We start from the raw sequence: 144,179 nt of genomic DNA on the forward strand, positions 1-144,179 counted from the left end.
CCAATGAAAAATGGGGCAAGTCTACTTTCATTTACTTGTCAAAACAATATCTGCAATGTAAATGGTGCTGGTCCTAGCCCTGGCCATATCTAGCTTCCAGTGTCCTCTACTACACATTGGTAGTGATGTAACATAATCAATTTGGAGCAAACAAACTGATCCAGCTCCTACCTACATGGGTCCTTTTTCCTCATGGGACCACTGGCTTTCTCCAAAGCTGAATTTCTGCAAATTGTCATGCTTCCCTAGTGAAACTGAGAGAACCTAAAACCTGTTAGCTCTGATAACAAACCTGGGAGCTGTGCTGCTGAAGACTGCTATGAAGTTTTCTATGACACATAATGATCAAAGCTTTGTCTGCACACAGGTCACAGTGCTTGAACAACACTGACAATCCCTGCTAATTAGTCTCACACCAGGACTCTGGTTACTGACACCAAGCCATACATGCAGACTGAGCAGTGTCTTATCATCCCCATGATTGCCAGGAAGTGCCACCTCCACTGCCAAAGCTTACCAAGGAAGAAACCCTGGGCAAAGAGGCACCTCCTCAGCTCTAGAACAGCTGTAATGATTCTGTTCAGGGTACTCTTTTACCAGAACGGCAAAGCACTACAGTATCTGCAGGTAGAAGATGTCATACATGTGCTCTTACAATGTAGCACATACAGGTGCTCTTACAGTGTAGCAACTTTTCCCAAGAACAGGAAATAACCTACCTTTGCTCGTAAGATTGTTTAGTGTAAACAGTTGCAGTTACCTCTGTACCTGGATAACTATTTACATTAAACGTTACACTACCCATCTAATGACAAAACATCAGCAAAAAAGAAATGTGTAGATCAGGCCTCATACATGAGTGCTTTTGAACATGTACAAAGAGTTTTGGTAAACTGAACAAAACCATTACCATGGCCTCACGTAGAGCAGTGGTGGCCTTGTGGCTTGCAGCTGCAAAGGCCTTTCAAAGATGAGACCAAGCACAGGTTTGCAGCACACTGCCATGCACAAACACCTTTCTCCTCTGGTCTACAGCATTTTGTGCAGTTTCTTGGAGAAGTCACTAGAATCTCTTCTCTGAAATCCTTTGGTTTTATGTAGTAATTACAAAGTAGTTAGATGGACAAGCACGTGATTCGTTTTCTGTCCTTTTGTATTTTGGTATTTACAACACTGATTGTTTGCATTTATTTTATAAAAAAGAAATATTTTAAATATATTTGGCACCATGGAACATTTTTAAGTAATGGAAAGTGATTTAAGGAGATTACTATGTGTAGTTTTCATTTTCTTACAGAATACTTATTGGGAAATGTGTATTTTTCATGTGAATCAAAAGAATTTGAGACAAGATTGTTATCTAGGGTAAAAGTTTCTCTAGCAGAACCACATCACAATTTCCTGAAATCTAAATATTGCAAGTTCCTTACATTAGAATAAAAAATTTCCATAAAAGAGAGACCGGATAGATTTTAACCCTCTAATAGCATATATGGGTCCATTGTAGTTTTTTTAATTGACTAGAATAATAACATATTACAAAGAAGTCAGAAAGAAAGAAGGCAAACACACATCCATCTTTGAGAAGGACAAGGAGAATTTGAGGCTGTACAGGCCACTCAGCTGAGCTGCACTCCCTGGAAATGTTACACACTGAATCTCCTACAAGCACTTCCAAGCATAGGAAAGATAAGAGGGTGATTGAGAACAGCCAGCACAGAATTATCAGGGGTAAATGATACCTGAACAACCTGATTGCCTTCTGTGATGAGTTGACTCGCTCTGGGATGAAGGGAGGAGCAGTCAATGTTGTGTACTTTGATTCTAGCAAGGCCTTTGATATGGTTTCCCATTATCTCCTTAGAGCCAAATTAGTGGTGTATGGATTCTGTAAGTGGATGATAGCAGGGGTAGAAAATCAGCTGGACCACCATGCTGGAAGAGTTGCAATCAACAACATGAAGCAGAACTGGTGACTGGTTGTACAAGTGGCCTCCCTCAGGGATTCATAGTGGGCATAACACTGTCCAATATCTTTATTCATGACCTGGGTGGTGGGATGGAGTGCACTCTCAGCAAGTTTGTAGGCAATATGACACTGGAGGGAGCAGCTGTGGTTCAAAGAATCTGGGCAGACTGAAGAATGATCTGACAGAAACTCATGAAGTTCAAGGGCAAATGAGGTCTGGGATCTTGCACCTGGGACAGATTAAATAGGTGGCTATAACAACAATGTAGTCACTCGTCTGGAAAGCATTTATTGCCGTCTGTTCAGCACTTCTGAGGTTGTATCTGAGGTGTCTCTTTGGGGGTACAGAGGACAAGAAAGGCATTGACAGGTGCAGTGGAGAGCCACCAGGAGCTATGGAGCTGCATCAGGTGCTTGTGAGAGCACACTGAGACACCTGGGTGTGTTCAGCTGTGAAAAATTAAGGCAAAGAGAAGGTCCTGCTGCTGGTTCCAAACACCAAATGGGAGAGGAGCAGAGAGAAAACAGATCCAGGCTCTTTGCAGAAGAGCCCAGTGACAGGACAAGCAGCAGCAGCCACAAGCTGGACCATTTAGAATTCTTATTAGATATACTGAAAAATGTTTCCCAGCTGGCCAAATACTGGAAAGGTTGGAGATTTCAAAACTGGAATGGATCAAACTGACAGGTGGTGCAATGGTGACCATGGGATTTCTTTTAATGTAAGTTGCACAGATGTTTACCTGTTACTTTGTTTAGATACATGGGAGACCTGATTTTCACAAGGTCTACTACAGCTTCAGAGTTCAGTTATTGTTGTCAGCACTCTGGGTCTTGGTATCTGAGGTTTTTAATGGAGGCATTCAAAATAAAAGAATGTTTCTGTAAATTGAGCTTTGAACTCTGTAGCTTACTTTTCCAAAACTTTCAGGAGAATTTCCAGAGCTAACCTAATTGTTATCAGTGGAGCGTTTCAAGGTCTCCAGCAGAAGAATGCTAGAAAGTCCTAAAGCAACACTGAAAGAATGTACAAGCATAAGCTTTTCTCAAAACAAAACCTGCAGTTCCAGGGACAACCGTCCAAATTAGAACATGTGGGAACATGTTCCAATTTGTTTCTAATTTGAACATGTTAGAACCGTAATTCTGTGACAGCTCTTCAGCTATTGTAGTTCCTGTGATTAACCACAATAAGCACAAAATGCTAAAATGGCAGATGCTAAGGAACCTGTATTTCTGGGCTCTGAATTGAAAATTCTTCTGAAATTTTGAGAATTATATATATAACAGCTAGAGGAAAATGGAACATACAGTATTTGGGGTTTTCTACAAAATTAGATAAACTCTGCACCAAGCATTTTTTATTAAAGGATGTGCATTTAAAGAATTAAATACTACATCTCTACATCTCATTTCTCAATCTATTATGTTTTAAGGGTTATTAAAAGCAGATAGAGGAAGCTTAAAATAAAGAGCATATTTTGAAAAAAAAGAAAGCTTTTATACTGGCATGAGAGCAATTAATAGACTACTTAAAATGACATTTATTACCTGATGTTGAGCAAAACATCTTTCAAATTGAAGAGTAAACAAGAAAATGTATATACAGAATGTCCTTATTAAGCTTATATTTGATGCCTTCTGTATTATTTAAATAGTGAAATCTAATAAGTTTGAGGAATTTTCTGGGGAAATAAAAGGTTTATATATTGTATATACTGCCCTCTAACCCCCCAGCTGGAGTAACAATGTACAGGAACAGTTCTGCAATTTCCCACCTGATAAGACCTGATAAAGCAGGAGTTGATTCTCCAGAGAGACACTGGAAAATCTCAGTTACTCTAGAAAGCTGCACACAAACAGCTCATGAGGTTGAACTGTAGGCCCTGGGAACCTAAAAAGGGTTAAAAGCCTTTTCTACAGAAAAAGGAAGAAGTTAGCCCTTAAAGACCATATAAGCTGCAAAACCTGGCAGTTGTGGCTTGTTAAACTGCTGGGAGGTGGAACTGGCAGCTGTGCTGCCGAAGTGGGGAAGTCATAAAAGGGAAGCAGAGGCTCCCAGAGGGAGCAGGACAGTTGGGTTTTGCATTTCTCTGCCTTGGAGAATTGACTTTGTTTGAATGAAAATAGACACTGCTACTGCTGGATGCTGATCGTAGGGACACTTAGTTGGTTTGTTTATGGAGAGCCAAACAAGGTGAAAATCAGCTGTCCTGGCTTCCACTGTTTTTAGAATTGTGACTACGGGAGCTGCACCTGGCTGTACTAATTTCCCAAGCCTAGACTGAAGCGGGATGCTATTTTTTCACCCTTAAAAAAAAACAACCAAACAAAAAAAAAAAAAAAAGAAAGCATCACTTATGTTAGTTGCCTGATCTCAAATTGGAGCTGATAATCTCTTTGCAGGGCTTTGGTTTTGTACTGTGCTTCCTGCTGAGGAACAAAAATAAACTGGTACTGGTTAAAATGAAATGTCAGAATCCTTTTGGCTTAAGAAACTATCACATTTATCTTTGCAAATTTAACAAATTTGAATTTGTATTTTAAATTTTGTTCCACAGACCACTTGGAATCTTCTGTAATACTGTGAAATTCTGCGAATCCTATAGCTCTTAATGGCACATCTGAAAAGTGCAGGCAATGCTTTCTGCCTGTAAATATATGTATCCAGTAATCATTCCCCCATACAGATTGACTTGTTCTTCTGAATATGGAGCAATTAAGGAGTCTGCATTTTTATTTATCCTTTTCTGTTTTACAAATAAAGGAAAGTATTTGTCTTAAAAATATTCAGTCTGGTCTTTTTATATTTCCAAAAAAAATGGTAATGGTTAATAATTTGATGTCCTTGTAGGTTTTGTGCTCTTGTAGCATATTAACTGATTTCAGACATTATTTATTTTCATCATGTCTTTAAGACATGTTCTTTTAAAAAGGCAGCAGCATTTCAGAACTACAGGGTAGATTTAAAGTAACCCAGCTTGGCTTGAAGTGACATGTGCCCAGACCAATTTATGGAGTAATGGAACAATTTATGAGTCTGCCTTAGCTGAAATTAGTTTCTATGGCAGTTGGCCCAGGGAAACTCTGTGAGCCTTCTGTTCTTTGCAGCTGCAGAAAATAATTGTAAAGGGGAATATTACCTTCCAGTAGCTAGGCAAAGCCTCACAAACTATGTGATATCCCTGTCCTTCAAAGTGGAGACCCTAACTCACCCGCAGAAATGCTCTGGGTGACCACTGAGAGAAAAAGCAACATATACTTTTTCATACTGAAATAAAGTAACAAATGAATTTTATGTTTAAACAACCATGCTAAACAAAACTCTGTGGCAAGCACCAAAAAGAGCACATAGGTTTTAGAAGCAAGCTTGCTAAATCATGGTTAATCCCAGGCCTTTCTTAAAATGGAAGGTGAGAGCTCACACTCCTGCTTTAGTTTATTCTAACCATTGATGAAGTCAGCCAAGAACAGCCATTCATTAGCACAGTCTTGCTAGATTGTTTATGATTCTTCTCTCTCCCTTGTCCACCAGCTTCCAGTTGGGAGTATCTTGCACCAAAAAGATGGGACAAAGCAGGAATTTTAATACTAATGGCAGAACAAATGGAGCAGACTGGACAATGCAAAATAAATAGTTTACCCCAAGCCTACTTTGTTACATTTTACAAGCCTAGAGGCTCTTCCTTTTGGTCTCCATTGATGCTTGTACATACACACTGTTCTATTAAAGATAGTAAACTACTTCATGAGAGGCAGAGTACATTCTGTGCTTGCAAAAACATCAGTTTAGTCCACTGGTGGCATCACACCTCTTTAATAAGGTTTCCAAGCATTGTGAGTTTGTTCTGGTTGTGCTCTTTTTTTCAGTCCTTGTGGAGTGCAAAAGCTTTACATTCAATTATTAAAAAACTGAACATTCAAAATCTTAAACACCAGTATATATTGAGGGGTGGATTTATTTAAAGTTGAGTAGGAACTTCCAGTCAGGATTTGAAATGCACAGCAACCCAGATAATTAATCTCCTCCTCCATTTTCCTAAGTGCTTTACATGGGAACCAGATCCTGATGAGATTTCTAAGATGCAGCTAAGGACTACTTGTAACTTCAAAAGAGGTTTTACTGTCACATCTTGGCCCTTCATTTTTTGGTAGTGTCTGGACCATCATCACAACATTTAAGTTAGTTTGTTGACCAGTTATCTGTGAATTGAAACAAGCAGTGTTGCCTGCAATGCAGCATGAATGCAGTTGTGGAGATATGTGATCCAAGAGATAGAATTCTAGAGACATTTAGGTTGAAAAATACCTCTAAGAACTAGTCTAACTATTAACTTAGCACTCCCAAGTCCATCACAAAACCAGGTTCCTAATGGAGATGTCTCTCCATGGGCATGACAGGCAACATGGTACCAGGTTCAGTCTTAGCTCTGAAGTATTTAAATACTGACTGGTCTTTCATCTCCCATTTCTGTACAGGCACCATGAATGCTGACTGCAACATATACTCACAGTGTCATGCTATAAAAAATTCTGTGAATGGACTGAAATACAACTTCCATGTCATGACAGGCTGCATGAATAAAACTTCCCTCACACCTGCACAAAACTGTCCCTAAGGCATAAGGGAAGAAAGAAAAGACCTGGATTGTGAGTTTGTTCTCTCTGTAGAGAGCCTGTCTCCAAGGCTTAGCTTACAGCAAGGATTAGGGTACAGTTAGAATTAGGGTCAAGGGAAGGACAGCCTGCTGCTTCAGTTGGAATGGGTTTACAAAGGAGCTTCAGAGAAAAACAGTGCAGAGATAATTTGGAAGGGAAAGTGTTTTGGTGTGGGCATTGTTGGGGTATCCTAGTCTAAGGCTCACCCTGTAGTCATAGTTAGGGCTGAGAAAAAGAGAAAGCCTAGGGGAAGTTTAGACATTTGGAAGAGGCTAGAAGAGGGCTCTCAAAGTGAAGGGTGGGCTGCAAAGAGAAATTGGCTTCAAGAACTTCTCATTCTGGGCAGTAGCTGAGGGTCATGTCTGAAGCTCAGCCTCTGAGATTAAAGTCACGGTTAGGCTTGAGGGGGGAGCCACAAGCTTCTGCTGCAGTAGGAGTGTGAAAGAATGGATAACTGGAAGCGTTAGCTGCAAGGAGAATTTCATTCCCGGAAGTTTTCTGTTTGACCTAGCCCAAGGTAAATTTTAGCCCAAGACTCAGCCTTGGGTTGGGTTTATTGATATGGCTGAGATGGGTTGACCTTGGCTGGATATCAGTAGCCCATCAAGTTATGCTCTCAGTCCCCTCCTCAACTGGACAAGGGGAGCCTCCTAGCCAGGTTCAACTTCACTGCCAATTTTATCAATCTTCTCCTCCCAGTGCAGGAATGGGTGCCTGTGGTCAGGTCATCTCACACTGTCTTTGCTGCTCCATTCTCCTTCCTCCTTTGCTCCAATGTGTGGTCCCTCCTCCAGGAGACAGTTCTCCATGAACTTCTCCAACATGAGTCACTCCCACAGGCTGTAGTTCACAAACTGCTTTAGCATTGGCCATTTCTGCAGGATGCAAGTCCTTCAGGAGCAGACTGCTGCAGTATGGGTTGGCATATTCTCCCAGAAGCCACCCCTACAGACCCCTGCACAACCAAAACCTTGCCATGCAAAGCCAATAGAGGCTAGGGTTAAAATTAGGGATGAAAGAAAGAGAGGCCAGAGCTGCAACTGAGAGTTGGGTTAGAAAGGAGGTGGGCTGCTAAGAGAACTTGGCTGGGAGACTGTTTTGGCTTGGGAATTAAAAGAGGGGTGACACATTTGATTATGTTTACATCAGGATTAGAGTTAAGGCTGGGAGAAAGAGCCTAGAATTCCAGCAGAAGGAGAGTTAGAGAAGGGCTTTTAAGGGGAAATCTAAGTTCAAGGAACTTGGCAGGGCTGCCTGGTCTGAGGCCTAGCCTGCTCTTATGGTTGGAGTTACAGCTGAGGTTATTTTTGACAAGAGAGTGTAGTGCTGCAGTTAGAACAGGCCTAGCACACCTGGGGTGCAGGAAGAATTTTGTCACAAGAACTTTTTGTTGTGACTGGTGCTCTTCCAACTAATTCTGGCCTGAAGTCCACCTTACAGCTTGTATGAGGGTTAGGGCTGGTGCTGGGAGCCAAAGAGAGCCTAGAGCTGCAGATGAAGGGAAGCTTGAGAGCAGCTGATAGTGAAAAGGTTGGGCCACAGGGATAGCTTGCCTGCAAAAACTTGGTGGTGGAAGCAATGGCTGAGGGGCCTGGTCCAAGGCTCAACATAACGTCTAGGTGTAGGGTGAGGTTTGAGGTTATGTTTGACAGAAGGAAAGAGAAAACAGCTGCAGCTGGCTCAGGGCTAGAAAGTGACTGTCCCAGGGAAGTGTGGGCTGCCAGAAGAACTTGGCAGCAAGAACATCCTGGTGTAGGCACTGGCACCACATCCAAAGCCCAGCATATGGTTTGTTTGAGGCTTAAGGTTAGAGCTATGAGACACAGAGGACCTGGAGCTGCATCTGGAGTGGAGCTAGAAAGGAGATATTTAAAAAAAAAAGGTGTGGGGTAGAGCAAATGTGGCAGGGAGAATATTTTATTGAGGGCACTGGCTGGGGGTCCTGGTCTAAAGATCTGTGTTAGTGTTAATGTGGGCATTTCGACAGAGAGACCCTAGAGCTGCAGATGTAGGGAGCTTAGAAAGGGAACATGTCAAAGTGTAGATTGTGAGAAGAATGTGCCTGTGACAACATTTTGGTGTGGGCAATGGCTGGGGACCCTGCATTGTGACTCAGCATAAAATTACATTTTCCCTCAGGGTCAGTGCTAGAACTGGGGAAGAGAGAGCTGAAGATGAGTTAAATGAGGTTTGAAAGGGAAGTCTAGGCTGCAAGAAGTAGACTGGGAAAATCTTTACTGTGGGCACTGGCTGGAGGGCCTCAGCCTCTGTTCTGTTTTAAGGGATAGGATTACAATTGAGGGAAAGACATCCCAAGAGGAGTGAAGGCTGCAAATGTAATCAAGTTTTGTCTCTTCAAGTGGTCCCTGTATCATGGATTCAGTGGAAAACCTGTGCCCACAGTGGTTCCTACAGGAAAGGCAAATACAGGCAACCATCTTTGTTTGTGGTACTTAAAATTGAAGAGGACAAATATTTGCCTCAGACCTTGTCGTATAGATAACCCAGGCCTTTGAATTTTTTTTAAAATTTTGCTGTAATTGTTATGGTCAAGATCTTTTGTTCTTCTGATAAAATAACTTTCTTTAGTGAGAGCTCATATTTGCAGGGAAGAGCTCTTTGGAATCTACGCCAAGATGACAAGAAAGCCTTCTGGAAAAAAGAGCAACTTCCTTCTTCAGCCTTCCCTATAAAAAACCTATTAAAACGTTTGCTACTTTTATTATTTATAAACCAAAATGCTTCACTATATGGATTTACTCTGGAAAGATGAAGAAAGACACATATGTGGCAGATGTCAGTCATGTTGATGTGTGCAGCATTGCACAATGCTTAGATGTCATGTTCTAAGTGTAATGTAAGGGATAAAATGGGTACTGAACTCTTCCAAAAGTCTGACTTCAAATCTATATTTAGGCATAGAAGTGACCTGCTTTTATTCAAAGGTGCTGACTACTCAGCTGCTTCCATTGACTGCAGCAGAATATAAGGGATTTTTTTGTTGTCGAATCTATTTTCAAGAACAAAAATTACAGTTTAGATCTTTGTAACTCCTAAGTAATTGTGTTGGGAAAAAAAAAGGACAGAAAATTAAATACATCTCTGTTTTGTTCTACTCTCTATAAGATGAAGGCAAGGGACCATAAAATAAATCCCAGTAACTGTTTCTATGCAGGAGGGAGAATAAACATTACTGCTTTGGATTCTAGCATGACAGATAACTTTGCTGTTGAAATCACAATGGCAAAGAGAAATGGAGATGTGCAACACATTTTTAAATTTATGTAAGCCTTTGCTGGGGTCCCAGACTCATGTATTGACCTTAGTTTCCCTGAACAGCCACACCTGGGAACACATTCTGCCCAGGACCTCCACTTTGGCTCAGGTAGGGCACAGTTTAGGTCTTTGCCTGAGCTACATTGTAGGTATACCTGTCTCCAGCTCTGTGTTCTGGTTATACCTTGGGCCTCTCATAGGCAGCTTGCCTGCACCTCTGTTTCTGGCTCTGGATAGAGCCTGTGCCTACATTGTGCCCTCCTGGATGGACCTGGTTCATCTCCTCAGCTTCTCTGGGACTGCTGATGTGATGCGTGCTCTTGCCAGCACCCTGCTCACTGAGTGTGGGCCCAAGCCTTGTCACTGAGGCACTGGGTGCAGTGCGATGATCCTCACTTGTGGTTTGTCCACCTGATGGAGCTGCCCTGCTCTTGCTTCTCCCTAAGGATCTGGTGAAGAATGAACAGCAATGAACAGCAAGATCTACAGCAGGCAGGTTTTGTATTATTCAGAAGCGGATGTATGACTTCTTGTAAAGGCACAGGAGATGTTTGCTCTGTGTGACCCGTGGGTACTGACCCCGAACAGTGATGGCAGATGTCATTGAGCTCCTCATCATACAGCAGAGCAGAGCGTATGTGGTGTTTGATAGTTCTGAAATGGGCAGATGTGCCTTTGCAGGATATCGCCGGCCACTGACCACATCCTCGGTGGCCATGGAGGCAATCAAGAAACATTCTGCTGGGGGACTAAAAGCACAGTGAGGTTACGGGGGTGCAATACTCTCGCAGGGGACCGAGCTTTCTGTATTTGCTGCACGGCGGCTGTGAGAAGCCGCTCTGCTCAGGGAGCCGAGCTGGGGCGGGAGCAGCAGGCAAAGCCCTGCCGCAGAGATCCCTCTCATTCCTACAGATCCCTTCAGAGAGGGAACTGGAACCCGAGTAACTAGCACACAAACTGTACGAAGTTACAGTGTGAGCGACTAGCTAGCTAAAGAGTAGGGCGAAGGGAGGCTTGCTTTCTCAGAGGACTGGCGATGGGCGTGAGGGCCGGAGGGCAGCGGACAGACACCACCTTTTCCCCCCACGTCCGCAGGCCCCTCTCCCTGAGAGGAGGGAGGCGCGGGCGGCCCCGCTGCCCGCGGCCGCGCAGGCGCCGCGCGCGGGGAACATGCGCAGTGGGGCGGCGGAGCCGGCGCTCCGCGGTTCCCGCGGGGGCGGGGCGGGCGCGCGGTGCGTGGCGGGCGGGCGGCGGCCGCTCCCCGCGGGGGGGGCGGGGCGGGGCCGCCGCGCCGAGCGGGGCCATTTCAGCCGGCAGGCCGGGATGCGCCCGGCGTCCCGCGGCTGCCCGCCCGCCGCCCGCTCGCCCGCGGGGCTGCGGCGCTGATCGCCCCTGCCCTTCTCTCCTGCCCGCTCACCGCTCTGCCCCACACCAGCCCCTTCCACCTCTGCCGCCGGCAGCACCATGGCGGCCCCCAGCAGCATCGTGCCCGTCATGGCGAGTAAAACCAAGACCAAGAAAAAGCACTTCGTGGCGCAAAAAGTGAAGTTGTTCCGGGCTAGCGACCCGCTGCTCAGCGTCCTCATGTGGGGGGTCAACCACTCGGTAAGCGCCGCCGTTCGACCCGCACGAGCCCGCCCGCCTCGCCGGGGCATCGCACCCGGGGGCTGCGGGGGCGTGGGCGGGACCGGGTCAGGCACGTCCCGCCGGGAGCCCCCGCCGGCTGCCGCCCCTCGCCCGGCGGGGCCGGGGGCGCGGTACCGAGCGTGGGCTGTGCGGCGCGGAGCGGCCGCGGTGCCCTGCCTTGGCGCGGGTGATGCGCGGGGTGCCCGCGGTAGCCCGTGCCCGCCCTTTGGCCCCGCCGTTCCGCTCGGCGGCAGCGGGCGGGAGGTGCCCGGGAGGGGACGGTGCTGCGAGCGCAGCCCGAGTAGCTCCGCTCCTGCCGCCGGCCGCGCGCGGGCGTCACATGGATGTGCTGCAGTTGGGAAAAATCCCGGTTATCGGTGGGAACCGGCCAAGTTCGTCCCGTGTCCGTGCAGTTCGCTTCGGCAAGTGTCCGCTGCCGGTGTGCGCGGGGGAGGGGAAGAGGAAGGGCTTGGTGTGGCAAGGCGGCAGAACTGCACCATTTGCGAAGTGCTCCATCACCCTGCGGGGACGGGCGGCCGGGCTCCGGGAGAACCCCCGGCCGGGCGCTGGTCTGCGTTAAAATTAGGAGCCCGGTAAAGATGTCACATGGTTTGGGCATTACGAGGTTCAGGTCGCAGCTTTGCATCTTTAAATAGCCGCCATGGCAGGTTAAAAGTGTAGAGCCCAAAGATCGCCAAAAATCGGGTATCAGGGCAGTTGAGCAAAGAGCGTATTCCGTACTGCTGGTGGAGCGGAGCCTGTACGCCTGTGTCGGGTTTGCATGGGTTACGTCTGCTGCTGAGTAACGAGCCTGTAAGAATGTCAGTGTGCAATTTGAGATCAGACTACAAATTTTGAAACGGCCACATGAAACCGACAGAGCAGCCTGTAGTATTACTCACTATTCCTTTTGTTTCCCACACATCCATATCCCGTGAGTTTTTTACCTCCGTGGATGTTTCAGTAGTTTTTGCCCAAAGCCTGGAGTCTGTGCATCAAGACACAGCTCTGTCAGAGCTGTGTTAAACAGCACAGTGCCTGAAGTGAGGATCATGAGGAAATGCTCTGGCTGTATGTACCAGACAGAGCAGAAGCTTCAGTGAAGTTGAATACTCTGCTTAAGGTAGCACTGTGAGTCGGTAGGAAATGGTGACAAAGGATTTCAAGTTTTCTGTAGGTCATTTATGAGCAGTGACATCCTATGTCATGATCTGATAAGACAGTAGTTATTTATCTACAAAGCAGAAATATCTTTCATTGTGGAAGTGCGTGATATTCTGTTTGCCTGATTTGGGCTTAAATAAAAACATTTCTTTTGCTCCTTTTGTAGTGGCTAGTGTTATAGAAAATTCCCAAACAGGCCTCTTTAATGAAAGAAAGCAAACTGGTAATTACAGGGTGAGAGACTTGTACTGAATGGCAGCATGTGCTAGCTGTTCACTGTCTCCCTGAGCAGAGAGGGAGAAGATCACTGATGAAAGCTGAGGTCTTCCTGTTGCAACAGCTCGTTGCTATGTGAGTTCACAGTGGAAATACCACTACTTTTAGAGGAAGGGCCTCTTCACTACAAGTAATAACCAAGTATACAGTGACAAATGCAACACCATATGCAATCCTCACCATCCTGCAGTCATGTGCTGTAGTGTGCATAGCTGTTCCCAGTAGAAAATGTAATAAAGTGTGTTGGTTCATGTACAAAAGATGTAAAATTGTGAGCTGAAATCCTCGTATTGGAGACACTCAAAAAAACAACACCAACAACACTACAGGCTCAGAGAAAAGAGGCTTCACATTCACATGAAGGTGATGGTTGTAGGTGTGAATATCTGTTGTTTTCTGCAGATGCCATTCCATTTCTTTACCCCACTGCAAAATGTAGTCATGAGTAATGCTTGGAGGCCCTGTGGAAGTGAAATCCTGCTGAATGAGAGAGCATGGAAAAAAAGTTAATTTGATGCATCCAAATTAAACGTCTCCTCTTGGCCAAGAATGCGGCATTGAAGTGTTGCAGGCTCCTCTGTTAGATGCTTTTCCTGTCATTTTGAAATGCTTCATGTGGCAATGTCCAGCAAATGAAAATAAGTGTGCAGCATGGTTTAACTCTGTTATCACAAATAAGAGTTTCTCATGGGAGAAATACACACAGTGCATGTGGATTAATTAAGAACAGGAATTAGGAATCCTTAGGTTTCTTAGCAGAATAAACAAGAATCCATAAGCAAAGGCTAGACTAAGAACAGAGCCTATATCATAGTTCATTATGGAAGTAATTAGAACGCAGTAATCATCTGAAAAATTATATTTAAGACTGCTTGTAGTGCCTATCAATTAATGAGACAATAGAAGTCTCAGTCTTACTGTCTTGGGGAATGAGTATATATATTGAAACAGTGAAGCTGAGATGCAGTTACTATGTTTCTGACATTGCTGCGTGTTTTGGAAGGAAACACGTGGTGAAGATAAAAAAGGAAAAAATTATTTTTCTGCAGGTTTATTAGCTTTTTAATCTTAGGACTACACTTGATTGTTGAGTTTTGGAGGATTTTCAGAGTTTGAAATTGAATGTGAAGAAGTTAAGGAAAAAAAACCAACAAAGTGTTGTCTTATGTTTCCTTCTAGGACGGGAGAGTTGACTCTAAAGGGAAAACCTAAACATTGGTGTCACAAAGCTGAGGGCTGACAGCAGAGGTGTGAATTCTTAATGGGGGGAAAAATTTGCAGAGGCATGTCTGTTACCCAAGGGTCTTATCAATTACCAACACATTCAAGAAACGGTAAGCAACTTGCTGTTGCTGTTTAGGTAGAAGTAGAGAGATACCTAATGTAAAATCCTGCTTGGTAGTACAGCCAAATTCAGTAAACTTCAGAGGCCATGTGAGAGAACACACAAACATTAACCCATGTCTTATGAAGCAAGAAAAAATGTGTTCACATTCAGAGCTGTAAATTCGTTTCTCGGTGTTCTGACATATGCTGTAGGATGAAGCTTGCTGCTAAGTGAAAGGGAAAGCAACTGTGTCCCATTTTGTAGATCTGATTATAATACTGATGACTTGTAGCAGCAAAGACTAATTGTCAGTGCTTGGGTTTTGCAGGCATCTGCATCATTAACAGTTGATTTTATCTTGGTCTTTTACCCTGTGTCAGGATAATCTGGCTGTGCTACTGAAATAAATATTTAAACTCAGTGGTTAGTATGACTTACAGCTGTATTTTTAGCTAGCACCATAATTGTATTTAATTTACAACTGATGTGGTAAAAAACATTCTTACCTCTATATTGTCACTGCTGCTGGATTTCCAATAACAGTAGGAAGGAGGAGAGGGAAGGAAGGTGGCATGTAACTTGGTTTTTGTGCCTAAAAATGAAAGCCACAGATTCTGTGTTTTCTGCATCCTATGATAATCATCTGAGGCACAATGATGGTGTGCTCTCACTAGAATTGGTTGCCTGCTTCTGTTAGGAGCTTTTTAGGAAAGCTGGGAATTTGTAGGCTTAGGTCCTTCAAAACATCACCCTGAAAGATGGCAGAAAACTAATGTATGTGGGTTTTTTGTAACTAATTTTGAGGTGAAGAACAGACTGCTGGAAAGCTTGCCTACTGTGTCAACCATTAAATTAAATGTATTTAGGAGAAGAGCATGACTGCCTAATGAATTTATTGAGCATACTGTACAAGTTAAAAAAAAAAAAAAACCAACCAAAAACAAACAGGCCCCCCCCACACCCCCCAGCCCCTGGAATCTGTAATCACCATCTGTTTCTTGGATGATTACAAGCTGATCCAAAAATTTACCAGTGCCTGACTTCTCAATGGCACTTGCTGCCTAATAAGCAAGTGTGGAGAAACAAGAATACATGGATAAAATTACTTCCCCCCCAGCACTTTGTGGAGTACATCAGAAGGAGTGTACTTTCTGTGGCTAAAGAATTCAACACACAGTAAATTCCACGACCTTCTTCAACTGCTCACATGAGGCTCTGTGAGCTTCACGCTACTGTTGCACTGTTCCTTGTATTCTTGCTCGATATTTTTAACAGAAGTGGAACAACCCCAGGATAGAATCATGAAAAGAGAGCTGTGGGACTCCAATCTGTCAGTATACCTCTTGGATTCCTTCACCTTAGAGTTAGAAACTGGGAGGGGGGTAAAAGCATGACAAGTAAATGCATCTTTCTTCCCCTCTCATGCAGTAAGATATATTTGACCCCTTTAAGAATGTTTCTGTATCTGCAGAAAGCTATAAAGTGTCTGTTCTAGTCAGTTTTCAGTTTGGGGGTTTTCTCAGCTAGTATACTGGTCTTTCCTGTTACAAACTTCCACCCAGACAAATACACAAGTAGCTCACTTATTAAATAATACTTGTCCTTAAATTTTAACATGTCACTGGAGAGCTTGTTAGGTAAAGTTGGACCTCTTGGTTGTGGCATAAATCACTTTTCTTAGTCCTGACTTACCTAGCATCTCTCCTAGGAACTTTCTGTCCTGACACATGGTACATATAGGAAAATAACACTGAAAAGCTGTTATTGAGTTGTTCTGTAGGAAGATGAAACCTAAATAATTGAAATCTAAGTGATGCCCTCTGGAATACAAACTCCATGTTTATGATTAGTTTTCATTAAAGAAAGGGTGAGACTGGTTGACCTAACAAGCCCACAGCACTTAGTCCTAGTGGTGTGCCTTCGGAAGTCACAGGAATTGAAAACTTCTGTGTCCATATTTTTAATATAGTCATAAATGATGATGTGACTGGTGGCACCCTGAGGATATGGAACCATAATATTGACTCATGGCACTGGCTGTCAGTACAGCAGGTTGGTTGGAAACTCTCTTGGGGTGGGGAGGGCTACTCATCACTTGTCAGGTGTGTTTTTACTATTTGTGTTTAATGCAAAGCATCACTGCTGCAACTGTGTTATAAGTGGCTTTTCAAAACTAAGGCAAAGTAAAACTAAAGGTCTTAAGATGTTCAACAGTGAGTTTGGAAAAAAAAAATCTTTTGAATTGTTTAATGGAGGTGGTGTTAGACTATGGGAGAAGGCTCTTTCTAAGAAGCCGGAAGAAACAATGTATTAAAAAGCATTGATTACATCAGAGCAGATAATAAAGCAATTAAAACTATTTTAAACTAGACAGTTGGGCACTCAGCCCAGATGTTTGCATATAGAAGGAAGCAGAGCAGGAAGAGCTATTTATTGAAAACTTGGTTCTTTTTTGGGTGTCAAGCTCTGTGTACTGAAGAAATTAATTTGATACTGCTTTTGCAACTAAGTGGATGGACTAATAAAAATAAATTGTAAATATTATGGTTAGGTTAAGGGTAGTAAACATGCCTCCATGAAATACAAATGGGGGTGATATTTCATGTCCTTCTGTAAACTATTGCAAGGGACACATGCAATAGCTTCTGTTAGGGATGAGAGTGGGAGAGCTATGAAAGAGCTCTGACAGCAGTTTCAAAACCACTTTCTGTAGTTTCTTCCAATCTACAAGATAAGGTGCTGCAAAGGCTAGGGTCATTTTTTTTTCCCTGTGGGTTTTTGAAACTGAATTTCATTAACCCCAGCAGAAAGGGCTGGACAATGTTCCATGAAGCAAATAGGCAGCATGAATTGGTCTTGTTGGCTCAACTTAGTTGTCTTATTTGAGTATGCTGCACCACATGCCTTAAGAGTCTCTAGGGTATTGTTTTTTAATTCCTTGCTCATTAAAGCAGACACTTGCATTATGCCCATTGCCAGGGGCTGGTAGATGTTTGTTTTCCTCCTGTAGTTTCAGGGTGGCAAACTTTGTTTACAATAACTGACTCACCCCATTATTCAGTTCCTGTTCTACAGTCCTGTTTTCTGTTCTTCCTTGAAAACATCTTGTGCCTTAGGGATCTGTACAGTGGCTGTACATTGTGCAACCTCATGACAACTTTAGAGTAAGGTGAAACTACCCATTATTTACAGGTCTTCAATGTAATCTTGCCAAAACTAAGCACTTGGGAGTTGTAGTCATTTTGGCTTACGGATATCTTGACTTGTTGAGAGGTTAGTCATCTTGGTTGTTAACTATGAGGTTTTAAAGATTTGAAAGTAGTACATGTTCATTCCATACTCCAGCATGAATTCATTATTTTATCTTTACTTCCAAGGCATTTTTCCATGTGTTTCCATTTCTTTTACTTGGTACTTACTATGTAATATCTAACCCAAGTTCTGATTTCCCTTCCTCATTTTCACTATTGGTAACTCATGTGTTTGCACTTAGCAAAATAGTTGAAGCAGTCTAAGAAATGGCTGCCTTGCTATGGATGGTAATGAATGACAAACCTTGTTAGTTTTCATAGTCTGCATCCTGGTGCATGGTGAAATGGGTTACCTTTAAATTGTTGAGATAGTGACTTCTTGCATGTGGTTTGCTATGTGATCATCTGTCTTATGATCTTCCTGTTGAGCCTCTATAATAAGTTGATTAGTTTTGTGTTGAGAGATTGCTTAATAAGGGTGTTATGAAAATTGTTTAAAGTAACTGAATGCCATAGTGATGGATCTAAAACTGAAAAGAAAATGTTAGCTTTATCTTCAAAGGATGGGGTTGAATAGTTTGCAGTAGAAGTACTTAATGGCCATACACCTTTTAGAGTACTTGATTTTCATCTGGCTTGGTGAACAGCTACCTTGTGTACTGAAGCAAGGTAATTAGTCTAATCCAGCTCATTGTGTGCATTGTAAGTTCCCAAGGCAATCCTAACATTCTTAACACAACTGTGAGTATATGCATGATCCTTTTAGATTGTAAAACAAAAATCACATTCCCTTATGTGCCATTATTAGAAAGCCTGTGGAGCTCCTTGGTGAGATTGAGACTTATAGAACCACCTTTCAGCTGCTTGAGCTAACTGGGTTTGTCTCACCTTTCCTCATCTCTCTCCTGATGTCTTAGTCATATGCTGACTCACAACTCAGCCATACCTGTGTTTGCATTTTATCGATCTCTGCCATTACTGTCTTCCTGGTTAACAAGTTCACCTGTATCTGTTTTCCTTATTAATTATTACTCAGCTCCAAAGTGATAATCCAGCAAAAATAATACATTTTGAGGAGTTTTTTAGATGGACCATAATTCATTGAAGTTCGTGGTCCAGCTATGCAAACAGCTGTGCCAGCACAAAGAATGTGGAGTTCATGCAATAACAGAAGAGATGGAGGAAAATCACTTCCTTGTAAGGAAGTGCCAGTTTAAGCTAGTGTAAGGTTAGACAAACTACAACCTCCATAATATTGAAGGCTGCTAAAGCTGGGGCTGCTGGACTGGTTTCCATTCTCTCTGGTACTGGTCTGATCCTATGGCAGGTTCATTTGGGAGATACACTAACAGAAAAAGAAATGCAGAAATGTGAATGGGGTAGGAGTTGTGTACCACAAAAGGCCATATTTTTAAGTGTCAGTCTCAGCTTAAAAAAGGAATTGCAAACACTGCAGGGAGCATAAAGGGAAGAGTCTGATGTATGTATACTCAGAGGTGAGTTTTTATAGCAGCTTAAGGACAGTTGGAGGGACTTGTATAGCTTTAGAGTGGGCAGTTTAACTGACCACTTGTCTCCTAGCTATAGCTCAGTTTCATGTGTAATAACCTCAAGTTAAACTGTTGTCCACAGTAAAAAAACCCACTTGAGTAGAGAACTCTCACTGGATTCTGCACTTGTAAATAGGAGACCTTTCTCAACTATTTTAGTCTCTTGAAATAGTGTATTTTGAAAAAGACAAAACTGTCTCTATGGCACCCATTGGTTTCTGGTCATCTCTACAGTCTTTGTTTTTAGAATATGGTAAAACCTCTAACTTCATAACTTGCATATCCAGAGACTGAATATCTTCAGAAAAGTTGTAATGGTTTCCTAGGGGCTGGAGTTTTTGAAGTTGCTTTTAGAGGTAGCTGCCAACATTTGGAAGAACTTCTAAACAATAATAATTCTTGAGAATTCTACCTTTAAATAGTCTCCTGCAGCCTATCAAGAATGTGGCTGTAGCAGTCACTGACTTTTTTTTGGGGGGGGGGGGGGAGGGAGTATTTTGGGGTTTTTTTGGGGAGGGAGGAAAATAACCAACTTGGTTAGCTAAAGACCAGTTAAAAGAAAGTGGCTTATTAATAGTTTAACTGTACTGAACTGAAATTGAGAAATATCTGATATGCTTCTGGTGCCAAGCCTCAATAAGTATGTTGTTCAGTGTTTTGTAGACCCTTGCTAGATCATGTGGGTAACAAAAGCATTTTTGGTACACCAGGTTATGATGTCAGTGTTGCTGGCTGTGCTTTTTATTTGCTCAGTATGCTTTTCTCTCTCAGAAATGTAAGTTTTCTGTAGTTAGTGTTTATTGGTGTTGTGGTGTGGTGTGACCCTTGTGGGTTGGGTTCTGAGTGATTATAACAAAACTTTCTACAGGAGTTAAGAGAGAAATAGTTGTTAAAGTTTGTGGTTGTTGGGGCCCTTTACAATGTGCAAATCTCATGTATTATGGTTTCCTGGAGCTGAGCAAAAGTTGGAGATTGACATAACAAAAACAAGGTTGCTAATCTCTGAGCTCCTGCTTTGGTCTTTCTGATTTTTTGTATTTTGAGCTGAGCATAAAGCTAGTTTTGGGAGACCAAGTTGCAAAACACCAAAAATTGAGAAAACGGTTGAGTTGAGGAATGGGCTATCTATTTTTATTTCTGGAAGAGGAAGGACTTACCAACACATGCTGTCTCAGCTGGCTGTTCAAAAGAGCTGGTTTTCTCTTGGGAAAGACAGCAGTCTCAGACCAGCTGACTTTACTGCAAAGTTCATTCCAAATCTCCTCAGTCACTGCAAACTTGCAGGTAGAGGGCTTAGAAATGACTCACTCAAACTGAAATGTGGTGTCAGATGCTTGACACCAGCTTCCTGTGCAGTGCCTTGGGGTTGATGCTAATTAGGGTGTCCCTGCTGCTCTCAATGTGTGTTCCCCCTGCCCTTAGTACAGAGGAGAATTGAAAAGAAATTTTCTCGTTTAATAATTCTTTTAGGTCTTAAGCAGAATTGTCAGATTAATGTGCTTTCAGTCTGACTCATGATTTGCTTTGCAGTGTGTGGTATGTTAACCAGCCTTCTCCTGTGATGACACAGTGGACAGGACCAAACAAGAAAAGCTTTCTGGATATTCCTCAGGCTTAAAGGAGACAAGTGGTAAAAGTCGTTTACAGAAACAAAACCATAGTGGCTTGTTAACAAACCTGTGTACCTGCTTGCAGGCAAAAAGCACTGCAGCCACTGATTTTGGAACCTCTTGCCCATTCTGTTCCTGATATAGCAGCTTTTCCAGCTGTTATTTTGGGCTTCAGCTGATTCAACAATGCTGCTTTCTCTTTCTACCTATAGCTGCAGGCAGTTGTGGCTGGTTATTTCATTTGAGTGAGCAATGTCCTTCAGGCTATGTTGGCTCAGGGATGTTAATAGGGTTCAGATGTCGGTGAGCTCACAGAATCCTGCACCCCTTGTCACTCTTTTGCTTGTTCTGTTGCAGAACATCAAAGCAAAACACTATTGAAATATTGAGTTTTTTGACTATTGCTAATGGAGTATGCCTTTTTCTTGGTGTGAGTGTGGTGGATTTCTCTTCTTCACAATCTTTGCCACCTGTTGAGGTTTTTTTCCCATTTTACAACAGTAACCTGTTGTTGCTATTGGTGCTTTTTTTTTTTTGCACTTTCCTCTTCAGGCATTATTTTTGTACTCAATGACACTATCAGAGAAGTATATTGCAAGTTTCTCCTTGGAAGATGCCATTCCATAGGATATTTTTAATATTCCTGTCTTGAGGAAATCTGCCAGACTTAAATATTTAAGTCAAGTTTTTAATTTTCTGGTGAGCAACTTGCTGAGGTTCCTGGCTGAATGTGACTTGCTTTACAAAAAAAGGTTAAGCACCTAGCAAGTTATTGGAAGAGCCTGAAAGTAGTGGTTGCTTCTGCATGATGTGCTGGTCACCTGAAAGATGAAGATTTATTGGATTCTGATGGGTGATGAGTCTTTTACAATGGGCTGCTTCTTGCTCACTGCTCTGGAGCAATGTGCCTGAGGTCTTCTTCACCCCATTATAAATGCCCTTCAAGATGTAGGAGACTCTTTCCTGAAAAGCCATGTTTCTTACTGTTTTACAGTAAGTTGTTAAGCCATCCTTATAGTATTTGACATGTAAAAATGCTTGTTTCATCCATGTGCCTTAAGACTTTCTAGTGTCATGAAAACACTGTTTGATTCTTGTCACTAGATAGAATACTGTTCTTGTGGCAGCACAATGCTGAAAAGTTCAGAAATGAAAAACAGATGAGGGATATAGAAATATGTCTAGCTGGCAGACAGTAATTCATGCTGTTACTATGTGCATATGATTATCTCAATAGCAAGGCTAAAATTCACTTTAAAACTGCATCCACAGCTTAAGAGATCCTGTGGGTTTTTTTATTTACAAGGTGACATTGATTTAAACAGTCATATTTTAATGGGTGTAACTTTATGGAGTTGAGTTGGCCAAGATGTCAGGTGGAACTGGACACAAGGGCACAGACATCAGTGTACTCAGGTGGTGGAAAGTAACTACTGAAGTAACTGGCTTGGTTTTATTTGTGTTGCCATGGGACCCTTTTTGAATTGAAGACTTCATCCAGGAGATCTGTGTCACATAAGACCATAACTGAGTTTTCAGGATTGCTTGTTTTTCAGTCAGACTCATGTTTTGACCAATAGTGGCCTTTTGATATGCAAAATGGAAAGGAATTTGGATCCTCCATGTCTTGCTGATAGTCTTGAAATATATCTAGCCTATTCCAAAAAAGGAATAAAAAAGCGGCCGAGTGTGAAATGTTCTATGAACGTTTGACATTTGGTGAAAGGCTTTGAAATGAGATAATTTGGGACACACTGATTTCTGACATGGGAAGCACTGTACTTAAATAATAAAAACCTAGGCCTTCATTAAAGGAAGAACATCGATTTGGTTGTGTGGAGTTCTTAAGATCAAGTTGTATAGCTACCTGTAAAGACAAAGTTTTATTCCAAAGGTTTCCCTGATTTTTGTCACCTGCTATTGCAAACAGGCTCAAATAGTGGTGTAAGCTGGCATGGATCATTTGGATGATGAAATCTAATACTATGGCTTCAAGTAGGTGGAAGAAGCATCTGAGAGCCAAGATAGTAAAGCATGATCCTTGAGCTACATTTTCCCTGCTACTTATTTACCTTTGCTTCACTAGCAAGTCTGAGCTCAGAATTGGTTTGTTAGATTCGTGCTTGCTATGTTTTCCCCCTTACTTGAATATAAGTTTTTCACAGAAGTTGCTGTGTAACCTCCCATGCTAGGCAGCTCTGCTGAGGGATACAAAATCTTTCTGGGTACTGTGGAGTGTATGTGGAGCCTTGCTCCATGCTTTTGATGCACCCTGCTTTTCCACACAATGCAATATGGACTAATAGTAGTTGTTTAGGTAGTAGTGTTCGTCTCTCTCCTCAAGTGAGAAATACTCCTCAGAAGTATGTCAACTACTTGAAATACAATTCTGTGGGCTGTAACCATGTAGGTACTTAGTTTGTGGAAATGATCTCTCAGTTGTTGAAGTTTGTTTTGTCCAGGAATGCTAAACTTTGTTACAGCATAGTTGTTGATGTAGTTATGCCATACAGCAATCTCTACAATTTGTGCTAGACTTTGTGACCACTCTTTAAAAAACATTCAGTTTTATTTGAGTTTTCAGGTATATCTAATGTCTCAGAGCTTGAGGTAGGGTGGATAAAAGGGACCAGACAAACCAGAAGTGAAAATGGTCAGCTTTTGGACTCTTTGAACATAAAATAAACAGTGTGCAGTAAGTCACAGCACTGCTGCTAAATAACTGAGGGGAGCTTGCAAGTTTTAGATTTTTTTTTTTAATGGACTGTCCAAAGGACTGGTATTGTTGAATTTTACTGTATCTTCCAGGACAGATAAGCTGCTTTCCTGCCTAACTGATTGCTTTCTGAAGTGTTTCCTAAAGCTTTGAGATCCTGTGCATTTACATGTATTTGCATAAGTAATGCACAAAGGAAAGTGCTCAGGAGAATCTGACTGGGGCTTCTGGTGGAGTTGGCAGCACTCACTTTTGCACAAGGTACCTGTTTCACAGCTCCCCCAGTGAGCAGACAGCTTTGCAGCCACCTTGGAGGGGCATGGTAAATGGAACAGTGATAGAAGTGCAGTCAAACAAATCCAGCCTGCAGCTCTGCCTTTGGGCCAGTCAAGCTGGCACAGGTCATGGACACTGAAATCTGCTCTTAAAGCATCCAGGGTGACTGATCAGAGAGAGGTGCCCATGCTATGGATGTCTTAAGTTTTGGAATGGTAATTGCCACCAAAAATTAGAACAAAATAACTTGGTTTTGAAGTAATTGTGCACAATTTTTTAAGCTAACCACCAATGAAAACTCCACAACGTTGTTAGTCATCTTCAATTATCCAGGCCATGACTGCAAAATTGTAGCGTGACTCTCTATTGTAAATATAAAATATATCCTGTGTTAGTATAAACATTTTCTGCCTAAGTGACACTTTCCTTGTTGCTTAGCTCCATCAGTATGAAACTGAAGACATTTAATCTTGTTAATTTTCCATGGTGATTTACTAATGAACTATTTAAATTATTTATTGGCTTCCCCCCCACCCCCTTCCAAGGGGTACTTAAGGTCAGGAAGTATGAAATAACTTAACCTGACACCAGTAATACTGCAGTGTAATACCTTCACTCCTGAAGATTTCCAAAGCTCTAAAGCTAGCATTGTACTTTCACTCTCCACATGTGGAAGAGGAAGGGTGTTTTGCAGACTAGAGGGGAATTTTGTTTGGGGATTTACATGGCTTTCAGTTGTCTTTCTCTGATTTCTGGCCAAGTTGTTATATAAAAGCATGGCTTCATCGTGAGTGTGGGCTTCCCTAAAACCTGTCCTTTCCAGGGGTGAGCTCAGCTGCCAGCAGTGTGTGTGTCTGGTCAGCTGCCTGCCTGCTGAAAACCAGCTCCGTGTGAAGGCAGGCAGGGGAGAGCAGAAAGGACAGGAATGGGATGCAAGCACTGCTGGGAACAGTGGGCAGGAGAGCACGCTGGGAGTTGAGCTGTGTGATGCCTTGCTGCAGAGATAAGGCTAAGCCTTGATCTGTGCCAGCTGTGAACTGGCATAGTTCACATAGTTCCTTTTTGGGACTCTGTTGGTTTCTCTCCCTGCATGGAGTGTAGTGATTTTGAAACTTGGAAGGTTGTAATGGTGATCCTCAAGAGGAGGAGCAATAGATGAAAAAGTGCAATCTGTCAGCTGCTGCTTGAAGTTACTGCTTCTATAGGTTTTACCAGCAGCCTTATTCTAATAAGCTTCTTTATTCTTGAGCTTGTTGTCCTCTAACAACAGATACCAAGTCTCTTAACACTTAATCAATTTTTGCTTTCTGTGTCAAGAAAAGAAGCACTAAAATCTGACAACTTTGATATTGCCAGTTTCAATATCAGTCTTTTAGGGGAGATGTTTTTAGATGTAAATACCAGAAATGCTAGGCAACTAAAATGCAAAGGAAATGAAAGTATAATGAAAGTCTCTGGTATGTGATTTTGTAAAAATCCCTTTGGAATACAGATAGTCCATATCCATGGTAGCTTTTGGTATCTTGGAAGTGCTTCAGTTTGTCCTAGTGGGAGGCACTGACACCAGTTTTAGTCTACAGCTGAACCTAAAAATGAATCTGTTGGACTTAGTCCATCATAAAGGCAGTATTCTGTCTTTAATATTGTGGGTTTTGGAGTAAGTGATAAGGAAACCTGAACAAACCATTCTCCTGCCTCTTTGCCAAGAAATGGAAAAGTCATTCTACTTCTTTCAGTTAGTACTCTGATGAGACTCCTTCCTGGCATTATATGAGACTATTGGAAATCTTCACAGAAATTATATTCTTTTTTCCATGCCTAGAGTCTCTTCCTGTCTATTTTTGAATGCACATCACTTACACCTCCATTGTTGTGTCCCCTTCCAGTTTAGGGTTGTGTCTAGGGTAAATCTTTCCCTTGAGAAACAATTTATGCTTACTCTGAATAACCATTTGCCAGATAGGTAAAGCTGTGTTAGCTTGCTTGCATCTCTATGTCCTTAGGGACCCTGACAGTATGCTCCTGGTAGGAGGCTTGGAAGTGATAGCTTGTGGCTCATTTTCTGGTGTTGCTTTGCTTTTACTTTCTTTCAGCCACAGTTGTTGGTTTTTGGTCCTGTTCTTCCCCCCCACTAACATTGTAGCTTTGGCCAAATTGTTTTATAGAGAGGAGGAAATATTTTTGGGAAATTGAGCACTTAGTTTCTGGTGGGATCTGACAAGTACTGCAGTCACTGGAAAAGGGACAGGCTGAGCTGCCTGGTGGGATGCAGGAGCAATGAGTCTGTCCCCTTGTGATAGGAGCAAACTGGTTTGGTGTCCTGCATCCCACTTTTAACTTCCCATACTGGGAGCACTTGTTGACTCTCACCGCAGTGCTACTCTATAGGTGCCTTGGCAAGCAGGTACAATACCTACATGGGTGAAAAAGTAAGAGAACTCTAATTGAAATTACAATATGTTTGTGCAGCCACTGTGTCCTGCCATATGTTTTACATGGTGCATCTAACAGTTAACTGGCTTACTAAAAAAGACCTTCAGCATCTACTGTTGGTCCAACATACCATTTTAATTTCCCTTTGTTTAGAGACTGACATCTCTCTCTGCTGCTTCAATAAGAGATGTGCTTCAGATTCAAGTGCTTTCTCTCCTGAGTGACCTATTTGTATTTTCTCCTGTGGTCTTTCTATTAGGCTGTGTCCCAGCAGTGTGAATTGCAGAGCAGCAGTGCTACCTGTGGCTTAAGGTACAGGGATAAATAACTCCGATCAAGCCCTTCTCAGCTGTGTCTGTGGCTTCAATAAAAGGAGGCTGAGTTCCTACTGCTTAGTTTATGCTGGCTCTAGTATTTGTCTGATGATCCAGTAAATCAATTCAGCTTGCTAAAAGACCAGAGACTAATCTGGCAAAAAGTCTGTGTTTTGGGCTTTTATTTTGTTCTCATTTTTGCTGGGTTCATAGGCTGAATCAACTTGCCTTCTGGTTTTAGGGGTTGTTGGTAGAAAGGGGAAAAGCAGGCAAGACTATTCCCACTTGCCAAGTGGCAAATAATGTAATTCAGCTTAGCTGGGAAGCAAAAGGCTGGAAAAACCACAGCCTGAGCTGGTCTTGCTGCTGGCTACTGTCTGGGTAGGTCACCAGCTGAGCTCAACAAAAGGCATGTTGAATGCCAGGGGGTGGGAGGCTGTATCTGGCTGACAAGCTGGGTCACTCTGCTGTGGAGCTGCACTGGAGAAGGCAATGAGCACAGTTAGCACTCTGGGGCTGCATTGTATTGTACAGTGGGATTCTGAGTTTGAAGGAGTTATTCTGACTATGACTTTTCCCTTTCTTATGCTATTAGGCTTCCATTCATCAAACCTGATACTGGCAGTACTCAGGTACTTGCACTGATGTGCTTTCAAGTGCAGCTTCTAGTCTGTGTGAGCTGTAATGCACACACTTTGTGAAATATTCTAGCTCTTCCTTTAATGATGGCAGAGCTTGGTGTGGGCTTGAGGAATTCAGAGTTGAGTTGACCCCACATGTGACATGTGCATCAAATACTTCCAGAGTATTCTGGACCTGCAAGCAAACAAACACCATTGTGCTTTGTGGGGTGTTTTCTGCTTCCCTTTCTATCACTATTTCTGCAAGAGCTTTTAGTCATCACTACCTGCCTTCTTTTTTATTTCTTTTCATAACCTGGATGTCCTGGTATCTTACCTAAGTAAAACACTGTATTATATGAAGGTCACTAAAGAGATTTGTGACTGCATGGCAGATGTTCTTGGGAGATATACTCACCAGATTTCTTGGATTGTGGCCAAACTGACTTCTCATTTTTATATTAAAGACTTTCAGGTATTGTGATTAGTTTTAACACTTCCTCCTCCTTTCAGGATTCTCTGCACAAGACTATTGTAAGAGCTATGTATTTAGTGCATGCCATGACTAATGAGCAGTAGTGACTAATGAAGCTTTGGAGACGAGCATTTTGATGCCTGTCTCTAACATACTTGTAGACAGCTCTGGTAAATGCTTGAAAGCTTTCATTTTTTTGTCTCAATAGATTAAATTTCATACTTGAATTCAAATCTTAGATGCTCCTTATGGTTTGTTGATGTTAGGTGTCTCTAGTGCCTTTTCTACAGCTCATTTGCAAAATGTACCAGAGTTGCAATTTAGGTGGCATTAAGTATGTCTGACTGTGTACATCTGCAGCATGCAAGTGTACTAGTGGTGAGGTAGACAGCTACTTTTTATATGTGCCACAAAAGAAAATTGTAAATACTGCACCAAGGGTGGAGAATGGCATATTCGAGTAAATCCTTGTAATTTCAGGGGACTTAAAACACAATCAGTGGTCTTGGCAGATGGCCAAGGGCACAAGCGGCTTCTGGAACTCTTCCAGCTGTTAATGGAGTGTGGGTTCTGATTAAATTTACTGTGGCCACTGAGTCTTGGTCTGCTTGTCTCTGTATGTGTTAATGTACGCTTTTCTAACAATTAATATTTCATTTTAAAATCTGTTTTAATACTCAAAAGCAGCTTTACAGTATCCTCATGACATAGATCTCTCCTTTATGTTAAGCACAATGAAGACTGAAACTCCAGCAGCATGAGGGAAGCCCTACCATCTAAACTAGCTGTCGTAAAAGCCTTGAAATATTTGTGCTGGCAACCTTGCAGCCTCCCAAGGAACACTGCTGCATTAGTTATGTGAAATCCATTCTACAGTTGACATAATTAACTGATTACAAAAAATAAAATCTAATATAGTAGAATTGTGGCATGGTCAATGGGGTCTTTGACAAGACTTCAGGGTGGTAGTTTGGACATGAGCCTGCTGGATTGGCTGCTTTTCCATTTTACTGTAGCTGAAAGTGTTGCAAAGAAATGGACTCGTAGGGCAGTCCCTTGTACTTCCAGATACATCAGTGAAAGGAAGAATATATTAAAGTAAGATGGCTTTAGGATGAGGTTATTCTTTTAATTTGGAAGAAATGGGAAGTATCTTAAACCCCAAAGAGTAAATTCATAAGAATTGCCAGGCTCATGCCAAGACAAGTTCAGTTCTGCAAGAGCACTCCTGTTAAAAGGCTACAAACATTACCACCAATAGTTTGAGACAAGGGGAAAGTAGATTACTGTAGCATTTGTGTAAGGGCTGGTATGGTCCTACAGAGTAGGTGGCTGTACATTGGATTAGTTCAGCTCTCTACATAGAGGTATGCTAGATTTATTTTTTTTTACCTTATGAATTTTTCAGGTCAAGGTGTCAATCTAATTGAAGTCAACAGTAAAAGGTGAATTAATACTTTTCATGGAAAATATCTTAATGCAAGAACATAACTGCATTAGAGTCTACAAAAATGAATGGCTATGCTTCAATAAAATTATTTTAAAGGATTGTTGATGAGAAACCTTCAAGGAAGACTGTATCTGTAAGAGAAGTCACCCATGTGAATTACTTGATAAACTTTTTGGGTTCTTAATTAAATGATTTTTCTTCCCAATTAATAATATATCATAGTACTGTGATGTAACTGCAGTGATATTAGATAGATTTTAGTATATTTGAAATGCCTTTTCATGCCTTCAGTTTTGTTAAATTCTGTAATATTTGCAATGTTTTAGGGTGCCGTTACATGTGATATAGAGGTCTATGAATTTTAAATAATTACTTTCTGGTTATGAAAAAAAAAATCTGATTTATTGATGCATTTCTTTCTCCAGTCTTACTTTTATTACTTATGCTAGTTAGGTTGGAAATTGCTGGAAGTGAACAGATGAAAGTCTGTGTAGCAAGGCTTCAAAGCTCCTGCTAAACTTCCCAGAATTTGATGAGACTCCAACAGTACTTAACTGTGTTACATCTTTAAGCAAGACTCCTTTGTCTTCACTATACCTTTTTTTCATGCTGAAGAGGTGAACCAAGACTCTGTAGTAAGGGGAGGCATTATGTGCAGGGTAGTACCTTGATTCTTACAAAAATGGAAATGTTTATTGTGTAGAGGGGCTAGAAAAATTATTTTGAGACTAAGGCTAAATCTAAAGGAGTTGAAACTAGGGAGCTGTGTTCTGTCCCTCACTGAAAAAATATAGCTAAGTGACTTGCTAGTTGCTATGATGTGGTGAGCATTAGATACACCTATTTCAGTGTGTTCTAAAGCAAGTGTTCTACTCTGAAGGAATACTGAATATTGAGAAGTGAAATATGACTGTCAGTTGGATGTTAAATATGCCAAGTACTAAAATGTTGTTTTAAACACTGAGAAATAATATTTCTGAACCTCCACCTTGTCTTGTAGGTAGATCAAGGTCTTGCCTTTGCAGTCTTGAGCTCTAAGGTAAACTGTTTTGAAATGCATTAGTCTCATTCTGAACACCATGATTCTGGAAACTGATGAGAACTTATTCTATAGCTAATGCAAATTTAATGTTGTGGTGTAACTTATAGCTATTCATATCTCTTTTCTATAAGAAATGATGCACAGTCTGCAGTCTGTGGGTGGAAAAATGAACAAAATTAAGTCAGAATAATACTGTTCAGTCTTTGTAGATCTTACAGAGTTTTAACTACTGTTGTTAATTTTGTTTTATAACTTGAATGTAATGTTATAGGTGCATATGAATTACTTATGTGGAAACTGGATTTATTCCAGTGCTAATATCTTGGAATAAGAGTATAAGTTGGTGAACAAATAAAGTTCAGTTACCACTCTGTGTTTTAAACAAAACAAAAAACAATCTGGCAGTGATTTAGGAGAGCCATAAATCTAACTTTATCAGATCCATGCTTCTGTGAGTTTGGGGATTTTTTTTTGTATTGTCCTTCCTGCCCTGGTTTGGTTTTGGTTTTTTAAGGATGTTGGAGCCTTACTTGAGTCAATGGAAGTGTCTGCTTTTGTAACTGCACACTACATGTGATGTGGCCCAGCTGTTCTTATTACACACTTATCACCACACAGCATGTTTCAAACAAATGGTAGGTGAGAACAGACTAATTTGCATTTTTAAAGGAAGTTTTAAGTCATTCTAGTCTTTGATGCATGTATTTGATGGTGTCCAAAAGTCCATCTCATTCAAAGAGATGGTATAAAAAAATAATGAAAAAAAGCCTTCTTAAAAAAAAAGTAACCAGACAGCTCTTAAAATCTAGATCTGTCAAGGTTACCTAGAGCACAGTGAAGGAGGTGTAGGTACAGTATGGAGATGGACTGTGAAACAGAGTGCCAGTGTGTGCCATCTAGCAAAATTACAAGAGAGCAGAAGAAACTTGAGCATGAAGACAACTGCCTTCAAAACAAACATAAGAGTAGAAGGAATGTTCAAATGTGTGAAAATCATGAGTCTAGTAATCTAATCTAGAAATGTTCTGAGAAGTTTGTGGTTAACAAAAGGCATCAAAAATGATAATGACGCTTTCTTTTTACAGATCAGAAGGGTTCCACTGCCTGTAGGAATTCAGGATGAGGATGTAAATGAAGCATATATAGTAGATACAGCTTTTGCAGGGAAATAAATTACTTGTGTCTTAGTTCAGTGGGGAGGAAATGGAAGGTTTCAGTTTTGGAACTTTGTGAGGGATTCCTCAGCTGGTGTGTCTGACATGATGGAGGCAGGAGAAGAGTTAGTTGATGTAGCTGACAGCATTACCAGCAGTGCAGCACAAGGACAGGGTGGTATTCACTCTGGTTCTAAATACTCAGAGATGAAATAGCAGAATGCTGCTGATGTGTAAATTCTTGTATAAATCTGCTGTGTAGCCAGTGCTATAGAGAATGGCAGGTGGGGTGCCAAAACTTAGGTAAGGGAGACTGTAGCACTTGTAAGGCTCTGGTGCAAGTGTCTGACACAGTTCAGTTAATAGTGTTATTTATGCAGCTATCCACTACTTCTGTCCTTGTAGTCTCTGCCTTCTCTCTTACAATCAATGTGCCTTTTGTAAGGAAACCTGTCTTCTAACTTTATGGAGGCTGATGGAGGGTCATTAAGCATGTGGATAAAAGTGATTTAGGTGTCTCTAGTTTCTAAGTGAATTTTGAGAGGGTCCCTTACTAGCTTTAAAGGGAGTTAATAAGCCATATCGTAATAAGGGATGGTCTTTGTGCTGATAAATAATTCCTTAATTTGTAAAGAAAATAATGTGGAAATAAATGCTTGGCTGTATCAGCAAATTGCTGTAGGAATATAAGATTTTGCTAAATTACTTAAAAGCCCTGGTGACCAGTGGAGAAGAAAGCTTGCTGCTGATATCAAATTAATGGATGGGGATAGTAAGGGTGAGGTACAGCTGAAAAGAACCACAGAGAAGGTAATATGACTGAATTTCCAGTGCTGTTGTTTGTCAGGAGAACAGGTAGCTAGCTGCATTGAGGAGAACAGCCCCAGTTTTACGTACAGCGGTGCATGCTAAACTGGCCATAACTGTGCAGGAGCAAGGTCTTAGTACTGTTACTATTTAGGAGGTGTCAAACAAGCAATTGTCAGTTACCAGAAGAGGAGTATTGAGTAAAGTAGAAAAGGTTTCTGTGTTACTGTATAAATCCAGTTTGTAAATCAGCATTTGGAACACTTTGTATGGTCTCCTCCTGCTAAAAGGTATAGTAGAGCTTAAAGCTCAGTTTAGGGCATGAAGGATGATGAAACATACAGGACAGCATTGGTGTAGATACTTGACTGAGCATCAAGAGTTGTCAGGAAGGAGATCTGAAGTATCAAAAGTTATTATGAGTTAAAGTGGGGACTGGGCAGGAAGTGATTTCTACCTTTTTCCATTAAAGATGTAGAAGTCAGGTTCAAAACCACCACGTGGTTCTTCATACGCAAATTTGAGACTTTAGAAGATTAAAAACTAACAATCTTTGTTTCATCTTCGAACACAAATTGTTGTGATGTACAATAGACTTGCGTTCTACATTGGAAGAGAAGGACTGAATTTTAAACTATCAAGGTCACAGATTTCTACTTTGTCAATGACAAGCTATTGCTGCTCCTCCAGTTCAAAAATAATGTGTATTTTCTGTGTTCATTCTTAAACATAGCACAGTAGCAACTTAACTGGATTCTAATGATTTTACTGTAGTGAATTTGAAACCAATCCAAAATAAGGCTACCTTTGTTTTTAATGTTTCTTTTGCTTACTGTAAAGTCTTTCTTAGCTGATTAGTTGAAGTTTGGTTATGTGTTTCATATTTGTCACTAAAATCCAAAGAAAAATACTACTGTTTGACAAGTGTTGTGATTTGTCGTTTCTTGTACAAGTTTACATGGGAATGCTCTTCTCATCAAGCCTAATGTTCTCTTCCTCAGTTTAAGCTGTAGGAGTTCAATGAATTTTGTTAGACGCTATACAAAAAGCTCATCACTGGGAGCAAGGTGGCTGATAATCAAGACCTGTGTTTAGTCTTTGCTTCGCCATCTACTCTTGATGCTTTCAGTTGCACATCTGAATAATTGAACAGATGACCCTTCTAAAGGGACAGATGGAAGGAAAGCTCTGCTGAAGAGTTGATTATAAGAAGTAAATCTTGCCCTTGTCCTCAACACACCATGTCAGCTAAAATTAAAGACTGCTTTCTTTATTTAAATCATGTAGCTGGCAGCTTGGTTAAATAGCTTTTTTAAACACAGGATTTTTACAGTTGATGAGTTTCAAAACTTCACCTCACTGCTGCATCATCCAGGAGCAGCAGTGCCTGCTTCCATGACCACTGGCTTCCTTTGGCATATATGTATTTGTGCTGTGTTAGTTTCACCATGTACCATTTTTTGTAAGCATAACTAAAACCTGGTCTTGCATGGAGTGATATCATTATTTACTTTTTGTTGAGATATAAGAATGAGCTGTAATTTAAATTTTTCATACAACTTTTAGGAGATGAATAAAATACACAATTTTGAGAAGTGACCTTTTATCAAAGTCTGAGGTTGCTGCTTGTTCTGTTTGAGTCTTAATGAAAAAAATGTAATGATGAAGTGAAAGAGAGGAACTACAATGAGTGGTCAAAGGTGAAAACTATGCAATCTCTTTACAGTGTCTAACAAGAACAGTAAAATTGCTTTGATGCTTTTACTTTGGCTTTAACAGGATCTAAGCAGTTACTAACATGACTTTATGACAAAACATCAAAGCATTAAAGGAAATCAATTAATGACTACTTACCTACTTCTCTACATGATGTGTAGTTAAAGGCTTTCTGTTCAGTGTCCTCTTGTTAATGTGAAAGGGGTTTTTTATTATTCAGATGAATATTGTAATAGAAAAGGCTTTCATATGACAACATGAAATTAAAATGCCTTGTGTGGACTTGTGTTTCTGGTGGACTTGCGGTTTCTGGATAGTTTGTGATCAGATTCACTTGCCCACTTATAAAGCAGATCTCATGTGTTCTGTAAGAGTATAATTTAAATTGCTTAGACTGAGCTTACAGGAAAAGATGATTTGTAAAAACTAGTAATTAATACAGCTGATAGCTAGACATAATTTGATTTAAAACCTCTTAAATCTTGTTGACATGACTATATGCAGTCTTGGTTATAAATAAGCTTCCATGTATTCTCAGCAGCCTGTCAATCTAATTGTTGTGTCTGATAGAGGCTAATAATGTACCTAAGTTTTTCTCTATGTGATAGCTTCTCCCTTATTTGTGTTTCTCACTTGTTTTATTTGCAAGTCAAACAGTTGAATTTGCAAGCTCCTCAGCATCAGGCTTCGGGGATGTGGACAGCATTGGTTCTGCTCCTTGATGAAGCAGCATCACAATGTGTTACTGAAACATGCAGAACTGTTCCTGAAAAAATTTCATGGTCCTGAAAAAATACTATCTGCATTGTTGACCTGTAATCTGTAGTTTGATTTAAAGGGTATTTAGAGTGTGTTTTAGTCATTTGAGGATATTTAGTGTGTTTTAGGGTCATCAGAGTCTCATCCTTTTGTCTTGGACCTTAATGACTATTCCAAGGCAGTTCTGGTTGTACAACACCTTGGCCTCACACAGGTCTGATGTGTTATTCTGTTAGCTGGTAATGTTTCTGCTCTTCGATGTAAATTGCTGTAAGGCTTCAAAGTATATAAAAGAACTTGGACTGCAGTTCTAACTCCTGTAGTTTACTCATATGCTGATGGCATCTTGTTAGATCCAGTAACATGAAGTCTTTATAATCATTTCCACACATAGAAGGTTGTTTTATTTTCTGTTTGCCTCTATCTCTTGCATCTATGCAGAAAGAAAGAACAAGAAAGTAGAGTCGTCTTTAAAAATAGATGTCTGGTCTCAAATTCTAGCAATACCTTTAGAAGATGCTAAACTCTTAAAAATCCATAAGGCTACCAATATCTGGTAGAAGTGATACCAGCTCTGTTTTTCTGGTTGGGAACTCCTATCTTGGCAAAGTTGGTCCAGTCGTTACTATCATCCCTGAAAAGTGTATTGAACTCCTGTGTTTGACTTAATTCTGCTGCTTTGAAGGAAGAACAATCTAGTGCCGGTTTATTTATCATTATCAAGAAAAGGGAGTAATTTGTGTGTACAGTCTCATCTGATGACTTCTCTAGAAGGAAGAAGGAGCAAGAGCTGAATTTTATTTAACAGTGCTGGATTGAGTAGAATACACTCACTGGGTGGTGGCTAAAGCACATGGCAGAAGATACTGCAAGACTGATTCCCCAGCAGAACTGACCTCAATAAGGAGCAAGTATTTCTGTACTAAGGAAAAATGTTGAGCTTAAAAGTGTAAATGTGTTTTAGTTTAAGGAAGAAGAAGGCTGTTCTTGCATTCTTCAGGATTCCATGTATGCATTCAGCTATTAGTTACTGATAACTGTGCAGGGGCCAGAGGGGATGTGGAGAAGCACACCTGTTTCAAACTGTTGTGTTGAAAACATCTGTTGCAGTGAATGAGAGAGGTCAAACTAGTCCTAAATTTAATCACACCAACAAATTTTTAGCAAAAACTTCAGAACTAAGTTCCTGATTCTGAAGCAAGTTATTTTCCTGTCTTTTGTGTCCCTGACAGAAGTACAAAGACCTGTGCAATTACAAGGTTTAAGCATGATGATGTTATGTCTGCAAATATTCTCAGAAATTTTTTGATAAGTATCAAAATTGAGATTTTGTTGAATTAAAATTTCCCTGAAATGTTTTGCAGCCTGAATTCATCAGTAACAGCTGTCAGTGCCCCCCCAGAATTAAAAATAACTCTGCCTTGTCCAGAGGGGAAAAGCAAACAATAGAAACATCAAAAACAAAAGGAAATTTAAGAGATTTGTAATGTCTTAAAACTTTCCTAAAGTGCACAGAGTCAGAACCATTTGAGCTGAGGTGCTGATGTAAAGGAGAACCTCTTCTCTCCAAGGCTCAGCTCTGCCCTCCATGCCACAGACCTGTCAGCACTGTGCCCATTCCATTTCCCAGATGGATGAATGGCTTCTTTCAGTTTTTAGAGAGTGCATTAAATATATTTATAAACATCTAGATTCTGGTGTTCATAATGTAGGGATTTTAAACATATGTCATGAGAAAATACATTAAAAGGTCTCATCTAATCCATCCAGCAGAATGGTTGAGCAGCTCAACAAGCAACAAACCACCCACTGCTGCCTTTCTCCTGCCTTTCATTTCCTCTTCCCCCTTTTTACAAAAAAAACCCAACTGCCCCCAATACCATATTTCTAAAGGGTGATTTGGAGAAATCTGACTGATAGCAGATGAAGCTGGAGAGGGGATAAGATGGGACCTTTTTTTTTTTTTCTTCCTGACATCCTTTCCTCTAAAACTACAATACAGTAGTGTTGTTTTGAGGGTCAGAATTAATCCTGCTCTATCCAGCTGATTATTGAATGCACCAGGCAAAGATGGGCAGAAGCTCAGGCTTTTTCCTGGTGGAGAGACTGAGTTGTAAAAGGTAAAGGAGGCTGTTTGAAAATTAAAAGACTGGTTTTTAAATAACTGCTCCTTTAAAAATTAGAAGGAGATTGTCCCAGGGTATAAATTCAGTTCATGTCTCCACTACTTACAAAGCAGTGTCAGCTGGCTAGCTCTGTCTGAAAAATGTGAAATGGGAAGAAATTACAAAAATTAAAACTCATTCAGTGATCGTTTTTAGCTTCAGACTTCTGTGGGTTATATTATATACATGGGCTTCTCAAGCATGTGGACAAGGCATTAACTTTGCTCTTATATAGAAACAGCCAGCAATGATCCTAGAAACTGGAACTTTCTGATAATACTTTTTATAAATTAGCAGGAGTTACTAACTTCAAACCAATGTTGTTGCACCATAACATTCAGTAGTAATGGATTTCTGTATGTAACTTGTGCAAGTAAGGATTTTATTTATATTATATGAAGCTAGTATGTTTTTTTCTTTAGATCTTTGCACAGTAGACGCCTTTTTTTTTTTCCTTGCTGGGAAAGAAAAGAGTATCTTACTTTCTGAAGACAGTAACTCTTTTAACCTATTGTAACTATACTATTTTAGATACTTATCAAGAGATGAATTCACAAAACAGGTGGTAGGGTAAGTGCTTATGGCAAAACAACATGGAATAAACTGCACCAACAATGGTTTTTGGTTTGCCCAGGATCTGCCATGGGTGTGTTTTGGCAGAAGGTGTATGGTCACTTGATTGCCAGGTCTTCTTCCTAGCAATGGTCACCATCAGCTTTAAAGTGTAGCAGTAGAGTCTGAGCTTTTAATATTAAAGAAATGTTCTTGAACATGTAAATAATCTCATAAAATCATTTTTGAGTAGGAGAATGAAGAATGTGATAAGAGCATAAATATGGCTTATTTTCTCTAATGCATTTATAGTCTCATTTGACATGCATTGGCCTTTACTGGAGATGAATACAGTAAGAACTGAAATTACAGAAAAAGTGATTCCTCTGAGAAGGTGTACCGTGGCTTCCCAGTGGGACAACCCATGGTTTGACTGAAGCACAGTAGAAAAGCATTGTTATAAAATCAGATATCTAAGGCTTTATCTAGTTTCCAGTTTAATCAATAAGACTAACTGATCCTAATGGAGTTCTGATTCTCATTCTGTCTATTTGCTGATGGCTTTGGGGACACAAGGGACTTGATTCTCCTCCCAACTCAATGTAAAAATTACTTCTGGCACTCCCTTCTCATCCCAGATCTGACTGTGCTGCCAAATGGAGTGTCAGCAGCTTTGACTGGACACAGAGTTTGGACTGAAAAGCAAAGTGTGGTTTGGATGTGTGCTGGCTTTAATTAAAGCAGAGATGTGAAGGTACATCCCCTGTGGCTCTCATCTCCCTTGGGAAGGTGGGCTCTCCTCCTCAAGCCTAGTGCTCACCAGATCTCCCCACCTAGGAATTTGTCCTAGTGCTTCAGGAGGTGAAAGGTATGATTGAAGAATAACAATAATAAAACAAAGCTGTGAGCTTTTGTCTAGGGTTTTGAAAATAACTTTACAAGGAGGTGCCAATGAAGGCATCATCTTAATGCCTTTGCACCAATAAGTTTCTCAGGCAAACAGTCATCTCTTACACAATATGGTCAAAATTGCATTTTAAATAGGGATTTTTGTGTTTAATTGGTTCAATAGGCAGCAATGTCAGTCATTTTCTAAAGCTGAAAGTGGTAGTGCCAGTAGTGCTACAGTGGCTGAAATTTTCAAGTATTTTTTTCAGATTTTAAAGATCAGAATTCTAAACTGGAATAAAACCTCATGTACAGCAAGTACTTTGATTAAAACTTCAGACTGCTAAAATTAGCTTTGTCTGGCAGAGGTCTATTTGTAGGTGTTAAAAGTTTTGGTTTTTTGGTTTTTTTTTTACTTATTTAGCTTGGTAATTTAAAATTTGAAGATTTTTCTTTTTTGCTCTACATGTGAATAAAACTGAGGTATAAGAGAGTGAAATATACTGCTTCCAAAGTCTTGAAAGTGATTAAAAGTAACCAGGTTGGGTAGAAAAGCACAGATGATAACTTGTAAAAAGCAGCTTTGCTACAGTCACTAGTCAAGACTGTTCAGGCAGTTATCATGGGCTGGTTTCCATTTTAAAGCTATTTTTCAGTAAGCTATAAAAATTCTGAATTAAAAAGCTATTTTATGATAAACAATTGCTATTTTCTGATATTCTAAAAAGCCAAGGAAGTCTTTAGTTTTCCTGTATTTTCTACAAGTTTACATGTGTGGTTGCACATACCTTACTATTCAGCAAAACAAAAATAGAATTAATACAGTGGAAAGTATATGTAGTCACTGGTAAATTAAAATAATAGTTAAAGCTTAAGCATTAAGATTAATATGTATTATAAATCAAGGGGGTTTTGACGTGGGTGATGCATCCCTTCCTGTTATACCCATTCTGTTTTATGCAACAGTAGTCTTCTGTTCTGAAACAAGCTTTTCCTATGACCTCTTACTGTTTTATTGCTGAACAACAAGCTTCAAGGCTACAAGTGGTTAGTTGTGACATCCCAACCATGTTTTTCAGCTTGAAATAGTGCTAATATACTATTGGGCATTAACGTGCAGAGTCAAAAGGAGAAAGAACAAGATGTGTTGTGTTTTCTGTGTCTTTTCTGTAGCAAAACTAGACCACAGAAAAGCCTGAAGATATCTTAGAGACTTAATCCTTTAAGCATATGTAGGCATGAACTCTGTGGTCATTTGAAAAAATAGTGGAATTGAGGTTTTGTAAAAGAAACGTTTAAGATTGATCCAAATGCAATATGAATAGAAGTGTGCATAGTAAGGGTCTTAGAAAACCACAGAAAAAAGGGTTCAGAATGTGGCCTGTGTTGATAACCAAGGTCACCATTCCTAGCTGTAAAATGTGAGGCGTGTGCTGTTCTTGTCAAGACCAAAAGGCTTGAAAGAAGCCCTGAGGATGCTGCATCCTAGCACCAGGAGAGCAGTTATGAAGGAGCATGCCCCATGTGCTCCCCATTCCTCTTAACTGGGAAGGAAAACCTGATAATGGACAGAAAACCTGATCTAATGCTCAGTGAGACTGACATTTGTGATTTTGAGACAAAGAACTACCTGATATTAATCAGTGACTCTTAAAGAATACAGGGAAAAAAAGGCCTAAATTTTTTTTTTTTATCACCAGTTGGGGACCCCAAAAATTTTAAGACTAGTTGTTTTCCTGCTGTCAAAACTTGCGGTGGAAACAGTATCTTGGTACTTTGGATTATGTGGGAGTGAGTGAAATCTGAAAGTGTGAAGGTGTAAAATCAACTTGCTTTTTTTTTCCTTTATTTTATCCTTCCTGTAGTCCTGTACTGGGCTGCATGGTATGAATTCCCCTGCAATAGCTTTCTGTAAGATAAATATTTAACTTACTGCTATTTTACTTTACTATTTTTTGACCTCTGAAGTTTTTAGGGAACTTTAAGTTTGCTAAAAATGGGTTGAAAGATCCCTGGGCTTGGAGAAGCAATAAGTATCAGGTATCTTTTCCTATAATCCAGTTTTCTGCATGGAGGTAGGTAGATAATACAGGAGGTTAGCTAAGAACTCTGTAGTGTCTATTATGCATAAAAAAGGAAATAATCGTAAATTTGAGATTCCTTGTCCTGCTGATGGTATTTACTATGGGGAACTAGCACCTGCTCTGCCATCATTATGTAGGAATGGGCTATCCTAGTGCTCCTGGTGAATCTTCAACATTTGTCTTGACAGCACTTCTGATGAAAAACTGAGGATAAAAGCACCTGAGTTGCTGCCTGAGTATGTTGGCTCTAAAAGATTTCTGGGGAACAATTTGCAGTAAATCATTGGAGGGCTCTGTGAGTTCTTGAAGTGGTGTCCTTCTGCCCTCATAGTTCCAGCATTACATGAGGCTGCCGAAAGCAGTGAGGAATGCTAAGGGGCATCATAGAGATCTGCCAGATGTACTGGCATGTGAAGCTACCACATTAAACTGTGAACTAATTAAAGTGGATACAGGAACTTGCAAAACTTCCAACTCCAGAGGAGAAAAAAAATGCTCTGACTTGCAGAGGAGAAGAGGTGGTTCTTGATAGACAGTGAGCAAACACTATCTGTGGATCTGCATTTGCAAGACACTCTATGGCCACGTGTAAGGACAGGGAGAAAGGAAAGCTGCGCCTCATTCTAGGAAATAACCATTTTTTTTCTTGCTGAAAGCATAGACTTAATATTATTTTTTACTTCTGTGAAACCCAAGATATTCATACTACTGTGTAAGTATGTAAAGATGGTTTATAAGCATAGCTAATTATTCATGGTTGATGAGCATAGATAATTCTTACTTATCACCACCATGGTCAAGCAATGAGAAGAAAAAGGTAACCCAAAATTCTCCAACAAGACCATCAGCCATTGTTCTCTACCACCCAGTGAAAGTTTTACTTTTCATTTCCTCATGTTAATAATGCATTTTTATTAAAAAGTCTGAAAGACCACAGGGCTGGCTTATCAATGTGCATCGGGCTCAAACTGCTCCCTCAGTTGAAGGAGAATTCCCACTCTTGCAATGGTTGCAGGTGTTTGGTGTGCAGGAGAAGCAGGGTTTGTGCTTGTGCTGCAGGAGCACTGCAGCTCAGGTCCTCATGCTGCTGCTCAAGCCAGAGTTTAACCTCTTAATCTCAGGGAAGGATCTGGTACAAACTGCTTAGTCTGGGGTGGGTCTGGTATCTTTACTTGACATCAGCTGTGCATCTTAATCCACAAGTATTAGAACCCAAAGGTGTTTCTGAATAGAAATTTTGCATCTTGACACCAGCAGCAGTCTCTCTTACTTTCTTAGCCAAATTTTACTGCAAATTCTTGTCCGTGCAGCATAGTTCTTATGATGGCATCTGACTCCAAACTGACAAGACTGGATTGTGGGGCTGGGGTAGTTCTGTCAGTAGAAAAAGTCAGACTGTACCACGGTTCTACTAAGGATTATAATCACTTTACTCTGGAATTTGCCATTTTGGACTGGAGGATTACAGTTCTGTATGTTGCCATTAAAACATTTCAATCTAATTTTGTTATTGACTATTCATAATGCATGCCTTTGAGCTATTAAAATGAATTTGATCTTCACATTTTTGGTACTATTTCAATTAAAATACTATTACTAGACTTTTAAATGCATCATAAATAGCAGCTGTAGCAACTTTATCATGCCTCTCTTTTTAAATGCTTTTTGCAAGTGATGAATGTTTAGAATAACATCTTTTTTGTGACAGGAAAATTAGAAGAAATACAGCTTACAGACCAACATTTAAATATTTTTACACATAAATTAGCCTAGATCCTTCAGTTGCCTCTATATTGACTGAGAAAAGAGCAAAAACTGGCGAAGCCTGGCAGTGTTTATGCAGCCTCAGAGCACTGTGTGACAATTAATGACACCATGTTCCTCCCGAGATGGGAATGGCTAGTACAGATCCTCCTACAATGAAAAAACATCCTTGTATAAAGAGGCAATTGATGATTTAATGAAAGAAATCAAACTGACAGTTTCCACTGAAATCTCATTTTAAACCCTAAATATTGAGGCCCCAGAGGAAACAATAGTGAGCCAGCTGTAGTATAGCCTTTATCAGTAAGTTATTTGGTTTTCAGAATATAGTGTTTTGTTCACAAGTTTCTGTGGAAACTTAAAAACATAGGGAATATAAGATTCAGAGTTAAATAACTTGTAGAGACTTGAAGTCTAATGGAAATGGAATGGAATATCAGTTACTGCTTGCTCAGAGAATTGGATACTGTCTTCAGGATAACATGTTTCTGAAGTAAATAACACGGGCTCCTGCAGCAGGAGTTGATACAGCTGTGACAATGGGCAGGGGATTTCAGTGGAGGATTCCAGGTTTGTGCTACATGGGATCTCACTCCCTCCTTCTGCCTTCAAACACTTCCAGAAAGAAAAGAATGAGCTGTTACCAGCCGAGAAACTTGCTGCTGAGACTTTCCTTAATCAAACAGTCTGTACTCATGCGATGTACCCTAGAGAGCAGGTCGGTTTGCTATCTTGGTAACAGGTTGCATTTATGCTCTCTATCCTAAATATCTGTTATAATTTAAAAAAGGAATAAAGGGAATGTTAATTGTTTTGATATCTGGTTTTGACTACTTCTGAATTAGACAAATGATAAGGTGTGTTTAATTGGATTTTTTAAGCATCTTGGAGATAGAAATTGATTAGTGATCACTAAGAAAAACTTGGTGCCTAGCTCTCTTGGTGCTGGAAACAGCACTCAATTTCCACTTTTACGGTTTCCTTAAGATTTAAAAACATTAGTCAACCAAGTGATATGTCTCACTAATGATGTTATTTGTGCTGTTTTCTCCTTACTTATGAAGTTTTATCAGTGAAGTGTTTAATAGTTTTTCTTTTTGTTTGAAATCAGGGGGGAAAAATCAGTATGTTAATCTGTTTTTCTGATGTTTTGCTGATAAAAAATAATGCATGTTGAAAAAGAGGGTGTAAATGACAAGGGATATTGTTCCCCTTACCAGCAGTAGATGTTTTAGGAGTGAATTTGCTTTCTGGAGAAGAACCTCACTCAGTAGTGGTAGTCTCTGTTTCAGCAGGAGGTGTTGTTCATAGCTTCAGACTTGATTACTTACACCTTCCTCACATTTTAAGATACAGCTGGGATAACATGGTATTTATAATTCACTGACCTCAGGAGTTTCATGCCTCTTGGTTTTTTGTTGCTACTGCTGCTCTTCCATACACTTGTATCACTGTAGAAGTTGGTTTCTTCGTGTGATACAAATAACCAGTCAAGAGACTTCTTTAGTTACCTGGTTGCAGAGCATAAGTGGAGATTCTAAGGACAAAAGGTGGAATACTGGAGCGTGTGAATGCTGCTGTAAGCTGCTACTGAGCTGTAAAGAAAGAAAGAAAATTAGGCAAGGCTTCTGTAACATTCTGCATTTTTTATGCAAGTGTTTGGAGTGTGTGATGGTTTGGTCCAGAGCACCAGAGCAAACAAAATAGACCTCTGTTTGTATGGGCTGAAGGATATATCAAAAATAATAAATTCAGTAGTATCAATGAAAAAATTGTACACAAGCCCCATCATCTTACTATGAAACATCAAGTCTCATTCCTGTTGTGATATCTCTCTTCTAAATTACATGCACCCTTGTCAGAGAAGCATCTACAGCTGATCTGACAACAAGTGGTTAGCAATTAAATGGATCCTTTGATTTCTGCCGTGCTGTCAGCTGATGATAGTTGGCTTGAAACAGAGATTCTTGTGGTACTGTGTGATCTCTACAGCTCAGGATTGTGCAGAAGGGAAGAAAAATGCTCCTTTTCATTCTGGCTTCGTACAGTAGCTGATCAGAGTTGGCATAGTCTGCTTCTCTTAGCCCACGCTCATCTCTGATGCTTTAAAAAAAGTCACTGCATCCTTAAGGTGATTTTTGGGTACTGTCACTGTCCTTGTCATGATTCACTTTTTCCTTGTACCGAGGCAAGCTGTAAGACAGTGGCAAGGCAGGTGGCAGTGGTCCTGAATGTTCTAAAACAGTCCCAGCAGCTTGCAGTGCTCAGTGGTGTGGGAGTTAATCTCCCAAAACTGCCCTCATCCTCACAGGAGCTGCACAGGCCCTGCATTTTCCTTGTCATCACTACTGCAGGAGGAAAGGGGATCTTGTCTGTAGTCAGCCCAGCAGTTTGGACAGCAGTGCTTTCTCCTCTGAAATAAAAACACATCAGTCAGACCAATAGCCCTTAACTGGAGTGGCAACTGCTGCCCTGAGCGGTTGTGCTTGCAGGGAACTCAGCCAAAGAGGTGGGACTGGGGGGAGCTCTGCAAAGCCTGGGATACCAAACTGCAGTGGTGATGGGCTTCAGGAAAGAGTAAAGGAATTTCCTCCCTGTAGAAGAAATGATTCATGTAATGAACAGTCAGCTTCTTACGTCTGGTGTGTCTAGTTTCCTTACCAAACAGAAAGTGTGTGAGGGAGTTACAGAAGCTCTCTTTATTATATTTAACACTTACTTGGTAGGACAGGACAAAAGCCAGGTCTGCAGTATTTTGTTATATTGCCTGCCTGTTATAAACTGCACTTCAAAATCAATGTATTAAGATCTGTAAGATACAGATTTTCTAGATGTTTGGTTTCCTGTTTATCAGGCACTGGTTTGAAAGCGTGCACTGAGTAAAATATAGCCAGAGTACAGACCTGCACTACTTCTCTAATCCTGACCTCTGCAAGGACAGAGGAAGACTATTTTGTGGTGTGACTTTACTATTCCTATTTCAAATATATCTTTGTTATTTTGAAGTCTTTGGGATAATTAGCAAGGCTTGGCATTTGTTCTTTTTTATGAAAAGGTCCTTAAACCTTTAGTTCAATCAGAGTACATGTTTTGCTGCAGCACCCTGTAGTTCTCAAAAGCACAGTAGGGATGTGTAAAAGTCAGGAGTTGGCAGTGTGTGTGCCAGTGTGCTCCAGTAGACTTGCACAAGTAAGCTTGTTATCTTTGGCAATTCTGGGAAAAAAAGCTGGTCTTGAGTTCATGCTAGCTTATTCATTGATCTTCAGATAATGTAATGTGATTTGTATAGATAAGAAACTCCTGTTAAAAAGTCAAAACAAGACTGAATTAAGTGAGACTAGAAGGACTTGTTAGGATAGTCCACTCTAAAGTTCTTACATCTGTACTGAGAAATATTTATCACGAGAACAAAATTGTGGTGTAGTTTCAAGTTCTTGAGTTGGAGGGAGTGTTACTGGTTTTTTTTTAACGTGCTAAAATAATGAAATAACAATAGTTGAAGGCAGACTCAACCCTTCTATTTCTGTCCCAGTTCTTTTTGCTTTGAGGTTTGACATCAGTGTAAATAGCATCCAAATCCAAGACCTCTCCTTGCTGGGTTAGGGGCTTCTAATGCTGTTACAGATACCCAGAGTGGTGTTACTTGGACTCGCCTGTTGCAACTGCAGGAGCAACACAGAGTTCTATGCATCCCAGAAGTGCAAGCTTTATATCTTCAGGGATGGCTTTTGTGCTCTGGGTGAGGCTCTAAGTGGGCAGGGTTTCACTGTTGTGCAGGTGGGGCCTATTTAAATATACACCTGTGTGAGTTCCTATTGCCCCTGTGTACACCTAGGTACAACTGCAGGTCTGATAAGGTTGAAATCACTTACATGTGTGTTCTTTACTGCTTACTTTCTTAAGTGCTGCTAGAGGAAACTTGAAAAACTTGCCTTGTGTTTCCAAATCTTGAAGACATGCTTTGGATTGATCTATTGGATCTGAGCCACCCGTGGGGCTTTCAATGCATGTTTATGTTTTCAAGTTGGGGCATGGTATTTTTAAACTAAATTTTAAACTTCCAGAAAGATGAGTTCTGTAATTAAATACATAATTTCTCATGAGAATCCCTGATTTAATTGGGTTTTTTCAGAGAAATAGTGGTAGCTTACTACTGGGGAGTGCTGTTTCACACTGTTTGATGTTAAAGCTGTCGCCAAACAGGCAGTGAGACATAACAGTTTTAAAAAAATGTGATTTTCTTAATACTAATAATTTATTATGGCTCTATGTATGTAGTACAATGAGAGTTACTACATGAAGTAACATCAACCAATAAATATGGTGGTTCATAAGGATTTTTGTCATTCAAGTAAGCAGAAATTATCTAAAGAGGTAAAGTAAAAATTGAGTGAACTGTAGACTCCATGTGAGCACTAAATACCACTGTTTAAGCAGGCTGTGGAGTTGATTTACTACAAACACTGTTTTTTATTGGGGGCTTGAATTTTTTTGTGTTTTTTTTTTTTTTAATTGGAGAAAAGCATCTCTGGATTTCTTGGTTAACTGAAGATACCTTGGAATAATCACATGCTAGAACGTACTGCTAGCTTACCAATATAGGCTAATATGAGAATTAGTGTTAATAATTCAGTCTTTGAAAGCTTGGAAAGCTCAGAAGACTGCTGGAGCTTCAGAATATATGCTATATCATTTGCTTATTTATATCTGTGGTCCAGCAATTTAGACTGCCACAGTCATGTCCCATTGATCTCCTGGCAATGTCCCCTTCAGTCTGAGGCAAGACACCAGTTGCTTAGATCCAGCTGATAACTTGACACAAATGAATGGAAAGCCTTGATATGGACAGAACTGTCATGGGGTCATGCTGGGCACTGCTCAGGATGAAATACTGTACAACAGTATAATATTTTGCTTAATTTGCTGCTTGCCATCGTGCTGTGCCACCCTGTCCTGCTGTCTTGTGGCACTGATGTGGTGCAGTGATGAGCCATCTCAGCCAGTTAACCACTGAAGGGAGGAGGAGGAATCTCAGTAGCTGTTCCTGTGGCTCAGCAAGGCATGGGGTGGGATGCACTAGGGTGTCAGGCTCTTTGTAGCTCCCCACCAAAAAACTGCTTTGACATTAGGATTCATAAGAAAAGTGGTTTTCGGGAATAAAGGAAATACCATTTTGAGTGCTTTTTGCCATTTCTTCTTACTGAGGCTTTACAATTTTTGTTGTTCAGCTTATAGAAAAGCAGTTAAATTTAATTCAGGAAGCAGCTGACTTAGCTCTGCAACTTAGCTCTGCCTTGCAATAACAAGATCTGGGTCAGAAAAGGCTGGAACAAGAATAACACTTATGAACTTGCAGTGCTTTGCTTACAATGCAGAATTGCCATTTTACCCATATTATTATTCAGTCTTTTGTTTCCCTTCCAAATCACTGTGTATGAAGGGCCAGGTAACCTTCTGTTGGTTTGTTTATTTTAGAAACATGCACAACTACAAAGATGCTTGGGCAGGTGATGTGCCCAGAACAACTTGTAATTCCAAAAATAGCTGGTTTAGGTTGGGCGTCCTGCTGATACCTTGGGAGTTGCCTGGATTCTCTTTTTTTTTGTTTCTTCCTTCCTACCACTGAGTTTCTCTCTCCTTCATTTAGGAGAGAGATTCCTTCTACTCAGCTCTTGGCTTTTCTTCCTCTTAATCTGTCAGTGTCAGTAGATATTTCCATTAAGTTACTGTAGTTCCAATTCTGCAGCCTAGCCCTCATTCTCTTGGATATAGGGAAGACAGACCCTGAGTGTGTGATTCACCTTTTTATTTCAGTGGTTTTAGGAGGCCACTCCACAGACATCAGCCTAGATGTTTTTGATCCACAGCCTTTGCAGCAGCTTATAACATGATGTCTGTGCATAATGTTTGGTGTCAGGGGACACCAGGCTGCTACATACTGGCTGAGACACTCATGGCAGTGGTTATGTCAAAGGCAGAAACACTGAAGGTCTCTTTAGCACTGCTTATCTGTCTGAACTCTTAAGACTCCCATCAAAGGCACTTCATATGCCTTGTCTTTAAGGTATCTGTCCTACCTTGAAGGTTCCAGACAGTATTAGTTGGTCTCGAAACTGAATATTGCCATCAGCATTCATTCTGTTGTGCAAACAATGGTGGCTTTTTTTTCCTATTCTAGATAAAAGAATTGTTTTGTTCTTTCTGTTTTAAAGGCTCTGGCTTGTTTTATCACGAATTCAATGTTGTGGTATGGCATTTCAGAGAGAGAGGAAAGCTACCCACAAAAAACCTGCTGTGAAACTAGTTTAATCTGTTACAGGTTGTTGGTGGTTTTTTTTTATTGATGACTCAGCAGAAAACAAAGATTATTTTGAAAGAGACCCTGACATGCATTTATCAAAGACACCATTGAGATGAGTCCCTGTTCCTGACTGCTGAAAAGTGCTTGCAAGGAATCTTTCTTATGACTGTAAACTTTTATGCACTTCTCATAGTAACTTGACTTGATTAAGTCTGCAGCCACAGATTTGTCACACCTGGTCTAAGGCTCCTTGTAGAGCACAGTTTGAGGGAGAGGGAGAAGGAAATGAAGATGCTTGGATTTAAATGCTGCTTTGCCCAAAGGCAGAGATCTTCACTGGAGCTGTAACACTGGGAGGCAAATGGCTACTGTGAACAGAGCATCCTCCTGGGATTGTTCTGGTCCTCTCAAAAAGCAAATCCATCCTGTGATCAGTTAATGATTTGTGTTGCATGTAGAAACTGTATTTATGACTTCTATTGTTGTTGCAGTCTTCCTTTTCTGATAAGGCAGATTACTGCTTCTGGAGGTTGAGCATGTTTTGGTTTTTCCAGAAAAAGAAAAAGTGGATATTTTTAGCACAAGCTTTCCAGGGTGCTGTACGTCACCACATTGCTAAATGGCTCCTCACCAATGTGGCAGCAGGTTTTTTCCTTCTGTGCTCTTGGGATAAAGGTGTGTTGCATTTTGTAAGAGCTGATCTAAAGCCTGTCACCTCTTTCCTGAAGTATAGCTAAGCACCTCCAGTTCATTAACCATTTCTCAATGCTTTGGCTATAACTAAATGTTGTCATTTGGGCAATGACTGATAAGAAGAGCATAGTTTGTCCTTGAATTGCAGCACTCCTGGTTTTTAGTAACTTAGATTTCCTACCTTATCTCACAAAATCCAAGTTGATGCAATTATAGGTTAAATAGTGTACCCAGGATTTTATATTTAAAGTGTTTAGGAGTCTTTCTGCTGTTGAAAATATGGGCAAATTAGTGCATGAAATAGAAAGATTCCACATGGAAATTACATATGCTAATGGTTATATACTAATCAAAAAATTAGACTTGCTCCATATGAGGTGGAAAGTCTGGCCTGGTTAAGACTTCAGAAAAGAGTAAACAATTTTTGGTGGTATAACTGTGTTTGCTACTTGCTCTTTCTAGTCTAGGATTATTTTAACTAATGACTTTTTTTTTTCCTCTTTTCCCTACCTGTACATCTATTAAAAAACAGTTCATAATCTGTGACTAATTGCAAAATACAACTTAAAAACATCAGAAAAATATTCAAGAAGCATAATATACTTATTTAAAAAGAGAACAGATCTCAAACTAGTTACATGTAAACGACGGATAATTCAGACTTGGAGCCAGGAAAATATTTTCTGTCAATAACACTGCATATTTCATGTTGAAATGTGTTGACAAGACACATGCTTATTTATAAGTCTCATCAAATCAAGTTTAAGAAACCAAAACTAAGGCTTTGTATTTTTTTTCTTTCTTCCTTCCTTCTCTTCCCCTCCTCAGCCTGCGATGAGCATTGCTGATGGTTCAGAGCACTTGCAGAGGTCTGGTTCTTGCAAAAAGAGCAGCTGCTCACAGGCCTTCTGCTTGCTGTGTGTCTGCTTTGGGTTTTTTCTCCTAGCACCTTTGCATGTCCTCCTGGCTGCTTGCTTGTGTGTATTTGTATTCTCTGCAAAGTAAAATGTATTTTGCATGAGAGTCAACAGACTTTATCCTTGGTCTCCAAAAGTTGTTCATACTACATCATAGTTCCCAGTAAGTAGGTGCTTTGCAAATATTTGAATAGCAGAGCAGCAAAGGAATGATAAATGAAATCAATCCTCCATGCCTCTACAGTAGCAGATGTCTAGAGCTGAACTAGTCACTCTCAACTCCACTGGGAATTAAAGCACCTCTTTCTCTGCACTAAGGTCATTATATCTTATTTCCTCTTTTAAATACTTGACCATAGCAAGATCATTCTGGACCCAGTTTGTTGTTGTCTAGGTCACCATCATGATAAGGCCCAGCTGCACTTACCAGCTTGTGCTTCATCTCTTGCTATTTCCATTGTCAGTTGAATTCTGCTTAATTAATAGTTGCAGAATTAATTACTTACAACTTAAATGAGTGCATTTGAATCTTTAGGCAGCCTACAGTTAAATCTTTCAACCAATGTAATTTCTATCTGGTGAAGACCAAAGTTTGTTGAAGGAGGATAGAGGAAGGAAAGTGAAGCAAGTGAGAAATTATGTAGGTGTTTGCTGTATTTCCTGTACATCAGGAGTTGTTAAAAGATGATTTTGGTTGGATGGGATGAAGAAGAGAGGAGGTTAAGAGGCTGTTAACAATTTGGTATGAACACTTGAGGTGCTCTTGGTCACTGGATAGCTGTGAGCTGGTAACAGGCTCTGGCAGGCTGGATCTTGGATTAGATTTACACTCGTGAATGGAAGTGTGTCATAGCAACTGAAACAGCAACCATCTGACAGGTAAGTAGATGCTAGTGAAGTGTCGTGGGGGTTGTTTTGGGAGCAGAATGTTTGTTTGGGCTTTTTTTAGTAAAAGCACACAACTAAACTGCTTTGGAAGTGCCTACACTTCAGCTAGTGGAAGCCAGATTTGCTTTTGGCTTTACTGCTTGCCCGAAGGCATTAATGTAAGCAGAGCACTTAAGCATACTGTTAAAAAGCACTTTGTGGCCAAATTCAGCCTGCTATTCAAATACATTAGTGGCACAAGGAAAGAAGGCAATCTGTAATTCTTATTAAGGTAAAAAGCAAGTTGCATAAACTTCTTTGTTGAAACAATTTATTTAATGTTTTGAATATTGTTTTCCTCTTTATTGCTCGAAGTACTTTCCATATACTTTTAAAGTGTTAACAATGAAGTGGATGTTTTAAGAATAAATTATACTTGAATTTTCCCCTAGGTTCTATAAAACAACAAATTTGCAGTAATTTGTGACCTCAGAAACATCTTTCCTTTAAACACCCTCTTCTCAAAGAATCTTCTACGAAAAAAATTAAAGTGACTAATTGTATAAAGATGGGATACATGCTATTAAAGAGCCACATAAGCATTTCCATAATTTTACTGCAAATGCATTTCTTATCTCTGAGTGGAGCCTTAAGTCCTCTGGATGTTTTACTTCCTCCAGAGCACTCGTTAAAATAGAGCTGAAATGTCTGGTGTGTGAGGTGGTGTCAGGAGCTGAAAGAGAGGTTATTACAGTGATACTGGTTTTAAAAATTGTTCCTGGTTTTCCAAAAACAAAGAAAACGTGTAGCTGGTGACAGTTTGTGAGTTAGCACTTCTGAAAGGGAAATAGGACAATAGTTATTTTCATATCACACTCTCCAGCATTTGCTTTATCAGGAGATTCTTTCAATAGCAAAATTCATACTTTCTGAAGTTAAAGTTATTCCTGTTTTATGTCACTGACCTTTTATTACTTTTAGGCTGTACAGTACCAATAGGCAGTAGTAACTCATCATTTAATGCTAACTTATGTCCATAGTGGATTTTTATTTTGACTGTAATTTAGAGACATTTCAACAGCAATTAATGCTACCTCAGTTTGAAAGCTCTGACTTAAACCTCATCTGCAGAGATTAATTTTTCATGTTCAAACCTTAATTAGAAACATTGTCAAGCTAATTCTTGGAAGCCCAGACTTCCCAAAATTGAACAGGAGTCAGTGGGAGCTGTTTCTGTTGTGCTCTCCTGAAAACCAGGTGAGAAGTACTCTAAAGTGGGCACCCAAAAATCCGTGTAAGGTCGGATGCAAAAGACCCAGGTGCACCAGCCATGCTTTAAAAGGGAGTTGGTTTCTGACAAGCATAGCTGATAAAGAGCTGTTTTGTGTTTTTGATTTGTTTGTGAAACTGCACTCCTTCCAAAACAGCTCCTACCGATGTCTCCAGCTCACGTGAGATGAAGTAAGCTATGCTGGCAGAGGTGCAATTTTCTGCTGGCATAAGTTAGGCCTACTTTGTGGTTTACTGTGGTTTACACTGTCATGTGCAGAGCTAGCTATGACTGCATTACAACCTGAATAAAACTAATTTCCAGATGGTAAACCAAAATGAAATATGAGAATATGGTGTTCTGTATATATGCTTCGTGTGGACTAACACTTCAAATGAAGTAGCTCAAATGCCTTCCTGGTTGGTACTAGTCCTTAATTCCACTTTACTGTTGAGGAAATTGGGCTGCTTTCCTTGTGGGATTCATCTGAGCTAGTTGTATTCTTTGATATGTTTTATTTCATGAAGATGACACTGAGAAACAAAACCTCTGCTTCTTCAGAGATAAATTACCTTGATTGTTTGTGAATACCTGTACAGTGGTTCCTCTAGAGCCCATTTGCACTGCAGGTGATTCTCAGGAGCCCTTGTGTTGGAAGAAATGGAGGACCTTTTCTCTTAGGCAGTGGGCAGACATGCACAAAACCCTTGTGCTTGCTTTTAGATCTTTCAGTCCTGGGTCGGGTAAGCACAGTCACTGCTGTGGTTAGAGAGATCACAGTACGACAGCATCTGTTTATCCATCATTCAGTACTTGAAAAGATTAGTACAAGGCTATTCTTAGCACTGGCAGATAGATGGTATGTTATTTTAGAATGTGTATTTATTTAGTGTTTTCTTTAATGGTATCTGTGTTAGTATTTGAGGTCACTTGAGCTAGCCAGGCTGTATGAGTCATTTTTATCCAACTGATTTTACACATTGTAGTCCAAAACATTTTTTTACCTCTTTTTTTTTTTTCCTTTTTTTCTGGTAGGTTTTTTCCCTCTGGATTATGACCTTATAAAAACAACATATTCCTCATGTTGTGCCAAGTGCAGCTCTGAAAATTGGCTTTACTTGATCTGTCGTGCCTTCTGGGCTTATCTACTGCTAGACAGTAGAGGTGGGAAGGAGACAATACAGGGAGCCTGAAGACAGGAAGATGTCCTTACAGTGCTGGCAACCTTCCTGTGTTTGAAGCCTGCAAAGATGTCTTCAGTCTAAGGGAAACAGAGACAAGAATTGGAAAGACAATCTTCCTAGCCAAAAGTTCAGCAGAGCTTTTGGCTTCACTGCTGTTTGAATTCAAGTTTTAGAGTTTGTGGTATAAAGTTGGTTGGCTGATAAAGATTTTATTGACATAACTGCTTCTGCAAGCCTAGGCAGAGATAGTGTGTGTCACTATTTGTTGCTTCAAACATTAAAAAGAAAAATTTAACACTAAGTTTGTAGAACTTCAGAAATATTACAGTAAATGGGTTTTTTCTAATATCTGGCTGTCCAAAAAAGGATATGTTTGTCTTGCATTTGACAAATACGCAAAGTTTTTACAAGTCTTTTTATACTGAGACAGTAAATTTACCTGGGAAAGATGTATAAATATTGAAAATTTGTCATACACACTTGAATTAAAGAGCAATATTTTAAGACAAAAAGAAACCTAATGTTTTTCTTTCAAATAATGTATACTTTTTCAGTCTTGTTGATGCTTAGGCATGGCAGTTCTTAGCCAAGAACCGAGGATTATTCTATTTTCTTGATGACTGCTTTGCAATTGTACATTTTCTTGCTGTGAGTAGATGAAATTCTGTTTACTTGGGCATTAGCGAAATCTCATCCATTCAGGTTCTAAAAGATAGTATGAGACAAAAAACATGTCAAACAAGGCTCTGCTTAAGTGACTCTGAGACAGCAGACTGTAATGAATTCTAAAGCAGAAGTTTAAATGAAGCTTAAATTGATCAGCAACTGATTGGTATTGATATGTAACTGATTTTAATTCAGTTTTGTATTTGTATTTAATGAAGTCAGTCCTATCTAAATAGGAAGGTCCACTGAATGCCAGTCTCCTCTGAAGATTCTTGACAGTGGACTGGCAGGCAAGAGTTTGTTTTTTAAGAGAGATCCTTTTTTAAATCCCTTTGTCAAGCTCCTCCTGATAAATTGCAAAGCAATGCACTAAACCAGCATTTGTTTTCCTAAGTTAAATAAAGCAGCCTTAAATGTCCTGGATGCACAAACTGGAAAATAAGTTAATCAAACCAAGTTTTATACTTGACATCGTAATATTTTTTTAAACAAAGGAAGTATTATCTGAAGACTATAATCAGTTCAACTCACAAGCATGCTTTAAGATTTCAAAACTAGATCTCATTTTCCATAATATTTTTTAATTAGGGGACCAGAAAAGGAAAACAAGGGTTTTTTTGAGTCCCAGTTGGTTTCTCAACTCTGAGTGACCTGTCTGTTCAACTTTGTTAGCAGAAATGAAGAAAATATTCTGTCTTCACCTGAAAAAAAAGTTTGTTACCCAAAGTTAGTTTTGCATTTCAGCAAACTTGGGGTTTTTTAAGTACTTAAATCTTGGCAGCAAAATCAAATGTCAAAATAGGTTTATGTGCAGGAGGTTAGTTTTGGTTACTGTTATTTTTCATTTTGTCATATGTTGTACAAGGTATTGAAGTTAAAAATTTCATTTAACTTTTAAAGTACATTTTTGGATTAATTTTTCCTCACTTTGTAATAATCACATCTCAGATTGCAAGCAGTGCTCACAGCTTGAGGGGCTTTAGCTCATAGTCCAAACACTTTAGGGTAAGGAATTGCAGAAGGAAACGTTTCTCTGCTGCCTCCACTTCCCTGCAACCTCGCAGTGAGAAGTTTGACAAGTCATCCAAATGAACAAAAGTCCTTTTTTGGCAGGTTTAGTTTGGGTTCTAGCTCTGGTTTATCACACAGCTGACAACACATCCAGGCATGTCAGAAGGGGAAAAATCTTGGTGAAACAGTAGAAAAAAATGGGTCAGATTTGACATGTTACTTTTGTGGTGATGGTGGCAACACTGACTTGTTTGAAGCATAGGCCTTTGTGTGTTTTTCTGAGAACACCTGTGGCTCACTGAGCCTGTTTTCTTCTCAAAAGCTTTCTTGTAACTAGAGAGAGGTGTTTCTTCTAGATTTCCTGTAAAGTGCCCCAGTATTAACTGCACATTTTCAGTCAAATTTGTACAAAATCATAAATGTTTCCATAAATAATGGTGGGACATCAAATACCAGAAATAAAAGCCTGAGCTTACAAGCTTGAAGTAGACACTTAAAATCCATCCTGGGTTTTGTATGTTACCTGATTAAAAGTGACAAGCAGGATCCTTAACTTGGTGCATGTGAACTTCCCTCTGACTCCTTATGGCTTGGAGGGCCAACACATCCCACCTGACCATGCAGCCCCTTCGCTTTGCTGCTGCTGTGGAAATCAGTGTCTGTGTTGCCATTAGTGCAGGTTACTGTTACTTCTCATTTTACGATGTATTTTACAAAGTATGGCAGCTTGTGGTCTGAGTCTTCTTGAGAAAAATGGCAGTGGCTCTTACTGTGAGTTTCTCTTTCAAAATAAAAAAAAGAGTATGTTTTTCAGATCTTTATATTTAAATGAAATCTAAGGGCAGTATTTCCTTTTTAACGCTGCTTTTCAGAAAATATTTCTTAGCCTGAAAATGAGTGTGTGTGCTCAGAGGAACGTGGAGGGCAGGAGGGTGCACATTCCAGATCGCCTGTGCTGGTGCAGTGATGCAAAGCAGCTGTGGGTCGAGTTAAGTGGCCCCAGTGCTGTGCAGACAGCCTGCTCCTGCCTCTGGTCCCAAAAATATTGCTTGGTTTGATACCATGTGGCTTCAGCTCTTCGAAAATGCAATGTTGTGCTCACTGTGGGTGCATTATTCAGAACTCTTCATTTTGCCTTTTTTTGTTTTTTAATTTGCATTGGAGAATTTGCTGTGTTCAGATTAGCATTAATGGCTGAAAATGCATGTTGGCCGCTCAGGGCTTTTTTTATTAAATTATTTGTGTGTGTATATAAAATATGTATGTATGTATATGAAATTCTTGCTTAAGGGATAAATTAAATCATTAAATGTTTTTAATTTGGATTTTCACATATGGAAATAATCAAAAAGCTAGATTTTCTTTCTCATACTGTTCATTAGCAATACATAACCTGAGTCAAATGCCAGTGATGAGAGAGAGTTTCTGTGGGGTGGTTCTGCTCCGAGTCGTGGAAATGTGATTCCTGGGTTCAGGAGAGGAAATGAATGGCAGCTGATCAAATACTGTCACCAACCACCTCATCATGGGAAATGCTTTTTGACTGGATTTGGAGCAGTCTTACCATGGCTAGCATAATAGAAACTGCTGCAGAAAACTTTGTGTCATTACAGTTTGGGTTTTGTCTTTACAGTTGATGTTATGTTATTGTCGTGCTTACTGAATAACAAAGTTTGGTCATTTCTATTTGATCTCCTTTCAGAGGCACTGTGGCACTGGTACATGTTCAGATTAACATCACTAAAACCACTGGGATTGCTTTTTATTTATGGGCTATAAAAAGTATAAATAGAAAGCAGATTTATGTCATCTTTGCCCATTGAATGTGTCCTATTGTCCCCTAAGCTTATGGAAATCCTCTGATAGCAAAATTCTGACCTGTAAACAGAGGAAAAAGGTTGCACAATTATATTATGTTGCTTTTAAGAAATTATATTTTATTTCATATCAAGGGATAAAGAAGATGCTTACCTTGAGTCGTATAATTATCTCAACTCACAATTTAGTTGAACTAGGAGAATGACAGGACTTGGGAGACAATGAGCCCCTGGTGGCTCTGCTGCACCCTCCCCTTACACCCCTCTTCTTCTGCAGGGCTGGGAAGGCTTTTTGGGGTTTGGAAATAATGTGCAGTACTTGGCCTTCAGCAAAATCAATGTTAGAGTTGTTATATCTGGGCAGTTAATATCTCATAAGTAATGATAATAAATTAATGAAATTTTGTATGTGGTATTACTGCCAAAATAAATTTGAGATTCTGTGAGGAAAAAGGATATCCTGAGCAGTAGCAAAACCCAGCTCCTTATAACCATATGTGGATACTGGTCTTTCCCAAACCCTGAAGGAGTGGCACATAAACTCATTGCTTCAGCAGCCAGAAGCTGCAGAGTTTACATCCAAATAAGTGTGTTTTACTGTCTGTGAGGAGAGGTTAATGCATATTTAGAAATTATATACAGGAGAAGTCAGTGACCATGAGGTGGACAGGAAAGTGCTAAAACAACCTTTAAACAATCCCAGATGTCTGTTCTGAGCTTGCTACTCAGCTCGGGCTCTCTTTTTGTTTCCTTGGGACTTTAAGGCCTTTCATGTCTTCTTCCAGATGTCATGGTGTCTTGACTAGCAAGAGCTTCTGCTATTGCACTGAGAGCATTTTCTTAAATGAAGCCCATACAGTGGCTTCATGCAGCAAAAACTGTCTGGATGGCATCCTGTTATGAAGGAGTGTTTGAGATGGCTTAAAAAATCATCGGCAAGGGTATCAGCAAAAGCCAGATTTAATATTAAGTGACAGCATGACAAAGTTCATTGGCAAGACTCACTCTACTACTTACAGGACAGAAGGGACAGCAAGGAAAAACAAGCAACAATAAAACCAAACAAATTCCAGACAAAACAGAAATGAACTGTGAACTGTCTAGGGATGTGTGCATTATTGCAGTGAGAGCAAGATAAAAAAGAACATGGCCTAAAACAGCATTTAACAGCACTCAAACTTAACAGTACTTTACTTTTACCTTAAACCAAATAATGACTTAATCATGACAATTTAACAAAGGAATAACACTTACTAGCATTTAACCTTACTTTACAAGAAGTTATACTTAGCAACTCAGCAAAGATCAACACTTAGCAGTATTTAAGTAAGGTTAAGTCATATGTCATAAGCTTACTTACAGGCCTATCTTGCTTCAATATCCAGGGTACTTAAACATCTAAGAAAGCAGCATTCCTCTCAGATTTGCTGTAGCATATGCACACAGACATAAAGAGTCAGTGCAGGCAAGGCACCTGTGAAAATTTCCTGTTGGAGGGCAGTGAAAGAATCACTTTGAATGCCCTGGATCTCCTGTTGGGTGAAAGGCTGAGCCTTGAGGAGTGGAGGTGTAAGTCCAGGACTCCTGGTTCAGTGCTCCTCCGAGTCTGGCAAACCCATGAGGGTTCTCTGGCTCTGAGAGGCCCCAGTCAGAGGGAGGTCACAGCCCACTGCAGCCCAGAAGAGCTCATTTTGGACTACTGTTCATAGGGTCGCAAGACAGTGGGCTTCAGTCGTAATTTGTTTTCAAAACAAATTCATTTGTTTTGAAACAAATTTTTTTTATTTTTTTTTTTTTTTGGTCATAATTTGTTTCAGCTTCATCCTGGCCACAGTTTGGGTCAGCACTTTCTTTGAAAGTGTAAGAACAGGAACGTTATGCCATTCAGGCAAGAAAAGTTTTCCAAGGCTGTTCATAAGGGAAATAGGAGCTCGTTAGCCATTCCTGGGAGCAGATAGCCTTTCTGATAAGCTCAGGAGGAGCTGAGCCCAGGTGCTGTTTTCAAGGCTGAGGCCTAATGAGCATTTCTCAGATCACAGTGCAGCCTGAAAAGGGTATGGAGGGGAATGCACCACCTCAAATACTGATAAAACCTGGAAAGCTGATAACCCTCATAGGTGACTACAGACCTGTTAGCCCAGCATCAGGCATTACACTACTTTGAAGTGAAAGACTGTATGGTAAATGCAAGAGAAATACAATGCCACAACCAAGATGCATCAGAGAGGTGAATGGAGGAGTTTCTCTAAACCAAGAAAATGCAATTCTTACCCATTGGAGCTCTAGGATAATATTTTGCACGGTGCTTACATGTAAAGTTATTACTTCTCCTGAAGGATAGGAGATTTAGGTTGAGGCTAAAAAAGGTTCATTTAGCTGCAGGCTAAGACATGCTGGCAGAGCAAGTTCTGTCCCTTGTGCTCTCCAATTATTCTGTTGGTCCATGTTACCGAGAGCAACTGCTGCATCACCTTACAGAGCACGGGAATACGGGTGGTGTGACCTTCGTGTACTTCCAGGGTCACTCTTGGTCTGTTAATTAACTTTTAAAATTAGATTTATATAATGCAAATAGCATTGCTGCTGTTTGCAGAAAATTTGCCTCACAGCTCCAGCCTTCACCTAATACATAGTCAGAAATGGCCAGAAGGAATCATGCTTTAATGTCATCTTTTCACAAGTCAACAGTTTTCTAAATAATAATGTATTTGTGAGGTTGGAATATATGAGAGCACATTAGACCCCCTTCACAACTGGTCTTCTTTAATACTGTTGCTACTACTATTACTAATAATGTGAAATGCATTACCTTCATTATAACCAGTGTAAAAATAGGCAAAAAATTGGCTTTTCTGCATTTGTTATAACTTGTGAAAATTAATGAGGCCCATCTGATGACTTAAATTGCTGCTTCATAGCATTTGTTCTGCATACTTTCTAGGTTGTTTTTCTTAGGCAGGATGCTCTTAAAGCCTTTCTCTTTATTAAGCAGCTGTTATAGGCAAAATGGTTCCTTAGGTTTCTCTTCCCATTATACTTTGCCTTTCTGTATTGAAGAGAAGTTTTTCCTATTGATTTTCATTTTTCAGTTACAGCATTTGGTTAGGCTACAGCATCTCCTTTTTTGTTCAGCTGCATGCTGGAATTTTATGTTTAATTTCATTACCTCATTTTTCCTATTCAGAAATATTATACTTTAAAAAAAATATAATCTTAAAAGCTGCTATGAGATGAGCATTATTTAATAGACTCCTTTATGTTTGTTTCCTGGTTGGTTGGCAAGTTTGGTTTTTCTCCAAATCTTAGCAACAGGATTCATGGAATATAAGTACAATTTTATTTCATTGTGTTCTTCCTTGTTGAATTTTTCTTCTAGAATCCACAATAAATAGATAATTTAGAGACTTGGCAGAACATCTGTCTGCGAGTTGTAATTCTGCTTTGTATATAGAATTGATCTTGTCTTCTTCAAACCTTTCCCTATGTCATAATAAATACCTGGTGCCTCCTATCATCTTCCTCTTTTTAGTCATTCTTTTGTGAAGCTTTTAGGACAAAGCCAAGTGAGCTAAAAGTTTATCTGTTGCCAGATAAGCATTTTGTTTTTTAATTAGAAAAATACAGACCAGATGGCTATCAGACCTTGTGACAAGTGTGTGTATTTTGAATCACTATTCCAAACAATTATTGAGGATGCCCATTGATATGAAAGATTGTCAAAGTACATCAACCTCCCAGCACAAATTTAAGTTTTGGGAGGATGAGTCGATATTTTTGCTCAAAAAATAAAATGTTCTTTTATCAGGTTTGTGGGAAGCTAATAGCTTGCAAATTGTTGTCTGAGCTGTGTCCCTTGTCTTGTTGTCTTCTTAACAATTGCATTTGCAAACAAGGATGAGCTCATGTCTAAAGTGTGCCTCACAACTCATCCAAGTACAAAGAGCTTACAGTCCTTTACAATTTTCTTTTGGACTGAGATAGGCCTTTCTTTTTGTGTGCTGTTTGCTACTAGAAGTGTTTAGCTTGTAAAAAAATCTCCACTACAGACAAGTCATATTTCTATTATTGTATTTCCCGATTCATTAATGGGCATTAATGTATTTGTACATATTATGGCATTTGACCTAGCTTTTAGGAGAATGAGGGATTATCATGACAGACATTATATCTGAGCTGCTTAATTTGTTTTTGGCCTTTGATTATTTGGCACATTATGAAGTGTCAATTTTTGCACTCATTGAAATGTATAAGGGGATTCATGGGAACGTTAACCAAATCTGTAGAAATGTGACTTAATGCTTGTCTGACAGTGTACAGCAGCTGTTCTGGATATTCTAGATTGTGCAAGTGTCCAAGAGACTTGAAAGACTTAAAAGCTTGCAATCAAAATTGTTGGGAAGGAAATGAAATTTAAGTGCTTTTGTTATAGGTTCTTAAACCCTGTCATTCCAAACTCTCTGATCAGGAGTGATAAACAAGCTATAAAACCCTTTGTCTAGATTTTTGGACCCTGATACTCCAAATTTAAAAGCAAACATGCATGCTTTTTGGAAACCATTTCTTTGCTGTGTTTTAGGACTGTGTTTGGACAATATCCTGTCCAGAGCTTTCTTTGAGTATGTCACAATATCCTGTTTTCCACGTGGGTGCATGTACTACAGACCTACCCTGCCCAAACAGATCCTTTTCCTGTGGAAAACAGCAGCCAAGAAGTCTCATGAAAGTATCTGGGGTCTGCTGTGAATTTTTTTTCTTTTGGTTTGCTTTTTCTTAATTCAAAGCCAGATCATAAGACTTCACAAAGGTCTTGCTACTCTTTTTGATAAAATGTGATAGCTGTTGTTGAGCTGTTCATTTTTTAGTATTGCTAAATATGATCCATATTTAATACTCTTGCAGAGTCTTTCAGATATTCTGTGGTTTGTACTTCAGGAAAAAGTATATGTTAAGGCAGTTTGGAATACTCTTGGTTCAGTTTGGCCTACTTTTCCAATATTAAATTACTGAATTTTATTGAAAGCCAGAAATCTAATGATAGGCATCACCTGAACTGTAAAAAACACAAAGCTGCTCTGGTAATTACTGATAGATGTTTTGAGACATGTAAAATTTAGATTCTTTTATGTAGCTGCCTGGCAGCAGGGTGGTTTAAGTTTGTTTGATTTTGGGTTTTTTTTTTTACTTTTTTTTTAGGTTTTTTTTCTGTTCATATACTTTAAATTGCAATGATTCCAAAGACTCAGAAAAAGTTAAATGTGTTACCCTCTGTTTTTCGTAGTCATATAATTGCATTAATTTTGGGACCTAATTCTGAATAGGTAACTGGATATTCCTTTTATAGAAGTCTTCTATGCTCTTTAAAGTCTAACACATTACAAAATTAAAAAAAAAAAAAGCCTGGGTAGTTTTTACCTTGCAGGGTAGCAGGGAGAGGTAGGGGAAAGAGATGAATTTTTGTGTGATTGAAATGATGAAAACCTCATTTAAAACATATTAAGGAGTATTTTGCTGAACTGATTTATTTCTCTACAGCAGAACTTAACTTAACCTTTTATTTCTCTTGCAAGAATGGGTTTGAGTGTAATTTAAACTGTCAAATGACATTTATCAAATGATGGTTTTGCCCTGTAACAGGCAAATGTCTTCCACAAAATTGATTAGCTGCTGACCTCATCCACCCTTTTCAGACCCTTCAAGGTAGATTTCAAAGAGTTGTAAAATAATCACTTCACTTTCAGTTTATACTTCAGCACAAGGCGTTTACTGTCCTGGTAGCAATACCACAGTGTGTTCCACATCTGGGAAGGAGAGGATGTAAATGCCTGCCTATAGCTCTGCCTGTCACCACTTGGCCTGCTGCTTTAACCTAAACCTTTGCTCCTTACAAAATAGGAGCAGCTTTGGAAAGGGCTTTTTACAGGACAATAGAATGAATAAGTTGAAGCAACTTTCTCTTGTAGGTGCCTGCTCTAGTGAGCAGGGAACTGCTCTGTTTGGTAAGACCTGCAGGGTGTTCAGGATCAAGAAGGTGCTGGAAGACCCTAAATGTGGAATTTTATACTCCAAAGAGTTTCCTTGTTGCGTTCTTGTTCTACAGCCCCGTTTTGTAACACCAGTCCATTAGAAGCCCATAGGCTTGCTTTCATAAGCATTAGCCTAGCAGAAAATGAGTTAACTGTGCTGTTGAGGAAGTCTGTGGCCTGTTCAAAATGGTGACTTTGTCTCTGAACCAAAAAAATGGTTTGATATTTTTTTTCTCTTCAGATTTCTGTGCAAGTTTCTTTGCCAAAGTAGAAGCTGTGATGCAGAAAGTAAAACCCTGAACATAAAAATCTCAGTACTGCTGGTGGTGTTACAAGTTCAGTTCTATTTTTACATCCCAATAATTTCTTTCTTCTGAAGTCTCTATCACTCCCACTTCTTCCAAAATCAGTGTTTAAAAATACACAAATTTGTGAAAAATTAACTTGACTTTCTCCGAGAGTAACAAACCAGTTGTAGCTTGTTTGTCTCAACAGATCAGACTGCTGTGAATTAGCTTTCAGTGCAGAAGGAGAGCTGGGAGATAAACAGCTGAAAAGAAGTAGCACTTCTACAACTTCTGCCACATCCAGCATCAGGAGCAGCAGGGATTTTCCTGTGTGTGAAACTGCGAAGAGCTGTAACTGCAATTGAGATGTTTTATCAGGCTGTTCAGTGTGAAAGCACCTCATCCCTCCATAGTTTCAGCGAGTCTGGTGGGCTGATATGTTAAAATAAAAGGAAACAGTATATATGCTGTATACTAAAGCTGCAACATTAAATAAAAAAAAAAAAACAAACCCATAGAGTATGAAGGCTTTAAATAGGAAGAGAGTTTCAAAAGAAACCAGGCATCGCTAAGTAGTCTGAGTGTGATTTGTGGTCTTCTTGGGATTAAATTTTGGACATTGTACATGGCTTTATTGGGGTTTTTTATGGGTTTTTTTTTGGTTGGTTGGTAGGCCAATTGCTTGATTTGGGTTTTTAAATGAGTAATACCAGCTGTAACGTGTTACACAGGTTTCTTGCTGTAACACTGTAGCAATAGGCATCAGCTTGTATCTGTTGGAAAACAGGATTGTTGTTCTGACTCTTATAGTTAAACATGCAATATATGCTGTAAATTGCCTTTATTATATGCAGTTTAAATATCTCATTGTCTGCTTTGCATACAAGCAATTTATTGCTGCTTATGTTCTGACAGAATGAAAACTAATGCTTAATTATGCATTGCCCTAGTAATGTGGTGTTTAGGGTGAATGTATCTGAATTAAATAAGGGCTATTAATAATGCCTAACAATTTATGATATAGTCATTGCTTGATTTCAAATCATATAAATTAAAGAAGCTTATTTGAAATGTCACCAATATAAGATGGCTTTGTGGGAACACCTCTCTGTGTGCTAATTTCAAAATCATTACCAGCTGAGTCTTACTATTTATTCAATGTCCAGTAGGCTTTTATTATTCCCTTATTTGCAGTTTAATTACAACCTCTGTTATCCTGACAGTGTGAATTCAATGCTAAACCTGCAGGAGCAAAATGAGTTGTAATCAGTCGTTTTTTTCCTGAAAACTTCTTTTAGCTTTGGCCCTCTCTCACCTCCCATGGCCAAGCCACCACTCTGAGCCACAGTTTTTTGCATGTGTGTTTAAAGGGGCAATGCCAGTCTAAGTCTTTTAACATTCTTTTGTCCTAAAGCTTGTAAGTTGTCTGGAGATGTTTCCAAGTGTCATATAGCCACCTGTGTTTATACTAATATCACAAAAGATACTGAATGAATTACTTCAATGGAGGCTTCTGGGTCACTTGTTAATATCATGTGTGCATGAGTTAACAAATGTTATTAATACACATGAGGTATTTATACATAATATACATGGTTACTGTGCAACTAAAATTTTAGTCATTCATATTTAAAGCAATACATTCTCGAAGGCTATTTTATGGGATTTGAATTCCTCAAAGATTGCAAGCATTGTCCCTTTCAAAAAAGACAAACTGCAGCAAAATTTTACATTTGCAACAATAATTCAAGGCAATTAAAGAATGTAGGTTGCAGGACTAAAAGAATTTTCCTTTTCAATATGATGTACATGCATTTATTATAGAGATGCTATACATGTGGATTCTCAGAAATAATTGCAGTTAAGTGAATGTTTGATCCCGAACCTTCAGTCCTCTGTCCAGTGAGCTCTTTTTGTTTCATTTGTGCTTTGCAATTATCTCTTGTTTACCTCAATTTCTTGGGCAGTTGTTTCTTGCTTATGATTTTATTACATTCAAAAGCACTCCTTAGAGGAAAATGAGTATTTCTTATGTAATTATTACAGCTATTGTAACAGTTTCTGTTGTAATTTGGAATACTGAACTTTCATCCTCATGCACACATCTCATTTGCTATTGCTAAGGGAGCTCACTGTATTTAATGGGTAACATGAAGAGATGGACATGATACTTGTCAAAGGTATCACATGCATCTTAACACATTTTCTGTTGTGCTGGACTTTCAAACACAGAAAGAGAAGCAAAATACTCATTTGAGATAAGTTGGAAGACTCCAAATGTTTTCTTTGCATTTCATATTTTATGTCTTTCAGATGTGACTGTTTCTTCACACAGTGATGGCAAAGTAGAGAATTGATCCCTCTGACCTTTCCCTTTTCTTTTAGCTTTTCGAGAGCTGTTTGGGGGGGGTGTTTTGGATATTGTTTCTTCTCCCTCCCCCCCACAATGTGGTTCCAGTTTCCACCAAGATCTAATGACACGGGTGTTCCATTCTCTCTTGTGCACATTTTCCAGTTTGGCCTCATCAAATCCATCCAAAAATGTCCTATTGCAGAGAGAGCCAGACCTTATACTTCAAAAGGTTTAAATTAATTAATGGTCTGTGCTGCTGGGATATGCCATTACTCAGCTGCTGTGCCATACCAAAGGTCACTTCTACTGTGTGTTCATCACCTGCTTTCTTATTTTCCTGCTCTGCTAGAGAGGAATTCCCAAAAATATTAAAGAAATTTCTTTTACTTGCCTCAGATTTGGATGAATCTTAAAAAAAAAGCAACCAACCAAAAACACCAAAAAAAAAAAAAAAAAGACAAACCAAGACAAAAAGCACCCTGAAAAATTCATCCCTCCTGAAAAGAACAAAACCATCAAACCTACTGATTGGGGAATGGGGATAGTGTACATTTATATCTTGTAGGGAACTTCTTAGGAGAAGTATTTTGGAATTTTTTTCTTAAAATCAAAGAATCCTGAAAGTATGCACATGCAAAGGCTTTTTCATTCCGCTGTGTAGGTGATGCTTGTAAGGCCTACAGGCACAAGTAAAACTGTGCCATTACATAGCACAAATTTAAATATCCACAGCATGAAAGCTGATCTGTAGATGTATGCAGAGAAACTTCATATCAGCAAATTAAGAAAGCAAGTACACATAAAAATTTGATCAATGCAGTTTTGATAACCTAAAATGCAATTTTGCAAGCAAACTTTGTTGTAGGTAGTTGAGGATTTTTTACAGTATTCAGCAGAAGGCGTTCTTGGGATCATTTTTGTCTGTAATGTATATGCATGTACATTTCTGCTACTCTTCATTCAAGTGTGAAATGTGTTGTGTGATCTGGCAATCTGAAAGAGATGGTAATTCTGTAAAACAAATTCAGAATTTCATACCTCTGTGTAATATATCTATGTGTCCCTGGTTTTATTTGTACAGCAGCTAGACTGGTTCTGCAGACTCGTGAGCTGCCTTGTGGCTTCAGGGTGAGATTGATGTACAGCAGTATCAGCTTCAGTAAAGAGCCTGTATGTTGGGTGTAGTGATTTTTCAATCAGCATTTTGTTATTTTATGTTGTATTTAATGAGGTGTCATCATGATTTATTAGGCTTGTACAGCTGTGTTTTCAGAAATTTATTCGAGTTTCTTCTTTCTCTCCCTTTGGACTGGGAAAAGAGCATTCTCCCTACAACACCAAGGAGTGGAGCACTTTGAGCTCATCCCCAATATCTCTCTCTTTCCTTTCTCTGCTCTGCTGAGAGCTGCCATTCTTCTATCAAAAACTTCAGGTCTTTCCAAAGAAGCTTTCTTGCACTTTTCATGTGGGCTGCAAGATCAGAATGACAAAAATGAGACATTACTGGGGTTTTAAAGTATTGAAAGGTAAGGAGACCACCTGACTTTCCTGCCAGAAGGAAGGTTTCTTTCTTCTGCTTAAGAGCTAGAGGACTCTTCACTCTTCTCCTGTTTTCTTTAACTTCAGCTCTTCTAAAGGTCATGCTTGAAGGAAGTGCATTTTTTTTCCTCCAGTATTTTTAAATATAGATGCTTCAGTGAAGGTTTCTCCAAAAGCCTCTCTTAAGCAGGGTAGATTTACAGGCAATTAACATCTTCCTAGTTGGAAAACACTGGTGGATAAGCAGTGCTAGGGAGCAGAGGAGCACACCTGTGTTGCTACCTCCAGCCCCAGTGTACGTTTCCATTCTTATAGAGTGGGACTTCCCTCTAAACCCTGTAGAAAGCTGCTGAGAAAAATGTGCTCTATATGAGCAAAAAGATTTGACTGGGTAAATTGAGATGCATGACCAGGGTGTAGAGTGCCATAAAAACATGAATAAAGCATATGTCATGGGTATTGGAGGACTGTTGTAATGGGAGTCTCATTCCTGGTTTGGAAGGACCATTGCAAGCTTAACAATTCTGTCTTGTATTTATCATGTTTTAGTTAAACTTAAGTCAAGTAAGGGTAGATTAATACATGCAATACCAAAAACATACCTACAAACTAGGTCATGGTAAAGTTGTCTACATTTTATAATAGAGATGAGGTCAGAAGTAAATTAGAAATACAAGTGGAAAAATCCTAATCTGGAGAATACTGACAATGTTAATTTCAAAGCTAGAAAGAGAAGGTGGTCCACATCAATGTAAGAAAATAAGGAAAACCATAGGACTTAATGTCACCTCTATTTCTAAGTAAAAATTTATCTAATTAAATGGTTTGTCCAATGTGTTGGTATAGGAAAGGATTTTGGTGGCATTGTCATTGACCTTCCATAAAAAGTACACTCCAGCTGTGCTTTAAAGCACTTCATTTCTGAAACAAGTCTAAATATGGAATGCTGTTTCTTCTCTTCCAAAGTGTCACTCTTGAGATTGTGTTTGATCTGGAAAGAATAACCCTGCTTTTACATTCTTCCATTACCTGCATTCACTCCTGGGATACATACACAGGAAACAGTAGACTTTCAGGATTAAGACATATATGTAGCATCTTTGCAAAGACAGCAGCAACTAAATGTATTCTGTTTTCTCTAGATCAATGAACTGAGCCATGTTCAAATCCCTGTTATGTTGATGCCAGATGATTTCAAAGCGTACTCAAAGATAAAGGTGGACAATCACCTTTTCAACAAGTAAGTACAAGTAACAATTTTGTGCAGCAGTGGATAGTGGTAGTGATATTTTTATGAAGTACTATGAACTCTGTTATTTTTCAGTGCATGGAACTGAAGTTTTGATGATTAAGTTAATCCTGAGATAAACATAACCGTCTGTGCTGTTCTAAAAAGCAACAGCAAAGGCTGCTGGGTAGAATTTTTTCCTCCATATGGTTTATTATTGCCTTATGAGTATATTAGATACTGAAGGTGATCTTTTCTTGGTGTGATTATTTATGGGTGTATAAGAATTTATTTGTGTATTTTCAAAATATAACTTAATGTGCTCTTTATTAAGTGTTATATTTGGATAAGAATGAAAATCTAAAGCCTGTATCAAATGTGAATAATGTTCAGCTTTTTATTTTCCGTAATACAAAATCATACCCATCATAAAGAAGTTTCAAAAGCATTATGGTAATTTCATGTAGTATCTATTGTCTCTTAAAAATAAAATGCCTCATGAGCAGTATGTACAGACATACAAAACTGTTAATATTGGTGTGTGTATAACCTGAATTTTATTCAAGAATATAGGTAGAAAAGAAAAATTCTGCTATTTTGGGTCTTCAGCTCTGTGACAAAGGTGAAAATAACTTTTCTATTGTATAAGTCTAAAATGAACACTAGGATATTAAAACTAGTTCTCTATTGAATGAGTCAAATTTTCTTGAAGTTTTGGCACTGTTCGTATTTTTTGATGTCACAGACGGTATAATACTTCTTGTATAATCCAATCTAAGATTTCACCTTTGAAGTAAGTTTAGGGCAGTGGGAAAGCATTCTTTTCTTCGTTTGAGTCCATGTTTCAGTTCAGAATTGTCAAAATACAGTTTGTGTTCATTTCATCATGGTTGTAGTTCCTTAGCTACGACATAACGATGTTGTAGTAAGCTAATAAATGTTCATTAAACATTGTGAAGAAAAACAAGATAACCCAATCTCGGTGGAAAAAAGAAAGCATTAGAAGAGAAATTGTAAGATGATTGTTACCCTGAGCTTTCTATGAACAGCTTTGAGACAAAATTCTCAAGTTGGTTATATGTGCGCAGTAATGAAGTTGAATTGGTTTTCTCTTCTTTCAGAGAAAACATGCCAAGTCATTTCAAATTTAAAGAATATTGTCCAATGGTTTTCCGCAATCTAAGAGAGAGATTTGGAATTGATGATCAAGACTTTCAGGTAAGTTCACTTTGAAAATGCCTAGACTGGTGAAATGCACATTTCTGTTTAACCTTTCAGCCTGCCCTAGCTTTCCCCTGATTCCTGCCCTTCTGCCATCTTTAGTCCTCTGTGTTTCTCATTAGAGCGCCTCCATATAAGCCACATTTATTGAAGCTGCAGGGTAAGACTTCTTGCAATAAGGAGGAAAAATAATGTCTGGACACTTCTGGCAAGAGAGTCTATATTCAGCCCAGTGGCTTAAATAACAGTTGGTTCAGTGTTCTGTCTGTGTGAGATGTGGTTTCCGAAATGACCACAGCCTTTTTTTTTTTCCCCTCATGCTTTTTTTGGTTGCAGGAGAGTGACCTATGGCCTGCCAGCTTCATCCTGCTTCATCATGTCTCATTTTCCTGATGTTAAGAGGATCTGGAAACAAATTGCTTGTGTAAAGTAGATACTTTAAACCAAGCAAACCAAGAAATTGCTCTAGATTTGGCAGGGTTGTTTTATGCAGTAGAGTTTCTTTCTGCCTTTGCAAAAGAAAGTCCCTGAACTCTGCTTCAGCCTGATTTGCCAGTTCTTACTGACAGTTCTCTTTTCCATTAACAGTTCCTAATGCACAGCATTTCAGTCACAGGGATAATTCCTTCTGCAGTCACACTGCAAGATGTCCTGAGCTAAAGAATGCTTGCTGTGTAACAGCTTCCTCTCATACTTTTTTGCTTTTGTAAACTATTTTGATGTGAGCGGCAGTTACATTTATAATGTCACTAAGATATATTAAGAGAATTTTTAAGAAATGGTTTTAAGTAGCTAAACAAATGGTACAAAATGCATTTGTACAATAACACTCCCATTCTTGCCCATGGAGTAAACTGAATGTTGCAGCCAAAATCTGTATCTGAGTCCTTCAAAATTCTTTTTACCAATTTTCCCCTTTTCAGGATCAAACAATGTGTTAGAAATGTATAGGTGGTTTAAAATGTGCAGGGGTGTAGACAGAGATTAGGTTATGAATCTCAGTTTACAGCCACTGTAGCCTTGCTAAGACACCTTCCCAGTCAGTGGAGAAGAGGATTGTTGGTTTATTTTGGAGCTGTCATGATCATGTTCCATGATTTTTCACTATCCTGTTTATGAAGAACTGTTTAAAAGGAAATGTACCAAGGCTGAGGCCAGCAGTTTAAATAGATGTATCAAATGGCATTCCTGGTTCAGTTCTGCTCTTGGACCAAGCAGGATCCTATTGCTTGAGAAGTTAATTGATCCCTTTATATGAAGATTTAATTTTTCTTAACAAAGAAGGAAGACATGTGATTGCTCTTAAAATTGGGATGTCAGTTCATGCTTGCTGTCTTTAGAGCATGGGCTTTTGACATTACTAGACAGTGGAAGGTAGAGTTCAGTAAATGTTAGAAGACTTGAGATGCCATAGTGAGTTAAAACTGGCAAACGTGGCATAATCAAAAATGCTGCTTTCTACACCACTGTGAAATGCACTGCTGTTCTGGAGCAGAAATTCCTGTTGTAACTATGTTATACTACTGTTTGGATTTATTAATGATAACAATGATAAAGCATCATTAAGTAACTGTCACTGGATAAATTGTCCATATTTTCAGATTAAACCCAAAAATATTTCTTTGTAGCTGTGTGTTTTGGTAATAGAACCAATCAACAGCCCAAAATAAGAACATGTAACTACATCCTGGTTTTTGATACAACAAAATTATCTGTTACAAAAAGAATCTCATGGTTTTTAGTATATAAAGCATATTAAGTGAAAAACAGAAGATAGTTAATTTTGACCTAAAGGAAGACAATGTCTGCCTTCACTATTGCTTTTTTCCTCAGCCCAAGCAATTTATCACTCTGAATTCTTTTTCTACTGAACTAATCTGATTAAAAAGAAAATAAGTTAAATGCTTAAAATATTAATGTATTTTGAACTCATTTTCAAAATTAAATTATTTTTACAGAACTAAACATAAAGAAAATTTGTCTCCTCAGGTGTAAGATAGGGATTATCCCTATTAAAAGTAGAAGTTGCTTTCAATTTAATGTTAGAGTCTCTGTGATTTAAAAAGGGAATCTAATATATGTAATTTTTTTCAGATAAAGGTTATCTTCAAGGAAGTTATTCTAACTATTATTGGTTAAAATGATTGTCTTATGCTCAGAATCAAACCTAAAATTGAAAAATTATTTGCAGTCTAAAAGTAAGGGAAAGCTTATGGAAGAAATATTGAGTTACTTTCTCTGGTAGTTTTTTTATATCGTGATTTTCAGGAGGGGAGTCCTAGTCAACTGTGAACAATGTCATTCCCATTATTGAGCCAGAAAGGATTGGTTTAGATAAATAAACCAATTACCTTGTTCATTAGTCAGACATCAGTCATAGTCTCAAAGAACATTCATTTAAAATGCCTTTGTTTTCAGAATGTTCTGCTGATATCCTTGATGAGTTGTTCCAGAGGGCAAATAGTCTTTTCTTATAAGTAAGCACTAAAAAAACCAAATCTACCTCATGAAAAAAAATTGGTAGCATATGTTCTAAGTAGTGGGCTATACTAATTTTAATTCTTTACATTTTGTTTTAATTTTGTGGACTGTTTAACGCATATACTTAGTTCACATGTGGAATAATTAATATATGGAACTCGTCTTACAGAGATCTCCTTATGTCTCTCTGAAGAGAGATTTAAATCTCACAAAGTACATGGCTTTTTCCTACAAGCAGTCTTGACTTAGGAGTCAGAGGAATTCCTTAAATTGTGTATGCTTCATGCCTTACAGGAATCCATTTCTAGTAATGGCAATTACAGTTCCTGGAATGAACTCCCTTCCTTGACATGACACAAACCAACTCCCTTTTTTGAGCTGTTTTTGGTAATCTGTCCTGCATCTGTCTATATTCCATAGCTAGCTGGGCATCTCCAAGAGACATTTAGTACTGAACTGGGATTGAAGTTTTGTGGAGGTACATGTGCAGCTGCTAATACAGTGTGGACTTTTTTGTGCTTCATGCTTTATAATGAACAGCAGTGTAGAAAATATAGTATGAAGTTAGTGAAACACTGAGTTTCATTCAAAGATTTCCTATACAAACTTGTTATGATAAAGGAGGTCCTTAATCTAGGTTAAGAAATGTTGTTCCTATATTAAAAAAATTCTAAAACAGTTACTGCATTAAATTAAAAACTGGTCTGGCTGTTTTTTCTTAAAAGGGGGAACACAACTGATGATCAGTCAATATGAATCAAAATTGCATTTGAATGATGGAAAAACTTCAAAACCATTTTAGCCACTTACAAAGACTATAAATTATCAAAGGGAAAGAGACTGTTGTTTTGTTTTGTATTGCTGGATGTTACAAGCACATATGGATCTCTGATTGAAGATTACTTTTTAAAGTGTCAATTCCAAAAGCCAGATTATTAAGTAATGACAGATTTTGCCTTGATAAGGGTAAATGATGTATTTTTGTCATTATTTTCTTCTTTAATTGAAAAAGAATCCTTCTACTGTTAATGGGAGAATACTTGAGAGCATTAACTGTTTCTAGTAGAAAAGAAAAAAAATTATTAGAAAACAGATATTGTAAAGTCCCTCACTAATCACTAAATTTTAATTTCTGCATTCCCCCTCAGCTTTAGACACTGTAGAGGTTATTCTACAGAAAGATTTCCACCCCCTCTACCAACCCCCCCACCCTGTTCTCCTCCATCCCAATTAATGGGATAGCTGTTTTTCTTTAGGGTTGCTTCTCAAGTCATTTGGCATATTTTGTTACCTTAGAAAATCCAAAAGTAGAGTTCTGTTAGAAGAATTACAGGGTTAGCTTCTGTAAACTGCAAAATTATGAGAGATTAACAGGCAGACAGCTCACCTAACAACCCCCAACAATCTGTAGAAAAATAGGGTCTACTGCTGTAACAAATGCTTCTGCTGCTGTTGCTCTGGGAAGGGAAACTTCTTTTACTGTGCTCCAACACATCTGTTCTTGCTTAAAGTTATTGCTGAACACAACATCTGGGTTCTGCCAGGCAGCAGAGGAAGACTGGGTTCTTGCGCAGTAAAGTCCAATTGCTCATACCAGAGGGCAGCAATGTCCCAGTGTACCTGATGAGCCTTCTGCTGGGGATGAGGGAGAGCACAGCTCACTGCCCTGCAAGTTCTGGTACTCAGTGTAGTAGGAGACAGGCTCAGATCTGACTTTTCCTGTCTGCAGGAGCAGTTTGTAGAGATTTTCTGTACAGGACAAAGAATTCATAAAGAACTTTTGGCAGATGGTTCTGCAAGTTCTTTTTCATTTACCTATGCTTGATATTTCTCTGAACATTTTTCCATATAAAAGCTTGAAATCCAAAATAATTAATGAGAGTTCCTGCTTTTAAGCAATTTCTTTAATAACAAACCATATGAACTCATGTCCAACTTTTGCTGATAAGGCTTTTAAGGATACTTTTCAATATCTCCCAGAACTTTCTATGCAGAAAGATTTGTAGTCTAGACTCATAGCAAGGCATCAGGAAAACAATGCAAATTCCAGGCTTGTTTTTTAGATGCAGCCTTCAATATAATTTTATTTTGAGATATCTAAACTTCAGATCATCAAAATTCTTATCAATCTCTAAATATTTTTGTTCATTTGACATGACTTATCTAATGCTAAGACATCATCTTAAGAACTTATATAATCTTGGATTGCAAAATACTTTATTTCTTCAGACAAACAAATACAAATCAGTGCTCTCAACTGGTGCTTCTGCACTAAAATTCATGCTTTTATTTCTTGGCCCTTGGTTTGGGAAAGAACAAGCCACCTCCAGCATCAAACTATAGACAGCAAGGTTAACTTCTAACTATGTTAGAAGTTGCAGCTTATTCCTAAGACAATCTCTTCAATTAAGTCCATTAAGTGCATTAAAAATCAGCAAAGCAAGAAGTGTCTTGTAAAGAAAATACCAGTGCTAGTCATTTTATTTTAGCATGGTAAGTCTGTCAATGCCTGAAAAGTTCCTGGGCTTGTCGGTCAGATGAGATTCCTATTGCAGAGTATACAGTTTGTGGATCCCAAATGGACATTGACACCAAGACATTGGTGTCACCATTCAGAACTGCTGACATCTTGTTTGATGTGAGTATAGGCAGTTGTGGTAGTAAAGTGTTGAACCAGCTGTAGTAACAAAACCTCTGCTGTTTGTAGTCTTTCCAGCACATAAAAAATGAAGTTTTCAATCTAAATCTAATGTTCTTAGATTTAGTGCCTTAAGTAAGCCCAAATAATAATTTAGTGATTATGGGAGTTAACCTTAGTACATATGACAACAGAAATTCCAACTTGTGGTTTCTCTCAGTTTTCCCTAGAAAACATTTAATTTGCCTTGCTTTTGGCTGTTCCTGGCTAAACTGAGTATCATTCACAACTGGGCATTCAAACTGGAAAATAGTAATTTAGCATGTGCTGGCAACATCAAAAGAACAAACTGATAGGTACTCCTGAGTTCTTACAGATATTGAAAGGAAGGCATTAAGCCAAGCTTTGCAGGGCTAAAAGGAAAAGGCTCCCAGAAAAAGAGCCACAACTCTTTCCAAAGCAAGTGCATGCCTTAAGCTGACAGCTCCAAATCCAGATCTATGGTCTCAATAGGATAGCTTGATTTAGGAAAGACCCTCATGTTTTATTCATTAACTCTTATTCAAGGAAGTCAAGGAACTCATCACCTTTCTCCTGGAAGGATAGCTCAATGCAAAAAATAAGTTGTTCATGTTTCTCTGTCAAAGTTTTTCACATTTTTCTCCATAGTAATCACTCCCTCAATACAATTTTTTTAAGTGTTCATAGGTGTTTGGAGTGTGTGCATCCACATCTTAACAAGATCATAGAAAGAGCTCTGTATTTTTGATGGGTGCAGCACAGGACCCATGGTGTCCTGTTTCCATCTTTTGGGGATCCCATGGCATTCACCATAGGCCTTTTGAGAGCCATGCTTATGAGCTCACAAGAAATCATCGCACAAAATTGTCCATATATCTGGCAAAGGCAGGGGAGGGTACAGCCCTGAATGTGCTTGTAGCATGTTGCTGGTAGGTCAGGTATGCTTCTCTCCATGTAAGATTCCTTATAGACCTTCCAGTGTCAAAGATCAGTGTTGCCTGGTCATGCTTCTGCAGCAGGGTTTCCAGATAAGCACCTGCTTAATGGCAAGACCAGTGTCACCATACAAAATAGACCCAAAATTCATCCCTTCCTGTCCCCCTATGACCACCCAGATATCTCTGGATTTGGTGCTTCTGTTTTTTAAAAAAAACACAGTGCTTTGCCTTTCTTCCCTCTACAAGTCACTGACAAAACATTGTCCTGAAAATAATCTCAGAAGTGGGCTACTTTCAAATTACAGCAAATAACCTTGGAGCATCTATGTCAGTTGTATGACACTGTCTCTCTGATGTCATTCTTAATCAGTAATCCTGATCTAATTTCCATATCTGTGATTCCTGACGTCTTGTAAAAAAAATAAAAAAAGGTTGGGGGAAGCTCCAGGTCTGTCTTGTTGGGGAGCTGTGCCTGGGCCAGAGACCAGCACTGTGACTTGTGCTGCTGACAGTGGAGAACAGCCAGACATGTGTACATCATCCCCCAACAGCCATGAGCCACTGTCAGGCTTTTCCACTGACCTATGATTTCAGTCATCGCAGAGCATCATCTGTGCACTTGTTTTTGCCTATTTGTTCATGCAAAGCTTGCCCAGAGGCACTCTTAAATAGTCTGGGATGTGATCTGATTTGTCTTTAGGGTACGTTGAGCTTGTAAAGCTCATTTTAGTTTTCCACAGCTTTTGGATGAGATCACAGCACCAGAAACTGTTGTTTGCCTTTGTCCAGACGTCTTGAAACAGGGAAGATTTAAATCAATGAGAAGCTGTTAAGCCAGTCAGTTTGAAAGATTACCGTTCTTCTAAAGCTGTCTTTGCTTTACCACCAGAATTTTCCTATTGCCCTTTTTCTTAGAAAAAGGTCTGACTCAATGGCAATTTTTATTAGGATCCCTTTTAAAATTAGTTATACAGTTTTTGTATTACATCCAACACACAGTTCACGTGTTCAAAGTTTCTAAAATACGATCTTGTCTGCTAAAGTAGCAGTTAAAAAACAATGACATTTACATTACGCGTGTGAGAGATTAGAATGAGCTAATTAAATTGACCTTTAAATCTCTCCACCCTCTTGGAGACTGGGGCTAATCCTTGGCCTCCCACTGTGGAGATAAAAATTCATGCTGTGAACATTTTAAGCAAAGTGGGCAGAGAAGAAGAGCCTCACCAGCAGTTTGTCTTTGAAGAGGGGAGCAATGCTTTGCCAGTTATAAATATAGCTTGCAGTTATGATGTGAGATGGGGGACAAGTTCTTCCAGTACTTCAGTGGCTTTGCTCCGTGTGTTTTCTTCACAAAAATAGTTTCAATTAGATAAAATATCTCCAAGCAAGCTTAACTTGTTACTCTTAGAAATATTCAAAGCCTTTCTGGAAATTAGCTTAGTTTTGTTGATATCTGACGTTGTGTCATATCATTATTGTTATTGAATTACAATAGGTTGCTATTTTTATTGACCAATGTGTAAGGTAAAAATAAACTTCCAATTGATAGATTTAGTTGGCATCTAAGGACTCTTGAGGATTCTTCTTACAAACTATTTGCTGTGATATTTTGTGTCCTGGACTTTAAAAATGCAAATTATTGCAGAGCTTTATAATAAAAAACAAAAAAAATTATATAAATAATGGATAATTAAATAACAGTCAAAATTTAATTGTCAACAAGCAATTGACATTTCATGTAGTGAAATCTTGCAGAGGATGCAAAATCCATTCAAATGTTGAAGCAGAATAAAGTCAAAGATTTTGTACAAAACCCACTTTGATCACCTGGCATTCTGAGCCTGTCCAAATGAGATCCTGTTAATATGGTGAGATGAATACTTATATGATTAAAAAAGGAGTGCAGAACTACAGAGATGAGGGCTTTGTTCAGGGAGGTGGTAGCTCTGAGAAGGAACGAGAGGTCAAAGAGGATGGGAATTTAGCACTAGGGGGACCTTCAGAGTAGGAGTAACTGCACCCTAGGGTGGATAAATTAGAAGGCATAAAAAGAAGATCCAGAAGAGTTCTAACTTCTTTTTGACATCTGTTTGTTTTATACCTGAAGCTAATACTATATATAGTTTTGGTGCTAGCAGTCTTTAAAAAAGGAAGTTTAAATTTGGATGTAGAAAAAATACTAGAAAAGTGTCAAAGGAATTTAAGGACATAGAAAATGCCATTTGGTTGGGAGTGACAGAGTCTGACCTGCTGCACTTGCAAAATTAGAGTTAAGAAGTAAGTACTGTGTGAATATCTTTAGGTACTTAGGAATAAATATGAATGACCAGAGAAGAAAATAATTAAAATTCAGAATTAAACTCACCTTTCCAACAACACAAATGGCTAAATACTAGAAAAACTGTTGTGGTGGATCTTGGTGTTTTGAAGATAGAAAAAATCAGGACTGCCTTTCTGGAACTTACCTAATCCAAAAGTAGAGATTGGAGTTCAGTTTAGGAAGTGCTGGGTGAAATAAAATAGCTTCTGATGGAAGCAGTTCTGTTGGATTCTAATTCATGAAATTTTGTTGAGATCTCCAGAAGAAGCTCCTGTGAATGTCAAAGAATTGTAGATCATGTCCTAAAACCACCTGTGGAAAAAACCTTTTTCATTACCTGTTAGATGTTTGTTGTAGGGAATAAAACTCTGTGCAGAATGCTGAGGGTTTGGGAAAGAAGAGAGAGTGAGTCTATAGTAAAATTAAACAACCTTTTAGGTAATTTGCTGAACGATATCCTGGTTTTGGGTGAAATGATGACATGTAATTTGATGTGCTCATTAACTTTTTTTTCTCAAGAATTCTCTGGGAAGCTAAGTGCTAGTAAATGGTGTAGCTTTCAGTAATTTATATTTAAAGCTTTTTTTTATTTTTATTATTTTATTAAAAATTAATTATGTGTATGGGACAAATTCTTTGTGATTTGTAGCTTCTCAGCACTGAAGATGAAATGAATATTTCTAGTTGCCTGCTAGTCGATGCAGTATGGATGTTTTGGTTTTTTTTAATATATTCATTTATGTAAGGGCACTTAAACTTCCAGACAGTGACTTGTCAGAGGGAAACTATTTGAGAAAGAGAGGAATGTATGGAGAAATTTATCTAGTAGAGGTATCTGTGAGTTTGGCATGTTAAATGTGTCTCAGTTGTAAAAGTAATTACACAAGTAATTTAGGTCTTTAAATGACCTCATGAAAGTATTCACACTTTAAAAGTACAAAACCTTTTCTTTCTCCTGAGACCAAAAACCAGCAGGCACAAGATTAAAACTTCACAAATGAGAAGTGGATGGGGAATTGGCACACTCGGAGCAGGAGACTTGCAGGGAGTTGCTAAGTGAAGCTGTTAAGTGGAACAGGGTATGCCTGGCTGACAGATGTTTTAATTGTGCCAGAGATCCAAGGCACACCATGGAAGAGTTGGAGAAGGCTGGGAAAATCTGAAGGGTACAGGGCAATGTGACCCTTACTACTTTGAATTTTGAGCTCACTAATGCTATTGTATAAGTAGCTGATTTTTATTAACTTAATGGGGCTAATACCTCCAATGTTGTACAGCTAGAGACGTGCTCTGCTGGCTCCTGGCACAGTAGGGACACAGCTGTGTCCTAGCAAAGTGATGGTACAAGGGTTGTTACAGCATCAAACCTGTGTCTCTTGGAGGGTAAGAGTTGGGCATTTTTTGTGTCTCTTCATTTTTTGAAGGATATCCTCCCTGTTCTGGCTTTGTGGCTCATAGATCTGTCTGTGCTAAGTGAGGAGTGGCTCATTTCCCATCTGTTCATATTCCACTTAGACTTCCCCTAATTAAGAAGCAGAGCCAGAGGGAATTCAATCTGGTATTTGCCATGATCTCTCTCTCTGTGTCTCTCCTTTCTCCCTCCCTCAACCCCATTTATATTTTCCTTTTGGAAAAGGGAGTTGCTTGTGTTTTATTATTTATTTCCTCCCTAGTCCACTAGAGATGCCTCACTTAAGAAGGAGCCATTTCTGCCAGGGACCCCAGTGGGTCTCTCTTAGCTGAATTTCCTCCAGGATTCAAGCAGAGGAAAGGGCCTACAGCTTGCTCTCTTTAGGCAGGTTCAATCAACTTTGCTTCCAAGGAATTTGTGCACAGATGTCTACAGTGTAACTTATCTTTCTTACTTTTCATACAAGTCATCACTGAAATTTATCTGTGTGTTCTGGCAAAAGCTGTCTGGATCCCAGAAGCTACCATTTGTATCTCAAAACTGCATTCAACAGTAAGAGGAGAGTCTATACAATGTGACCAATAGCTGTCTGAACAACAGGGCAGTACAACTCAAATAAATGTGTGGTTTTAGTCTGTCTAATGAGCACGACTGCGTAACTTTCTTATTATTGTCTGCCTTAAGGTCTTAAAAACTTGCACAAGATAACCCCAGAGTAAGTTAAAATTGTTAACATATCTGGATATATATAAAGTCTAACTTAAAAGTGAAATTTGATACCACATGTGGTGTTTCTAATATTTCTTACTAGTTGTAGGTTTTCTAATATCTGTGCTTCACAGTGGCTTAAGTGTAGGACCTTCTTGGCCATTTAGTGTCTTAAATTACAAAAGAAACATTTTCTAATGAGGAATCTCTTCAATTCCAAAACATGTACTGTTAACTTAGTTAATATTAGTGTTGTTAATGTTTGTAGTGTTAATGTTAGTATTTGGCTCAATGAGATGCCTGAACAGTCTGAGTCCCACAGGTAAGTTAGCTTCACCTACATCAAAAGGGAAAAATCATAGTAGATTTTAAAAGCCATAGAGTTTCCTCTTTGAGGACCCTAAAATCTCCTAGTTTGATCCTTTCAGTGAAGCTGTTTCTTGATCTTACTTGTTAATGATGATTTGCCAGTGGAGCCAATTCTTGTTATCCCTCTAGTTAAAGATTTGTTCTTATCATCACCAGGCAACAGTAGATGTGTTTTACTGAAGACTGATTTCTATCTATAAACAAGTATAACTAGTATAGTTGAGAGATGGGGTATTTTGCAAGGTACCTGGAAGGTTTACTTGAGAAGGAATTTGAACTTTTCTCTCTTCACAGAAGGGAGAATTAGCCATTGCAAATAGAATAATCTACTGTAATCTACTGACAAAACTCAGCTATGTATTTATCAACACAAGAAAGTGGCAATTACTAGTAATCTGCACAATATGATATAATTAGATTTCTTTTTTCTGCTTTTTAAACCACACTTATTTAACAAACTTGGGCAAGTATCAAAAGAAAACACAGAAAATAGTAATATTAAATGTCTTCTATGTTCTATCTGCTTTTAAAGTTACAAGTAACTGCATTCTGTACCTGAAAAGTGCATTGTATTGAGAGAGCTATCACAAGAGTGGGGAGTTGGTAAAAATAAAGCCTCAAAGACTTTAATTTAATTAAAGGTTTAAGTAGAGGTTGTTTTTTATTTAAACATGTTTAATGTTTAAACATTTGCTCTTAATTTATTAGTAGTCAAAGTATTGTAGAGAGGGCACTTGGGTTATCTCTGCATGTATGGAAAGATGCTGCTTAGCATGAAGTTGGTTGGTTTATTCTGACAAATTAATATGCATGTGGTAAAATGATAGCTATGTGCATTCTTAATTAATCTTGATATAGATAACTACTAATAAAATAACCACCTACTAAAAAATAAATGCATCACTATCTTTAACCCATTAAAGCATTAATAAAAAGTAAAGTGCAGCTAAATAATTATCCAGAGATGTATTTTCTTGTTAGCAACATTTTTGGTATGATAGTTGTATTTGCAAATTGATTTTCATTATAGCTAGCAATCAGGCAGAATAAATTTTCATTAGGGGAGGAAAAAGCTACTGCTGGAAAAACAGGGATCTGTTTAGATGAAGGCAACCTCAAGCCATTTCCTCTTGTCCTTTTGCTTATTACCTGGGAGAAGAGACTGACTCCCACCTGGCTGCACCCTCCTTCCAGGCAGTTGTAGAGAGTGATAATGTCACCCCTGAGTCTCTTTTTCTTCAGCTAAACATCCCCAGCTCCCTCAGCTTCTCCTCATCAGATTTGTGCTCCAGACCCTTCCCCAGCTCCATTGTGCTCTCCCCAGCACCTCAATGCCTTTCTTGTAGTGAGGGGCACAGAACTGAACCCGGATTTGAGGTGTGGCCTCACCAGTGCCAAGTACAGGGGATGGATGATCTCTGCCCTGGTCCTGCTGCCACTCCATTGCTGAGCCAGGCCAGGATGCCATTGGCCTCTTGGCCACCTGGGCACTCTGTGGCTCATGTTCAGCTGCTGTTGAGCAGCACCCCCAGCACCTTTCCCTCCAGGCATCTTTGCAGCCACTCTGCCCCAGGCTGTAGCTGCAGGGGTTGTTGTGAGCAAGGGCAGGAGCAGGCCCAGGCACTCGGCCTTGTTGGACCTCAGAGCTCTGGGCTCTCCCCATCAGTGCAGCCTGTGCAGATGCCCCTGCAGAGCCTTCCTGCCCTCCAGCAGCTCAACACTGCCACCCAGCTCGCTGGGTCTGCAGGCTGCCTGAGGGTGCCCTGGATCCCCTGATGTGGGTCATTGATAAAGACATTGAACAGAGCTGTGCCAGCACTGAGCCCTGGGCAGCACTGCTGGCTGCAATTCCATTCACCAGCAGCCTCTGGGCCCGGCCGTGCCAACAGCTTCACACCCATCCCACGGAGCCCCAGCCAAGCCATGAGCAGCCAGTTCCTGCAGGAGATGCTGTGGGCAGTGGTGGCCAAGGCTTTCCTGAAGTCCAGGTAGGCACATCCACAGCCTTTCACCCATCCACTAAGTGGTCATCTTATCACAGAAAAGGAGATTAGGTCAGGCAAGCAGGACCTGCCTTTCACAAACCTGTGCTGCCTGGGCCTGATCCCCTGGCTGTCCTGTGTGTGCTGTGTGATGGCACTCAAGAGGATCTGCTCCATGACCTTCCCTGGCACCAAGGTCAGACTGACAGACCTGTACTTCCCTAGATCTTTCTTCTGGATCTTCTTGTAGGTGTGCATCACATTTTCTAATGTCCAGTCAACTAGCATCTCTTTTATATCAAGTACAACCCAGGCCTGTGTTTCACTCAAATATGAAAATCTATTCATGAAGGATATTAAAATACGCCTTAAGAGTACTTGAAACCTTGAGTTCATGTACTTCACATTTTCCTTCTTCTCCTCCTTCAGATGTTTAGTGGCTGACCAGCCAATACCCTCTTTTGCAGCTTTTTATAGCTAAACAACTTAAGTCTCCTGCCAGGTTAATTGCTTTCAAGGTTTATATTGTATGGATTATAGTCCGAAGACTAGAGTTCTGTGGGAAAAATACATTCAAAATACTGTGGTTACTGCTTTATTGCAATAGTTAACCTCAGAATAATGTACTCTTTTCTGCTGGGAACAATAACAAGTAATTACTCAGTAGCCTTTATTATTACTTACTGAATTATAGCTGAATATCTTAGCAGTAGTTTAATTCATTACATACACTAATGGTTACCCATATGTTCACTTCTTTTTAAAATTAAAAATAATCATTACGTTATATTTTCAATTTGTGATGAAGGCAACTGAATTTGTACTTCTTTTTTGATCTTAACTTTTATTATCGGCTCTTCATCTTGAACTATTAAATATAGGCCTGGAAACAAAACTAATTTCTGACTGTAGAGCACAAAGAGTTTCTACCACTACCTCCACAATTCAATTTGAAAATTAATGGAGTGCTGGTATCAAGTGTAGCATTAAGAAAATTTAATCAGTTTATAATACTTGTTTCCTTGAATAGACTTCAATACATTAAAACTTTTCAGTAATGGAGTGGTGGGAAATCAATTTCAACAGAAAAAAATCTGAAAACAGGCAAAGAAAACTGCTGTAATACTTGAATTCTCTATGATCTCAATACTGTGTGAGGTGATGGTGTATCAGGACATATGTTTGTTAAAACTGACTGTCCAACAGCCAGTGCAGAGAAGGAACTGCAATGTCTGCAGTAGTGTCCCTAAAGCTCTCTTCTGATTAGTCTAGAAAAAATGTTGATTTATAAACCTTAAAGAAGCACCCACATCCTTTCATTCATTACTGAGTAGAGAGGATAATAGAGAAAGATGTCACTTTTTATCATAGACATCAGTAATTACTCTGGTTCATTGTACAAGCCTAGAAATATATAGAAAGAGGTGCAAAAGATTTATTTCTCCTACAGTCATAATTAAGGTTTTCATTCTAATAAGCCCTTGTAGAGCTGTGTGCTTTTACGTGATTTACTGTTATTCCCACTACTCATGAGTATTTCTGTTGAACTAGGTAACCTTGTGGGAAAATGGTTTTATTTCATGTTAAATTGATTTCAGAAAGCACCCCACAGTTGGGATAAATTAAACAATGCTTGAAGGCCTATTGAAATCAATGAATCTCCAAAATATAGAGACATAATTGTATGTGTTCAAGTGTCTTCTTAAACTGGGGCCTATGGTTACCCTAATTTCTTGGTTGAGGTTATTACTTTATAGTAATTACTGACCTTCTGTTGCAGGGCTTGAACCTGCATGTCCAGCTCCTGCTGAAGTCCATAGAGCATGTAAACAGATTTACCAATGGTTAAAACCTCCAAGTAAAACAGAAGTCCTACAAACATTAGGTTGTGTGGGTTTTGGTACCTGAATGTGGTAGATGGAGTGTATTGGTAATAACTCTCTCAGAGCATCATTGTTCTTCTAGTGCAAATCTCTTTTGTGACTTAGTTCATGGTCACAACATGAACCACACAAACATTCATTCTGTAACTTGGAGCTGAACTTTTGCTGTTTAGGAATCTGCAATGTATGCATTTATATATAACATTTTATTTAAATTATATTTGAACGTAAAATGGCTTTTCACCTAGCAGGGAGAACATTAGGCTATGTGAATGTGGAAAGAAGGGAGGTATATTTCAATTTAACAAGAGCTGTTTGTGCAGCATGGTACAATGAGGAAGCATAGCAGGAGCTGAGGTTTTCTGCTACCAGTAGGGATATACCAGATGGTTACTGCAAGTTTGTTTCATAAACATAGAAGTGTTCCAGTAGTCTATCATTAACTTGTTTAATCTTTTCAGAGTATGTTCGTATTTATGGAAATACACAAGGGGTCCAAAACATCGTTGTTTTCTCATGGCTGTGTTGCTGCTGTTACTACTTTTTTTTTTGTGCAATTCAAGTGTATAACAATTGGCATATGTTCTTATTGGTAAAGAAAGATGTTTCCAGGCAAAAAGTTGTTATATTTCTTCTAATTTTTTCGGGGTTGTTTTTTGTAAGTATAAAGAAATCTAACCTAGATACTATTTATTCTCTGAAAAAAGCAGAAGGCTTCGCTTTCTTCTGTTGAAGCACCAGTAATTTTAAACTTCACTCTAAAAATAGTCCCTAATCTCACTTCTAAATGCTGTACAGTCATTAACTAATTTTCTCCTCTTGAGACAGTATGGAGGTAGGTTTATTCTACAAAAGGGGGTATTGTACAATGTTATTTGCCTAACTCTAGATATGAAATCATTGAAATAGCTCTGGTACTAGAACTCAGAAATGTAACTGTGATCTTGGTTATGTACCAGATGACACTGTCTCAAGAACAAATCCCACTAAGTGTTAAGTGAAACTATAACTATGGATGAATCATCTCTTTATAATTATTGTGGTGTAATGCAGTATTCCTTCTGGATTTTAATTACTGTATGTTTTCTTCCCCAAAGCTGATAATATACGTCTACCAATGTCCAATAAATTCTTATTAAATGTTGAGGATGGGTTTTGAACCACTGATGAGCAATACCTTCCTCCTCAAACATGCTTTTCTTCTCAGAATATTTTTGAATTGTTTTCTCAAGATAATGTAGTGTGTGAACACGTGCTTTTCAGAATTCAGCTTGGTGCAAATGTATTGAAAAATATTTTAAAATAAGTGTAAATTGTTTATATGTGCTCTAAATAAAAGTTACGTACTCCTGTCTGACTTGATGCTTTTTTTGTTTTAAATCAATTGACAGAATTCATTGACAAGAAGTGCACCCCTTGCCAATGATTCCCAAGCACGCAGTGGTGCCCGCTTTCATACATCTTACGACAAAAGATATATCATCAAAACTATAACAAGTGAAGATGTAGCAGAAATGCACAACATACTCAAGAAGTACCATCAGGTAATAAATTAACTCTACCAAGGTGTGGGATGTTTTCTTAAATATTAGAATGCCGATCTTTTTTAGAGGCTTAAAATATTTAAATTAATAATTATGGAAAAAGTCACTTCAGACTTTTTCCCTTTTGTATCAGCAATTTACTGTATGTCCGTAATTCACGAGGATGGACTTTTCTAAATACCTGCATTAGCATTTGATAAAAAAGAAATGTCTACATTATAGAGGTAACTTGGAGGCTGTAAGGTCCTTTGCCTTACTAAAAAGGTGGTCTTTCTTTTGGCTGGTGGACTCCCAGGCTTGAAGGTATTTTATTCTGGGCTTGCTTGAAGATGTCTGTGTATGAGTGCTGCAGGTGACCATCTCTTTCTGATCTGGTTAGTGAATGTTCTGTGTTTTGCAACAGATTTCAAATATTAAAGTTGTATTATATAAGAAATTAAAAATTGGATATGATTAATGTAAAAGTCCTACTATTAAAAAAATTGGTTTTGATAATGTGAATTTTCATACATAGCTGTAAAGTTAAAAGTGAGCAGCAGAGATCCCTCCAGTCAGCCTTGATAGCTGCCATACTGTGCTGGTGCATAGTTTGTGTGGCTGGCACAGAGGGGAGCAGAACCTGGGAATTACAAAAGGCTTTAATAAAATCAGTGCTAGTTTTCGTAGCCCTACATCTATTTGAATAAGTTCTAAAGCTACAGAAGTCAGAAAAGCCTCTAAAAGATCACCTAAAATATGCTATGCAATAGGAAGGGTTTTTTGTCCCTATTTCCTTCTTCCTTCTTCTTTCTGTGGGTTGGAACTCCACGTAAAGACTTAAGGACATTTGGGATTGGGCTTTTTTATTGTTGTTTAGGTAGTTTATTTTTTGTTGTGGAATATTCTTCTTTGTAGTACTTTTTTTTTTTTTAGTACATTACTTTTGTAAAACTGGTTTTAACTTCTGAGGTGGGAAGCCAAAGCATTCTTTCGGGTACTTGGAACTGAAGATATTGCCAGCCATCTTTGTAAACCTCAAAGGGAGACCTCTGAAGTCCTTCCAAGTCCAGAGTAACTTGGGAAGCCTTCAGGATGTTAGATGTGAACTCTTTTCTCTCTTCCTGTGGTGTTCCTCTGTTTAAACAACACGTAGGACCATCATATGTTTGTTTTAATGTGAATAAATATTACTATTAGAAATTTTCTTGAGACATTCTTCTAATGAGAGTTTTACCACAAAAAAAATTTAAACCTAATTTAAATCTAAATGTATTTTGGGGGTTATTTATATGTGAGTTTTCCAACTTACTATTTTAGTTTTCATCTGAAAGGATTTGATCTGTGAAACTGTACAGCAGAATTAAAGTTTTAGTCTGTTTCATATTTGGCATTAGAAGCTAGTATTAATGATACAGATTTTGAGACTTAATCCAGCTGAAAAGTTATTTTGTTTTTCCAAACAGTAACTTTGCTTTTCAAGAGTATCAATGAAGACAATGCTAACATTAATGAATTTAATAATTTTAATCTTTTTCATTAATGCTTCCCAACATCAGGGTTCATATTAGGCTAGGTTACAAGGAATAATTATCTGAAATTTATCTCTACCAGGCACCTAAGGTCACTTTATACTAGTAAATCTTTCATATAAAATAGTTCTCTCTGATGCCTCCAAGAGATTCGTAAAGATACAACTTGTATTTCTTTTTGTCTCAGAACTTGAAAGCACTGTACAAAACTAAATACAGAAGCACTCAAGTACAAAGTAAATTAAAGACAGTTTAATAATTGGATTTTTTAATTTAAATAAATTCATTTCAGGATCTTCAGCAATGTACTGAACAAGATCTAAATTAAATCCACTAGCTCTAATGACAGCTGACACAGTGTCCTCTGTGCTGCTGCTGAAAGTTGAATGCTTGGGATCACTAGATACAGCAGCTTGTCCTCCCATTTCTCTAGATGTTTTTTAGGTATGCAAAGGTTATCTTCACTTGCTTTTCAAAGTCTAGCAAACCCATTGTCCTGGTGGAAAGGTGTTATTATTCCGTTGACCAAGTTGTCCCACACAGTTTGGCCTTCTGCTAGCGAGCAGTGCAATCAGTGCCATCCACCGGCGCTTGAGCTCATTAGTGGTGCCTGTTGTGGTTTTCATTTGGGCCAGCTTATTGTCTCCCAAATAATTCTGGGCAAGAAAAAAGGTGTTAATTCAGATGAGTTAATATTCCTACTTAGGAGTTTGAATGTAAGCAACCTTTTTTTAGAGGGGAGCTTAATAACTGAGATGTGAGTTATTCCATTCCAGCTGGAACTGATGCCTGTGGACACTCCAAGACCTGTCTGTTTCACTGGTGTGGATGTAACTGTATGTTTCTGTAGTAGGCACAGTTGCAGTAGCATAAGACTTTTCAGATGCTGTCCTGGTACTCTTGTAGAAATCTTTGTCAATAAAACAAGTTCTCATGAGTTCAGTTTTATTTTGGCATACTCTTTCTGCCAATAGAGGAATTGTCAAGTTCCCTCTATTGATTTTCATACCTTACTGTCCAGTATCTTTTTTGATTGTTAATAATTGTACACTAGAGTGCCAAATATGGGAATTTTAGGGAGAAGTCTGCTAGTTAGCTATTCTCCAGTTTCAGTTCTCTGATTGTCAGCAGCACTCAGCACGTACGTGAAAATTCCTGGCCGAGCTGTGTTTCACAGCCCGACTGGGATTGGGAATGGTTTGGAACTTCTAGTGGCATGCCCCTATAACAAACCCTGTGCCAGTCTGCCCTGAGAGCAGAGCTGTATTTGAAAGATTCAGCCTTCTGAGAAAGGGAGTGTATATACCCAATTAGGTAGTACTGGGATCATCCTGGAAAGGACAGCCTTTTTCAGGTGCATGAAGTCTAGGGAATTTTAGGCTTTTTCTCCCTTGTTCCCCCAAAGGAGCTGAAGCTAGATCATCTGTCCATTAAGAACTGTGTCTTGTAAACCATTATGTTGCACCCTCTTTCAAGTGCCCAAGAAGGCAATAATTGTCCTCCATTTCTTCTGACATAAGTATGAATGAAATTGATGCCATTTATGACAGACAATCTCTTTCAGGTTTTGTTTTCTCCCCTCTGCAAATTCATTCCAGGTTCCTTTCCCTGTTTGAAACTCTGAATGAGTTTCATTTAAACCATAATATTTACTCACCTGTTTCCTTATTAAGGCTAATAGCACAAGGCTGATAGAATCATTCTAGACCTTGAAAGCACCTCTGTCTTTGCTTAAGGACCAAACAAGCCTTGTCAAATATTTTCCATGACTGCTTGAAGTGCTTAACAATAAATACCAGGGGAGACACCTATCTTGAAACAAAGAATGCTTGAGAGGGAGCCATCACAAGGAAGAAGTGTGAGACTCCATGTGTCCTTCATTCACCAAAACGGTTTTGATCTTGGCATTTGTAAAAAAGCTGTTGTTTTCCTTGCACCTTTTTGAACTACAGAGCTACCAATGAGGCATCTGGGAGTTTGTGTGGTTGGCAGAGAAATATAGCACAGCAGCTTTTCCCATGAACCTCCAAAATCTAATTCCAGGTATCAGTTACTTTTTTGGAAAGTCACCAAAGGGTTAGATACAGACATGTACACTGCCATTGGCAGATAGAATGAAGGTTATTTTATCAGTAACTGGACATCATGGAAATTTATAGTTCACAAGCCCATGCAGTTCTGTTTGTCCTTCTTCTCTCCATCTGTCTGAAGGTGTAATAACCTGTCTGTTCTTTGGAGCTCAGAGGAGCTGAGGTTCTAAGTACACAGTCCGTATGTGTAGGAGTTTACAAAAGGAGCAAGAATAGTTCATAGCCTGTAGACACTTGTAAGCTTAAAAATCCCAAATCTAGAGTGGTGTTTTAAAATCATCAAAGATTCCAAGCCCAGGGCTACATGCTAGAAATGTGTAAATAACTGAAAGTGAACTGGGCTTGAAGGAGTGTTAGGAGAAGTTATAGAAACAGCATGTATGTGTACATATGGTGATTCCAACTTAAAATTGTTGAATTGTAAATAATCTTGACAATTGTAAATTATACTTGCTATTCAAAATCATGAGTTTTCAAAAATCGTGGGCTTCCAAAATCATTTACCCTATGATGCCTTTTTTTTAAGTGGCAGTCAGGCCCACAACCTCAGACAGATGGTGAACACTTCAGTCTAAACACTGACACATTCTGTCAACTCATCAGATAAGTCTGACACTTTTAGTATTGAATAGAAACACTAGAGATAATTATTTTCTTTTCCAAAGTTAAAGGAAAAAAAACCCAAAACACTGAGCAAAACAAACCATTAAGCAAACAGGAGGAATTATACTTTCCACCATGTTTAAAGAGCAAAGTGTCCCATGTTTTATGACAAGACTATTAAAGACCATCATGCATGGATCAGCCTTCTATCTATGTTTGGAAGACAAAACAGCCTAGAGCTAGGTTTTGAAGTGTTAGGGTAAATACAAATATATGGCCTGCTAGGTTCTTATGCTGTGACTGGCCATTCTAGCCAGTTTCTAACTACTGTCGTAATTTTTGGTACATAGTTTGAAATACTGCTTTTAGGCACATGTATTGTTAATTTGCAATCAGTTTGGACTGCTTGTATTATTGGTGTATTGTCAGTTATGATTAGAGCTCCTCTCACCACTCTTCAGTGTTACTCAGCTGAATGTCATTTACTTATCAAATGCAGTAGAACCATTGATATGCTCAAATGGGTCAGACTTTCAAGTTTTAGGGAAACTACTGCTATATGGGCTCATAGATGTAGTTGGGACCTTTAAAATTGTGCAAGTTAATCAAGCATGTTTATATTCAACAGTATTTGAGAGCAAAATCAAATATTCATTGGAAATACCTCCAAATCTAGTGCAATCATGTTTTAAATCTAGCCTCCTGACCTCAAGAACATGGACCAGAAAAATAGATTTAAAACCTACTGCTACCTTTGGCATTGTTAAGGAAGAGTCCAGCATAGTCATCTGTGATAAGTGTGTTGTCAGAATTTCACCTTGTGTTTAAGGAATGGATAATACCCTACTTCCTCCTAAAGGGAAGCTTTCTATTTCATCATATATTCCTGTGCAAAAAGTTTATGAATTTATATAAAATATGTATTGTAGATATTACTGTATTTGTAGATATTTTCTAAAGTACAAATGTTATTTTCAAGGACAGAAATCAGTAACAGTTGAGTAAAATTCTGAAGGCAGATTTTATAGTATCTGAAATGTCAGAATCAAGACATTCTGCCCTTTCCAGTGACATTAACTTGCTTTAAATCTTAAATTGGTATAAAAGAGGAGTCCTTTGCTCTTTGAGAACAGATGATGGGCAGGTTAGAAATTTTTAAAAATAAAATAAAGCAATTTTAATGTCTCCTTCAAACACTTTATTTCTTTTTCATTAAAACTACTTCAGAAGGGATGACTTCTCATTGCTTACACCCAAGTAACTTTAGTAAAGAAAAGAGAAGCCATCTCAGAGCAGGTGAACAGGAGAGAGTTGTTAGCATACAAGCCTTCCAGCATAAAGCTCCTAAAAGGGACCTGAGTGCTGGTCCCTTTTAGGTTTTCTGTAGGCAGCTGTCCCTGCTGAAGGCACAGTTCTCTTCCCTGCACAGGTAATTGTATGCAGAACTGACACCTATTGCACTGCCTGTTTGTCTCCCTGGCAACCAGCAGAAATAGTGGTGAAGGAGAGGGACTGCCCATTTACCAGACACAGCAAACAGTGCAGCCATGGGGAAGTGAATGGGAAGAAAGAATAGAATGAGCAAAAAAGAGGAAATAACAGACAGGAATAAAAGACAAAACAAAAGCAGGAAAATACTACCTTAGCTGCTGGATGGGAAAAATATTAAAGAAAGAAGAAAGCAAATTAAAAGGAGGAAAATGTTGGCAATAAAGTGAAAATGGGAGAAATTGCACCAGTAACAGTGTTAAGGGCTATACAGGAACCAAGGAACAGCAGCAGATTGTTGTGTGGAATGTAGGAGAAAAATTAAAACCATAAATAGATAAATATTGAAATAGATAAACATTATAGCAGGTTGAAAACAAATTTGTCAAAAAATTGATGGCAACATGGACTGGAGAATAGCCCAGAAAAGAAAGTGGGGACTAGGTGCCTAGGAATTTGCACTGGTGTAGATGGGCTTGTCAAGCTGGTAGGTTGCTGAATCAGAGCTACATTAAAGTTTGTGTCATCCTCCCTCCACATCAGTACCTGCACAGGTTATCAGTGGCTTCCTCCCAACCCCCATCTCTGCTTTTGCTGCGTGAGTTTTACTCATATGTATCACAAAAAAGGAAAAAGGTAAAAAGGCAAAGCAAGGCAGTATAATGTAATGTTATTTAAACACAGATGTGAATGAAGAAAGATGTAATGGTGTCCTTGACTCTGTATGTCCTCAAATAGTAGGAGGTAAAGATTTCTGGGAGGTTTGTAAAGAAATGCAGTGGGAAAAGCCTTTCAGCAGTTCTGTGTGAGAATCCAGAGGCAGCACAGAACACAGCTTCTGCCCTGTGCTAAGATAACTGACTTACAGCAGCTTTGATCTGAAAAAACAGGAGAGGCAGAAAAAGGAGACATGAGAATGTATGTGTTCTCATCAGTCTGTGTTTCACCTGCCCCCAACAGGCCCACTCTGCTTATAGGTGACCCTAAAAATGGGAAACTCACTAGGGTGGTTGTCAGATGGAATTGCAGAGGGCTGATATGCAAAGGGATCACACAGACTAGAATTGTAACAAAGAAAACCACCTTGAAAGTCTTCCCTGAAAGACATTTCATAGGTAAATAACTACACAAAATGGCAGAATGATCTTGGCTGCACTGGCTCTGTTGAGGCCAGGGTTTCACCAGGCAGGTGTTTTCTATTGTTTTTTGTATATATAAGTTATTGATGTTGTGCACAGCACTTTTCAGAAGAGATCAATCCCCACAGTGAGTCAGCTGTAGCAGTATGAGGTATGATGTTCCTGGTAACAGATCTGCAGCCTAGATAATCACGTGTGCTGGTAACATTGAGATTACACTGCACTCAGAAGTAAAAATAACTGGCCATGTCTGAAACAATGTGAAGTGTAAGGCTGTGAATCACAAGGCTTATATATAAAAACCTCTATATTTATTGATTACTTCTTTAAATGAAATTATTTTCTTACATGGCTTATTTGAAGAAAACAGCTTTATATGCCTTGGAAATCTGTAACTTTCTGGTGTAGAAAGTTTCTGGTGTTACAGATTTAATTAGCTGTAATTTGGCTAATTAATCCTTGCAATGTATCACATAAGTACCCAATGCATAATATTCTGTGCAATTATTAGGGTACAGGAAAATGGCAATAAATGTAATATTTATAACTGAACAAGTTCTTAGTCTTTCTTAGGGGGAATGAGTCCACATGTCAGTGCTTGTACACAAAATAAAAATGCTTGTACACAAAATTAGTGAAGGATATTTCTGAGTGCAAACAAGAGGATATAAAAGAACAAGTTGAGCACAAAAATTACTATCAATGTCTAGCCTGCACAATGTCTAAAATAATTTTAAATAATTACATAACTTGCTATTCAGTTTCTTTAGTGGAAGTATCCAGTGACGAATAGACTTGTCACATAATTCTGCTGGAATATCAAATGCTTGTCTTAATCATGATACCAAAATTTGTGAAAATAATATATAAAGGGGTAACAAAAAATGAGTATATTGTGTATTTCTGAATTAATGTTTGCCAAATAGGGCTGTGAGAAATAGGAATGCTGACTTTTCACATAGAATGAAGATAGATATAATTCAGGATTTAAGCTGCACCAATATCAAATCATTCCACAGATGATCTCCAAGTGGAGAAGGAGAAATGGTAGAAACAGAAATTTTATTCTGTGTTTTTCCAAAAAGAGCCAAAAGTAGTATAACTTCTTTGCCAATTAATGGTATGCATTATGTTATCTTATCACATATCTGATACCTTACTAGCATTGCCATAGGGAAGCAAGAAGCTAGTTAGATTGGTAAAGTTTTATTCTTACTAAGGAATCTTGAAGCTGTATTTATACAAAAATTAATGGGAAATAGGCTCATAAAGAATTTCTTACTAATTTTCAGCTTGAAGCATGGGGTTCAAGAGAGTTCAGAAATTTCCTTATTTGAAATGTGCTGCACAGCTGATAAAACTTGTCAATATGCTGATGTTACTTTACTGTGTTAATAATAATATTGTCCTCGTGCTGTGCACAAACATGAAAATTGTCTGAATTAACAAAAGGAAATTATGGGGTGTTTATTACAACACTCATTTTTAAAAAATGATTTTGTTACTGCATATAGACTTGTAAATGTATTAGCTGAGTATTACAGTTTTATTTAGCAAGTCTGCTTAGTAGAATTGTTTTAATGTTCTTTTTAGAAAAAAATTAAAGGAGTGAAGGTCTTTTTCTTTCACTGAAATTTAGCAGTCCTGTTAAGCATGTACTGGCTTATTTTCTAGGCTCACTTTTTTTCCAGCTGTGAGTGGGAAACTTCAGGAAATCATTCCTAAAAAGCACCTTGAGGTGACTAAATTGCTACTTCCTTTATATCAAGATGGACAAATTGAAAATCTGCCAACCACAGTCACCAGTGCAAGTCCTGCTGGACTCCCACCCAAACAGATGACACGTTTTGCCTCCTCTGTGATGCAGATATGGGGGATTGATAGTTGCAAAGGTAGGAAGTTCTAGACCAACCTTGTAGATGCTGAAAGCAAGTGGCATTCCTCCCTCTTTCTTTTGTCTCCCCATCAGGATAAGAAATACTGTCATAGGAAACACTGAAATAATTTTAGAGGCTTTTCTTTCAATTGCAATGGCATGAGTGCCCACAGTCAGCAGCAAATAGGAAACAACTGTGCAGTACCTGGTCTGCTTTGAGAGGGTCTCTTAGAAGTCTGGGAGAGCACAGCCATGTCCCTTTTTATCAAGAGGAGCAATACTAGCAGAGCTTCTCATGTCTTGTGTTCCGTGCTGGTAACGCTGCCCTTTCAGAAGTCTTTGTTTGCACTCTAAGATAATGAAACAACAGTGCTGGTAAAGAACAATCCCTAACTTACAAACAGGACTGAAGCAACTCTCACTAGTGGCCTTTTTGTCCTCATTACATAGTACAGAGCAGCTTGGGAGGGGGTTGTATACTGCTAACCAAGTACTTTATTGTATGATGTTGCAGCGGGTACGGTGCTCATGCTCTGGTAAGGGCATTGCCATTTTACAGATGGGTACACTTGGGACCAGAAAGGTTAAAAGTGGAGTGTTAGCAGTAGCTAGGGTTGAAGAACCAGTTTAAGTGGCAGTACTGTGGCAGTCACAGCTGAGAGGAAGGGCACAGAGTTACTAGTCTGGTACTCAAGATGCCTAGCTGGCATTCCTTCCCATGGCACAAACTCTCTGTATGATTTCAGGTAGAGGTTCTGCATCTCAGATGCCCATATGGAAAACTGGAACAATAGTATTTATTTTAATTCAAATTCTGTAGTTAAAAGCCATAAGATTAGGAATTGCTGGTCTATTAAAGAGTTGAGTAGCTAGAAGTTCTGTGACACTAAATTCTTGTTGGAAGCTAGATTCATTTTCAACTTGTAGAACATAATCATCTTAAAATAGAAGTCAGTTAATAAATGTTTCTATAGGAACAAACCTTCTTACATTCTATAAAGCTTTAAAAAAGCATTTACTTTTAGAATATATGCCAAGTACTTAACATTTATTAAAAAATAATCAATGCATTTATGCTAGTATGGATTAGTACTTTTATGATTGGATCTTTAACAGAAAGGATGGTCAAAATAGGTTGTTATAACTGTTTTGTGATGTTATTAACAGCCCTATGACACTGAAAATCCTCCAAACTTAGAATTTCAATTTAAAACTTCAGTATTTTTTAAATACAGAAATCCTCCCAGGTGCAAACTGATCGATCTTTGTGCACTGCTTGTGACTGACCTTGCTTTTGTGGCCTTTTACTGCCAGACTTCCATTTGTGGTTTGGGGCATACAATCATACTCCTTTCCTAAGATTCTGATTTGTATTCACTGAGTCTCTGCAGCACCTTAAGATAATTTGCCTATTCATAGGCAGCTGGAGCTTAAAAGTGCTTTGCTGTTAAGTGGCACAACTACATTGGTGACTGTGTTCTGTGCTTTAGGGTTTGAACCTCCAGTACAGCTCCAGGGCAGGGAGAAAGCAGAGTTACAGCCCAAAATCTGCCAGCAAGATTTAACAGGGCTCATGAGTCAGTCAAAATTGGGTTCAACTGACAGTCAACAATTTCTATATTTGTTGTTCATTTCCTTTGTTTCTTGCTGGACAGGATTGTTTTCAGGATTCTTAAGTCAGTTTTTATTTTGCCAGTTTAAAGGTCTGTCTGTGATATGTGCAGATTCCAGTATAAAGTTAGTGAGAAGAATTCCTTAAAATTAGCAGAGGAGCCTAAAATCACAAAATCTCAGGGATTTCAAGAGCTTTGTTACAGTATTTGTTACCAAATACTACCTGCCTTTCTTAAACAAATGAAATTGCTTATTCAGTTGACTTGTTTTAAATTCTTCTAAAATCTGTGTTTCTGGGTCACTTTGGCATAAAGGAACAGCAGCTTCAGAATGCAATTAATGTTTAAAAGCTGGCTGTTGGTTAGATTTTATGTTTCCTATGTGGGCTTTGGGTTTTTACATTTTCTCCAAGTTCCTGTTTGAGACTTGGTACTAAGAGAAAGAGGAAAGCTGGCAAGTCCTTTCTGTTTTGTATCATTGTGGCTTAACTTTTCCTTGGTTCCACAAAATATATGAGTGAATGTTTCTGAGTAGGATTAATATAGTATGGGCACTTTTGTTCTGGGAATAAAAATACATCCTTCAATAGTTCTCATCATCAGTGTGTGTCTGCTTTTTCTGCTTCCTCCAGTGGTCTTTCTAATAGAACAATTACTTGTAAGGCAAGTGATTATTAAAAAAAGGACAGGTTGCAGGTGGCAAAATATTTCAAGGTTAATAGCCCATTTGTAATGGAGTATGGTGGCCTTAAGGAAATATAAGGATTCATAAATAAAAAAATACAGGGAATTTGCACTTCCTCTATTGACCCCAAAATGCAACCACCACATAGGAACTAACAGAAAGTTGGTGATAATAAATAATACCCCTTGCTGGTGACAGCGCCATGTGTGTTCATAAGCAAATACTGAGAATGGAGAAACATACTATTTAAATATGGTCTGGGAAAACACAGTATGGGTTACAGCAGTGTGATGTTCAAAAAAATACTTGGGTTTTGACATAACTACCAAATATATGCTGTCTGCTTAGGTTTGCTTTTTGTGTTAACATAAAAGTTAAAAAGGTCTGTCCAATGGAGTCTCCTCTTTTTAGAAGACTGTCTGTGGAAGTTAAGAGCTATAAGTTCAGCAGTTTATGATTTTAATATTTAGACATTAGCCTGAAAGCAGAATAACTTCCTCATGAGGTGGTTTGTTTTTGCATAATTTTTGAAGGTTTGTCACCACACAAACATTCAGAAAAAAAAATTGTTTCTTGGTATTTTATATCTAAAATCTAAATATATATTTATGTAATATATCTCGATCCTAATTTTTGTTTTTCCTTTTCATTCTGCAGTTTATTGTGGAGTGTCATGGGAATACACTTCTTCCCCAGTTTTTGGGCATGTACCGGCTTACTGTGGATGGAGTTGAAGTATATATGGTTGTTACAAGGAATGTGTTCAGCCATCGTTTATCTGTTTATAGAAAATATGATTTAAAGGTGAGAAATAACTGCTGATTAAATAACTGACAGAGTAGCTGAAAATCTTTACTATAAATGTTAGATTATGCTGAGGCTTGAATATTGCTCAGAATTTTAATTAATTTAAAATTGTGTCATGCAAGAGCCAGCATAACTTATTTCATTCTACACCTAGGTTTAGCAAAACTAAAGGGTGGTTTTATAGACATTATAGAAATTTATCTGTTTTGTGCATTTTTAAGTGCAGCAATTTAGCCAGGTATGTTTGCTAAATGTTGCTAGTGTTTAAAGGTAAAACCTTTCACACTAGTACAATAATAATTCTGCTTCTTACAGGTTTTTATCAACATTATGGAAAGCCACAGTTGATACTGCAGAGGGCATTTATAAAACAACTAAATAGCATCATTTCAATAAATGCTGCTAACAAAGTGCACCACTATGGCAAAAGCGTAATAATTTATTCGATATTTAAAAAAAAAACCTCAAGTGAAAAGGAGAAGAGTCTTTGAAAAACCAAAACATCTGCTTTTATCATAAGATCTGTTTTAGTTTTGTTTCAGAAGTTTTATCTGTCATTGTAATTTTGACAGTAGTTAGTATACAGGGCTTACAACAAATACCCAAAATGTAGTCTTAGTCTTTCTACCCAAGGGATGGTATTTTAATTTCCTCTGTAAAGTATCCCCTTAGAAACCTACTTCTTTCTAATACATTTAATTTCTATGTGCTGAACCACTAAGTGCATCTGCAGGCTTGCTTTAAGATGTTCATTTATCATTCTGTATTAGGAGATTTGTAATGCTGTAATGCTGATGGACCATCCTTTCCTACTGTCAAGTCTCCTTAGCAATTGCTTAGATAGTTGACTGAACTTGATTTATAAGAACTGATTTCCAGATTGTCAACAATTCACTTTCTGATATTCAGAAATATTGGCAGCAGTTGTTAGCAGATAAAGTTTGTTTTTTTTAATTTGAGAGAACTGTGACTTAGAGCATCATAATATACAGATGCATTAAAACGGGCATGAAAGCACAACAGAAAGAAAAAGTAATTATATACACTATGTTCTTAACATTGCTGTCAACAGCTATTTATGTTATTTACCTCTGTGAATGCTTCTGTAGTCTGTTCAGTTTGTCCAGCTGCACAGCATTGCTTTAACTTCTCATGCAATTCAAATTTAACATCAATATCATATTCCTCGAAACAAACTCCTTCACTGCACAGATTTATAGTGACACTGAATTTATTATAAATTACTTTTTCTTGTTATTCTTTGCTATGTCATCTGCAGTTGTAGATTCAGAGTCCTTTTTTGTACATGAATATTTTTGACACCAGTTTAGAACTCACTTTGTAGCAAGAGCCTTACCTCTGTAGATACAAGAAAAAAAGACCACAAATCAGCACAGGATTTCAAGGGGATTTTTTGGCCATGGATGCATTTTGTTAAAATTATTTCAATGTCATTTTTTTACCAAATGTCAAATTTGACATCCTCCCTAATTTTCACTATTGTGACTCTTTTTTCCTTTTCCTTCAGTTTGGTTTTCAGTTGATCTTTTTTCTGGCCTAATAATCTGTTGGAGCACAGAATACAATATAAAAGATGTCTCCTGAGTAAACTGAAATGTTAGGCTTTTACCAGGCTTTATTATCAGTTAAGAATAATTCAATGAAGTCCTTGCTTCAGGGCCATACATAATAACTAAGAGATCCTGTCCCATATATCTTTTCTCTCCATCACGTCTGAGTTTTCTAAGTTTCTTTCCATAAACAGAATAAAACATGCTATAAAAGGGTGTGGTTGGGGATCCTCACATTCTTTAAACTAGCAGGACTCCACTCCAGCATTTCTTTACACAATGCACACCCTTTAACAACCAGCAGAGCTAATTTACCCATCTTTCAATGCCCAGTTACCATATCTGTAGTTACTATTTTTTGCAGTGCTGTTACATGATAAACACGTGCTGGGTATTTAAAAGTGTGTCCTGCTCCAAGAAATTTTTAAGGAAATTATATACAGTCTTCTTTTTTGTCAGCTCCAGGTTATTTAGAAAGCATCATATTGCTCACTAATTTTAATCTAAAAACTAAATTTAAAAAGAAAATCTAAAGTGTCTTTGGCAAGCACTGTAAAGTCCTGTGAATCCACAGTTGATCTCTTCTCTTCTTTTTACTCCATGTTGCTGTGAGATGCTTTGTTCTTGTTTGTACTTGATGATCTTTTAAATACTTTTGTGTTTAGATTGTGTGACATCCTTTTCAAATGTGTGTTACAAATGTCCAGACAGTTATACAGAATAGGCTAGTCCATACCCATACAGCTAAATTGGCACCAAAAAAAAAGTTGAAAAGTCTGCCAAGCAAACTGAACTTCCAGCATGATACACTCAAAATGAGGATGACAGATGAGGAAAAGTGCCAAGAATTAGGAGGACAATAGAAGTAGAGCATTTGAGGATTTAATCCATCTTTCTTCTCTCATGATGCATCTTCTTCATATGATTGCAGCAGTTCAGCAGTCCTGGGCATTCTACCTACCATATCACCTTTCTTTAAATCATTTCTCAAGTTCAAAAGGATACAGTTCATCCTCTTTTTGACCTGTTATAACATTTTCAAATTAGTTTTTGACATATGCACATTTTTAGATCCATTTTTTCTGTTTCAGGGCTCTACTGTGGCTCGAGAAGCCAGTGACAAAGAAAAGGTATGGTGTATTTCTGTTTCTTTTTCAATTAATTAACCTTCTAGCCAGACTCAGAACAAACATAACCAGTGCTGTTCTGATCCTTTCCTTTTTTTCTGCCATATTCTTCCCTCTTGAGTTCTACCTTATCCCTCCTTTATCTGTCCTCTATTTCCTGCAGACCTTTGAATATTGGTTTGCAAAGGTGTTGTAATTTCAGAGGTAAGTGAGCCAATCCTCTACCTCCTCCTTTTCCTTTTCTCTTCTCTTAGTTTCTTCAGGGCCTGCCCTGTGCTAGGAAAACATCAGAACTTTGTTCCCTTCTCTCCTTCTTCATCTTCTTTCTCTTCCTATTTAATATTGAGATTTATGAATACTCCATGTCAAGTAATGGAATTATGTGATGAGACACCACCTCTAAACTGAGTGCAAGGATGAACCAAACCTTGAATTGTGAGAACCCTTGGGTATGTAAAGCTCATATAAATGAGCAAGTGACTGACAGACTTAGATGCACATGTAGCTGTAATGAGAGACAGTCTCCCTCAAATTCTGGGTTGAAACTTTGCTCTAAACAGAAATAGATTGCTTTATTTTTCTTCACCTCCAACTTCAGTTCTTTTGGAAAATTTAATGTTACCAGTTTTTCTTTGTGGTTTTAGCAAAATAGCCAGATGGCATTTTAGGAGAGGTTTCTCTGGAGATTCTACAGATAATTGGAAGTGTAAGTCTCCATCATCGGAGACTTTTTAGATTTCAAATTTGGGCAAGGTCTAACAACCCATGGCCTTGGTTTTCTTAATTTGTCCAAGCACATTCCTCCTGAATTAGCATGAGCTCATTCAAGAGTTCTCTTAAGAGACTTCATTTTCTGTTGTCCCCAAATGCCATTCAGATCATTTGTTTTTCTCCTAAGCAGTAGTTGTGCCATACCTGCCTCTCTGAGGCTTCTACAGTTCACACAACTGCACTAAAGGAGTGAGGGACATGCAGTAGCTGTCAGTTCTCACTGCATGAAAAACTCTGTGCAGGTTTTTCCACCTTTCCTAAGGCATGATGGAACACTTAAAATTCTTCTGAGCATTAGGCAGTACCACAGCCCCACCTGCAAGCTGCAGTTACCATTGCCAGCAATAGCTCTCTTCTGCTGTACCAGGCCCTCAAGATCATGTCTTGAATGGTCTCTTTTCTTTCTTTTGTCATCTGTTTTTGTTCTTGTTTAGTGGCAACTGTAGTGTTCTAAATGTGCAGGGAGTAACCCTTCAGTGTCTTAGAAACAATACCTCATGTCATTGAAAACCTCTGCTGTACTATTAAAATAATCTGATAGAAAGGATGAGGACAAATTATTTGGATGGGACTGCTTCAGGTTGCAACATAAATGCTTGGACTAGTAACATAAAAATTTAAAAATATTATGTATGGTCACTATACAGGATCTGATACTATACAGATGTTTAGCAGATAAGTTTTGAGCAATTTCTGGAGTGTGCCTCATAATAATAAATAGATCAATAATAGTACATGTATATTGTAGTTAATATATTGAGTGAGAACATTAAAGAAACAGTGCATAAATTTTGCTCCTGTATAAGTTCATGGCAAAATTACTATTGAATTTGCTATAGATAAAGTGAAACAAATTTGTGTTGTTTTATATAACTGCATAAAACAATTATTCTGTAAATCTAATGTGAAATCATAACTTCCATAAGGCAGATAACAAAAATTCTTATCAACTTCACATCTAGAACCTTTCCTTTGATTTTGAATACTTCTCTGAAAATAATGTACAAAAGCCTCATCCCCCTAATTCTTATTGTGCTATTTTAATGGTGTGATTTCTTGGGGATGGAACTGCACAAAGGCTATGGATGTTGTAAGCACACAGTCTGAGGCTTTGGAAGCAGCTTTCTGTCACTCAGAATTCCCCTCAAACCCGGTGCAATGCAGGAGGGAAGTGACAAGCTTGCATTCAGAAAAAAGATTGCTAGGAAAGGAAATTATTGGGTAGCCTTCTACATTCATAGAGGGAACATCATTTTACACTTTGAGACTCTTAGGGATTCAAACAAGGGGAAATTAGTATTTTGCTTATTTCATGGGTTTTGTTTAAGTTTTGGAGTCTGCTGGTTGATTTGAAAGGGCCAGAATACATTTTGCCTGTGCATTGAAGATGTTCAGAAGGTTTGTCATCACTATGATCTGAATCTCGTGCAGTAGGCATGACAACAGATTTACTCACTTAGACTACTCAAATCTAACACACAGCTTTTAGGTTTAGATAAAAAGGGTGTTGTATATTTATATGAATAGGTAAGGGAAGTCTGGTTCTGAAACTGAGCAGTGCCAAAGAGCTGCTGTCATGAGAGGTATTTCTGCACATGTGCCACTGATTCCAGGGCCTGAGGACTCTGTTGACCTGAATATGTAGATGATCCATTATTCCTGAGTGGCAAGTAGAGCCCTGTAGCATGGGTTTTTTACTTCCATTTTTTCTTAAATAGATGTCAGTGTTTCAAACTTTTTGTCGTCATCTGTGAGAATCTCAAATCAATCTTAAGATTTGAAAACAACTGGAAAGGTTTGACTTGAAGGAAAGGGGGGGAGGTGTTTTAGCAAATTCTCTAAAGAGATTTTGGCATCTCCTATCATAGAAGAAATTGCCCATAGGGATTAAACAAAACCAGACAATCTGAAAGCCTGAGCTGGTGTAGTAAATTATTAGCTAATTTTTAGCCAGATGCAAGCTAAATAATCAATTTATTAATATTATCTTGAAATGACATTAATATTAATAAATTTCAATTAATGGCAGTATAATTAGTGATTATAACTGTATGGCTATTCACATGTGAGAGTAATAAAGGAAGCTTTTGGTACTAAAATGTATGGCTAAATTATCTGGCAATGCCTAGTTTTTAAATGGGCTTTTAAGTAATTCATATCAAGTTATGACAACATTCAAGTAATCAAATGGTTTTCAGAATACTAAGCATGATATATTTACTTCTCTTAAAGCTGCAGAAGACAGAAAACAGAAGAGCAAGTCTTTCAGTCACATTCTAATGCAGATAAATTTTAGATAAATTACTTTGTAGAGGCAAATTTGGTGAAATTTCTGTTCTTGAATCTTTTTCCTATTAAACTAAAAGTTATTTACTCAATTAATAAAGAAGAGACAAATATGCAAAAAGATTTAATGGATAAGAAATCAGAGAAAATAGTATAGTTCTTCATTAGTTTAGTAGTGTAAAAGAGGTAATACTATTCAAACATTTTTTAAATCAGTTTTTTAGGATGAAAAGTTGCCTGATTGAGAGTGGTACTTTTCCATCCTGTTTGCAGTTTGCCTCCTGTTTGACTGTCATCAGCTGTTTAATATCCTAACATATGGATGAGCAGTTCCAAAACTGTCATTTCAATGTTTTGTGATAATCAGTGCAGAAACAAGCACCAATCCCTTAAATTTCACCTTAACACACAATGCCTTTCATTTGTGTAACAAATGATACTTTTAATAATAAAGACATCACTTTCTTGGCAACATGTATCATAACATACACTTACAGATGCCTTGGATTTTAAAAGAACAGTATGTTTCAACAGTTGTCAAATTCTGATAGCTGCTCCTTTTGACTTTTTGGGCTTTGCTACTCTTTTTAAAATTTTTATTATTTTAACAGTGGGCATTTTCTATTCTTCTTGGGACAATTTTGCCCTCTCAAGTGAAACGAGGATAATGCAGAACTCCCCAGGCCGTCTAGCTGCTCACAATTATGACATACTTGCAGTACAACATCAAATTAGCAGTAACAGCTGAGTCTACTTGTACTGCTAAAAGAATCTAAGCTCTTGCTTCTGAGTGAGCAGTTCAGAAAGAAATTTGAAGAAGAAAAATAAATCCTAACTGAACTGGTGCCCACCACATTTCATCTTTCTCAAGCAATTTCAGAGATTATCACATGTTTTTAAATCAATCTAAAACTGGTTGCATTGCCACCTCTGTAGTATGTGTTGTTTTGTAAATCACCATTCAGAAGTGCAGTAAAATTATACTCAATACAATTTAATAAGGATTTTCTATTCAAGTTTCTTTTGGGAAAAAGATTGCCATAGTTGACAGCTATGTTACATTTTAATTAAATTGTATGCAAAGTACATAGCTGTGATAATTAGATTGGAAGTTGTCACTAGATGTTAGCTTTGTGTTTAACTTTATATATTAGAACATACAGTAATTAACTGATTTCTGAGAGGAAAGTATAACCTAAGGAAGAAGGGCTTTAGTAGAGGAACAGAGGAACAAGATCATTCAGTCTTGACTCAGTTTTTTTTACTTTTGGTGTCACTATGTAAAACATTATTCAAGGTAGATCATTCCAACATCTGACCTATTTTTTCCTGCTGTTTTAGATTACAAATTTCAGAACATTTTTGTACTTTAATTAGTGATTTCAGTCCACTTTATGTGCTGATCTCACACAAGAGACTTGTGAAGTGTCTGACACTTATCTGTGAAATAAATCTAAACATTGCAATGTATAGAGATTATAGTTTTCAAAACATCACACTCCAAAGATAGGAAGAGACATTCAGGGTTTTGATTTCAGCATTTAGCCTTATTGTGACACCAACCCCATTACAGTTTTTCAAAATAAATCACTAGTTTGCCTTTGTTTGGTTTTGAGGGGTGGGGGTGTTTTGTTTCATTTTTGTTTAGAAGTCTGCTTTCCATATGTTAAAAGAATTTAAAAAATAACAGGGGAATTTTGTGTTGCATTTTATATGTTACATGTTCATTTTGCAGCAGGAAGACATTAATGCTAGGGATAATTCTGGATGCATTTCCTTGAGCATTGAAAAGACAGTTTCTATTTTGGTACATGCTTGAGTACTTAACCCTTCTACAGCATCCTTCACAAATCTTTTTTTTTCTACAGAAAATGCTTGTTGTACTGGCTAAAGTCATTCCAGTGTTTACCCTCAAACACTATTTTGGGGTTACAGCTCTATTTCCATTGCCTTTTACAGACTTGTGATGTCAAGTTGAGCTGCAGACCCTTCATATGGGAGCCCCTGTCTAGGGCAAGGCAATTTGTACAACAAAAGTTTGGACCCAGCTCACAGAACTATTGAAGGCAAGAAACTGCATAATTCTAAAGGAAGTTATTCTTCCCTCTTGTAGATGTAGTGACTCCAGAGTTTTGATTCAAATCAAAATCACCCGTTCCAAATTATTACAAACTATATTTAGTAGTATAGCCTTTTTTTCCCAAACACTGCCTTCCATATCTGCTGGTGAGCCCAGTACTTTAAAAAATGAAGGTGTATGTGGGTCATTTGCTGTTGAAAAAGCCCAGGGTGTGGACCTTCACTCTTGGCAGATGTTTTACATAATTTTTCGAAAGTTATAAGTTGTAAGCCAAATTTTTCCATGATTAGCTGCATGAATAATGTGACTTGTGGCTAGTTCCAGAGAAAAAAATAAGGCTATGCAACATTTCTCCTAAAATCTAAACCTTGTCTTTGTTAGATAAGAAATTGCTGCCGAATCGTGAGGACAGTTAGTCTTTTTTCCTTTTTTGATCACTTATTTGGAAACTTACCTGACCTACAGCTATTTTAGTAAGCTGCTTCCAAAATTGCCAGCATTAATGTTAGCAGTGACCATTATTTTTGATGTCATGAGGTATGCAAAATCCCTTTGGGGGAAACAAAACTGCTAATATTCATTTCAACTCATTAGGATAGGATGCTGAATTGAGATGTCTTAAATACACAAAAACTGTTACCATGTTCATAGAAATAAAACTTCACCTGGTTCTTACATTTCAAGGGTTTGTTGTTTTTACCTCAAAACAGTATCAGCTCTTACACTATACTTTTATTTTGAATGAGGCTTTGCACATTCTGTCATCTTAGTTACTAAGAAATCTTTATTGATTTTTCAGCCTTTCAAAGGCAGTGAAATCTTCCTGCCATTAAAATTCTCTGTGACCATAGCAAACTTTGGAATGCAAACCTGAAGTGTGCTGATAACATGCTTTTTTAATAGATATTTTATATTTGTAAAATCTGTTGTGCCTTTCTTGCATCTTTAAGTAGGAGATTAAAAACAGTGGAGGTGGTTCAGAAAGAAAATCTATTATTAATTTAGTGGAAGTAGTTAGATGCTCATCTCCTGTGCAGCTCTTAAAATATTTAGTTCTTTAATGACAGTAATATGTTCGTTATAATGAATTACATTCTAGGGGAATCATTTTCCAGCAAGGATTTTGCTTCATTGGAAATATTTGAGACATCATAAAAAATTAACCATATCAATTATTTCATTAAAGCAAAGCCTCAATTTTTTTCATTCAGATAATGCTCTAAACTGCCACAGTGTGATTCTATTTGTGTTTATTTCAGCATGTAAGAAATTAACATAGTGGGATTTTTCAGCACGAATGAATGTGTTATTAATTCGGCATAACTACAAGAAGCCCCTCCTAGTTGAATATTTCATAGGTTTTGATTCTTAAATTCACAAATCAATTTTAAGACAAATTTCATTTAAAGTGCCATGAGAAACACTTCTACCAGTGTCTGTCATTAGTAATATGTGGGACTGCACCAGTATCCTAGGACTATTCGGCTTCAAATGAATAGGGAGAATAATATTGCCTAGTACACCAAAAAAAGGGGTTTGTCTAGTAGCACCTAGAAAGAGGGAAGAGAATAGGCTGGGGGGCATCATGCAAATAATGTAGTGAGGGCAACCACTGGCACAGAGCTTTTTAGTTTCAGTTGCTTAGATGGGATCCACTGCTTTTACTTTGTCCTTTTCTTCAGAACTGCCTTTTAACTTACATGGTTCTACTCTTGCCAAGTCTTTATAACTATGGGTATTTGGGTGAATAAAAATTACCTCAGATAAATATTGTCAGAGAGATGATCGTGGTCTGGGGGAACCTGCCTACAAGGCAGTGAATAGTCAGGCTTTTTGGGAGTGCTGACTCACTGCCCAGAACATCCTTGGGAGTGCCCCTTGGGTCTTGTGATGACAGGCAAGAACACTGCAGCAGCACCAGCTTTGCTAGCTCACTTCTATTAAAAATAGGTTAGAGACAAGGTTAAAGTGAAGTATTAACTTGCACAACTGGCTTACCAGCCCTGGCATCTTCCAGAGAAGACACTGCTTGTAATTTGAGTTTATTTTTGCCACCACAGGACTGTGCTCAGTGGCGAGGCAGCTTCCCCTCGCAGCCCCGCCGGTGTGGCTGGGGCTGTGCTCTGCGGGCAGCCTGCGGCACAGCCTGGAGGCAAACAAGCATCTCAGCATCTTAACCACAGCACATCCTCCCTCTGTGCTCACCCTCCAGCTTTAAACAGCACTAGTGGGGGGGGTTTCTGTGTTAATGGGTTTGTTTCACTTTAACCTCTGCCTAATTTAATCAATAACTTGGATATACTAGCTGGAAAAATAATCTGGGGGATTTTTTTAAGTGATTTTGGGCTAAAAATAAAGGAAGCTTGGTTTCCTGCATTCTTTTCGTTATTGCTTCATCTTAAATTATTTCATCCAAATCTCCTCTCCATTCTTAAGCATCCCACGCACTGGATTCCATCCTCCAGTGTTGTCCCTGGATCCACAGTCCTGCCTCTGTGCAATTAGCCCTGTCCATGGGACACTCTGCTCAATTGAGTATGGTAATCTCTACAGCTGTTAGCCTGGAATGCTTATCTGATGTTACCCCTGCTCCTTTTTGTCCTAAACCTCTTACTGAGTAGGCCAGAAAGAACATCAGTGTGCACTGTGCAGTCATATTGTGGTAAACAATTCATTGTGAGCTTCAGAAAGTGTCCAGCATTGAGTAAAGCAGGAGAGCACTGCTGAATGACTCTGGGACAGAGGAATGGTTCTAGCTCCATCTCAGCAGCTTGGGTGTTTGTTTTGTTGGGGTTTTTTAAATATAAATAGAAGATTGCTATTAGAGGGTATTTTAATGTATCAGAGTGTTCTAAATGCAAGACAATAATAATTCAGATCAGCCAGACTAGGACCTTTTTTTTTTTTCAAACTTCATAGATATCCGGATGCTATGAATTTAATAATGGATTTGTAACTGTTACAATGTTACTAATTTCTCAAGTGGTTTTGAGCAGTTATTGGAAGAAAAGGATCACTTTTCTAAACAAAAGTAGCATTGTGGGATCTCAAGCAATTCACAAATTCCAGGTCAAAAAAAATGAATTTGGACAGCTGGGGAACTGAGTATTTTGGCCACCTCAGTGCACGCAGCCCAACAGCAAAAAAAGCTTTTAGCCATTGTGAAGGTCTATAAGGGCCTCTCTGAGTCTGCTGTGGTGCTCACATTTTAATGCTGTGCTTTCCAAGATATACCTGTTGGAGTAGAGGAAAGAAGCTCTCAGGTTCTTTTCCTTGCTGTGTCATAGGAAGAAAATAAACTTCATGAAAAATACCATCTCCAGTATGATTATAAGCAATGTCTGACTAGTTAAACTTATGAAGGACATTCCTGCAGGCTGTTAGCTGCCTTTTATTCCTAGGAGAAGGACTTTCAGATTAAGGGGAAATTGTTTTATTCGGGGTACTCACTAGTTCTTGGCCATTGACAGTTCATAGGAATTGCAGCACTGGTTGTTCTGTAACATTTTCTTTGTAAAGGAAACCTGTTCTTCCATACTATTGGTTAAAGGTGGGACAGGGAGAAAGGCTGTTCATTGCTCTTAATGGGCCAATTTTTTAAAAGCTCTGATTGCAGGAGTTAGTATTACTTCTAGCTTGCTTGACCAAATGTCCTGAAGGAACTGCTCTTTTGTTTGTCAGTTTGCTGGGGCTTTCTGAGTAAACATCCAGTCACTGCCCATTAAAAACAGAGCCCATTTGAGGTGTTGCAAATCACTTCATGAGGGAGTTGAAGGTGAAGGTAATCAAGTTGCTCCAACATCAGGATTATTAATTACATGTTGAAGAGGCAGTGGTCTTCTCTGGCATTTGCTGCTTTTAAGCAGAATTTCATAACTCAATATTCATTTGATGCTTTCCAATGATTATTTGGTATTAGGCACTTGTGAATATTCACAGTGGTTGTGCAAAATGCAATCCTGTCTGACTTCCTCTGTAAGACCTGATGCAGGCCCTTTGTTATGAGGGATAGTTTCACTTCACTTACTGCCACTTGCTCTGACAAATGACATCTTGGAAGAAGCTGGATGCAAATCAGTGTTCAATGCAAATCTGGAATTGAGTGGAGCTTTTGTCCTGGCTGCATTTGCTGCCCAGGTAACACATTCCTTCCAGGCCATTCCAGGAGGGGTAAGGTGAGCAAAGAGCTCTGTGGGTGCAGTTATGGAGAGCTGTGTGCCATGGAGGCACCTCAGGGGTGCCTTCTCAGGCACAGGGCCAGCAGCTTCACCACACTCCTCTTTACAATCCTGCTCTTACAGGAATTTTGGTTTGTTTTAGGCCAAAGAGCTGCCGACGTTCAAAGACAATGATTTTATTAATGATGGCCAAAAGATTCATATTGATGAGAATAACAAAAAGATGTTCCTTGAGAAACTCAAAAAGGATGTTGAGGTAAGAATGTGCCTGTTCAGTTACATGGGATTAAAATGTGTGGCAAATTATGGATATCCCAGGAAATCATATGTGTAAATCATTAATAAAAGCTCTTGTTTATAAAACTGTAAACACTGACTGATTTAAATGAAACACAATTTAAACTTTCAGGAGTTGATCACTGCTTTGCTGATGTGATAAATGGCTTGCTGCTATAGCTGGTTGCCATTCATTGTTCCTGCCTTGATGATGTGATGTTAAAATGCTGGTACTGCTTAGTACTTAAATGCTTTACAAGCCTAGTGCTTCCCAATGCCCCCAAGAGAGAGGTGAGTATTGTTAGTTGTATTTTACAGGTGGAGGTCCACAAGAGCTGAGGCCAGATATGGGCTGCAGTCCATAACAGAGGAGGGGCATCTGCCCTGCTCAAGCTGTGCATGCCCTTTTTGTTTTATGTTAGTAATCCAGTTTTAAATCATTCTAAGTATCACCACAGTAGAATGCCTCAGTAATCTGAATACAGCAATTGGATTCTCATTATCCTAATGTAGTCTTTCATATAAATTTGTATTTTACTTGGCTGAATATAGTAAATACTTGAAAGAAAAGTGTTAATGTATGAATTTATTGAAACATTTTCACTGATTTTGTTCAAATAATAAACATCAGACTAACTTGTTCACACAACTTGCCTTTAGTTTGCATAATTTAAAATATTTTTCCTAAACACAGTATTTTGCAGCTTTATACTCAAAAACTAAAATCTGTTTTCAAGTAAAAAGGCAGATTTGGAAAAGACTTGGTAGCAAAATGTGTCTGTGACTTAATAAGACTTAATAAGCTATTTATATCAAAAGAGCTATGTGAATTGACTTTCCAAATTCTTCAGATTTTATCTCATTAGTTGTACAAAACAAAATACTGTTACTTTAGAATTTACCCAATAATTTGCTTCTGAGGAAATATAATTTCCTGTCATAGTAACAATGGGAAATTTATGGTGGTGAGGATGATGAAAACATAAATACTTTGTGAAATATCAATGTGTGTTTATTTTATATTTAAAATATTGTGCTCTACTGATGTCACAGCTCTAGAGATAAGTTTATTTGGTTTAAAATTTTGTGCTCTTTTAACATGTACTGCTGTTGCTGACTACTGCTTTTACAGCAAGTAGGTTGCAGATAATATCTTAAGTGTGTGGAAGGAATGTGGAAGATACTTTCTTACCCTAAAAAGTAGATTGTGTATGATCTGTATCATTTACCAGACTGGGAATATAATGGCAGATTCCAGATTATGACTTGAGAGGTTGGTTTTATGGGTTTGAAGTTTATACAGAGAAATGTTTAATATCCATGTAAACCACTAGTGTGAAGTGATCTGGCTCCTGATTTTGACAATGGCAAGCTATTCTTTAACCTTGCTTTTCTTTTGTTGGTTCTTTTTGCCCTTATTAGATAACGGATAGACACACTTTGTAACCAGTGTGTAAAAGCTCACATTTCAGTACAATGAAAAGAAATGCACAACACTTAGTATATGATTATCTTATCAGACAGTATTTATAGTTAAACATATCATGGGGTACTATTCTCAGCTATATAGCTTTATTTCTGTTCTTGTTTTTTATTAATCTTTGTTTCAATATTTCTCTCCTAATCAAGTCCTGTGTCCCCTTCCTATGTTCAAACACAAGTTATTACTGCTGTTTTGGTGTTCCCTTGTCTGTTTTCCCATCTCCTTATTCCATTGCAGGTGTCCTGAGAAAAACTACATATTTTTTCCATTTAAATCAGATTTTTTTTCCTTGTGCTGAACTCCATAAGTCTTTTTGTTGTTAGCAGCAAATTTTTTTCCAAGAGCCATTCTCTTCTAATTTGTAGCTCACTGTTTTTTTTCCCAAGAGTCCATTCTCTTTCATGCTGTTCTGTATTATTATTAGTAGATTTTTTTTTCCCTGTATTTACCAAGTAGTGAATAATATGCCTGGAGTTCTTCCACCCCATTGCCTTTGGCCAGTCTCATTTGTTTGTATTGTATATTGTTGTGTATCATCTCTTCAAACTTAGATCTCTTCCAGTCTTGTGAGAATCTATTGTTTTATTATATTGAAATAAATGATACTTAAATTTTTAAAAACCAGTTTCTTCTTCTTCTTAAAACCTCCTCTCAATCTCACGATATTTCTTCCAGCACTTGAATTTAGTTATCTCCAGCTCATCTCTTTTCTCAGAATCAGATTTTGACAAACTGGAGTTTCTCATTACCCAGTATTTTATCTTCTTCATCCCCATCACTCTCTCTGTGCCAAAGTCTAGCTCAAATGCCTTCTTTCCTGGTCTGCTCTAACTTCTTTTTTATAACCAGTTAGAGTTTATAAAAACTGAAGCAATTTTTATTTTCAGCCACTTTCTCTGCATACCACAAGCATGGGCTTCACATTTTCATTTCAAACATTCAGTTTGAAATCACAGTGCTGCTTTTAAGCTGCAGCACAGCTCTGTCCTGCCTGTCCTTTGCCCCCTTGAGCTGTTTACCCCATTTTTCTGCTTTTATACCTTCCTTATTTCCATCCTCCTCTTTCTCCCTTATGCTGTTCTCCTCAACTAAAATAACTCTTTGTTTGTACATGGAGTGTATTTATCTTTAGATTTCCTGAAATCTCCCATCCTTATTCTTTATTCAAAACCACCCTTTCATTCACATACATGTTTTGCTTTTGTGATGTGAATCATGAGCCTGTCACTGTGAAGAGAATACAACATCATTTCATGTCTTCAGGGTGTGAAACTTCACAGCTTTCCACTGCAAGAATATTTGAATGTTTTTTTATGATTCTTTAATAAGACTTAAAAGGGATTAAGAGTATGGGTTCAGCATCAGATCATAGCATGCTCTACACCTGATAGCACAGAGGCTGCTCTGGACACTGAGCAGTGACAGAGCAGTCCCCACCTCAAGTGCTGGGTGTGGTTTTGGGCACCACAACATAAGGAAGCTGTCCAAGGAGGCCAGAGAGGATGGTGCCCCAGCACCAAGCCTGACAGAGTTCAAGAAGCATTTGCTCAATATTCTCAGGCACATGGTGTGACCCCTGGGGATGTTTCTGTACAGCAGGGCCAAGAGTTGCACTTGATGGTCCTTGGGGGTCGCTTCCAACCCAGGCTATTCTATCAATCTAATTTAAGTGAAACATGGGTCAGCAGTAACAATTACTGGCTTGCAGGCACCCTGGTCTTCACTACTCACAGATTTTTTTTTCCCTGAGGCTTTTGGAAGAGTGGGCTACAGAATAAGTTTCAAGTAATTTCTGTGCTGCTAATACATTTTAGTAAAATCAGGTATCTCTTTGCCAGCTTTATCACTTAATCTTCCCTTTTGCTCTCTCTCAGAATTGTCCTAGAATTTTTTCTCAATTTGTGACACCTTTTTGTAAGTGGAGCTTATGTTTTTCAGCAATATTGATAGAATGCTTTTTATCACTTTCTAGTTCCTTGCTCAGTTAAAACTCATGGACTACAGCTTGCTGGTTGGAATTCATGATGTTGAAAGAGCTGAACAGGAAGAAGTAGAGTGTGAAGAGAATGATGGAGAAGAGGAAGGTGAAAGTGATGGGACCCACCCTATTGGAACCCCTCCAGACAGTCCAGGAAATACACTGAACAGCTCACTGCCTTTGGCTCCAGGGGAATTTGACCCAGCTATTGATGTTTATGGAATAAAATCCCATGAAAGTAAGCAGTAAGAAATATTTCTATGTTAAGGTGGTTTGATCCTTGCATCAGAATTCTAAAGTCCTCACAACCATGTAAAGGCAAATGTAAACTGAAAAACAAGTTGACTATGTGGAAAAGGAAATTTGCTCTTTGGTGGCAGCAGAAAGAAGAAGATTTCCATAATGCTTAGCTATTCTGGTTCACCAGTTCTTCAGCATTTAATTCATGGTGTTTTCATCCCTTTCAGAAAGTCTTGTAACTATAATTGGTCTTTTCTGGCAGATAACACTGTTAAACACAGTGTAAAAAGAATGAGAAAAGCAGTGTTCCAAGTTATATTTCTTTTTTTTGGTTGCTTTTTGAAAATTTGTGCAGTCAGACCCAATTTCTGTGTTGCAACTAAGAAAGTCTTCATAAGGAGTATGTAAGAAGCTTGAAACTGAGTTTAATGTTAGTGTATAAAATTAAGTATAACTGGGTACCTGTGGCAGTTCAATACAGGGAAGTTACCTTTTCTTTTTGTTTATAAGCATTGACATGGATAAATGCATGGTTTGATTCATAAAGAAAATATGATCTTTAATTGCACCAAGAGAAGTTTAGGTTAGATATCAGGAAAAAGTTCTTCACTTTAAGTGTGGTTGGGCACTGGAATTGTCTGCCCAGGGACATGGTGGAGTCACCATTCCTGGACATGTTTAAAAAAGGACTGGACATGGCACTCAGTGCCTTGTTTTAGTTGATGAGGAGGTGTTAGGTCATAGGTTGGACTTGATGATCTCAAAGGTCTTTTCCAGCCTTTTATTCTGTAATTCTTTGTTGACACAGAAGCATTACCTTTCATATAAAACTTCATATTTTTTCCACAAAGATGAAATCCACATTACCTTAACTGAGCAATAATTTCTATTTCTGTATGCTAGCTTTTTATTTTACACTCATTTAGGGGATTTCGCATTATATATGAGTGCAGTTTAACTCTTAATTAAGGACAGCTTGAGCTTGTGCTTTTTACACATCTTGATTATGACTGACATTGACCTGTCTTAGCTGCTGATTGAGTTGTACCAAGTCTCCTTTGTTAGAACTCGTTGTTAAGATGTTTCAGAAGTCCTTCTTACTGCCCTGTTTGCTGTTGGCAGATGCTCCCAGGAAGGAGGTGTACTTCATGGCCATTATTGACATTCTTACTCATTATGATGCAAAAAAGAAAGCTGCCCATGCTGCAAAGACAGTAAAGCATGGGGTAAGTATCTGGGTTGGTTTCTTCCTCTTACTCCATTTATATTGCTGTGTTTTTGTTTAGTGCTCTGATACTGGACAGTTCAGTAAAGCTGGGGAGAGGGGAAATAAATCCTACATTACATACTGAGAGTGGAACTCCTTTTTCAGCTGTGTGCACAGCTTTCTCACCCACAAAGAACTCTAGTGAGATGCTTTTTAAGACTTTCTCCTAACTTTGTGAGATGCACCTTATTCTTGCAAACAAAGCTGTTCACCACTCTATGAAAGCTGTCATGAATCTAATTTCAGATGCAGGGCCCTAGTGATGGTTTCATTGTTTGGTACAGCCTGCTGAAAGTTACTTCTTCAACATATTACATGGCTCACTCTAGAAGACTTCTTCAGAAAAAAAAAGTGCAATTTACAAAATCAGGCATGAAAATTTCGTTTACATATTAAATACTCAGAGACTGTTCAGTGAAGGCTTCTGCTTGACTGCCATTATTTAATTTTGACTGAAATTACTGCTTAGCAGCAAACACCAAAGAACCGTGGTGAAACAGCCCAGTCTTCCAGATTTATTATTTATGTCTACTATTATCACTCCTGTGGTGATTTAACATTCAAATTTCATAAACTTCTTAAAAAAAAGCATATTCATTCATGAGGCTTAAATCCCTCCTGTGTCTAAGTGTCTAAAGGGTCAGGGCATTGTGAGAAATTTTAGGCAAGGGGCTCTGGGCTTTTTAGTTACAGTAGAGAATGATATGACCTACAAAGGCCTGTAGGAGGTATTTTTTTGTCTCTCTAAAGCAATGCTCTCATTACTCTCTGCTTTCTGGGCAGCTTAAAGTTGATGCAGACCATATGCAGCCATTATCTGGCAATTATTACTGAACTTTGAAAGTAGCAGAAAACTTTAAAAACTCACACTTCTGGCTTAAATAACAGATAGAAATATATTGTGAGTAACAGCTATGATTATTGAAGCTGATTGTGATTAGAACTTTTTGCAGAACATTACTTTCATACATTCATTTTGTGTATTTCTCTGTCTCCACCCTGAGCCACGTGACACTGAAGTTCATTCATTAATTGCATGCATGCAACTTGCCTCTTTTCTAAAACAGGAAAAAGATAAATAAAAATGTGGGTAAGGCTCTGAAAAACTCAAATAAAAATATTAATGAAATCATTACTTCATTGAAATAACAATTGTATGGCTTATTCAGTGAGTCCAGATTTAAATGCATAAACATTGAAAAAGTGTTACTCTTACCATGTATTTCAAACCAGGCTGTGTAGCATTCAGATAACAGTATGTGTTACACAACTGTTGACATGTCAGATGTAAGTATGGCAATTCAGTCTTCTCTGTATGAAGGCACTGCTGCTCTAGGGACCAGAATCTGCTTGTGAATCACTGGGTAGCATGGCTAATGTGCTGTAAAAATTCATATAGAAGACTGAAGTACAATCAGTAAATTGTAGTAAAGAGAAGCATGGAAAGTAAAAAGAAAAATTTTCAGAAATGGAAGATAGCTGTCACAGGGGTGAGTACTGATTATCAGTGTCCTCCTGTGAAGCCTTAAAAGGCACCACTAAGATTCTGCTTGAGGGTCACAATTTACAGTTTGCATTTCTAGTCTCTGGTTCTGAAAACTGCACGTGAAATTTATTAACATTTTCAATGACAAAAGCATCAACTAAAACACTGGTTTTTCCTTCTTTCTCCTCTTGTCCCAATTCTCTGTATAGGCTGGTGCAGAAATTTCAACTGTTAATCCAGAACAGTATTCAAAGCGCTTCTTGGACTTTATTGCCAACATCTTGACGTAACCTATCATGTTACATAGGACAGACACCAGACCTGGGGACAGCAGCAATGGCTACAAGTGTAGGGAAAAAAGGAACTCAGAGAAGCACTCATCTTACAGAAAGCAACCCCTTTGTTTACATCTGCTGGCAAAGATGACTGAAGTGGGGTGGAGTACTCGCTTTAACAGCTGCCTGATATTCCCAGCATAGTTCTAGCTATTTCTGACTCTTTTGTGTGTGCAAAAAAAAAAAAATTTAAAATAATTTAAATAAATAGAACAGCTTACTCAGAGTGCACTGTGACAGTAATACTCTGATGCTACCAGCTGAAATGGAATAAATGAGCAAAGAGGTGTGGGGTGGGGGTGGGGAAGAGTAAATGCATGTTAAATCTACAATATTGATATCAAACTGTAAACTGTGGATCAGTTTATATTTTGAAAAAAGATACATGACAGTATTCTTCATGATGATGATGATGATGGTGATAATAATGAAGACCTTACTGCGAATGTTACACTTACACCCTGCACACTGGCACTCCTTAAAAACACAGCTGCAACAGCCCTTGGTGCCGGAGGCTTTTCCCATTTGGTTCCTAGCAGTTGGGTTTTGTCCTTTTCTTTCCTCCCTCTCTTTTTTGTCTTCTTTTTCAGCACATTGCATCAGGAAGTTCAGCCTCTCAGACATCTGAGAGCTGGCATCTCTTACCTTACAAAGAGCTAACATAATTCATGCTATGTGTACATTTTTGCTATAGTAAACTTACATTAAGGGAAAACTTTGCTTATTTCTCTTTGTTACCTGAAGTTTTCATTTGTTTTATATTCTTGCAATATAGGAACTAATAATGTTACAAGTGTAAAAGTAGCTTATCTGAAGAAGTGCATAGTTTTGGGCAATAGTAGCTCCATCTTCTACCCATCCTGAAAGATGTGCACACTGATAGAAATTCCATTCCCTTGTAATTTACTGGGAATTTGAAGTTTAAATGCTTATGTTGTACTGTTGAAATAGCAGTATTTTATTATAGATTATCCCTTGAAAAATGAACCCTGAATTTTACTGTTTACATTATTAGGAAAGCAGGGATATTTCTGAATTTCAGAGCCGTGTACAAAATAAGACTTTTGAGTTTACATGTAAAGTTATTTTGCAGTACAAATGAAGTAATGTTTGTCATCTTCCAAGAGGTAATATGCAGTAGTGTACTAAAGTGAATGTCTCGCTCACCTCCATGATAGACTCTTTTACAATAAAATGCGAAAGGATATTTTGGAGGGATTTTTCCCAAGGTTGTCTTTCAGCATCAAAATGACCTGTCCTACCATTTACTCAATTTTGATTGTATAGTACATTGCCTGAAACTGTGCTGATCATGTTTAACTTGTTTAAAATTTTTAAACAACATTGTATTCCTTCTCCTCTTGTATTTTTCCCTGAAAGACTCCATGCTTGAAAGAGACAAATTTACATATGCTTAAAAGTTTATCTACTTATACACTGTGCTAAAGCTGTGCCTTTAAAATTTCTTTATTGAAATTGTTAGATTTTGTAGGCAACATAAGAGAAGTCAAATCTCCCTCTCATCATTTCTAACTGGGATCAGGAGTGCCAGCATGCCTTCTCCATAACCAGTGTCAGTGCTGCTCAGCCTGCAACTCTGCATAACCTGTGTTGTGGTTCACTTCAGAGGAGCCCCTGCAACAGCAGCCCCTTAATTACACTTCCAGTGGCCAAAGGCAATACTATCCCTGTTGCTGTGTACTAATTTTTCTTCCTTTCCCCAACCTTTCCCACAGGGATTTTTGTTACGTTTGACTTAGTGATGTCTGCAGCACTGTAATGTATGTGTATACTTTTGTATTGTATGTATTTAAATAAGTTGGTACTGTGGCTTGATTTTATTTTTTTTCTCCTCTCCTTAAACACCCTGGTTGTCTATGTTCTCACCCAAGTTTCGTTTTCTGAAGCTTCTGAAGGTATGAGGCCACAGGGAGACCCTGGAGTAAAAAGAAGGTACTCAGAGTACATATTTAATTGCGGCCAACGAGTGTACATTTTAGACCCTTTTAGACATTTACAACAAAGCATTCTTTTTGTCTGTGTAGCATTTTTGTCACTCACTCTTGTTGATAAACTGTTTATTTGGACAGGGCAAGGAAGACTCATTATTGTGTATGTTAGTGCTTAGATTACACTCCAAACATGAGCAAGGCTTTATAAAATAAAGCACTTTGATGACTCACTAGGTAAATCCTTTGTTCTTGTGTTTCACCTGTGGTTTTAATTGCTTACAGATGAATTTTGGATGTTAAATGCCTGTATCACAAAGGAAAAAAAGTAAGACAAAATTTAAACTTGAGATTTTTTCACTAGATTTTAAGATGCTTCTTCTGTGCTTACTTTAAGGGGCTTGAAACATTTAGTCTCTGGGGTTTTGGGCTGAGACTGGCTCTGAGAGCAAATACTGAGGTTTGTAATTGGCAAATCTGTGGTCTAAATCCTAGTATTAATAACAAAACAGCAAGATCATCCATGATAGTTAATTGATAGAAGGATTGGCAGAACTTCTTTAGCTATGATCTTATACTAAACCAAACATTTTAAAAATGTTTTGGAGTAAGTCCAAACTTTCATGGGAAGGAGGGAGGGATTTCTATTCTGGAATTTCAAGACACTGATTGTTGGGGCTTTCAGTGCATGATACAGCCTGTGCTACACATTGTGGGCAAATGGCAGAAAAGTGTCCTTTTGTCTTTGTTCTGACTTAACTTTTAATTATTTTAATACATTTGTCACTTTCTGGTTTTTTCAGTTTATTGCACAGATGTAGCAAAACAATATTTTTGGCAGTATTACATGTAAACTACATGTCTGAATTAATGATAAAGTAGATATACCCCAGAGACAAGGTGGCTGAGGAGATATTCTATTAAAAGTAGGTGAAATGATAGAGACTGGAGAGATTCAGCTCCTTAATTACTCACTTAATGATGTCTCTGGTAATCTGAGGTTGCACTTCACACAGCTGCTGCAGCTGCTGAGAGTTTGGTGTGAGCACGGTGCTCAAGGAATGCTGCTCAGATTACGTGGACCATTAGCCACAGTGGGCAGCAAGCAGCTGCAGGACCCTGCCTTTAGCAGAAGTGTGTACATGGCAATGTGTAAGAAAATGTTGTCTTTCCTGAAGGTAGTGATGATATTCCACATAGGAGATCCAGCTGGCTTGTCACTGCAAGGACTGCAACAAAATAAATAATTAAATTTAAAATTCTTGAACAATAATTTTCTATGTCAACTATATAACCTAAATATATAATCTGAATTTCCTGCTCCCTCCCTTGTGCACACTTCTTTTCCAAAGTAATACTAGTTAGCAAGTCCCTGCATCAAGTGGGACCATTGCATTCTGATGCAGAGCCTGCCTTTATCCAGTGTCTGCTCTCTATATGTGCTGTCCTTTTGGTTTCTCTCAAATTCATGTATTTAATAGGGGAAAAATACAAAAATAGAGAGCAGTTAACTTAAAGGAGAAATCTGTTTCATCTCTGTCCTGATTTCTCTATGGCAGGAACTGTTTCTGGCAGTCAGCATATCCCTTACAATGCCAAGTGACAAAGGCCTTGTGTGTGAGGTGAAATCATTAAAAATTGCTTTATTAAAACTCTTAAAGAACAGGTCTGGAGAGGACTTGAAAAGGTAATTATAGTCTGTCCCAGAGCAGTTCAGCTGTAAATAAACATTGGTGAGAATAGGGTTAATCTTTTCCAGGGAGCTACTTCCATGACTTCCCTGTGCTATCTCGTCCCATGCCTCACTAGCTCTATCATTGCAAAGATTTTTTTTCTAAAATCTTACCTGACTACATTACTGTGCTTTAAGCTCATTAATATTTGTTCTATCTACAGTGGACTCTTAAGAACAGTTTATTCTCTTCCTCTTCCAGTTTCTCTTCATGTGATCCTGCCACTGTGTACTGAACAATGTAAATATTAGCTTTTGCACATTTTAAATTGAATATTCCCTCTCTTATTTAACAAAATTATCAGAATGGTTTGAGCAAAGCAGAATGGCCTATTCCATTTCTGTAATGCCTAATTAAAAAAAAAAGTTAAAATGGTGCTTCTTGAATTTATGTTTTGAGAATTTCATAGCCATTCATTTACCATCTACTAAAAAAAATTGTCATAATTGCTGTGTGCACAAAGTACAGTTTCAAAATGAGCACAGCTAATCCTTGGCTGTAGTTGTGGCTATAACTGCAATAAAATACTGCTTTTCCTTTTTCCCAAACTAAAGAATATCATGATCTTAGCTTTTTCTCATCACATTCCTTTTTCACAGCTTCCTGTCTCATCTCCATTAGTGATAATCAAATAAAATAATTATTTGGCCATAAGTATTAAGGTACAAAAAATATTTCTTGCAAGGTGGCATAAATTCATTCTTACCCAGTACTCTGAATATTTTTAGGCATTTTAGTTATTCCAAATATGCTTCAATATCATAAAATGCTTCTACTTTGTTTCAACTCAATCTGATTCATTCATAGTGACTCATTTTATTTAGCAATGTGTGTCCTATTGGAATAAATGGTGTTTGTGTAAGAACCTTGTGTTTTGAAGAGGTTTAGCACTTCCACACAAGCCTGGAGGGTAATTTAACTCATTACATTTCTGGTATTTCACCTTCCCCAAGGCCAAAGCACTCTACTTTCTTTTCAGTTTTATGTATTTTTAAGTGGATGCATAAAGCTATTTTGTTACAAGAATATCTCAGTCACTCTAATGTTTAGAGTGCATGTGTCCTACCAAGGCAGAGGGAAGGGCTCTTCCCTCTTCCAGTGGCTGGGCTGGCAACAATTCTGGTTTGTCTTCCATCACCTGAGGATAACAGGGTCACGTTTGATTCAGTTTAAGAGAAAGTCCTCTGTTCCTGAGAGGTGCCTGTTTATCCCAACACCTTGGATTCAAGTGATACAAAAAGAATCCTTTCTGCCAAAGAGGTCTGATTAATTAGTGCCTATTTCCACCAGGCATGTTATCCTAAATTGAACTTTACACTCTGGGTCAGGTCCCCATCTTCTTTCACACTGTGGAATTGCGTAACAAAACCAAGTAAGTCTTAGAAATTTATTTGTACATCAGCTGCACCAGAGACTTTTTATTTAAGATGTTAAAATATCAAATTGTACTGTGCAATGATGATCATCTCTTCATAGGGTAGACTGGAAAGAATCTGCTTTTAGTTAAGCAGTGATAGGCATGCTCACCTGCTTAGTGCTGCTCTGCAGCTTCAGTCAGCCAAGATCTGTGTGGCAGGAATTGCAGTGTTTGATCTGATTACACTGTGAAGTGCTCTGGAGCAGAAGTTTGCAAGCTGTGTTTCACATGCCACAGGCTGCAGCATCTCTGTGTTTGGCTGCTCTTTCCCCCCAGGATGCAGGAGAATGAGATGGCACTGAGTCAGTTGAAGGAGACAAAGCTGAGTGTGTTTGTGGCCTTGAAACTGCACCCAGCAGTACAATGATGCTTTTGGGGGTCCTGGTCTGGAGGGAGGAAAACGTGTTTTCTGTACAACACACTCACTGGTCACAGCCAGCACAGCTTCATGAGAGGAAAGTCCTGCTTATCCAGCCTGATTTCCTTTTGTGACAAGGTAACCCACGGGGCTGATCAACGGGAGCCAGTTGGTGTAATGAGATTTTTGGATTTCAGTAAAGCTTTCAATGCTGTCTCTCACAGAGCCCTTCTGCACGAGATGTCCAGCTCAGAGCTGGATAAACACATCATGTGATGGGTGAGCAGCTGGCTCATGGGTCAGGCACAAAGGGTTACAGAGAATGGAGTGACATCAGAGTGGTGACCTGTCACTAGGGGAGTTTCACAGATGCAGTAACGAGGGTTTAGGGTAAGAGGAGAGCACAAACCAAAAAACCTTTTCTGAAGTGGCAAGAGAGGCCTAGTACTGAGGCTAGTAAAGAAATAAAGCTGAGAATAAGAAACAAAATACAAAGAAGCAGCACTGGGTTTGGCATTATCTGCTTCTGCTCTGGGGTCAGGGAGGACGGTCCCTTATGGGAGCAGAGAAAAATCTCAGACCATAAAGATTATGATGCAGAAGGAAAGGCATAAATTACTATGTTGACAACACCATAAAAGCATTTTACAATAATTACCTTCTCACCCAAAATAATGGGAAGAGTGCTATGGTGTAAGATTGGAAGTAGATCAGTAGAGCAAATCAGAGAGAACTGATCAGCCTAGAGAGGAAATGGTAGCAACCCTAAAAAAAAACCCTAGACCCACAGCATATTTAAAAGCAATGCAGTAAAAGGTTGAAGGAGATACCCCTGTAAAACATAATTAAACTGCTGGACTTGGGTCATATTATAGTATGCTGATAAAGAAAAGACTGAGCAGGAAGATGGCTACATGGAATATTTCCATCATCAAAATAGGCTCTTTCAGTGACTCAAACCAGTCTGTGGAAATGCTTTGTTTGGATGGGATGTTCTTTGGACAGAAACATTTCCTCATGCCCTGTGTAGCTTCATCTCCCCCCACGTTAACTCAGCCTCTTCATCAGACACAGCCCCACAAACACTTTGTGGCTTCCTTCAGAGTACTGAGTTGTCTGGCCTGACACAATTGTTTTCATGGGCACGTTTGGGCAAGGGAGAGCTGATAGAGGAGAGGAACAGTGTCTTCAGATGAGAAGATGGGTTTGAAAAGGCTGTCATTCTCTTAAGGTCCACTGGGAAGCAGCTCTTCCTTTTCAAGTATTGGGAATTAGCTTTGAAGCCTCAGTTCAGCCTTTAAGGTAGCAAACAGGGCTCTGACTTGCCTGCTTGGGGAAGGTGCATCAGGTGTCTCATCAATTCATTGGATGATGCTGCAGTGGAGGAGCAGATCACAGCTCATACCCTAGAAGTCACCTAGTCTGATATATACATAGCAGCTGAAGGCTCATGCTTTGAATGTGTGTTTATTCTGAAAAAATTAGAATACAAATGTTTTAAATTAAAAAATGCTCTCCTGAAATGGGGTTCTGTACTTAAGAACATCCAGAGAAGAGTTGCTGTCATATATTTTTTTGTGCTGGTGAACAGGGCTCATTATCCAGACCCTCTCCAAAGGCACAGTGGACCACTGAGCAACTGTACATTTACTACCAAGATTATTACTGAAACAGCATTTGTTGGATTCTTGACAAACATGGCTTCACAGAAGAGAAAGAATTTACAGAACTAATCAAATTCCATTACATGCTCAAACAAAAAAAAAAAAAAAGCTTTTTCAAACAAAGAAACAAAGCAGGTTGCACCCTAGTAAGAACAAGTATGCATCTGCAATTTAGAGCAAGAGGCTAGGAAACATTACACAGTGAACCGTGGCTGACCACAGATACCCAGAAGGTGAAGGCTGAAGATGATCTTGAAACAGCCAAGCTTTATGCTGTTAAATGCTTTATAGATCAAAATTATCAGCTTGAATTAATCCATGCTTTATAGGCAGACAGTGTGAAAAATGCAGCTGGGACATAATAGGATCAGAGGAACCAAAGTCAGGGAGTAAATGAGTGGCACAAGCTGTGAGTAGAACAGAAACCCTGCTGGGACCCTGCTCAGAGAGAATTGTGCTTGCTGGAGCTCGTGGGCATCAGAGCAGGTGTAGCTTTTGCAAGGCAGCCCCAGCCCACACAAATACAGAGGCTGTGTCTGGGAGGAAGGAATGCTTGGAAAGAAAGTCCCTGTACTCAAGCTTGCGATGTTTCCAAGCGCACATTTTGTCATTACATAGGGCAGCTAAAGAAGGGAGGTTGCATATGAGAGTTAAGGGACTTGCCAGCTCCTAGAAACATAATGTCACAGCCAAGCATAACCAGAGGGCTGCATTTCACAGTTTCTCCTGAAGATAAAAGGTGGAAAAGTTCAGATAGTTCAAAGAAACCAGGCAAGGATCACATACTAACATATTTCCGGACCTTTTCAGGGTTTTCTGACCAATGTTTGGGTTTAGGTCTTTCATATAATACAGATATTTCCATGGAGTCTCAACTAGGAAATTAGTTTTAGATGTTAACAGCCAAACTGTTTCTAATTCTAATTGTTGCTTTTTGCTAAACAAAGTAATTTTAAACAGACCTCCTACATGGCTTAATGTGGTTTTTAAGCAAGCTGCTCACAAAAACTTCTTTAGCCCCTTCTTGTTTATTCCACAAATCAAAATGTTGCCTTCCAGACTAATTCACAGCCTGGAGTGCACTGCTCTGGTTTTTAATCAGAATAATAGAAAATGGTCTCATCAACTTCCTTTGCACTGCCCCCTGTGCAGTCACAATGAGGTCTGGCTTTAGCTATTAGTTTCCTATAGCAAAGATATACCATGGTACAAAGCAAGTCGTACTATTTCTGAAGTTCACTCTGTCAAGCACATGTTATTCCTTCAAATTATTCACTTTGGAACATATTCAACACATCAAAAGAAATCCAGAGGCATTTGAAATATTTTCTAACTTACAAATAACTTGAGTTGGAAATTATAACTTGATGCAAAGCCCAGGAAAGACTCCATCTAAATTCAATAGTTATTGAACCAGGTTTTTCAAGCATAACCTTTTCATCATCCATGACTCACACAAATTAGTCCTGTGAAACTAAAAGGTGTTGCTGTTTTAACTGTGCCAGCATAAACTTGTATTTCCAGTCTTTCTTACCACGGATTTAGATACACCTTGGTAAAAGTAGCCCGTACCCCAGTACTTCCTTATGATGCTTGTTGGAGTTATTCTGCTTTGTACCAGCATAAGGTGTATTATGGTTCTTGTACTAAAAGCTTTGCAGCATAACTGCAGCTTTAAAAGGAGAGTCAAACTTCTCACCAAAAGGTTTACTGAGTATAACTATATTAAGTATAATGACTTAGCAAGACAGATGTTTGAGCAGACCTTCTGAACAGAATCTTCAGACCCGTTTGCCTAATGCTCTTGTAGTACTTAACAGCCAGCTCAAACATCCTTTCAACTGTCAAATAAATTCCCACAGACCAGATGAGAGCAGAACAAATCCAGCTCCAGCACACACACAGGGTAGTGCTAGTTTTCCTACAGTGTAATTAGTACCATGCAGCTTCTCTATGCAACAGGAGAACTCTCTGCCCTAACCAAGGGAAGGGAAAGCAAGCTCGCACTGTGTTAGACTTCTCAATTCCAAAAGATACTTAAATACATAATTTGAAACACAAGCATGACCATTTCAACTCTAAGTTGACTGAAATGGTGTAGTAAGATGATGCTCTTCAGCTTTTGTTGCTACAGAACCTTCCATGAGGAGTAAGACATGACAGAAGTTTGATTTAAACCAGACACAAAAGCTTTAATGAAATAAAAACATGGAAGCAATATTTCTTTCACAAATATATAATATTAACTGATTTTTCTCAAAACCTTTTCAATACTACTCATTTTTGGCTGAGAAAGAAATACCACAAAATCAACTCAAAATAGTTCTATTGGAAAAAAACATTGGAGAGCAATTTAAGTCCTAACAATGCACATGTCAGCTTGCACCACTGAAGAACCTATTCCTTTGATAAGCATCTTATCTGTAACGTAGACCTTTGTTAAAGAACTCCTCCTCCAACTTCCAACACTGCTAGATATGGAAGAACCTGCCCTGATGTTCTGCTGACTTTTCTTCTGTCTTGCTCTGGTAAAGATGGAAAGAGTACCAGCAGACTAATAATTACAGTTACATTTATGAAAATATTTTGGAACAAGAGCCTTGACAATTATAAAAATCAAACTGTTTTGCTCACCAAGTTTCATCATGCAAATGAACAAAGAAGGTGGGAGGGGAGCAGAAGAGAAATGAAGGGTGACAGCTGCTAATGTACTTGGATGTCACACACCAGTGGATGTTGTTAAAGAGCAGAATGGTGTCAATTCCCATTTTTGCAGCTATGGCACACCCCTTTATTCATGCAACACATGATACACAATTATCCGACAGAGGTCACGGGAGTCAGCTATCCCTTTCATCTCATTCACATCAATTAGAAAAATATGCCAAGGTTCATTGGGATTGATTTTTTTTTTTTTTTTTTTTTTTTTTTTTTTTTATGGCGGTTAAGGGACTGATCCTTGACTCCAGAAGTTCATAGCCTACTATCATATCCTTGGGGTAAGCATGGAGGCTGCAAACAGGAAGAAATATGCAGCTGTTCTGGTAAAAAAGTGAAAAAAATAGATACCTTTGGTGTATGTGCCAAGGAAAGGTTTTTAAAGATGCCCTGGAAGTCAGTCTAGAGAGAAGCAATAAGGGCAAAGAAAAAGGATGTTCATGGCCTGACTTGATTTTAAGGCAGCAATTTCACCACCCACAATCAGCTGTTTGTAGGGTAGAAGCACCAATTGTGCTTGTTCTGGGACAGGTCCCAGCTATTGTGCCCAGAAAATCCATCTGCAGCAACAGTATTAGCTGTGAGTGCATATTTCCCAATGTGGTGACATTCCTTCTGCCCTCTGCCTTTTGTTTGGGCTTTAACCTTGTGACCAGTGCAAATCTGTCAGCACCAATGCAACACACAGGAGCAGCTGGAAGCTGTTGTGCAGCAGGAAAACTGAGACACGTTTGCTGTGACAGAAACCTGGTGGGATGGCTCACACGACTGAAGAGCTGCAGTGGATGGGTATAAACTCTTCAGGATGGATATACAAGGAAGGAGAGATGGTGGGGAAGCCCTGTACAGTAGGGGCAGTTTTGATTGTCTGCAGTACCAGTGGGATTGAATCTTTATGGTTGAGAACCTGGCAGACACCATGATGGGAGTCTGTTACAGGCCTCCCAGCCAGGATGAAGAGGCAGATGAAAAATTCCATAAGCAACTGGGAGAAGCCCTGCAATTGCTAGTCATTGTTCTCCTGGGGTACTTCTACTTAAAATGTGGGACTTGGTCTCTATTCCCAAGTAACAGGACAAGAAGAAATGTCCTGAAGTTGCAGCAGGGGTGATTTAAGTATTGGCTAATGGGAAGAGAATGCTCACCAAGGTTATCAAGCACTGGAACAGGCTGCCCAGTGGTGGAGTCCTGTTCCATCCCCTTACAGAAGGTGAGGGCAACCCAGGTTCTTCTTATTAGATCCCATGGGGCAGGTTAGAGGGGAACAACACACAAGGCTTGGTGTTGGTGAGCACACATATGTAGGGTTTATTGAGGAACAGTTTGGTTGCAGAGGAAAGCAGGTATGGAGCCATTTTGGTTATTATTATCTGCAGTAATAGAACTACATAAAAGCATTGCAATATGAAAGTTCAACAACATCATCTGAGGACATGCACAAGGGAAAAGAAGGGACAAGAGCATGAAGCACAAAATAAAGAAAGAGAGAGAAAAGGGACCAGAGTGAAGGTCTCACCACCCACAGACCCTGCAACAAGATTTGGCTGCTTGTAGTCTTGGTCACAGACTGGATCCATCAGGCGGAGGAGGAAGTCCCTAAGAAGTGGTAAAGTCTCTGTGGTACACGATCTCTTGGGTTTATATCCACTCAGGAACACCCAGGGTTAGGGTTAGGGGCAGGGAGATTGATGCAATAGTGTTGATCTGGGACACTTGGGAGCCCTTGATGCCTTCTAAGAGAGAACAGCTGCCCATCACATCAGCAGCTGAGTGGATTGTGCCCCGTCAGCAGAGACCAGCAGCCTCAGGGCACAGCAGTGTCCCTGCTTCCCCGGGCAGGAAGGGGTAGCCCCACAATCCAGTGGTTTGTGCAGGGGAGAACAATTTAGTGTTAAGAGAAGCACAATCCATCTCCACAGGATCCTCTCCTGTCTCATTCATAGCCCCTCATTCTTTCTGTCTTACCAGATCAGAGTTTGGCATTACACACCAAAAGCTCACGCACCTCGATCTGAGCAAAGCCCCCTGCACACTCCACAAATGGGGGAATGTTTGGAGCCATTATCACTTAACAACTCGGTCTCTCACAACTCCCCATCGCTGGAGGCATTTAAATAACACCTAGAGGTGGCACTTAGAGATGGTTTAGTGGTGGACTTAGCAGTGCTGTGTTAATGGTTGGACTCAATGATATAAAAGGTCTTTTACAACCTAAATAACTCTATGATTAGATTATTTTCTTCACTTTTTTGTTAGCAGTCCATCCTCAAATCCCCTCCTGTCCTGTGCTGGGCAGCTTCCCCTAACTACTTCTCCATGATGCTTTTTTGCAATATGTGTATTTCCACATATGCAGTAACATTCTGGAGATACATTAGCAGTTGGAGGACTGCATGGGATCCAAGTATTTCTTTGGCATGTAAGTTGTAGGGTAATGTTCAAAACCATAAATACACATGTGGAGAAAAGTGAACAACTTTGGATCTATAAAGTTAAAAATTTCTTTTCAAGCTTCCTTCTCATATTGCTGGGCTTGACTGTAAAACAGAGTCCCTGAATGAAAACATGCTGCATTAGATCCTCCTGTGCCATTTTAGGTTATCACCTCATCAAGAGAGAAATCCTCTTAAAATTAAAAATAGCCTCCAGCTTCAAGACTAGGCAGCAAAATTATTCCCAATGAGATTAAAAAAAAATCCATTCTTCAGCTGATTCATAGAAAGAGGCAAAGCACACTTTGCTTTCTTGGATGCATACCTGTACTTGTTCCCCTGAAATGCTTCGTCTCCAGGAACTCCACATTCTCCTCTCCATCACTGCCTCATATGCAGCTTATGGATAGACAATGCAAAGTCATAAGGAAAGAAGCCCCACTTTTTTTTTTTCTTTTTTTTTTCCTGGCCTTACACAGTCCTCTTAAAGGAACAGCAAGCCTAAGACAAGGCTGAGTCTCCCTGATTTCGAGACTACATTGATCAGCTCTACAGCAATCTGTGCTGGACAGCCTTAGCCCAGGTTTTCCCAAACAAGGCCACTTTTCCAGCTACTTGTCATTTGGAAATGAAATGCATTTCCTGAAGATTTGTCCAGGTCAGCTGTGATAAGAGCAGGGGTGATGGCTTTAATCTAAAGAGGGGACATTTAGATTAGGAGTAAAAAATATTTTTTTTACAATGAGAGAGGTGAACATACCATCTATAAAAGCTGAGGATGCCCCATCCCTGAAATGTTCAAAGCCAGGCCAGAGGGGACTCTGAGCAGCCCGGTCTAGTGAAAGGTGACTGTCCCATGACAGCAGGGTCGGACTGGCTGGTCTACAGAAGTCCCTCCCAAGCCAAGCCAGCTGTGATTCTGGCTGCACATTCACACAGCATAGGTCTGACACTGGAAGCTTCAGATCTGCCACTAGCAGCCTGCACAACTGATTCACACATTCACAGTCAGCCCAAAATACTTCCCGAGTGCTAAATTTATTGCACATTTACAGTGAATCCAACACTTCCCAGAAGGTTCAGGCTCATGCACAGGCTGAGCAGAGTAGGAGAGTAGCAGTTTCTGTCTGGAGCACCCCAGCACACAGGGGTTTGGGCTGGCACAGCAGCCTTCACTCCGTGCATTAAATGAACACGGCGCAGCCGCTGCATCACTGATGGTGCCGGACCTGAGAGACACAAGGACGCCAATGGAAAAACAAGCCCCTGTTCCACAGTGTAATATGAAGTAAATCCAAGAAGAGCTCCTCCCTCCACTCCTCTCGATGCTGTACAGGAAGGTGCATTGACTGATTCACCACTTGCAGCAGCAGTTTGACTTCAAGCAGCAAGGAATCACAGAATCTGCTGGGTTGGAAGGGATCCATCAAGATCATCGAGTCCAACTCCTGGCTCTGCACAGAACCATCCCAAGAGTCACCCCCTGAGAGCATTGTCCAAATGCTTCTTGAACTCTGTCAGTCTTGGTGCTGTGACCACTTCCCTGGGGACCCTGCTCTAGTGCCCAGCCACCCTCCAGTAGAAGAAGCTTTTCCTACTACCCAGCCTAAACTTCCTCTGACACATCTTCATGTCCATGAAGTTAAAGTCCACTGACCTGCATCATGCTTCTGTTGGTATTTTGGCTGCCTTTCCAGGGGAAAGATTCTTGCTGGCTGGCATGAAACCATCAGCATTATGTACAGTTGTTTAATTATAGGTGTTTCTTGCACTTATTTATGCAGAATTAGACACTACCATTATAAAAACAATTATCTAAAGACTTCTATATTAATATAATTGTCCTGTTAATATAACATTTATTATTGTAACTAGTGGCAATGGGACATCAGCAAACAATTGAAGTTTTGGTGACATTTGTTGTTATCCATGCAAGAAGTCCACCGTTAAACTTTTTCAATTGCTAAAACTACCTCTCATCTTTCCACTTCTGAAGTTACACAAAATCCATTTTGAAGGTTTACTCTTAAGAGTATCATGATAAATGGAGCATGTTAGTGAAGCAGCTTAAAATTTCAGTTTAAAAGAAATACAAATAAAGGAAGAAGTTTCTTTGCATAACAGGGGCTGAAATTCCTAACATCTGGAAAATGAAAAGACTCAATCATCAGGCTACAAAGTCTCAGCAATTGCTGAGTCTATCTAGATATGCAATACTGTGCTGCATTTCTAAAGCTTCAGTGTAGTAGTTTATCAAACATGCTCTTTCCCCTCTTTGTATATAAACCAGTATATTTCAGTAGTATATGGACTGATGATACCCCAATTATTTTCAAAAAGGTATGTATCACTTGCAATGGTAAGTAGATTTTGAAGCTGTCTGGCAATTACTTTTCTTAAAGCCTTGTTTTTGTGAAAATTGATCAAAACTGGTGTAAAAGCTGAACTATGACCCAAGACTGCACTTCTTGTCCTGTAAGAAAATAATTTCCAATCTACATCATCTAAAGAAATGCCTTTCAGACTACCATGGTGTTTCATTTTTTTCACTCTGAATTTCTGTTATTGGGGGAAAATAGGATACAGAGGCAAAAATGTTTTCATTGACTCCCACAAGTCTTTTATTAGACTCAGGAGGCAAAGAAAACATGTAACACCTGGAAGTCTGATGGTAAGAGGAAACAGGAATTATTTTTATCTATTTCCCCTCTACACCTCCACTACATTTCTTCAATCCCTCAGTAAGTCATATGTCACCTTGGGAAGAGATTCTTTTTTCCTCCAAACTCCCTCTGACAATGAATTAATTCTCCAGCTCATTTCTGCAGCACAGTGTTTTTCTTTCACGTTTAACCTTTTTAGAGAAGGATTTCACCTTTTTGCCCAAAGTAATATGTTCACACACACACCCCCCTTTAGTTTTTAATTCATCATTAACATGGTATTCTGTGCTTCAAACAGGTTAATCTCAAGTGTGCACCACAGACATTACCTCATCTGTGCAGCATATGCAGCTCAGCGCATGCAGTCTCCTTTATGTGACAATCTCTTCAAGATTTCAAATTATCATTTCTCTATCAGAAACATGAAAGCATTTTTCACAATATGAAGAGAATCATGGCACATAAAGGCACCATCAAAACTTGCATTATCTTTAGAAGACAATGAATGTGGGGTAAAAACAACCTACATGTTCCTGTTCACATAGAGTCAACAGAGGTGTCATTTGGTTTTATAAAGAAATTCAGATTTTTTTAATATATGTACTTTATTTTAGCTCTGTAAAATGTTAAAGGCTGCAAACTTTTCTATGTCCTAGCTATAGAGACTTCATTATAACAGAAGGGATAACAGCAATTTCAAAAAATTAGGCAAAAAAGTAGCTTATGCACACAGCAGTTATACAGTTGTGCAAACTTAGCTGTTTTGTCCAACACTAGAACATTTCTAGTGCTTTTTGTGCATTTTGGCACAGATTATTTATGACCCAAGATAGCCAGAAAATTATTTCCATAAGCAGCTTGCTTTTCTTCTTTCTTTTCATCATTTTTCCTCTAAATGCTGAAGCTCACCATAACCCATATGTAGACTCCTTTACAAGTTCTGCTAGTGATATTTTTGTTACTGTATGCAATTTGTGGCTAAATTGCATGTATTTAGCTTTGATAATTTTAAGCATTTACCATTCAATCCTATGTTGATAATATTCTACTGGATTTCCAAAAAGAACAGAACAATTCCCTCAAAAACAAGTATTGTGTAGCCTGCTTGGAGCTGAATCTATTATACTCTCCTACATGTTATATTATTTAAAGGAAGCTACATAAAGGGTACATTTTCTTTGCTATCTTTGAGAAATAAAAACCCTGATACACTTGCAACACTCAGACATGATTTAGTTATCTAGAAAACAGACACACACTAAATAAAAATATCTCCAAACCCACATATATAATACCACAAAATCTTCTGATCTAACCAATGAGTTTGCATTTAGAGTCCACATTTCCACTAACACCACAGTTGCATCTGGGCCATTATGTTTAATAGCCCTCAGTGGACCCACCCCTCCCTTTAATGCCCTTGGCCTCCACAAGTGTTGCATGTATTCTCATGCTGTTCTCTCACTGCAGCCCTGGGAGCCTGAATTAGCTGCACTGGCAGAAACATCCAGGAGGCTTGAATATCGTGTTTAGAGGATTAAAGTGGTCAATACCCCAGAGCAGAGTAAAATATTCCTCCTCCTCCAACAAAAATTAAAATGGAAGGAAGAACTACCTCAAAAAAATTTAAAGGGGGATTCTGTCTGTAGAATTTACTTTTTTATAAGTTTAAATATAAATTAGAAAAAAGTCTGCGGAAAAAAAAACCCTGCATCACCTCATCCCACTGATTCTGCTTTTTCCTTCACACTGTTCCTAAAAAATTCCAAAGACAACAAAGAAATGACCCTAAGGTTGGTTTCCATCAAATGTCTTCCACGATGCTTTTAAGTTTGACTAGATTTAGATAGCATATAATATACAGCACCAAACCTCAAGGAAAGAAAGAAATTTCTACATTAAACACAGATAATGGCCATATTACTTATTAGGAGACATGAACTGCATCCCTGATAATAAAAGATAAATCACTCAGTATTTGCAGGGCTATGCATTAACGAAGTCAGTGGAAGGGTACAGAATATAAAAATGTTTGTTTAAATAATAAAATTAGCTGAGAAAAGAGACTGGCTATGTGTAAGTCTTAGAATTCATTATATCTCACATTTCACTGAGGACAAAGAGAGGTTGAGGGAGAGAAAGTACCGGGCTGTGGGGATGTTAAAGAAACACCTCTCCCAACAAGTACCGGAGTGAAAATAACATTGCACCACTACATTTCCAACATAAAACTGCTCCTGAACTCTCTGTTCCTCAGCCTGAGAGAAGATGAATAACACAAGAATTTTCTGTCAAGCCTGTTCAGATGCACGGATACCATCTGCACAAACTCAGCAAACAGACACGAGCACAACAGAAACATGCACATAATTGTAACCAAGTCACAAATTCTGCACAGTATAAAATATTTATCATCGCCACAGGTGGTGGAACAGTTTGCTGTGCAGATGCTCACAAACCTGTCTATTAAACCTATGAAAGGAGCAGGTTTGCTGGCTTTACCTGGACTCAGAGCAGTGACTGAAACACAAACCCCTTAGGTAGAGACCCCAGAATCTCTTCCCTTTGGGTGATTGTCCTTTGCCAATGTTTTCCTAAAACAGACAACTGTTGGTGGACACCAGTGTTGCTAGAAGGTTGATAAGATCTGAAAGGGATCTAAAACTTGTGGCTGTGAATATTGCAACTGGAGTTGGCATCAAAGTAATTCCTCTGTCTGTCCTTTCTCCAGGGCCTCAAACTTGCACAGTGCATGGTCCCATACCCAGAACAAAGTCAGGTGTGCTGGGGAATACTTTGGAGCACCTACTTAAAAGCAGAAAGGCCAGATCTGATTGCAAAGAGCCCAGACTACTAAATCAACCAACAACCAGAGCTCCAGCCCAGACTCAAGTCTCCAGATGCTCTTCCTCTTTTCATTTCCTCTCTGAATTGCTCTCTAACATCTGTGTTTCCTTTTAAATACCATGCTACAATCCAAACCATTTGTAAAATATGTCAGCTTATACCAGAGTAGAGTGCTACTAGATAAATACAGGGGTCATGTGGAAGTATACACAGAAAATATGGCAGAGCAAACGTCCAGAATGAAGCATCTCCTGTCCATGGCCCCTTCAGGCAGGGTGTCCCAGCTCTCATACACACACACATCTCTAGCCACTGTCTGCCTCAGTCGTTGCAGTTTCTTATTTTCCCACCTTCAGGCAGCCCAGAGAGCAGCACACGTGCTGAGGAAATGACATTTCTGAAAGCCATTCAGTTAGGCTGTTTGCTTCAAATCCAGTCTCCTCACCTTCAAACTCATTCTCAGAGCAAATGAGTTTTCAATTGCATGTTTACATAGTGCTGAGCCCTTGGAAGGCAGAAGTGACTGGAAAGACAATGACCAGGGGCTGTCTCCACCACGGAACAGTTCAAAAACCCAGGCGGGGACACAAGAAGTGGCGGAGGAGCGGCACAAAAGCCTGCTGTTCCTGCCTATAGCAATATCTGCTCCTACTCCCACCTCATTAATTGCTAGTTTTCCTGATTATAGAAACAGCTTTTTCTGCTGCTGAAATGTATGGCGCCGTGCCATTTGCATATGCAAACTGACAAACGAACAATGAACCAGTTGCACAGTTCCTTAGAGAGCAACAATGTGGAGGATTTACGACATGGATGAGGCAACAGGCAGGGAGGGAGTGTGGGGAGACGGACACAAAACCACTCCTGATGCTCTTTATCGTGGTTTTCTGATAAATAATCTTTCAGGCAGTCTATTGAAATAAAATATTTAACTCTTTAGTGGATTCCTGACACTGGATTTGGGGAAATAATAGAACTAAAGATCTGTGCGACTTCGATTTGCCTCCAGATGCATATCTGTTTATCAGATTTTAATATATGATCTTTGATTACATGCACACTGTTCAGCCACAAGGTCTTTATGTAATTCATGCAGAGAAAAGAGTGTTGATTTAACAAACACAAACGCAGCATTCTGTTTTCTTCCTGTTATTCAAGGTGTAATCCAAGACTTTATTTGTACATGCCATTGAAACTCTACTATCCTAAGGGAATTACTCATGTCCTTATGGACATTAATCACTGGAGCAAATGTATTATTTCTCTAATTTTCTATTATTTTTCTCCTACATTAGATGTGAGACACCATTATTACTCCCATTTTACGGACCGGGAACTGGAGACAGATTACGGGGGAAAAAATTTAATTTTGTGATGCCTGTAACCTATTTCAAAGCACTGGACATTATATAGGACTTCATAAATTCAAAGCACAGGTCTCATCATGCCAACTCCACCTCTGAATGTCTTGCATTCCCACAGGTCTTATTTCAGAAACATGAAAACAGTGTTTGCCAGGAAAAGATTTGGCTTAAATAGTAATCTGATGAGGAAAATGTAGAGCGCTGCAGGTGAAAGGATGGGCTGCTGTTTTCCAGACCATCATTTGGCTGCCTTAATCATTAAACAATGGTTATACCACCTCTATGGCAAATGAAGACATTTTACTGAAGGCAAACCCCCCAAGCAGCAGCAATTGTATCGGATGGATGGATGGATGGATGGATGGATGGATGGATGGATGGATGGATGGATGGATGGATGGATGGATGATGAACCACGTGGCTCAGCACTTGGGCTGACACTCTTGGGTTCACCACAAACACATCTGCCACTTGAGGTGAGGAAGCAGCTGGCAGCAGGAGCAGGTTGTTACATCTGCATGGACCAGCACTGGAAGGGAACACAAGGCACAACTCACCAGAAAAGGTCTCAGCTATTTTGTGATTGCAAAAGAAAGGCAAGATTTAGAAACCATAGATCCCATCCCTGCTTTAATCAACACAGACTTCCAGTCTTTCTCCTTGGGATTGACCCCTTTCTGCCCCATCCTCCACTCTGTGTTTCACCCACAGCCCTTGAACCCACACCAAGCTTCTCAGCTCAAACACTGCCTGGACACAGGACAGCCCTGGTTCCCTCAAAAGTACAGAAAATGCCAAATCGTGCCTCTTTATTTTAAAACATGGAAAAATACCTCAGAAGTTAAGGACCAGTTTGCCTGACATCAGTGAGTAGAAAGCAGAAGGAGGCCATGCCAGCACAGCTGGATTTCTCCCAGGTGTCTGACTTGGAACCACACAACAGGCGATACTTTATACGATGATAAAAAGGCACATATAGATTAAAAACTATCTCAGTTTAGAATATCAAAATGTAAGGTGTCATTTAATGAGAAAATATCTGAAAGGGTCTCTCCTGGGAGAACCTCCTGAGTGTAGTTCTCAGTCTTTTCATCTATTCATCGAAGGCCTACTCAATCTCAAGAGCTTGGTCAGTAGAGCTGGTACCCGGCACTAAAACCAGGGTCTGCAGAAAGAAGTGAACACGTTATTCTTATGTGCTCTGACAAAGCCCCACAGGAAATTTCAGGAAAGTCTAATGGAAATCAGAAATGCAAGGGATGCTGGAAGGCAGAAGACTACTTTGAAAATCAGTTTCTCAGAGGGAAGCTGAAAAGGCCATCCAGAACACAAGCCTGTGGCATAAGGTGCAAATGGAAATATTGAGTGAAAGGAATTGATTTTGCCACAGTACAATTCACTCCCAAGACCACTACTATGTACAATCCTGATGCCCACTTTTTTAAATCTCTCAGCTTCCTTATAGACAGCTCTACAAAAGGGATAAAAATTTGGAAAACAAGTCATAAAAGTGTGAGCCAAGGAACAACTGCATGCCTAAGTTGGGCTGGATAGCTGTTGTTCTTCCTGACCCTGGAACTAGTTTTCCACCCAACTCTTTTATGGACACTGGCCAGACTTGTATGTTTTGTAGCCTCCCATGAAGCCAGCTATTATTTTCTTCAAGTATTTCATTTAAGTATTTTGCTATTAAGTACAGGAGTCACAGAGGAAGGATTTCCCCATGGACACAGATGCATTAATTTGGCTCCTGATCTTAGGAAAAATACGGATGTCTTTTTTAACTTCGTTTCCTAAGGAAACCGAGACGCAAAGGCACCATGTGGCTCTGTATGTGTCTGATACAGTTCTCATCCAGATTCTCTGGCCAGCTTTAACCAAATTTAACAGGGAGGTGCAGATTGCTTTGAGCTACCCAGTTCCTATACATCTTTAGAGGAAGAGAAGTTCAGGTAGAAAAGAGGGACTAAGCACTCTGCACAAGGGAAAGTGGAAGTACAGCCCCCCAAGGTAGCAGCCACTAACTGAGACACCATGGAATATTTACTCACAGCCAAGTTGCATTAGGAACTCAGGATCAATCACAAAACACAAATCTGTAGGAAGTGCTGGAAGGGGCAGATGGGCAGAATTATTTGTTCTGATTCCCCTCAGAAATAGCAGAGCTCAGCCCCAGATGCTGGAAGGTGCTGACAGATCAGAAGTCAAGGGAGGGGAAGAAAGCTGCCCCTGGGAGATGTGCCTGGCACAACTGCTCCAGGACAACCAGAGCAGAGCTGGCCAGGTCTGGGCAAGGTGGTGCTGCCACATCAGAGGGGAGAAACTCCGGGGAAGGTTCATCTTCCCTGCAGCTGAACCACGCTTCACCTGCAGGAGTCCCCCACCCCTATCTCCTCTGATCAGTTCCCTTTCATCACAGCAACCTGCTGAGCTGAAAAATGGATTATAAGTAACTCTGTGTATGAAAAGTACTCAGAAGATTCTGCTCCATTGGACTCCTTTCCTAATTCCACCTGTGAAAGTAGTTGGCAGGTCTTCTCTGCTTCTCTTTTCTTCTCTGCTTGATTCCTTTACTAGCTAAAAATGCAGTCACCTAAATATAGGTGAAACCTCTACCCAATTAAATTAATCCTTCTGCTGTTAAATATATGCAGAAGTACTAGATAATTTTTTTTTAACTAGGAGAATATATGGTCCAACCCACTGTACTCTTACAAACAGTGTATTTTGGACAATTTTTAATAAACTTCCTTAATTAAATAGTTTAACTGTAATAAAGTATCTGAATAAGTCCTAATGCTATACTTAACTGGTAATCTGCAAATAACACCGGTATCAGTTAAAACAAAACCAGGAAACAACTAAAATCAATAATTACTAATTAGTCTATAATTATTATTGAATACTATAAATATTATTAAGACTTTCATTGAAATTCTATTAACTACTACAACAAATTCTAATAAACTCTTAACAGTGCTTCCTGGAAGCTCAGGAAACACCATTTCCCCAATAATTTTTTCTTTTCCTCTGCTTTCACGAAGATTAGGTTTACATAAGAGTAAGCAATACTTATATTGTTTTTTAAATTTGTTAGTATTTTTCTCTTGTTTAACTGTCATTTTCCTAGACATAATTTAAAAAAAAAAAAAGCTGTATTTTCTGGTCTAATCCCTTCAGACAAATATTAGAGGGGGAAAGTTTACAAAATCTAGCACTATCCAAAGTGCATAGAAAGAGCAAGTGCTCAAGCAGTATCAAACTCCTTATGTACCCAGGTATATTTAACAGAGATGACACACAGTGAAAAAAATGTTTCCAAAGCTACTTTATTAGTTCTAAGACCACAAAACAGTCACTTCACATATATGTATTCAATATGAGAGGATGTTTTTATATAAACGGAATAAATGTTTTTGCTTTGACAGCTATGACATTTTCAGCTGGTAAAGAGCTCTGTATCTATAGGCAAAACCTTTTGGGTTTTAATTGTGGGAAAACAATTACTAAATCTATGAACTTTAACAGTTCTATAATCTGACAGTATTTCTAAAATAGACCTGTGTCACAGCAAGAATATATTCCTTTAAATATCTTAGGTGGAAAAATCCTCCAGGGGAATAACTAGGACAAACATGTTTATGATTATTCAGCACTGTAGATTGCTGAACCAGTGATGTCAACTACACAAAGCATTTCTGCAGGGGTAAAAACAGCCACAAGATACCGTTTGAATGGCCCTATCTATGTCTCACATTGAAAGCAAACGCCTCATCCTGCTGACCCAGAACAGGTGAGAGGGAAAAAATAACAGTGAATGTATTCGGCTTCCACACGAAAATATTTTGAAGATAAAACAATTTATGCATTAGCTGAAAGCATGCTGTTAACAAGAATTCTTTTATATTCAGTGCTTTTTAACATTTTTGAAAAGGTGGGGCGAACCTATTGCCTTAAATTGTCAGGGCGTTTAGTGCATCCTCCGGAGCCGGGTCCCTAGCGCTGCGGGCGGGAGCGAACGCTTTTTTCCAGGGTGACACGGGCGGCATCCCGGTGTGACAGGGGCCTTCTTGTCAAGGAGCTGCTCGGGATCCGCAGCGGCCCCGGCCCTGAGCTGGCTTAGCATCACACCTGCACTGCCGTGGGTGATCGGAGCCGGGGCTTCATCTCCTGCCACCCACAGCCCCTCGGAGCTCGTGGTTAGGGAAGGCGAGTTAACAGCATCTAATTATCCCGGCCCTCTAGTAATGACACTGTGCCCCCTGCAGTTTCCATGGGATACGGTGCCTCTCCTGCCTCCCTCTCCTGAGCTGCGGGGCACAAGGCTCGCTTCCCAAAATCGCTTCTTTTCCGGCACAGAGAAAATCTGTGTTGAGACTTTGTTAGCAGAGCTAGCAAGGGCTGGATCCCGGCAAGGAGGGCGCCGTGAGAGGTGGGCAAGGAGGAGCTCTGAATCTCATTACCCGCCTTTCTCTGCTGCGGAGGCACTCGGCGGGAATTCTTCATCTGTGCAAAAATACATTTTCCAGAAAAGCGTCCTCTTTCCTCTAGAAGCTCAGCCTCGCATCCTCCTCTGTTTCCAAGCAGGCCAGAGACTCTGAGTTCCAATTTCCATGCTGTCACACCGACTTCAGGCAGGCAGAACCAGCACCACTCCCTCCTGCTGGTGCCCCTCGGGCTGGGAAGCTGCCCCTGGGGCAAGGCTCAGACTGAGGGCAAGGGCAGCAATTCCTGCATGGTGGCCCTTCCCACCAGAGCTGCTAATTAATAACTGCAAATTCACAGGTGGTATGTTACCAGCCCCATTTTCTGCACACGGTTCAGCACAAGTTCACAGAAATCCTGCATTATTAATATTGCAAACAATGTTATTAATACTGTTGCAAATAATATACAAAACAAATAAAATATACAGCAGATGTTAACTCTGCAGAGTTACTGAGAACTAACAATAACACAAGTTTCACTGACTGTCGCTGTTTCTAAAGGCCTATGATTGAATCTAAAACTTCCCTTCTAAACACACTATGGTTTCTGTTATATAAATAAAACACTTCTCTGGCTCAAGCCCAGGCAGCATGTTGACCCATTTACACCATCTTGGTTTCCTGCTCATAGGTGGTAATTATCACATCTGTGTTTGTTTCTAAAATTGGAACTTAAAACACAACTCAGCTTACCTCAAACAGGGCCAGTATCTGCAGGCTCATGGAAAGAGATTTCTGTAACACTTAGGACTCACCAAATCTCCACTAACCTGGGCTGAATTTAAAGCGGCAAAGGAATGCAAATTTTTTTACCCCATGGGAAATACTCCCACTCATGAGTCACAGGGAAATTCCCATTGACTTCAACAGGGCCAGAACAGGGTCACCTCTGCCACTGTAAAGCTCTTCAGCAAGTAAAATTTTTGGAGGAGGCAAGCAACAAGCCACAGACTGAAAAATATCACAGTGCAACATTATTTTCAGATTTACAGAGCAGCTAACATGTCTGGTGACTTTCAAAGGACCTTTTTGTTTTTAAGCAATTTAGCTGCTCAAGACGACAACAGAGTGAAGCACCAGTTCTTCACTCCCATGTGGAGAACTTAAGGTGGGAGCTGCTGTAGCTGTGCTCCAGTGGGGACTCTCCAGCCTCTCACTTTGCCACCAGTTTCTCTGTGGGGCTTTCTCTGGCCTTCCCACCTTGCCAGCTCATTTTGTTAGAAGTACTAATGTATTTGCACTACATCACTGTGAGGCAAGGTGGCATTATTCTCTTAGTTGTATATGCAAGACATAAACTGAAAGAAAAAAATGAAAGCAGAAATGTCAGATCTTTTGAATGGTTTTCTTTAGGGAGCAATAAGGGCTGGCTGCTCCCTTGGGGCCAGCAGGGCAGGGGCAGGGACTGACAGCCACAGACTGGGCTGGCACAGGGCCCTGGGCCAAGGACAGGGTCAGGGAGGCCCCAGGTGAGGCTGGGCAGGCACAGTGAGACGTGTCAGTGCCTTGAGTTTTGGATCTCCAAACTGGAAACCCTCAGAGCTGAGTCTTGTGATATCTTCACGTTTTGTAGTGCTTCATGGACTCACAGCATAGCTCTCAACAACTCAAACAGAAGCTTTTCCCAAATCAGGTCCCCTTCACCCCAGGTCTCACCTGCTCTTTGAGGACCAGAGCTAAGCACAGCACAGAACAGCCACACCAGAAAATTTTGTGACAGGGGCCAGCCCAGGTGACAGATGAGCTGTCCCAAAGGCAAAGCTGCTGCCTGTGGGTGCCCCCTCAGGAAAAGAGTTGCCTGCTCCTGCTGCCTGCCCAACACTACAGCCCGTGCCAGGGAAGGACAAAAACACAATCTGGACTCACTTGCAGGGCAGGAGGCATCTTCTGCATTAAATGAGAATCTTGCAGCAAAGATAAGGTAAAATCTCAAAATCTAAATGGACCAAAAGCCCTTTATAGTGAGGCCATATTAACTTGCAGGGAAAAGCCTCATCCTGTTATTTCCTACTTTTGAGTGCTCCATTCTGTATACTTTTTCTTTTGATTTTTATTCTGTGAATTTCTTGCTCAGAAAAAACCTTCCACTGAGAACAATACACATCACAAAAAGTAAACTTTTTGCTGAATATAATTCCATCTATCCCCAGTCCATCACATGGCTTGGGAAATCAGAAGCTGCAGGTGAGTCCTGTGTGGCCTGTGCTAATGAAGGCCCAGTGTAGGATGTGCCTAGGAAAGGGAGGTGCACAATTTCCCTGTAGAATTCTGAGTTATTAGAACTGGGGGGAAAACAGTTCTTCAGTCTTCGTCACTCACCACCACTCAAACAGCTCTGCAAGTCCAGCACAGCAGGCAGCACAAGGACAGGACTGAATGAACTGGAGATAAGAGGGGAAGAGCTCCTTGCACAGCCTTGCCACCAAAAGAGAGATCACAGCTAGAGCCAGCAGCATCTCTCCTGTCTGGGCAGCAACACATTGTGCTCCCGTGGCTCTTGTACCTGGGGCTGCGCTGGATCATTTCCTGAGCACCAATTTAAAAACTTGTGGTTCTAAGCAGTTTTCTGAAAGCTTGATGCCATGTTTCCACACAAAGGATTAGTTCTCACCCTTTCAGCTTGGAAGGCAGGATTTATGACTCACAAACAGTATCACCAGCAGACCACATGCAAGTGGACAACTCCAGCATCTCACATAAAGGCCGCTTATGTATTTTGTATGACAATACTGCATGAAGTTCATAAATCTCAGAGGACAGAGATCCAAGCTCCCTTCATCCTGGCAGAAGGTTCTCAGCACGGACTTTGGGCTCCCTTCTTGTTGTCTGTCTTGCTGGCCCAACAAACCTGGTATTCCTTTTGGTGGAGCAACCCAGCTTCACACAGAATGATGCATGTGCTTGGTCAAGAGCAGTGTCCTCAGCTACCACTGCACTCTGGAGAAATACAAAGCTCTTCTCATGAGGCTGAAGAAGGCCCCAGCCCCCGGGTGCCCTGGGCAGGGCTGCAGGCTGCAGGAGCGGCGCTCTGCCCCCTGCTCGGAGGGCTGGCTGAGTAAGGAGAGGCATGGCTGGAGCATTGTATCCACACACCCTGGCTCTGCCCTGCAGCCTCACCTCGCCTCAGTGACACGGCGCCAGGCCACTCAAGGCACCTGTGCTGGAGACCCCCTCATTCTCTCTCTCCCAAAAGACGAGGGGAACAGGCAGGAGTCTGGGCAGCACCTGCAGACAGCAGCCCCCACACTGGCACTGGAAGCTGGTTCAACACCAGCTGAGGCACCGGCGCTCCCCAGCCCGTCCTGCCCGGCTCGGAGACCCCACCCCGGGCCCCTCCGGCCCCCGAACAAAGGGCGGCACGAGCAGGGGGAGCGGGCCGGTTCTCCGAAAGGGGAATTTCGCGGGGCGGGGGACGCGACGCCGGTGCCGGAATGGGGAGGGAGGCAGCCGCGGTGCCGGTGCGGAGCATCGCGCCCGCATCGCCCCCGGTGCTGGAGGCGCTGCCGCGGCCGGCAGAGCCTCCGGGGCTCCCCGAGGGCTGCTGCTCCGCCCGGAGCCCTTCCCGGAGCCCAGCTGCTCCCCGGGAGCGGGGACGGGAGCGGCTTCTCCCGGCCGTGGGGCTTCCCGAGCAGCGGCACAGCATATGGTTTACATGTTGCACTACTGCATACAAGGACTAACATTCAGCCCAGGGATTCACTTGACATAAAAAAAAGCCCTAATTACAATAATTTAGAGGTGCCTGAATGACAGCAGGCTCAATTTTTGGTTGAATTTGCAATTAAGGAGAGATAATTATGCCTCGCACTAGCGCAGAGTATTAATATTTATGGTAGGAGCCAGAGGCTCCTGTGGCTGAGAGGATGCGGCGGAGCAAAGGTTGAAGCCCCGCGGTACCGGCGAAGGGAAAGTTCGGAGCCCCATAAACTAGGGAGAGGGCGGCTGCCTCCATCGCGCCGATGGAATCCAGACCCCGCCAGAGCAGGCAAAGATTTATACACATCCTTTTATATATATTTATATCGCCTGAGATACGGATACTTCCTCTATAAAGCTTTTATC

General features: G+C 39.2%; 1 protein-coding gene across 1 annotated transcript; it reads left to right on the top strand.

The window, feature by feature from the left end:
* Positions 1–11,210: 11,210 nt before the first annotated feature.
* On the top strand, positions 11,211–118,676 carry PIP4K2A (phosphatidylinositol-5-phosphate 4-kinase type 2 alpha). The gene is made up of 10 exons (XM_066552285.1): positions 11,211–11,509; positions 67,994–68,091; positions 69,201–69,297; positions 85,446–85,598; positions 97,258–97,404; positions 100,070–100,108; positions 109,563–109,676; positions 113,152–113,395; positions 114,520–114,623; positions 116,360–118,676. The coding sequence occupies exons 1-10, from the start codon at positions 11,369–11,371 to the stop codon at positions 116,438–116,440; spliced, it is 1,218 nt and encodes a 405-aa protein (XP_066408382.1). The 5' UTR covers positions 11,211–11,368; the 3' UTR covers positions 116,441–118,676.
* The last annotated feature ends 25,503 nt before the right edge of the window (positions 118,677–144,179 follow it).

The sequence above is a fragment of the Molothrus aeneus genome, chromosome 1, assembly GCF_037042795.1.
Source record: "Molothrus aeneus isolate 106 chromosome 1, BPBGC_Maene_1.0, whole genome shotgun sequence".
In the NCBI taxonomy this organism is placed as follows: domain Eukaryota; kingdom Metazoa; phylum Chordata; class Aves; order Passeriformes; family Icteridae; genus Molothrus; species Molothrus aeneus.

Coding starts and splice junctions, on each gene's coding strand:
- PIP4K2A (XM_066552285.1), top strand. CDS start 11,369: ATGGCGGCCCCCAGCAGCATCGTGCCCGTCATGGCGAGTAAAACCAAG. Junction 11,510..67,993: donor TGTGGGGGGTCAACCACTCG/GTAAGCGCCGCC, acceptor TGTTTTCTCTAG/ATCAATGAACTGAGCCATGT. Junction 114,624..116,359: donor CAAAGACAGTAAAGCATGGG/GTAAGTATCTGG, acceptor TTCTCTGTATAG/GCTGGTGCAGAAATTTCAAC.